This window comes from Cryptomeria japonica, chromosome 9 (assembly GCF_030272615.1).
Source record: "Cryptomeria japonica chromosome 9, Sugi_1.0, whole genome shotgun sequence".
Taxonomy (NCBI): Eukaryota; Viridiplantae; Streptophyta; class Pinopsida; order Cupressales; family Cupressaceae; genus Cryptomeria; species Cryptomeria japonica.
The window spans coordinates 541,400,546-541,509,493 of NC_081413.1; the positions used below are offsets into that span (position 1 = coordinate 541,400,546).

General features: G+C 37.0%; 1 protein-coding gene across 5 annotated transcripts; it reads left to right on the forward strand.

Annotated features, from left to right (window-relative positions):
- The first annotated feature begins 4,409 nt into the window (after positions 1-4,409).
- Positions 4,410-65,934, forward strand: LOC131052561 (cyclin-T1-3). Of its 5 annotated transcripts, none has more exons than XM_057987145.2 (8): positions 4,410-4,681; positions 6,140-6,400; positions 15,298-15,659; positions 43,961-44,042; positions 63,258-63,392; positions 63,624-63,799; positions 63,923-64,074; positions 64,212-65,934. In XM_057987145.2, exons 3-8 carry the CDS (start codon positions 15,421-15,423, stop codon positions 65,564-65,566), a joined length of 2,139 nt encoding a protein of 712 aa, XP_057843128.2. In that variant the 5' UTR covers positions 4,410-4,681; positions 6,140-6,400; positions 15,298-15,420; the 3' UTR covers positions 65,567-65,934. The 5 variants fall into 5 exon arrangements, with proteins under 5 accessions (XP_057843128.2, XP_057843131.2, XP_057843130.2 ...); XM_057987148.2 differs by having other exon boundaries at positions 15,306-15,659; XM_057987147.2 differs by having other exon boundaries at positions 6,234-6,400.
- The last annotated feature ends 43,014 nt before the right edge of the window (positions 65,935-108,948 follow it).

Here is a 108,948-nt window from a genome sequence, read left to right on the forward strand (position 1 = left end):
CACTTGCAAAATTCTACAAATGCAAGTTGCATCCCTTTTGGCTAAATTAAACCGTTTTAATTTGCTAAAATATCTATTTTCCTCACCCACTTGCAAAATCCTACATCTCCCACTTGCCTCCATAATCATCCTTCTAGAAGCCTTCTAATCCCATCTTAATCATGTCTAATCTCCTAATCATGTCCTTTCCCTAAATTTGGGGGAGTCACTTCTCCAAATTTGGAAGAAAGTCTTCAAAATGCATTTAAGACTTTGTCTATTTCAACAAGTTAACTTGTTGAGTCTTCCAAACATGTAAGGCTCTTACATAAACCACTAGTGGTTTTCCTATTTTTGCAAGTTAGCCTCTAAAGTCTTCAAAAGGCATTTAACGCCTCTTACAAGCCCACACCCCATAGCCATGATGGTTGTCCCTTTAACCATTTTCCCATGTTGCACAAGAGTTTACCTCTCGGGTAATAACATGCCTCCTTGGTTAATTACATTATCCGATCATGTCACACCTTGAGGTTATCCCCAATTGCTTGCTTAGCATCTTCTCAAGCCCTCTCAAGGTGACATTTGTCAACTTGGATTTGGATTGTATCTCTCCCATGGTTTGTAACTTTCAATCCTAGCCCTTGTTGAGATTAATCAATCTCAACCATCCATTTCTCTATTTTGCCTATAAATAGAACTCATTTCTTCAATTCAAAAATCCCCAATCTTGTGCATCAAAATTATAGTCTTTTGTAGGTTTTCAAAGGAGCTCATTGGTCACCTTCAAGCATCCAATTCTTCAAGCATTAACATTACAACACTTAGCATTTGCATCATGCTTTAGGTCATTTTTAGTTAGCTTAATTTCATATCAATTACTTAGTTTTCATCCTCATCTAGCTTACTTAGTTCATCTTAATCTTCAATTTGGAATTAACATAGCTTCATCTTATCTTCATCATATTGATCATATCTAGTTTTGCATCTTGCATCCTTAGTTTTCATTCATCATCTCACCATTCACTAGGATCTCAGTTGCATCCATTTTGATCCTAGAATCATCATTAAAATCTTGTTCTCTAGGTTGTCATATGAGAGATCAAGTGCTCTTCCAAGTGAGGGCCACCTTGAATCTTGAAGATCTTTAGGGATAGAGGAGCATGAAACGATTTTGAGAGTTTTTGGTTCACTAACTTGTTTTGTGATTTATAACTCTAACATAATGTTTCATGTGTATGTTTGAGATGTTTTCCCCTCTTGCAGGTTGATACCACATTTCTGGCATACAATATTAATTCTCTTTCTAAGAATCAATATTACATAAATATTAACCCATACTCTAGAATAACGAACTGCAAACTAGCATAGCATGAAGACTAACAAGACACAACCAGACAACCACAAAGCGATCCACAACCACAAGAATACCTAACAAGAATCTCGTTTCGTAGGAACAATGCCACGTCAAGGGGTCTGATTGATAACTCCATATTTTCTACATTATCATTGGGTCATAGAGCACGCTCAGACCTGAAGATTTAGGTGGAATCGATGCTTGGTACCTGCAATTGCATCACCAAGAAAACACACATACATTTCTACAACATTTAGAGGCACACTGGTGGAGGAGAGTTGCGACAATCCGCGTCCCTTTGAAGTGGGTGACGAAAGATCATCCCCTCGCACCCCATACAGACTTAAACCCATACAAGAAGATGAACACCAGATATATCTCATACATAAAGTAGATATGTCAATCCAAGGTCAGTACATAAGCATATAATCTAACATCTAAACATTCATAGAGATAAAATGTATAACTAACATCATATCCTAAAATCATGATAAAGTCATTACATTAGAGAGTACCATCTAGTCACTTGTACAATAGAAGAAGTCAACCAGGGTCAAACTAAGTTAAATCGAGTTTGATCAAGGAAGGGGCATTGCAATCTTTTAAATACTATCAGTGGTGCCTTATGCCATTAGAGAGTCCAAATTCTTTTACACCCTTCACCACAAAAATTGGAACCTTCTTTTGATGATAATTTGAGGATTTGGAAGCTTTGGATCTAGGAATTGAGATTACTTGGAAGCTATAGGAAGCTTCGATGTATGAAGGGGAAAGGGATTTCAATATCTCGTGTTGAGCATAAGAATGTTATAATAGGTGGAGACTTTAATGTTAATTTTTAATTATCTATAGATGACTTACCATCTTTGTGTTGAAATCAAGAGAATAAGGAATGCATAGCAATTAGCAACAACTTCACAAAAATACAAAGAAAATTCAATCTCTCAGGTGGTAAAGCCAAGGGTGGTATTTATAGGCTTGAAACTTCTCAATCATGGGTAAGTGACAGGGACATGATTGAAGATTTGATGGAGAGATGATTAAAGAGTTCACTGAGAGTCAAGAGGAGTGTAAGGTAAGTTAGTGGGATTTAAGGTTCAATCAAGATTCAAATGAACACTTAATTATGAGAAAAAAATGTGAAGAAACAATTGAAACCGAAGTAATTATGCATACTCAAAAAATGACAAGCTCACTTCTTTTGTTAGGGTTGGTCATGAAGGCGATCATTTGTTGAAGGTCTACAAAAGTTTTTTAGAGGCACACAAGTAATTCAAATTTAGTTCAAAGACTTAAAACAAGATGGATATGAGGCTAAGAAGGATGAGGGAACTCCCATCAAGATGGAAAATGATGAGAGGACGTATATTTCATGCCTCTAGGGTTATTAGTTGGATTGAAAAATCATCATTGAGTTGCAATGTTGGCGTATGTACTTTTGCGCACTTACAAATATTAACAACATTAATAATATAGCTCTTATGTATGCTTGACATGTTCTTAAGCCCATTGAAGGATAAATTTTATAATAATCTCTTTCATATAAAGCCATTGATTTTCTTGGACATTATTTTACTTGACATTTTCAAATACATGTGATTGTGAACATGCGATCAATGAAAGAATTCGATAGTTCAATAAAATCTCTTAATTTTTTTTTTAGTGTTTCTCTAGTCTTCTTTTGCTTGACTTTAGAATCTCGACCATTGAATTGTTACTTTATAATAATGGCAATTATATTAAAAAAATAGTACATTTCAATTCACATATTGAAGAAGCAATGTGGCAAGTTGACATCCTCTACTTAAAACTTCTTTGAGAAACTTCAATAAAGAATAAATGATTGAACATTTTGACAACATCCATAAGACCAAGTAGTCTGTAGGACCCAAGAGTAGTAATAAAATTGTTTTGCATACAAACACCTTCAATAGATGCTGCCTAAATTATATCATAATTATCTATCTACTTAAAACTTCTTGGCGAGATTCAACTTCAATAAAGAAGAAATGATTGAACATTTTGACAACATCCACTAGACCAAGTAGTCTGCAGGACCCGAGAGTAGTAATAAAATTGTTTTGCATACAAACACATTCAATAGATGCTGCCTAAATTATATCATAATTATCTATCTACTTAAAACTTCTTTGAGAAATTCAACTTCAATAAAGATAAAATGATTGAACATTTTGACAACATCAACAAGACTAAGTAGTCTGTAGGACCCAAGAGTAGTTATAAATTTGTTTTTGCATACAAACACCTTCAATAGTTGCTGCCTAAATTATACCATAACTTCCTTTTCTATTTTATATCGTTTACTATGAATCTTCATGAAAAAGTCATTTTTTTATGAGAGAGGCATAAGCTACAATGGAGCTCAACATATCCTTGAAAGAAAAACAAAAAGCCAACAATAAACAAAGCACCCAACAGGGGCAGGTTTCCATTTAGAACATAAAATTTTATATTGGATTTGATTTGTTGTTTCTATTTCGTGTCCACAAACCAAACAATATAAGCATTTTCCATTTGAAGATTTAATTATTTAATATTAGATTTGATTTGATTTACTTTATGTTTTTGTTATCCTAACTTTGTATTTTTTAAAGTAAAAGATGTTTTTTCGATTCGAAAGCAAAAAAAGCCTACCATCTTACAAAGATATCTCTCAACATATTTTATACAAATTAATTTTAAGATATATGCTAATTATTAATCTCTCCTTTTCTATTAAAAAATCTAACTTCAAAATATCCATTTATTTGCTCCAAATATATTTATAATGAAGATCCTACACAAATCTTATGGAGGTTTGGATTTCATGAAAATGATAGATAGAAGAAGTGTCCAAAATCATAATCTCTTATAACATTGAGTTTATTATTATTCTCCGTGTTTGTTAGTGGTGGATTCCCATGGAAGTCAGATTCTCATTTTTAAAAAGAACAAAACAAAATAATAATAATAATAAAAAAATTGTTACTTTGAACCATGGACACGTGGCAGCGCTTGGGGCCACAAAAAGTTAGTTGGTGTTTGGCCAATACAAAAACCCAAAACCCACATAGTGGATGAACTTTTCCCCAACACTGTAAAATTGTCGGCGGCAGAAAAACGTTGGTAAAATCTGCGAGGGTCCTGAAAATGATTTGAAATGCCGTCTTGCCTCACGTCATTTGGCCGTGAAAATTAACGGGGGAAATCCCTCACTTTAAACGGGGCGTACCGGGGCTTTTTTTAAGTTTCCTTCGATATATGCCAGTCTGGTGTGCATTGGATTGTTGCTGTCCTGCGTCTGCCGGATCTTCAGAGGGAGTGTTTTCCAAGGAGGACGACAACAAGGTACGTGTTTGAGTTCTAAGATGGGGCTTTTCATGATGTCTCTCCTGATTTTTATTGCGTTTGATATCATGGGTTTTCAAATTTTTAGGAGCAGTTATGTTGTTTGCAGCATTTTGAGGGTGTTTGAATGGGATTTTGCTTGAATTTTGTGCACTTAGATTTATATCAATAAAATCTTAACAGTTTTCCTATTTTCCGTGGGCGAGTTTGAATTTTCGATGAAGAATGGTAGGGTTTAGGTTGTAGGGTTTCTGTTATGTATTTGTTTCGGGATTCTGTTATTTGTGATAACAAGTTCGAGTTGTGTCAAGTGAAGCTTTACACGGTAACTATCTCTAGGGGCGCCGTTTTGTCGCTTTTAGGATTTTTATTGCTTGGGAGTAAATACTGTCGAGAACGGAGTTGTTAATGGCAGTCGGTTATAACTATTATGTACGAGCGCAGCATAAAACGAAGCCTTGGAGAAAGGGACAGTTTCTTAACATGGGAAATGTTTTGGAGCTAATTTTATCGGGGAGTCAGTTGAGGAGGAATGTGAAGAATCTATGTAGGAAAAACTGATTTAAAAAGAAAATATTTCCACTGACAATGATACCTCTGTCAGTAAATTGGTGGGCGATGTCCTAGAAAACAATAAAGTAGGTTTATCCGTGGTCCATGTTGATTTTGCACGGATGACAATAGCTCTTAGTTTTTCGGTGTGATGTTACTGTATAACGATTGCCACAGTTACTTCCTTAATAGCCTAACACTGGAGATGCTTTTATTCTTTTGGGTGAAAATTTATGTCTACAAGGAAAATGGCCCAAGTTTTTAGGGCATTGGATGCACGAAAGTTACTTCTTTAATGATCTCATTTAGAGACTCATGCCTGATTTTTGGGTTCCTTTTGTAAGATTATTGCCAATGTAAATGTTAAACAAATCACAAGAATTTTGTTAACAAAGTGGCATATCCCTTGTTGAGGACTTCGTTTTGCCATAATATCTTACAGCCTCTCTTTCTTAAGACTGTCTCTGTTAGTCTTTGGGGGCATATATTAATCGATGTATTAGATAATCAACGATCTTAACTGAATGCCAATACCTTTAGATTGAGTATAAAAGGTTTGTATCTGAAGAAATATTGTATTGCCCAAAGCAGTTTGCAGTTTCCTTCATATAGATTCACATGGGTTCAATGTAAGGAGCTTTATAGATTCAAACCTCTTTGATTCTTATTTATGAGAGTCCAGGTCAGATACGGTTATTTCAAGTTAGGTTATTAGAGTTGTTTTTTTTGCCAAAAGTCCTGCTCAATATAATAAATGTATTTGGGTTGCTTCCGGTAGATTCATATGTTCAAGAAAATCCCATGACATGTGTTCCTATGGGTCAATCGCAGAGTTTTTGAGCTATCTAAAATTATTATATCATATAATAAGTTGGTAAGATTTTTCTAATTTTTTTGGATGAACAGGGAAATCAGATACAATTCTTCATTATCTCCACCTACGTCAGGAGTTTGTCTCTGGTTGCTAACACCTTCCTTGCTTCATTCGTTTGCATCTCAGCTCACTAGGTTTCTGATTCTAGTTAGCAGTCACTATATACCTGCCTCTTCTTGGTAAAGTCTAGCTGGAGTGAGGGAGATCCGTGGGGGCACAAGATTTGAACTGTTGACCTCAAGTTGGTGAGAATTTAGCTGCTGCTGATTGGTCTACTGGCTGTACCCTTGTTAGTAAGTTGTTTTTTCACCCTCGATAGACTCAAACAGCAATGACACTTATTGCAATTGTGGTAAAACATGATCTTTTTAAGTCAAGTATATTGAAATTGCTTTCCTGCTCCTAGCCATGCTCACTATAATAACTCCATTTGGCTTGCTTCTAGCAGATTCATATTTTCAAGAAAATTCTATTAACACATTCAAATAGGTCAAATAAGAAAATTCGGGAACCATCTTTAAAGTGATGAAATCAAACCTTCAGTTACAAGTTACAACTTAAGAGACACTCCCATCCCTCTAAGACAAATTTAGTGTGACTGCTGTTAGAGAATTTGTGAACAGAATCATCTATGCAACTGGCAGTAATTAAGGTATTTATTCAACCTAACCAGCACTGGGAAATAACCTTTACCTGATTTATTTTTGTTAAGTTGCACATCTGTTTGCTAAGATGTTAAATTCCTTAAATCTGAAACACATCCTCACCTCAAGCATTAATCAGAACACCCACATTTGAAAAATGTTTAGAAAGATAAATAAGGTACCTCTTGAAGATAGAAGCTGCTAATTTTAGGCCTTTTATCAAAATTTATAAACAAATGAGATGTGACTTATTGTCCTACATTGGAAACCTTTCTAAATTAGAAGTTCACTAAGAATAAAAAGCCATTAAACGATCAAAACTCCAAAATTTAGAAAACATGCTGGGAGAACTTGTTGTGAACAAATGGACTAACACTCCCACATGACAAGGATCAAGTGGTTCTCCGCTTTCACAGTTTTTCTCTTTAAAAGCCATAATTCTTTATTGGTAGGGACTTGGTTAGCACATCAGCAACCTGCAACTCTAAAGAAACATACTCAAGGGCTGCTTGATACCTCTGTACCCTGACTTTGAGGAAATGATATCAGATATATGTGTGCTTAGACCAATCCTGTAAATCAGGATTGCCTGTGAGCTTGATTTAACTCTGACTATTAGCATAAAACACACATCAATTGCTCCACCAACTTGCAAAACCAGATTGCTTCACAAATTGTAGAATAAGCGTTTATATACAGTGTAATGTCTGAAGTTCTGAAGTAAGAGCTATTACTGTTTGTTTCTGCTAAACGAGGAGCTCTGAGTTCCTATGTACTTGTCGAATCCGAGTCAACAAATTCATGAATGAAAATCCCCTCATTATCTTTGTGCCTAATGTTGTGTTGAAGAATGCCTTTCAGCCTATATGTACACACAGACACACACACACACATATATACACACACACACATTTATATACACACACACATATATGTATACATACATACATAGATATATGTATACACACACACACAACCCTTAATCTTACCATTGCTGTGTTAGGGAAGAAAACCCATGATTCAGGTAGATCTGAAAGCACTTCCAAAGCAAACATAAAAGAAGAAATTATCACAGTTTGAAGGAGAATTATACCAGAAAACCAAGATAAGTTCTATTTTCAGAATTATTCAAAGAATTATTAATTTGACTATTATAATAAAATTTCATTATTTTAGATAAAGTTTTATTTATAAATATAATGCAGTTATCATTCTAAGTTGGAATTATTCTTTTAGGGCAAAAATTAGAAATGTTCTAGAAAAGGGACATTACACTACAACTAGAAGAAAACAATACAATTTTCAAACACAAGGCCAGGCTATACTCCGATCTCTGGGATTTGATTTTTAGATTCTCCCAAAGAGTGTCTGCATCAGTAGCATTTTGAACTTCTGGAATCAATTCATCTATGGCAGACAACTTCAAAAGCAATATGGCTTCCGTCTGTCTCCTCTCATGGTCCTGTAGATCATTATATGGTTTTTTCTCCTCCAACAAAATCTGGTCAAGGTATTGATACTCACAAATGGTGTGTATATTTTGACTCCATAATCTATAATTCTTCTGAGTCAATTTTTGAGAGTTTGGTAACAGAAAAGTTCAGATTACTGCTATTATTGGACACAATACTAGACTTTGGGTTTATGGAAACAATTAAAATCAAGAGACTTGGTAATGCTGGAGCAAAACACAGTTAGATGGAACTTCATAAATTTTCTACACACAATGTGGCAAAATTTCAAGCAAAACTATCCACCAGATCAGAAGATACAAGATTAATTCAATCTGCAGCTCAATATGTATAAATATTCCATTAACATTTAAATTTTTTAAAGTTATAAGCTTCCTCGATACAACTCTCAATTGCATATGCATTAAGTGCTTCCTCTTATAGCCCATCACTTTGACACTAATGCGCTAGAGTGGGTGAACTAAAACTGTTTCTGGATAGTTAAATTATTGCTGTCCAAATGTTGCCTGACCAAATCAACCTACGCATACACCTGCTGTGGCCTCACGTACCAGATGGTCAATACCAAAAGGGAGGTGTTATTGCCAGCAAAGTTGAAAAATTCACTCACAAAATTTACAAGCATTAAAAAACATGTAAAATAATCTAAAAAAATGCATAAAATGGAACTTACAAAGGTCATAAGTAGTTTTTCCTTAATTGATAGATTAAAAAGCATGTTTGAGTCGCATGACAGCATCATATGATTATAAACTACATATCTGTATTAATATATTACAAATTTCATGTGGAAAACATGGACCCAAAACAATTTTTATTTATTGCTTTTAAAAACCAAAGCAGGTGTTTTGGGGTAGTGCCCCTTCTGGCTTCTGCGGGCAATGCCCTTGACACATTCCTAGTTGCATACAGGGCAGGGTTGTGGGGTGGTGCCTTCACTGCTCAAATGATTGAATAAATAGATTCCAAAAATGATGAAAAATGTTTTTTTTTTGGCAGACAGACTTTTATAGCAGGTGCCAAGTTTTTATATTGAATTCACAAGCTATTGTTGAATACTCACCCATAACTTGTGGGCAATTGAGCCAGTTAATCACACGATTAACTGACCGGTGAGTACTCACGAGTTTTTGGTGATTTTTTAAACTATGATCCTGAGTGTGCACTTTCTGATCCTCATCTCATAATACTAGTGTTTAGACTGGCCTGAAAATTTATCTTATCTTCACGTATAGCAATGAGAAATGCTTATATTAACAATGGAGGGTTTGCATCAGATTGGCCAACAATATATAATCTTCAGCAATCTCTAAACTCTTCTTCAATGCCTTGTAATCTGCCTTTGATACAAGCTAATCATCTATTCACAGGCCACACTAACAAACAAAAATGACATTTCCAAATTTGATGCTACTGCTGTACAACACTCCGCTGTTCACATGAAAGAATATGACAATCAGCAATGTTCGAAAGACATTGCTTTAATACCATATCAGATTGAAACACAGTGAGTGAATTACAGGGAAAATGCAGCTAAATATGACCTACCATCCTGTGAATACAAAAAAATTTATATGATAAAATACTAACTTATGACTGTTTTAAGCATTTAACAAGTTGCCTATTATTAAGCAGACCTGAATAGAAAACAGTTACAGCTATGCCTAAATGCATACTATCAAATATGTATGGTAGTCAGCTACTTTTTTGGGCTGACCTGCTGACATGTTTATTAGATGTGTTACAGATTTGAATGTGATGAACCAGATGTCCGCCAGGATTTAATTTTACTGTACAACTTTGTTATCAGAAATGTGATGGGAAACCTCCATTTCATGTTATGGTGGTTGTAATGTGTTTCCTGTTGCAAATGGTCATTTCAAGCTTTGTGAAGAAGTCTGCTTTTATGAATAAAAATCTCTGCAATTTTTTAGGCTTTTCTCGTACTTCAAGGAGTAAAGAAAGTTTTCTTCATTTTCAAAATTTATTCCAGGACTCTTGCAGGCATTATTTTTCTAATAATGGTATATATCTTCTGGTGTACTTGGAGCGCCTTTTTTTAATTATAATATAACAATTTCCAGAAAATATTATGACATAGAACTTTGAAAACAAGAATAGTAAACCAGTCATATAAGAGCAGTAAATAGTAAAGGCAATGTCATTTAGACCATTACAATGACATAAAATCAGTCATACAATTGTTTATGTCCCCCTCAAAAATTCTACACAGTCAGTAGATCCGATCGCTATAACTTTGCATGGATTTTTGCTTCATCCAAAATATCAGCATGAAACATTATGCAGGCTTATTTTATTTATTTGCTTTCCTTGTCTGCCTTTTAATGTGTTTTGCCCAAAGTTTTCTAGCGGGATATGTCAATTTCTGGTTGGTAGACTTCGGAGATGGCAGCCAGAAGAACCCTGTGCATCAGCAAGTTTCCGAAAACCTCTCTGGTATTGGAGACATGTCTCCATCTCCAAGACATGTCTAATGGGGTGGGAGATGGGTCTTAGGGTAACCATGGTTTGCTTGATCTACCAGTTTATTTATTCTGATTTCTTTTTCCCTTGACCAAAAATTAAAAAAAATCTAATTATATTTCCATAAAATTAGAAATACCATGCATGATACAAGTCCTTGTATGTAATGTCCCCACTTTGAAATAGAATTTAATAATAAATAATAATAATATTAAAAATCAAAAGAATAAAAATAAAATTAAAATTAAAATATAAAATAATATAATTAAATATAATCAAAATTTAATTAAGTTAATGAATGGTCAAAAGACATGGAAGGAAAGGTTGACTCCCTCAAACATGGTATATAAAAGAGAGAAGAGAACCTCATTTGAGAAGGGGATAATTGTGAAATCAGAAGTGCAGATCTGATTTGAATAAGAAGTGCAGATTTGATTGTGAAAGGTTGTGTCCCTTTCAAAGGGCAGATATAATGAAGAGTTGCACTCTTTGAAAGGGTGCTAATGGTGGAAAGGGCACGTCTCTTGCCAAAGGGCATACATGATGAAGAGGTGTGACCTCTCCCTCACATTGAGAGATATAAAGGAAAGGAATCAAAAGCATCCAGGGATATCACCATGGATCAGACCAGATCAGATCAGAACTGTTATTAAGTTCCAGGTAGTAACATCTTTGTTCTTGGTGGTATGCATGGGGACGAGCTGAATATGTATGCTTAATATATGAAGCCTGATAATGTTCCTATGCAGCTTTTAATAGTAATATTAATATAGACTGCAATATGTGTGACAGTTTAATAATGCCTTTCTATCACTAACTGTTCATATGACGATTAAGTAAATTATATGATGGAGTCTGTAATACCTTTCAATCTCACCATCCAATTACGGAGGGAGAATACAAGGAAGCAAGAGCACTAGGCTCCAGCAGGTACGCCAACCCCGAGTGTGGGCCAAGAGGTCAAGTTGATGAAGTCCTTGGTGCTCTTGGGCTTGTTGAAGAGGGGTAGACTCGAGGCGCATTGGGTGATTCTCCTTGAGATCCATTATGGGAACTGGTGTAGGGAGAGAGATTTGTTGAATCCTTCACATAATTATGCAATATATAATTAATGCTGGATATATAGTCTATTAAGGCATAATGGAAATGTTGACTAATCTGTTGTGGAGGATCTAGACCAAGCTTAGTTGACAATAGTGTCCCTCTATTGTAATCACCATACTAAAATTGTAATTCAAGGTCAGAATATAAGAGGGTACCATTAGGGGACAGTACATTTTAAGAAATTATTTGAGGAAAATATAATATATTATTAAATAACTTATATAGATTGTTTTATAATGAAAAGAATGGAATTTAAATGATTTTTTCTTTAATAGAATGTTTTAAACTTTTAAATTACCTTTTAAATATTTACATTTTTCTACTTTTTTTAATCATATTTTTTGTGAGATAGAGCTTTAAATGAATCTGAGGTTTTGAAAATGTATATGTATATAAAATCTGTTTCTTATAGGAACCCTCTAAATATTCTGTTTGTCGTCATGTTGCTGTTGCCATTGTGGTTTCCATTTCTCCTTCCTGGTAACATAGTTGTACAATGACTCATCCTCTTTGTTATTCCTGATTAATATATCAATGATTATATAAAGTTCTCTATTGTTATTATTTTTTAATGGAGAGTTTCATTCCTTACCACATATCCTCTCAAATAGAAATAGCCTTGGCTATGTTATTATAGTGTAGTGCCCATGTGTTTTAAATTTCAGCAGATCAGCGAAACCTTTGCATCCTTTTTCAGCTCCAGCACTGGTTTTATTGGAACTTTAGTCCAACTTAAATGATGGTGGAGTTGACCAAAGTGGCATAGAGTTATTAATAACTATCATCACAGAATGACTATCTCTATCATTTGGAAGGTCTTCCTTAAGAGCTAAAGCTTTAGCTATATTGTTGGTGGTGGCACCAAATTATTCAAAAAACCACTGGGCATAGAGTTATTATCATTCCTAGAATGACTTTCTACATTTAATTGAACAAGATGTTCCTTAACAGTTATAGCTTCAGTTATAATATCTCAAAATGCACTCCAATGACATGGTGCATGCCATCTCAAATTACACCAAGTATAACTTGGTGCCACTGGTTTTATTGGAACTTTAGTCCAACTTAAATGATGGTGGAGTTGACCAAAGTGGCATAGAGTTATTAATAACTATCATCACAGAGTGACTATCTCTATTATTTGGAAGGTCTTCCTTAAGAGCTAAAGCTTTAGCTATATTGTTGGTGGTGGCACCAAGTTATTCAAAAAACCACTGGGCATAGAGTTATTATCATTCCTAGAATGACTTTCTACATTTAATTGAACAAGATGTTCCTTAACAGTTATAGCTTCAGTTATAATATCTCAAAATTCACTCCAATGACATGGTGCATGCCATCTCAAACTACACCAAGTATAACTAGTACAGCCAGGTCATTTGGTTGTTTCATTGTGAAATATTGTTGCTAGAGATTTTTACTAATCACAGATAAGAACACAGGCCAATTCAAGAGATAATTTATTTCAAGAACATTTTGCAAGTTATAGGCAGTTTAATATGATATTTATTGACATTCAGCAATGGCTTTTCCAATTCCAAATCCGAGTAACTAAATCATTACAAGTGTTGAACATAAGAAACCAATTATCACTCCAAATATCATGCCACAAACCTTGTCATGTGCTCATGATGATCAAAAGAAGAGAAGGACTGTTGACAAATGATTTGCTGATGTTGATGATGTCTGATCAGCGAATCTGAATCCTTGTTCTGAGTGCTGTAAACCCTTCTAACTGGCTGCGATAACAAACAAACTGATATTGTTGCCTTCCAATTGCCAAATAAACACCTTTAGCCTTAGCGATAAAGCTTCGAACAGATATTTATTGCTTCCAGAATGAATTTGAATGCTGTTGTAGACCTGGGACTATGGCCAGAGCCACTTGGACAGGGTTTCCATTGTGTTCCTTGTCCACAAATTTGCAGAGAAAGAAATTCAATAAAATGAATCGTATGAATGAATTCCTTGATGCATCGAACCCCTTTATATAATAACTTCAGCAATGCCAAAAAGTCATCGATGCCTTGAAACCTCATCATTGGCGACTTAGCAATATATCCAAGGTTTACATTAATTATTAAATAGCCCCCCATGAAGATATCTCCTAGAATAATAATGTTGTAACTTAAAAGTGGCCCCTTTATTAGTCTTAACGAATAAATAAATATATTGCTCCTAAACTTTAGCTTTTTGGGCTAATATTTGATTATTCACTCATTCCCTTATTATTCATCTAATTTTCTAGCCTCAGAGAATGGGGAAAGGCTAGAAATTTCTTCTCCACATAACCATCACTCGGAAGGGGACATTACACATTGGCATTGAGCTTGACCAGATGGGTCTTAACAAAATATATTAAGGCAGGGGTCCCATGGAGGGGGGCTTCCTAAAAAATTTCAGTAGGTTCTGCTAAGATTTTTTTAGGATTATTTTAAAGCGGGTGGCCCATAAATTTTTTTAGTTCGGTTTAAGCTCCAAAATTTTATTATTTAGCATATTTCATTCAAGAGTATAAATAATATAAGAAAAACTTCAGATGATTGACAAATGCTAGGAAAAAAGCCTAAGCTGGTGGGGCAATTTCTAGCTCCCTGCCTTTTCCACCCACTCAAATCCGCAGTATTAAGAAGTAGGGGTTGTTATTCTTTAGGAAGAGGCTCCAATTAATCCTGTAGCAAATATTTTTTCGCTTCATGGGACCTGCTCCTCAAAATAGATGCTGAAGCCCCCTCATGGGACCTCAGCCCAATTGAGTGGAATTATCATCTTCTTGTTTTCAATTGCCTCCATTTTGCTGGTCTGATGATTTTATCTTAGTCTCGTAGAGCTTTGCGAAAGTAATGATATGTATGTAAAGGTTTGAACATTGTGGTTGCTTTGCTACCATGTAGAATACAATTATAGATGATATAAACAGGTCCAATTTTCATTTTTCGTCAATATTTTCTCTTTCCCATTGATGGTCTGCTAGTAAATTGACATCGATGTAAGAACTGTATATCCAAAAAATAGCCTTAGGTGCATTTCATCTTTGGTGTACAAAGTTCTGGTTGGTAACAACTTAAAGAAAGTTTTTCAGTTGGGAAATTTAGATCATTTATGTTGTTTTTATCTCAAAATTGCTTCCTAGCTATTGACATTTAATGTAAAAAGAAACAAGTGTAGAAGTTTTTCAGTTGGGAAATTTAGATCATTTATGTTGTTTTTATCTCAAAATTGCTTCCTAGCTATTGACATTTAATGTAAAAAGAAACAAATGTCTACACGTTTATTTTGGTTGCAATATTTGAATGTTGGGAGTGATCTTTTTTCATTTTGAGACTTATAATATTGGTTTCTGTATGTATTTTGTAATATTTGATTTTATCAACTTTTTAATTCCATTGTGTGATTAAGAGCCACTGCTTTTGTTTTTAGTATGAAAGCATTTTGTTGCATGGTTTTGACCTCTTAACATTTTATATTTATTCACTCGGACTGTAGGACTGCAGTGCAATTGTGGATGAGTGTATAAGCTCTAAAGAAATTAAGCCAATCTACTAAGAAAAGTTGATAGCAGCTGCTGAAGTTTCTCATTTGTCGAACAAACAAGGAAAAACCAAGGTTATGGCTGGGTTCTTGTCAGGCGATCCTTCTCAAGTTGATATTGCAGAAGGTGGAACAAATGCTTTAGCCCATACTAAATTGGAGGAGCCAGATCATTCTAGCTCAAACTGGTATTTTAGCAGACAAGAAATTGAAGAAAACTCTCCATCAAGGAAGGATACTATTGATTTGAAGAAAGAAGCATATTTCAGAAAGTCCTATTGCACATTTCTTCAGGACCTGGGCATGAGACTTAAAGTGTAAGCCATATTTCAATCAATATATGCAATATCGATTGCTTAAAAGTAAAGGTTTCTTTCAAACATCCATTTGTAGAGTTATCTTTTATGTCATGGACTCTGCTTTTAATTGACTTGTATGATTTTGGATAGGTTCTTAGGTCAAATCCAGTATAGGCAAGAAGCTAGTTTATCACATGTAGATTTTAATTAGACTATTCCACATTAATATAGATAGAATATCTTTTCTCATAATTTAAGTTTTTTAATCCCATTTCAAATTAGTTTTTCCATTTGTAGAGTTATCTTTTATGTTATGGACTCTGCTTTTAATTGACTTGTATGATTTTGGATAGGTTCTTAGGTCAAATCCAGTATAGGCAAGAAGCTAGTTTATCACATGTAGATTTTAATTAGACTATTCCACATTAATATAGTTAGAATATCTTTTATCATAATTTAAGTTTTTTATTCCCATTTCAAATTAGTTTTTCCATTGATGGAGATATTTGATGAATTACAATTTCTAGCACAATATTTTAAAGTCAAGCCAAGAACTTTACACACCTATGTTGAAGGTACTGTTTTATTAATAGGCTGGTTATAATTTTGCTATTCTACTTGTACATGAGTTGGGGTTTTTCATTTTATATTTAAATATCTTAGGAAATGATCTTGAAAAATATGTTTCCATCCCATTTGAAACCACTGGATTATTTGACAATCTGTTCTTGAAGTTGGTATGCTTACACATTTTGCTGGTAAGGTATATATCATTATTTTGGGTAGAAAGTTCAGGTTGCACTGCACTGTTCTTGTTCACGTATATAATTCAAATTATAGTGAAGATCATGTCTAATGCAATCTTTTTCAATTGGACCAAACTATTTGAAGAATGCCCTCTACTTCAAGTTTGACTACTAGGTACATTAACTTGTGAGTTGCTTTCTATGTTCCTTGAAACAAGGGATTATATAATGGCTTGTATCATTCATCAATTGCAGTCTGCCAAACCTGATTTAATTACCCATGTACATGAATGTCATTGTCAGTACTAATGGATTATATAGTACACTAGATCAACATTGTTTAATTGCCTTTGTAATGTTGATTTGTTGATGTCTTCCATTTACCATTCTAGAGCTGTGCTTTATATAAAATTGTTATTTGACTATTTGCAATGCACTGCAGAGTGCATTGGAAACATCCACAAATACCCATCATATGAATAATAGATGATAAGTGTATCTTGGTTTACTATGATAGTGTGCTGTAGGTGAAAAGTCCATCTTGGCTTGCTATGATAGTGGGCTATAGATGAAAAGTCCATCTTGGCTTGCTTTGATAGTAGGTGGCTGTCTAAAATCTAGGTTCGTTTTGTGGATAGGTTTTGATTTTATGACTATTTGATGGTAAGATGCCTAGATACCTTATTTGAGTTTGGTGCAAGAAATTGATTTGTAGGTAGGTGTATTAGGGGTTATAATCATATATGTTAATTTTAGTTTATTGTGGTGGCGTGTAATTAGATGAGACTATTTTAATGTTCTCATTGGGCAGTGTGAAGAGAATTTCAGGCCTATTGAGGGTTGAGGGTTAGTTACATTTTGTGAGGGAGAATAAGCATAATTAACCTTGTAGGTTACCCTTCTGTAGGAGGTTAAGTCAATAGCAAATATTAAGTATTGCTTTTAGTTAGCTTGATCCTGATTATAGGTTACAACAAAGACCCAGACAACAATATTTTCTTGAGGCCAATAAAGGCTTTCCAATCTCTTTCTGTTGTTAGTACCGAAAGAAGTGGAGGAACATGAAGTCATGAGATTGTTTTTTGATTATGGTAAAAAACAGGTTTTGAAGGGACCCGAAACCCTTTAACAACTGGTGTTAAACCATGATTAACATTGAACAGTACAAACACAAATCAGAAAAGCTGCCCAAAATATTACCATAAAACCAGCAGCCTTAAGACAGTAGAAGACTAGAAGACAGAAAGACAGCAGAAGAGACTAAACCAGATTCTTCAGGGTGTCTGCAACCTCCGCCTCAAACTCCTCTTCTGTTAACATGGTACAAAGTTCCATTGTACATTGACAAAGTTTGACATTTGGATGAATTTTAATAGGACAAGCGAGTTTGCTTGTGCACAGAATAATCTTTTTGTGTCTATAACATCTATCCCTCATATGACCCTAACAATCTTTTAACATGGAGCAAACCTTAACAAACATTAACTTAGGGTATCCTAAAATTCCTACAGTAGAATATCCACCAGAGGATCTGGGGCTTAATGCAAAGAGTTCAAGCAAACCATGTCTTATCTATCAAGATAACTTCAACAATTTTGATAAAAAATAATTCAAGCATGGAATTAAATTGAAAAATGTGATGAATGCTTTTGATTTTTCTTAGCCCTAATGAATCTCTCTTTAAGATCTTGCTTCTTGAGCTTGTATTTGAACTCGATGATGATGTTTGGCAAATCATCATTCATGCATGGTTGCATTTCTTAAGAATATGCCGAGTATTTTTAGCAGAGTACTTAAATGCATGAGAGAGATTCCTGTGCCAGTTCAGGGTTTGCTTGGGGTAATGGCTGACACATTCAATAGTTATAGATCTGTTGAGCTGCTTGGGGAAAAGAAATTGACATGCCCAAGTCTTAGTCCAATAGACAAATAATGTTGTAAATCTTTTATATGTAGGGCTGAATTTGACTAGAATGAGGGCAGTCACAAATTCAAGCTGACAACATTACCTAGATTTTGGAGGAAGACTTGTGATGAAGGAAGCTCAAGAGTGTACGCCATATTGTGCTTGTTAGCAGCAATCAAGAAGGAAGACTGAGAGGGGGGGGGGGTGAATCAGTCTTAACCGGATCACAACAAATTAAATTCCAAAACATAAACTGATAAACTGCAGTAACAGATAGATAAGTAAATTAACATCACAACGCATAACACCAAGATTTTGACGTGGAAAACCCGGTTAAGGAAAAAACCACGGTGGGAACCTACCCACAGTAAGATGATACTCTGTAGTAGTATGTGAAAATATTACAATGGGGAATGCATATGCATTCAGGCACACTGCCTAGAGCTCACACAAGATAACTTGTGGAGCACCAAATCACGAACCAACTAAAATGAAGATACACAAGATCATCCCAAACAATAATCCAAAGTCTCAACACAAGATCTGATCACACCGGAATATACCGGAGGAAATACCGGATTCTACAAAACAGTGATAAGCACAACCAAACTACAAAACCGGACCGAAAACTCTTCCCAAACTCACCGGAATAACTCATAAGAATATGTTGACATCAATGACAACAACATATCCTAGCAGCAGCAATGAACAACGAAATCCAACAGTGTTGTGCAAGAGGATTTCTAGTGCCGTACTATTGCTCAAGATTCTTTAACTTCTCATGGATGCAAATGATATCAAATGCATCCCCTGGTGTATTTTCAAATATTTCTTTAGTCATCGTCTATGGCACTATGCACAGCGTATTGGTGCCATATGTGTGGACTAAATGAAGGAATTTACTACAATAGATGAGTGATCCTTTATGTGCAACATATTTTTTCCATATGCATAGTAAGCACCTTAACTAGGTTATTGGATTCCGCATTACTGGGACTACCCATATAATCAACATGTAAATGTGTGCATGTCCCTTGGTTAGTTCATCCAATTGCAGATTTTCCAGGATTTGGACTACTCACACCATTAAAATATAACTTGTAATATTTTTAAATAAGGAGGTCCATTTTTCTTTGGCACAATCTTGAGACAAGTTTGCAATTAATGCACTAAGAAGAAAACAACCTGTAATTCTATAGAAATCTAAACTGCTGGTGGAGACTTACTGTATTAGATAAAAGAAGTGTTTTACAATTCTCAAGTAATAACATATACTGGTTATAACTTTTTGACTGGCTATTAATTTAAATGAAAAGTTCTAGGAATTCTTTTTAGCCAAAGCTGCCAATAGATAAATCATGGCAACTATTGATTATGGCAATTGAGAAGGTTTACTGGAAGGTGGGTTGCTGGAACTCTTTAGGATAATGTCTTCAACGATTCTAAAATGAGTGTAACGTGGGGTCAAAGGGCAATTTTCAACCATATGTTTGTAGCAAAAACTGCAGAGAAAAAAGTGACATAGTTTTTTCTGCTGATGAATGGCAAAGCAATGGAATTTTTTCTTTCTGAATTCTTGCCTTTTTGATCACTTCCAGCAATGATGACCTTGTTCTACAATGATGGGCCAATTGATCCATAAGGACCAGGGAAATTCAAAACTTGAACCTGGGATGAATCAACACTTATTTGGTCGAACTTGCACCAATGGGGACAAATCCACTTAAGACAGATGCACACCTGGGGCTTTGACTTCTGACCGTTGAAAATCAGGAATTGATTTGAAATAGCATCCTTTCCACTTCCAGCTTCTAATGGATTCATCTAGAGCTTGAGAGGAATATTACGGCATCACCGACAATTAGAACTACAGGTGGAGAGCATGTGTTTCGGCATTAGAGAAAAGATTTGAGTATTTTAATAAGGAGAATCAGAAGAGTTCACCTGTTCATGGTTTTGTAGAGGCTTGACAGAGTAGCTAAGGAACAACTACTGTTGTATCCATTTTCTATACTTTTTCTTTCAATTAATGGCATCAAGATAGATGAGCGGTTGTCACCACCAAGCTGGTGTTTCCCTGCATAGGCTTTCTGGGGTAATACTTGTGTTGGGTCTTTTATTTTCAGCATGTTATTATTGTAAAAATTAATAGAACATAATATTTTAATAATCTGTTAAATATTTGGATTAATTAATATTTAATTATTAATTTATCACAAAGAGTTTAATCTCTTTACATAGATATTGGGGAAGAAACCATCCAAACAGATAAACATTACATGACTCACTAAAAAGTGAACTTAAAATAAAAATAAAATACTTGCCACTAAGGTGGCTTTATTACAACTGTAAGCCTTATCTTTTAGTAATTTAATATTATACCCTCCACCCCCACCCTTCCCCTTTCCCCCCTACCCCCTTTAGGCTTACTTGTCTAAAAACCTAACAAACTAAAAACACCCTGAATTATAAATATGCCATTCTTGAAAACTTTTCTTTGAAAACAAACCATGGACTAGGCAGAACTCCATCAAGCTGCCTTGAACCCTTGTAAAAGTATAGCTTGCAAGCTGAATTCCCAAGTTCCCTGATTAACACGTCCTTGAACTCCCGAATCATAGATCTCCCCAACCATTGGACAACAATCATGTTGAGCTACTTCACCGAGCTCTATCAATTTGTTTCATAACCCTCGCAAGGGTATGACTCCCAAGATCACTAGGCAACCATCCATTTTGAGCTATCTAGACTGGCTTTGTTCCTGACTTAAAAGTGTGAGCTTCTTAAAATACATGCAATTCATTTGGCATACTGATCTTTCTAGGCTCTCTTGGAAATGCATCCGGAGGATCTTCAACATGTTGACAAAGTGTGTTAGCATTGGCTTTAAGAAGTGCCTCAACACATTTTACTTCAAGATATCCATAGACAAAGTTCATGGCTGTCCAACCTTTTGAGTGTAATACCCCATCAAGGAACCCCCAAGGATATGAGCTAAATTCACATAAGAATACATGGAAATGTTTTTTTAAATGTATTTTAAGTACAACATATGCATCACAAGCAAGTACAGAAGCTCAAAGCTCAAGATTAGTTCAACTTGTTGATCCACTATTATCCATTATCAGCTATAATGAATCTTGCTACCTTTTACTACCTTTTGCTGGATTTCAGGTCAAAACAGACACTTTTGCAAATTGAGCTTCTATTTTACCTGTGCTGAAGTGATTTGCCACTTTGGAGGTATCTGCCTCCCTTGCCAATAGAAACCTTTGTGCTTTTGGCACACACAATTCGCACTTTGTAGAGTAACCCATCTTGAAGATGGGAAATCTTCTTCACTTTTTACAATTTCCTGTCATATAAACTCTTCATATATCTTCCCAAAATCCTCATCACGTACATTTTCTTTAATATAAGCTTTCTTTGTGGAAGTTCCAAGTGAGTTACCACAGCCATAGCCAAAATACGTGGCCTACACAACATATCTGCCACAACATTGATAGCTGCCTTTTTATCTTTAATCACCAAATGGAACTGTTGTAGATATCACATCCATATATAATGCTTTGCTTTTTGTAATTTGTTTTGTGCTTGTAGATATTGAAGAGATTGGTGGTTAGGCTGCACAATAGTTTCTCTACCAAACAAATAATGCCACTATTTTTTAATTGTTTGAATTAGTGCATTTAGCTCTTTATTATACAATGGATATCCTCTAACTGCTGAAGTAAAAACTTCTGAATAACGAACACTCAAGTTTACCACCTTGACACACATAGCATATTCACTTCCATATGTCCACACCTCAAATAATTTTTTTTAATATCAGAATAAGCAAGCATAAGAACTTGACTTATTCTATACTAAGTGTTTTAAATGCATAATCATGTTCTTTTCCCTAATTAGAGTCCCTTTCCTGTGCAGCACCTATGAAACTCCTAGATTCAGTAACACTACAATTACTTCAATTTTAAATTGAACTATTCTTGGTTCCCCTCCAACTTATCCTAAATAAACAATTGACTCTTTGCCATATTGCATAATACATGTTCTTTTTACCGTTGCAAGTCTTGTTGAATATGGACAAGGTGTTCTTTCCAAGTTGCACCAAAAATTTGAATATCATCAAAATAGACAATCATAAACTATTTGTGAAATCCCTTAAAAACATTATTAATCAATCTCATTGAAGCTAGAGGTGCATTACTGTAACTGGGAGGAAATACTTACCATTCATAAAGATCTTGCTTCATTTAGAAAGCAGTCTTCTAAGTATCTTCTTTTTCATTTGCAACTGGTGATACCAAACTTAAGTTTCAACTTAATAAAGTACTTAGCATGTTTTAGTTGGTCTACCAAATCATCTATCCTTGGAAGAGGATATTTATTCTTAATGATGATTTTATGAAGAACTCTAAAAATCAATACATATTTTCGAAGAACCATCTTTCTTACACACTATCACCATGGGTGACCAACAAGATGAAGTGCTAGGTAAAGTAATACCCTGCTCAAGCCACTTCTGAAGTTGCCTCTTGACCTTATTCCTCTCTAGTAGCAATTGCTGATACAATTCAATTTTAGGTAGTTAATATTTTTGTAGGAGTTGAATCTCATACCCTACCTCCCTTCTTGGTGGCAATTCCATTATTTTGTGAACACTTCATGAAAAGATGACAAGATTTCATCCAAGCCTTTCAGTTTAGAGGTAGTAATGGTAGAAAGTCCGAATCTATCTTTCTTATCTTTAAGTGAAAACAAATAAAACAGCTTGGTTTCTTGAAATAATTAAATGGCTTGATTAGATCTTACCATAGCTACTTTAGCTTGTTTTAGTGCCTTTTGATAATGTACTTTGTCCCATTCTCGACCCATCTGTACTTGTTAGCTCCTCTTGTGAAAATAGCGTCCTTGACATAAAGATAAGGGCTATCAAGAACAATATAAAAACATCAAGATGAATTAAATCTGCTTAGAAGTTAAATCTCATCTATGTATTGTGTGTCATTAAACCCAAATCTAACCTTGCACCATTTCATTACCAGTACCCCTACACCCCTCATTACCCATCCCAATGGGTATAGATGTGAATGTTCTTATGTCTTTGTGATGTCCCCGATTTTATGTGAGGTTGGCTACCAATGTGTTATTAAAATAAATAAATAAATAATAAATAAAAGTTAATAACAAATAAAGTTATTAATTAATTCGTTTAAGGGGCCAATTGTGGTGTTATTATTAAATGATTATTATTAAATAAATTTAAATAAAGCTTGGGCCAACTAGTTGAAATTTATTTGTGAGTCGGTTTCCTTTCTTGGCCCACAATGGGGAAGGTCAATGAAGGCGTGAAAGGAGTTTTAGTTGTGCATGAAATGAATGCATATACTTCCCAGACACCAACTGACAGAAACCTTGCTACTTGCTGTTCAAGGGCCACTGAGATGTCAACCTCAGGGATCTGTATGGAGTAAATGCAAGCCAGGAGAGGAATGCCAGCTTGCAAGGAATAGATATGGTGGAGAAGAAAAGAGAGAATCACACCATAATTGGGATCCTGTTAAATGCAAGTGAAGTTGTAGGGGACACATTGCCATTCTACTGAGGCAGGCTACACACAAAGGAGTGTTTCGTACAACCAAGCCACTGCAGAGTGTTAAGGGCTATTCACACAGGTAAAGGTAGGGCCAGATTGACAAAAAAGGGAGCATGCAACACCCCGCTAATACCTCTTACGCTAGCCAGGAACAGGCATACTTTGCTGTATGTCTACGACATCAGCAAAGCAAGTAATTTGATTGGGGAAAGCCAACAAGGATCGAGCTATAAACTGGGCCATCATTGAGTTTGATTTTGTTGCCAGTCCAGATCGGAGGAGACTGTGTTGTAATGTGTAACAAGTCATTGAAATGTATATCTAGCAACATTAAGTCTGCTTCCATTTAATTGTGCAGCTGTACGAATGTATTTGTGGTTTTCCATTTCTGAATATCCTTAGGTGACTGGTTATTAGTTTGTGAATCAAAGTCTAACAACCTCCATATGCAACATCTTATAACTGTGCAAAATATATTTGTCATTTTGAATATGAGAAATTATTAGGCTCAGAAGTGTTGTTTCAATTCCATAACTTTCTATGCAAAGTATTTGGTAGTTCTGAGTTAGAATATTTCAGTGGCCTCCAAGCCACCTTTCTGCCACCCTGTGAGAGTTTGTGGCAGATCCATGAAAATAAGAAGCTATGGATCCACTGACATTCTTTCCGTTATTCAAAGCCAAATTGCTAGAAAGATGGGAGATAGAATCCCTAAAGGAAGAATGACAAGCAGATGAACCCACTAGGGAAGTGGGCAGATATTATACCAAATATATGGATTTAAGGCTAGGTATATGCCAAGATCTGTCTTTTGCTGATTACTTTTAGTTTCAAACGAATGTGCAAGGTAGTAGTAGATATAAGGAGCAGCCCTGCAAGGAGAATTCTGGATTAGAATGATGGGGTCCAAAAAGGTACACTTTTGAAGCTATCACAATCTTTGAAGAGTATCTAGGGCTGTCTAATCTAATTAAGTCTGTATTTGGTTTTGATGATTATTTGAGATATTTGGATTGGGTAAATCCAAGGGACAGAGAACTTTATGACAACATAAGACGAATAAGAAAAGAAGAGAAATATTTCACAGCACCAAGGGTGGAACTTTAAGTGGAGAAGAATGCAGTAGCACAAGAGGGGGTCAAGGAAGATGTGATGATGGAGGAGCAGAAAGAAGGATCAGAATTTCAAGCTCTTAAACAGGACTCCTCAATAACAGAAGATATTGTTCACTAATTACCAATCCAAACTTTAGGTATGAACATAATTGCCTCATGTAATTATGATGATTCTTAGCACATAGGAATGATTGGCCCATGCGATACAATGACATATAATTGTTGTGATGTTAGGATGACCAGTTTATTTGGGTTTGAGTGCCAAAAGGAAAAATTGCAGGTCTATCTGAAAATCCCATCAATAGGCACTCCGATTACGTGATGGAAGGCCAAGAAACACTCACACTGCTCTGTTCCAAGATTTATAAGATCAGTGATGGATTTTGGAAGGTAAGTGTCTGTATTAGAATATTGAGGTTGATATGGGATCCTGGCATTCAGTTTGGGTATGCAAATGCGGATCGATTGAGGACAAACAATCTTCGGGAGGGGAGGACTGTGATGTCCCTGATTTTATGTGAGGCCGGCTACCAATGTCTTATTAAAATAAATAAATAAACAATAAAAAAATTAATAATAAATGAAATTATTAATTAATTTATTTAAGGGGCCGACTGTGGTGTTATTACTTAATGATTATTATTAAATAAATTTAAATAAATCTTGGGTAGATGATTGAAGGTGTGAAAGAAGTTTTAGTTGTGCATTAAATGAATGCATTTGCCTCTCAGATGCCAATGTGAGGGGTCTTTAGTAGTAGTGAGACAAAAACCTTGCTACTTGCTGTTCAAAGGTCACTGAGATGTCAACCTCAGGGATCTATAAGGAGTCAATGCCAGGCAGGAGAGGAATGCCATTTTGCAAGGAATAGATACAATGAAGAGGAAAAGAGAGAATTGCACCATAATTGGGAGCCTAGTAAATGCGAGTGAAGTTGTAGGGGACACATCACCATTCTACTGAGGCAGGCTGCACACAGAGGAGTGTTTCATGCATGCAGGCCACCATAGATAGTTAGGGCTATTTGCATAGGTGAATGAAGGGCTAGATTGACAAAAAGGGGAGATGGAAGTTTGGATCATCTAACATGAGTCATCTAGCACCGCCAATACCTCTTATACAGGTTAGGAACATGCATACTTCGCTGTCCACGAAGGACATCTTCATTTGCAGTCCACTAAGGATTTGGATTGATCTCATTAAGGTCAGCTGGTTGGGATTCCTCAACAATACTTGGTTTTTTTCATGTAGAAACTAGATTTGGCAATTGAAAATAAAAAGAAACAAAGATTACAATTTATAATTATGATTGTCAGTATTTTAAAACTTTAACCTTGAGCTTTCTTTAGCCTCAGTTAGAGGTTATGGTGAACTAACACCAAGCCATTCATTTGTTGTTTTAGATGGTTGTGTTTCGTGGACTTTGTGTTAAAAACACTCCATGTACACTTGCAAGTAGATGATTTGCATGGCTGGCTCAACATGGGCATCACCATCCATTGAAAGTTTTTGGGTTCTTGGCCACAAAAATCTCATGTGTGTGCTAAAAAACACATTATTTTGATATGATATATTGTAAGATCTACTACAAGGCTAACAACTTCAATATTCATGTCTACAATAGATAGATACTATCAAAAGTTTATGGAGTCTACATCATTTGAAGGTCTTCTTACCTTGCTTGATAGCCATACTCGAGAAAAATCCCCTTGCTTGCTTGTATGTTGATAACTCTACCAACATTGCACTTAACTTTGTTGGGTTAGGGAACATTTTCTCTATGCACATGAGTAGGCCTTGTTTGACTTGAGCATCATTTTCCTTGTGTGACTTGAACATGATTTTTGATTGAGGGCTTGTAGAACATGAAATTTAGATGGTATATCTTGGTTGATTGAGTAATCATGTTAAAACCCTATTGGGAATAACAAAATTATGGGTTGTGTTACTTAAAAATGGGTCAAAATACATTTAAAAAATTTAAAACGTGTTTTGCAACAATTTTAAACCAATTTGAACGTGTCTAAACCTGCAAAAAGGTTCAATTTGTTGACTGTGATTTATTGAAAATTGGCAATGTTTAAACCTAATTAATTGTGATTTGTATGCATTTCTTTTTTTTTCTTTTTTCTTTTTTGTTATCCTCGGGGTATCTCCGCCTCTCAGCCCTGCGCTCGTGAGAGGCAAACTGAGGCGAGACTAGTCCCTGGGGCTGTGCGGCAATCAGCAGTCGCCCCCGAGTGTGTGTGGCAGAATTAATATTCGTGGGCTAGGGAGTTGAACCCAAGACCTCGGGGAGCAAACCCAAGACTCAAACTAACTTTGCTAGCCCGTGGGGGCAATTTGTATGCATTTCTTGCTTCATTGGTTGTCATAGGTTTTTATTGCATACTATATATATATGAACCACCCTACAAAACACATGTATAAAATTTGCAAATAGCAAGTACATATTTTTTAAGATTAGGGATTTAAGGTTATTTTTGTTCTACAAGGAGCTTGGCTTTCTGACTTTGAAGAAATGTTTTACCATACACACTTTTCCATTTTGTGGTGCATTGGATGGTGCAAATTATAATGCTAACACAGTACCTTCCAATGAAGGTTGCACACTAGGAATTTTATGGGGAATGAAGAAACCTCGTGCCTATGATTTTGAGGGCTGATTAAAACTACTTGTAGTATAAGAGCTTGTATCTATGGGCCAATAGAAGAGCCCACAAAATCCTGTTTTGACCCTATTATAGAATTCACGATAGCTCCATTGCACCAGTTGCCCTCTTTTTTTTTTTTTTTCTTCCCCTTATAAGAGGAAAGGAAATCCTTAAGCTCCTGTTCAACAGCAAGCTCCATTGTATTACATATTTGTACATCTCGGCCAGCAATCCATGCAAGGTGAAATTGAGGTGATTGATACCCCACGTCATAAGCAGTGTACAATAGTTGCACACGACCATTCTTGTCTTTGTATTCAATATGTAATGCTTCCAAGCAGGGCCCTAGCGTTGCTACCACTCATGTTGGTTGCAAATGCCATTTTCTTAAATTCAGAAAACAAATGAAACCCTAGCGAAAAAGAAAAACCAATAAAATTTAACATAAACCCTAGCAACTAGAAGAAAATGTAATTTTTTGTGCCCTAGATTAGTAATCAGATTTATGTCCTTTAATTATGCCCTAGTTTGTAATCAGATTTGTAACATTTAAGTAAATCATAATTCAGTAAACTTAGAAATGGAGGAAGTAAACAAGAGACAAACACAAATACCCTGGGAAAACCTCCAAGGAGGAAAAACCCAGCATTAAAGACCCACAGGTCAGATTATATATTCTCCCTTAATAACACAAGTACAATACTTAGCTTTCTTGGCAGATCTGAAACCTTCTTGTATGACAGATCTGCACTTCTAAGCTCTTCAAGTCTGCACCAAAGATTGCCTTTGTCCTCTAGAACAAGTTCGCATAAGTCTAGACAATTTCGCACCTTCCTAGTGTAAATTCGCACTTTTCATGCAGAGCTGATTCGCTTAATGCTTGATGATATTGTCTTTGCAAAGTATCTTTATTTATATGTGTCTTAACCTTTATTGATGCAAGTCGGCCTCCTTCCTTTTTGGCGCCAATATTGTTATTGTGGCGTGGGTTTTAGGATGGCATGCAAGCATAGGGCTGGGCTTAATCTTGGGGGCACGTTACCCTTTAGGATAGGGCCCAGTCCTAAATGGGTTCGAATGTTGCCTTAAGGCAATCCGAACCCATATATTAACCTAGTTACAAACAACACTCCCTCTTAACTAGGGAAGAAGAGAATACATAATCTGAACCTTTAGAGTTCCATCTAGCACACAAGCATAGAATGGATCTAGCACACAAGCATAGAATTACACCTTCCACCTAGCACACAAGCATAGGATGGTTCTAGCACACAAGCATAGAAAGTGTAATACACAAGTAGGTCTTTACATAATTACAATTATCCATCTAGCACACAAGCATAAATTGGACACAATTCATTCTTGCACACAAGCAAAGAATGATTCAAAGTACTGTAGATAGAGTCACTGAGATTGGAGCTCCCTCTCATTCAGGGTTCCGTTTTCCACAACACCAAGTCTGTCTCTGAAGTATTCGAACTTCACTCTGGATAAAGGTTTGGTAAGGATGTCCGCAATTTGTTCATCTGTGCTAATGTACTTTAGATGAATGGCGCCTCTTTGCACCATGTCCCGAATGATATGATAGTGTGTTTCCACATGTTTGGACCGGTCATGGAATACGGGATTTATTGACATCTTCATACAACTTTGATTATCACAATGAATGGTGGTAGTACCACTAGCTTGACCAAATAATCCAACAAGGAGCTTGTGAAGCCACGCTGCTTCTCTAGATGCAACAGATGCGACAATGTACTCAGCTTCTGCAGTGCTTAATGCTACCGAAGATTACTTTCTACATGCCCAAGAGATCATTGCAGAGCCCAAGTTGAAGCAGATACTTGAAATACTTTTCCTGCCCTTGACACTTCCTGCCCAATCTGAATCTGAGTAGCCTTCCAAGAGGATTGAGGTATTAAGTGAATACTTCAGCCCATAACCAATAGTGCCACGCAGGTATCTTAGAATGTGCTTCGCAGCAACCAGGTGAACAAGTTTAGGTAAGCTCATGAACTGACTGAGGGCATTCACAGCATAACAGATATCTGGCCTAGTATTGACTAGGTACATCAAGGAACCAATCAACTGCCTGTACTCAGATGGATCTGCAAAATCAGAGTTAGCTGCAGAAACACTCAACTTCTTTAAGCTAGATTCCATAGGAGTATGCATAGGTTTACAATCCATCATTCTAAATCTTTTCAAAATATCAATAGTATATTTTCCTTGACTTAAAAAAATTTCATTGGATTCTTGCCATACTTCTAACCCTAGGAAGTAATGCATTAGACTTAAATCCTTCATTTTACAAATTCTGAGGTTAATTCCTTCTTACATCTTATGATTAATTTATTTTCACCAGTGAGAAATAAATCATCCACATACAAAACTAAAATAAGCATCTCATCATTATAAACTTTCAAGTAAATGTTAGCATCAACATCATTCTTGCAAAATCCTAAGCTTAGTAAGTACTTATCAATTCTTTCATACCAAGCACGAGGAGCCTGTTTGAGCCCATATAAAGCTTTATTCAATCTGCAAACATGAGAATCTCTTTTATGGATTACATAACCTTCTGGTTGCTCAATGTAGACTTCCTCCTCAATGACACCATTGAGGAAGGCTGTCTTAACATCCATTTGATGCAGCTCCCAACTTTTGGCTGCAGCAATAGCTATTATAGATCTAATAGAAGTATATCTAGCAATAAGGGCAAAAGTTTCTTCATAATCTATTCCTTCCTTTTGAAAAAAACCACGAGCTACAAACCTAGCTTTATATTTTTCAATACTACCATCAGCATTATGCTTAATTTTAAACAACCATTTAGAGGAAACAACAGACTTGCCTTTGGGTCTGGGTACGATGTCCTAGACATCATTCTTGATGATAGTCCCATACTCTTCATCCATGGCTAATTTCCAAGCATGATGGGACATAGCTTCTTCGACATTGTGAGGTTCAGATTCAATGATATTACACATCACATAAATGTAGTTGGCGTGATTTTGGGATCTCTTGCTATCTCTAAAGGTTCCTCTGGGAGCAACAAATCCTTCAGCATCTTGAATCGTGTTTCTAACCCAAAGTGGTCTCTTCTTGCAGACCACAATATCCTGAGGTATATCGGTAGAGTGCATAGGTTCTGTTGGGTCATTCTGAACTTCCTGATTCGGAAGGTCAGTAGATTCCTCCTGTATCTCAGGGTTAGCATCAACTATTGAATCTTGATTTTTAATCACCATATCATTATTGTTGGATAATGAACCTTTAGATCTTTTGAAAGCAATATCTTCTTCAAAAGTTACATCTTTACTTACCTCAACATACCTTTGACCTGAAATGTAGATCCTGAAGGCTTTAGAAGATTCGCTGTATCCCACTAAGATGCCTTTCTTTCCAGATGGATCCAACTTGGTTCATTTTTCTTTAGGCACATGAACATACACTGGGCTCCCGAATATCCTTAGGTGGCTGATGTCAGGTTTGATTCCTGTAAAGGCTTCTTCAGGAGTCGCATCCTTTAGGGCGCGATGAGGACATCTATTCTGAATATAAACTGCTTTTTGGGATGCTTCCGCCCATAGAAAAGGTTGCAGGTCTTGATCATGGATCATGGCTCTTGCAGCTTCAACAATGGTCCTGTTCTTTCTTTCAACAACTCCATTTTGCGGAGGATTGTAGGGAACACAAAACTCCCTCTTAATTCCTGCTTTAACACAAAAGTCATAGAAACTACCTGAGGTGTATTCACCTCCATTGTCTGTTTACCTCACTGGGTAAACAGGAAGAATACAGTAATCGAACAGTAATGCACAATGCCAATACAAAAGAAGTACCAGAATAAGCTTGCCATTAATGTCAAAGGATGTTCATATTATAATCTGTCGTCAATGTTACATGTCCTCCAACACCCGGAGGTGGTACAATATATGACAGCCGAAGGGGTGCGACACAACCGTCGCGACTCCAACTACCTACCTGTCGGCTAACTAACTATCCATAATTAACATTACTAAATTATACACTTTTTCCCGATAACATCATCCCCCCCAAAAAGAAGTCGTCTTCGACGACTAACAACAAAATGGGGACAATGTAATATAGATATACAACCAAGATAAAGTCAAGGAGGGGGCTGAGGAAGCGTCCTTGAAGTCGAAGGCTGAGATGTGGGTGTCTGGGCCGCCAGGCGGGCGCGGAGCTCATAGACCTGCTGGGTGCGTGTTGCCACATCCCGCTCTGCCACCAACACCTTCTCTAAGGCCGTCTTCACCATAAGCGCAGCCTCCAGTAGCTCCTTCTCCTTGGTATCGGCGGACTCTGTCATGCGAACCAACTGAGCCTGAGCAACATCTAACTCCTGCTGGACGAGACTCCGCGCACTCTGCTCCTCCGAAAGACGGGTGTCCACCGCAACCTTCTCTGCGCGGGCGGTCTCAAGCTGTGCTACCAACTCTGATCGCTCGGCTGCCCACGAGGCTTGTTGTCTGGCCATGACCTGCTCTAACTCAACTCGAGCAGCCTCGCGAACCGCAGACTCATGTTGCGTTTGGCGTAAGGCATAGTAGGCCTCCTTGTAAACCTGTTCAATCTCCCGGACGAGAGTCGTCACCCTACTCTCCACGACGGGCTGAGGCACACTCCAAGCCTCCAACATCGCATCCGTCTGGATAACTGGCCACCCTCGTGCCTCAAAACATGAAGTGAAAGCTGCGGGACAGCCGTCTCGCATAAACTGGAGGACCTGCTCTAATTCCTCCACAACCTGCTGTAGAGCTCTTGTCTGAGCCGCGGCCACCACTCGCCGACCCCTCGTCACCATATCTGCCAAGTAAACCTCAATATCCTCTCCATCCAGCCCCGATGTAGGTACAGGAAGCCCACGTGGTAAGTCAAAAGTCTCCTCAGGGACCACACCTGCTGCCTCCTGCTGGCACAATGGTGTCTCCCCCGCCCCCTCAAGTGTAGCAGTCGCCTGCTCTGGGCCGGTAGGAACACCCTCTCCAGTCACCTGTCCCTCTGCTGGTGCCTGCGTCTCCGCCGAGGAATCCTCTAGATCCACCACCTCAGTGGGAGGCCCTCGTCGAGGTGAGAATACAGCTACTCCTACGGGTGGCATCATTGTCATCTGGAATCTCCGGGTCAACCAACTCCCCATAGCGGCCACCGATGGAGCTGCACTCAATACCTTCGACCCTCTCTCCCCCTCGGAAACATGTCCTGCGATGGGCTCCTCCAACAAGGAGGCAGCAACCGTCACCACTGCGTCGGATCCCACAACGTCCAGTCGCACCTGAGGCTCCGTCTCAACCATCTCCCCTGCCACGCCTCCCTGCGGTGGACCACACAACTCCGCCCTGCTGTCAGTACATGCCTCTGCGGGAGTCGGTCCTGCGGCTGGTGCACAAGCCTGCTGCGGTGGTATGGCGGAAGGTGATGCGACCGGCTGCATGGGCCCGAGTGTAACGGGCGTGCGGCTCTGCCCAAATGCCGGAATCGAAGTACTGCCCGCTGATGACCCCACAAGTGTGCCAAGTGGGAGTGTGGGTGGTGCAAATAGCACTCGCTCTCCGGCGGGCTCCATCCTCCCCTCGTCTGTGGCCCGACTGCTATTGTCATCCTCATCCTCCTCATCCTCCGAATCCTCTGCACTGCTAGAAATTTCTCGCCCACTATCAGGTTTTGCTGAGGTGGTCTCTAATATCCTTTTCCGCTTCGCGGAAGAGTGGCCAATGTCAAGGTGTCGCCAATGCATGATAGGAGGCTCACCCTCCGCCAAAGGTCCCTGTGGTCGTACCTCCAACTCAGCCTCTGGCACTGCTTCCCACGTAGCCTCCAAGAACAGTCCAATGGCATAGTGGGGCATGTAAAAGGTGCACTGCTCCATCATCAAGAATGCGCACATCCGCTCGGATAACAAGGGTAGCCCAATCATACACGACACCGTTCAGTAACCCGTTCATCAATACGATCTGTGGCAGAGCGATGTCGGATGCCCTACCCGACCCTGTCAACCTGCTTTTGATGACGTCCATTATGCACCGCCAATGACCCTCTGCGACAAAGGACCTACGCATCCCACGACCCTTCGTGGCGTCTACGATGCTCGCCAACTCTGCTGGGGTCAAGTTGCGGGACACTCGCGTAATCCAATGTTCCTTTTCTTCCCGTGTCATCTTCTTGGCCTTCAAGTCCACTTTCTTGCCATGTATGCCTGGGATGTCAAATACTTTCGTGAAATCTGCAGGTTTGAAGGATATGGTGATATCCTTCCCAAGGTACTCAAATGTGCTCGTCCGTGAGTGGCTATCAAAGGTATCAACCATATATCGCAATGCTCCCACGTACTCGCGAATGGCGAACACAGGCATCCGGATAGCCCATTCTACCCCTGCTTTGCGAAGACTTGTCTTCACCAAATTATCATCCGGCGTTTCTTGCCACCATTTCCGACATTCCACCCCATTCAATCCCTCAAAGGTGATATTCTGTGAAGTGAAGGTGTTCTTCCCTCGTGCAGTGGGCTGCTGTGGTGTCTTTTTCTTCGGCCTGGCTTCCATTGTGCCACCTGCTATTCGAACACCTGAAGGAAGAATACGTGCATCCGGCTTCCTATGGCTGCTATCCTGCAACTGTTTTTTCCAATTCCTCTTTCCTGCAGACTCCATTAGTTTCCTTGTAACTGATTCTTGATTTTAGCTGTCGCGTTGCAAAAAAACGGCTAACTGCCTCCGGGCAGCTAAGACTGTGCGGAGGTGATTTGCCTGTGTGTTGGGCGTGCGGTAGACACAGTGATATGCCTGTGTGCGGTGCGTTTTTATTGACCGCACGGTGTTCGCACAAAATTCAACTTCCTTCCTTCCACCGCACGGTAGCTTCCTTCTTTTCGCGCTGTTCGGCGGGGGTTGGCGGTGGTGTTCCTTCGTGCGGTGCATGGCTTTTCTATCCCCGGCGTTTTGTGCGTTGCCCTTCCTTTCCCTTCGGCTGCGTCTTCTTTTCCCTTCGGCGGTTTAGCGCGGTGCCTCCTTCATCCCCCCCCGCGGCATCTCCTTCTTTCCCTTCCTCGCCGTGGTAGCTTCTACCTCTCCTCGACGGTGTGCGGCGTTGCGTGGTGGCGTGGTTGTGCGGGGTTCAGCGACTGCTTTGCTTTTCCCTTCGGTATGCGCGGCATCCTTGTTTCCCTTCGGTGTGTTTTATTACCGCGTGGTGGCGTGTGGCGTGTGTTTTATTCTTCCGTTTGGCGCCCTTTATACTCCCGCAGGCCTTCGGTGGCTTCCACCGCCGGTGGTTCCACCGCACGGTGGCTTCCACCGCCGGTGGTTCCACCGCACGGTGGCTTCCACCGTCGGTGGATTCCACCTTCGGTGGTGCCACCGCACAGTGGCTTCCACCGTCGGTGGTTTCCACCGCACGGTGGTACCCACCGTTTGTGGTGCCACGTGTCCACCGTACGGTGGTTTTTTTTTTTTTTTTTTTTTTTTCATTTTTTTGTTTATATATACTTTTTTTTTTCAAATTTTCGTATATATATTTTTTCAAATTTTCTAATTTACAACCTTCAGGACCCCACGAAAGTCCATGGCGCGCATCATTTCTGTGATATTTTATGATGTCAAAACCCTTCTTCTACACTCCAATATTTTCAGTGTCTAGGCTCCAGACTCCAGCAAATCATTTTAAATCTGGCCGTCGTCGTTTTTTTTTTAGGCACTGTAATGTCCCCGATGGCACCCCGGCCATACAACCTCCCTGTACGGTCAACAACAGCACTAGCACCTCCAATCGTGCGGTCAACACCCTCCACTGTACGACTGTGTTTGTTTGTGCGGGGGCTACGTTTATGTCTTTGTGCTCCGCGACAGCAGTGGTTTCCACCGCACGGTGGTGGGCGTCCCACCGTACGATGGTTCCACCGCACGGTGGTCCCACCGTACGGTGGTGCCACCGTACGGTGGTGCCACCGCACGGTGGTTCCACCGCCGGTGGCCGCACCGTCGGTGTTGCCACCGCACGGTGGTTCCACCGTGGCTTTCTTCTTTTTTTTTTTTTTTTTCCATACGGGCAGCTGACCTGTACGGCCATACGATTTTTTTTGGCTCTTTTTTTTTCCGTACGGTCGCTGTCGTACGACCGTGCGATTTTTTTTTTTTTTTCTTCTTCTTCTAAGTTGTCTAGAGAGTCTTCGGCTCGGGTCCCCTGTCTCTGGGATCGCTCTTCATCCTTCTCGATTGTCCTCGCCTGAGAGTTGCCTGTTGTGGTCCTGTGCCTCTTGAGTTGCCTGCCTGGCCTCTCGAGTCCCCCTCCATCCTCTCGGGTCCCCCTCTGGGCTCTCGGGTGTCTGTCCAGCCTCTCGGGTCCCCTGTGCGCTTCGCGTGGTAGGGTTTCAATTTGTACCCGTTGGTGGCCAATCTATTTTCAATGGCCATCGGAAGACCTGGAACCACAAATTCTACAGGGACCACAATCTCCTTCCCATACATAAGAAGAAGAAGAATAATAAAGATTTTGAAGGCTACGGCCTTCCACACAGGGTTCCAATCGTTGCCGACACTCTTCGGATTATCTGCGTCGCCAGGGTTTGGGGTGTCTCCCTTCCAATATTCTTTGTATTCCGGCAGGTACACCTCTGTCGGTTGCTTTGGTTCCTCTACTTCGAGCCTGTAGCTTTGGAACATTTCGTAATCCTCCATTTGCCAGTGGAAGAGCCCGTTAAGTGAGCATACCTCATCTTCAGAACATCCCTCCAATTTGAGTACCCCTTCACTGTTCGGCTCCATCGCGTTCTTGCCCTTGCTTTCATCGGGACCCCCTTCCCTTTTATTAGAGTCCTCTGAGTTCGAGTCTGAAGAGGTGAGCTCTTCGCCGACATCTTGGGTGTGTAGGTCAATGGTATATTTCCGCCCTCCCTTCTCCATGGAAAGTGTATTTTTCTTCCAGTTGTGGTTTACCCTCGCGTTGATCAACCACGCTCTCCCCAGGATGGCGTCATAGCCTTTCTTCTTCGAGGGAATAACCACGAAATCTAACAAGAATGGTTGTGTACCAATTGTCACTTGCTGGGCCATCAACAGGCCGAGTGGCTTAATGCCGTGTTGGTCCGCTCCCACTAGGTTGAATGTGGGTGGCCATAGGGTGGGCTTCCCTAGCCGCTTCCATGTTTCTTCTGGTAGTACATTCACCCCAGATCCACCGTCCACAATGGTGTCCTTCAGAATGGTCCCACGGATACCCAGTTCTACCACAGCTGGGTGTCTACCACTGCTCAAGGCTAGTAACATCGGGTCAGTCGAAGGGCTGACGGAAACGTCCACCTGTGGTGTACTCTTCGAAGCGGTGGCGGGAACCCCTACCTGTGGTGCACTCGACGATGCGGTGGCGGGAACCCGTACCTGTGGTGCACTCGACGCTGCGGTGCTTTGCGCATTGGTGAGGATGGCAGTCCTCAATTGTGGCATAGAGTCTAGAAGGTCTTTTACCTTTATCGGCACCTCCATTTGCAAGATTTGCCCAATGATGTTATTTTTCGCTTCCGTACGGGATGATGTACTCGCCACCTCGTTGTCTCGTCGTTCGGTCGTCATCTCACGTTCAATATTGGCCTTTGCCTCTCGTAATCTCTCCTTCTCCGTACGGGGGTCGGGATAAGTGGCTTTTTTCATCTGGGCGCAGGTGATCGCCAGTACTTCTTTCTCACGAGTCTTCTCAGCCTTCTCAATGTTGAGGAGATTAACCCCTGCCTGTGGGCAATTTGCGTCCTCATGGTCGCCTGGCCCACACCAACGGCAGAGGTGCTGAGGGGTGGCTTCCTTCGTGCAATCACGAGCGAAGTGCCCCCACTGATTACAGGCCCTACATTGGATAATCGGGCGTCCCTTCGCATCGTATTCGACCCTGTTTCTGGTGGAATTATTATTATTCCCCCGTCCGCCTCGTCGGTTTCCTCGGTAGCCTTCGGAAGATGCATTATTGTTTGAATCCGATGTGGAGGGCTGCTCCTGGGCAAAGAGCACTTGCTGGTTACGTGCCTTCAGATTGTATGGGCATTCCTTCGTAGAATGTCCCATGATCTGGCAGATGTCACAGAATGCCTTCTTGGGACAGGCACCCTTTGTGTGGCCGCTCTCCTTACAATCCATGCACCACAGTTCGTCCTCCTTGCTTGTGGTCCCCTTCATTGTCTTAAACTCTTTTAACATCCGTTCCATATCCTTCTGAAGGGCCGTGACTTTCTTCTTCGGCTTCTCATCACTGCTACTCTCCTCTTCCGACGTATCATCTTCAGAGGATGACGAAGATCTATTCTTCTTCTTTTTGGCCGTCTTATTTTCACTTTCCAAGTCCATGGCCCGATTGTATGCATCATCGTAGGATGTCGGAGGCATGATTTTCATCTTTCGTCGTAGCTTAGGGTTCAAACCCTCGACAAACCACCGCTTTTTTAAGCCATCAGCCGGTTGGCTTTCCATCTTTCCGACTAATTCCTTCAGCCGGCGGCCATACGCCCGTACGGTCTCCTTCTTTCCTTGCTTTGTTCCATAGATTTCAGAGACTATCTCATTATCATCTCGGAGAAGCCGAAATTCCTTCTCGAATGCTTTCTTCAGTTCATCCCACGTAGTTACCCCGGTTTTATCCAAGTCTGAATACCAGTCAATAGCCACTCCTCTCAGTGTGGCGGGGAACTGCTTCATCCATTCATCCTGGTCAGTCACCCCGTTGGCTGTCCAGATGGTTTCGCATGTACAGCAATGCCGTGCAGGATCATCTTTGCTATCCTCTGTGAACTTTGGCAATTTTTGTTTACTCGCCATCCCACCACTGGGTCTCGCTCCTCTAATTCCTTGTGTGCTTGTACCTAGCGATCCTCCGCCTCCTGCAATTGAACCTCCACTCGTGGGTCCTCCGGAAAAAGTTGCTGACACCGAACCAAACAAATTGCCTCCAGTACAGTACCCTTGTGCTCCCTCGGCACCTTCGGTCGTACCGTCACCTTCCGGTGTCTCCCTCCGGTTGTCCTCTGAAATGGACAAATTCTTTAGCAAGTCTCTGGTAGCGTCGATCAGGTTTAGACTTCGCCTTGTTTGTTCCACCAACTCTTTGCGGCTTCTTACCCTATGGTGGTATTTTGGCGAACTGTAGAGTTCTCCTTCGGCACCCTCCGTGACTCCTTCTGGTAGCCCTACAACAGTGTAGACAGTGTAGTTCTCTCCGTCTATCTCTGCCTCCGCAACCTCCGTGACACCTCCTGGGTTCCCTTCGGGCAACCCCTCGGCCGATCGTCCCTCGGCAAGCTGCCTTAGCCTACGCCTTCGTTCTATCTGCTGTCTGAGATTCAACGCGGTTTGTGCCACTTCCCATTCGTCACTCTGTATCTTTTTATTTTTGTCCTTATTTAGTCTATTGGGCATAAGTCAAAGGTTCAATTTCCTCCTGGCCTGGCGCCATCTCATTCCGTTTCCCGTCGGCTGTTCTCTTCGTAGCATTGCAGGATTTGTTGTCGTCGCTCTTCTTGGGCAATCTCCTCCAGGAGGGCCTGTTGTGCCAGCGATGCCTCTGCAAGCAACCGGGGGAGGTGGTTCATCAACCGGTTTACTGCCGGGCTAACCTCCAGTGCTGTCACACGGCACTTGGTGGGATTTCTACCTCCGCCGCTTCTCGTTGAACGTATGTCTGAATGGCTACCTGGAGCAAAATTGAAAATTCTCGCGTTGCCGTGTCTTCTCCTATATAAAGTTCTGTCCGCGCGTCGTCGGCCTCCGGGTTTACTTCACCAACGGGTAGGCCCATTGTGTCTGTGCGCCATCCGTGTCTTCCGTTCCCGAGTTCGTCTAGGCAGCGGCGCCAAATGTTTGCCTCACTGGGTAAACAGGAAGAATACAGTAATCGAACAGTAATGCACAATGCCAATACAAAAGAAGTACCAGAATAAGCTTGCCATTAATGTCAAAGGATGTTCATATTATAATCTGTCGTCAATGTTACATGTCCTCCAACACCCGGAGGTGGTACAATATATGACAGCCGAAGGGGTGCGACACAACCGTTGCGACTCCAACTACCTACCCGTCGGCTAACTAACTATCCATAATAAACATTACTAAATTATACACTTTTTCCCGATAACATTGTCAAACCTCAAACATTTAATTCGATTTCTTGTAGTATTTTCAACTAAGGCTTTGAATTCTTTAAATCTGTTTAGGACTTCTTCAGACTCTTTAGATTTAAGAAAGTAGATCCATGTTTTCCTAGAGAAATCATCTATGAAGATAACATAATATAGGAAACAGCTAGGAGATGCTACAAACATAGGACCACATAAATTTGAATGAATAATTTCTAACTTTTCTTTAGTCCTACTATCGCTTTTATGAAAAGGATTCTTTACATTCTTACCCATTGCAGAACCTTTACAAGCATCATCATGAGATAAACTGAGTTTAGGCATACCTTTAACCATTTTACCGAGAGTGGGAAGAGCTTGAAAGTGTAGATGTCCATGTCTTCTATGCCATAGCTCGCATGATTCAGGGGCCTCATGAATGAGAGCTTGAATTGGATTAGCTGCAAGCTTATATAAACTATCACATTTATTTCCAATAATACGAGCAGTTTTGAAATTAGATTTCTTAGACCAAGCGAGTACTTTGCCTTCAGAAAATGCTATTTGCAAACCCTTATCTTCTAAAGCAGAAATGGAAATAAGATTTCTTTTAATACCAGGTACAAAGAGAATATCACAGAGTTGTAAGGAAATACCAGAATCTAGTTTTAAAGAGGTAGTACCTGAACCTTTTACCGAGCATCGAGCATCATCACCGATTACCACATGAAGGTTGGTGTCCTTTTCAATCAGATCTGAGAGATGCTCACGAAAACCTGAGATGTGTCTGGAGGCACCACTGTCAAGTATCCACGTATTGCTGGCCGTAGGAACATTGCTGGATAGAGCAGAGATAAGAAGATAATCTTCACTTTGTTCGGCAATTTATTTAAATTGATTCCCTTTCCTTTGGATCATTCTGACAATCTCTGGCATAGTGACCATACTTATCACATTTGAAGCAACGAATGTGAGAGGAATCTCATGACTTCTTCCTTGGATCATAGGAGGAGGATCTAAAATCTTTGCTTCTCTTTTCTTTCTTCCAATGTCCACCTTTCCTAGATTTAGCCAAGAGAACATGATTATCTTTGTGAGAGTTCTTGAGTTTTCCTCTTACCTCAATTCGAGATTCCTCTTTGATGCAATCAGATTGAAGACGCTCAAAGTTGGGACGATCGGCTCTTCCACCAATGCTATGAATGAATGGTTCCCATTCATCAGGTAGACCATTTAATGCAATCATAACAAGATCTTTATCCGAGATTTGGCAATCAAGAGTACTTAGCTTGTCCTTTAGTTCATTGATCTTCATGAAGTAGGCTATGATTGAGTCGTCTTCTTTCATTTTCATGTGAAGAAGCTGCTGTCTTAGAGCAAGAGCCCTGCTGAGGTTGTTGACTTCATACATCCCTTCCAAGTGTTTGATCATTTCCCTGGCAGACACAAACTTTGATATGACAGTGACAAGATGATTCTTGACGGACTCAATTATGATCTTCCTAGCCTTGAGGGAATCTTTCTTGAACTGTTTCAGCTCTTCAACATCTTCTGGAGGAGACAGCCTTTCTTCTTCTACGAATTTCAACAGATCATTCTCTTCAAGGATCAATAGTATACAGACTTTCCAAGCAGCATAATCAAGGGCTCCATCAAGTCTATCTTCAGCCCTCAAACCTGACATTTTAATCTGAAAACAAACAGCAGCTATATGCAACAAATGATTTACTAAAATCGGAAGTTAGTGACACCTTAGCTCTGATACCATGTAATTTTTTGTGCCCTAGATTAGTAATCAGATTTATGTCCTTTAATTATGCCCTAGTTTGTAATCAGATTTGTAACATTAACTAAATCATAATTCAGTAAACTTAGAAATGGAGGAAGTAAACAAGAGACAAACACAAATACCCTGGGAAAACCTCCAAGGAGGAAAAACCCAGCATTAAAGACCCACAGGTCAGATTATATATTCTCCCTTAATAACACAAGTACAATACTTAGCTTCCTTGACAGATCTGAATCCTTCTTGTATGACAGATCTGCACTTCTAAGCTCTTCAAGTCTGCACCAAAGATTGCCTTTGTCCTCTAGAACAAGTTCGCATAAGTCTAGACAATTTTGCACCTTCCTAGTGTAAATTCGCACTTTTCATGCAGAGCTGATTCGCTTAATGCTTGATGATATTGTCTTTGCAAAGTATCTTTATTTATATGTGTCTTAACCTTTATTGATGCAAGTCGGCCTCCTTCCTTTTTGGCACCAATATTGTTATTGTGGCGTGGGGTTTTAGGATGGCGTGCAAGCATAGGGCTGGGCTTAATCTTGGGGGCACGTTACCCTTTATGATAGGGCCCAGTCCTAAATGGGTTCGGATGTTGCCTTAAGGCAATCCGAACCCATATATTAACCTAGTTACAAACAACAGAAAATAATACAAAATCTGAAATAGAATAAAAAATTGTAAACCCTAGCCTGCTAGAATGGAAGGAAAACTTAGGAGACAGAAAAAATGTTACATATCTTTTTAATGCAGTTAATAAATTCACCAACACAATTCATGGTCACTCTAATCGCTTAATATCAGTGGCAAACAAACACAGTTTCTCAATGATTTGTTAAGTCAAAATCTCAAAGGAGAAGGTGCAAAAAGTGAAGCATCTTGAGTGTTTTGTGGGGCATACTGATATTTGTCTTTGTGAAGTGAGTTTCAACACGTACTCGCGAAGTTTGGTGATTTTTTGGGTGAATTACTTGGTGGAAACTTGCCCATGATATGGTGCCAAGTAACTTGCTGGACACAAATTGAATGCAAGTACTTGTTGGCAAATGAGTTACTTGCTGAGTTTTTTTCCTATAAATAAATAGTGATTATATGAAAGGTTCCAGTCAAGTTAATTAAGCTGCAGTGGCATTGCTCCTAGTTCCAATTGATTAATGGTTTGTTCTTTATTGGAATTAGTTGGTACAACTCTAGGTACAGAATGCTTGTTATAAACAAATGCTAGACAAGGTTCAAAAATTGCAAAGAAAGATTTTACTCCTCGATAGCAAGATTTATGTATGTTAATTTATAGAATATGGGTTATGCTAGAGTGATTTGGAGAATGAAAAGGTGATAATTGTCAGATTGGTGTTGATGTTTAACTTGACATCACCATGTGCAGATGTGAACCATGTTTATCTTTGTAAGATATCTGGTGTAAGAATGGATGGGTGGAGTGGCTGGTCATTCATCAATCCTATGTTTGAGCCTCATTCCATTTGTGTTATCTAGTTTCGACCATGTGTAGTAGATTAAAGTATGAGTTAGCGATTGACTTGTGGAATCAACTATGCAAGAGTTAATATGGTGATGTCAGGTTCACATGCATAGGGATTGAACCAAAAATGATATTCAATGAATTTGTAGTGAATACATGCAGCTCTTACTTGAAGGATGCAGGGGTGATGAATCTTAGTGTGTGCATTAAGAGTTTTGATCATGTCTATAATAGTCATTTTAATGAGAGTTGGTATTCTGTGATTGCAAATGGGAGTTGTGTTTAGTTGAGGAGGGAGTTTTCTCTAAGAGATGAAAATGGTGAGAGTTGTCTCTAGAAGTTTTTTTGACTTCGTTACCAAAGCAGGATTTTTGGAGTGATTTCTAAATATATATTTTAGCTATTTTTTGTTGGAGTAAGTTGAGTGCAAGCTCCAACATTTGGTTTGTTATTTGATATTTGATGTATTGATAATAACTAATTGTTATTTTGTGACTATAATGGCATCTTCATTTTATGTATTGGTTGGATAGTTACAACCTCATGACATAGGACACAGAACTGTGTATTTTATAAGATGATAAACATATAATAAAATCACATTTTTCCATTCTCTCTAAATCACATTTTTGCATTCATGACATAGGACGCAGAACTGTGTATTTTATAAGATCATAAACATATAATAAAATCACATTTTTCCATTCTCTCCAAATGCCACACTCTGTTTCACGCTATATATGAATAAAGTCATTTTAATTTTCTTTCTTGTTAATTTTTTTAAATGTTATTTTCCTGCCTTATTGGACATTTTAAATCTCTTTTTCCTGTTTATAGAATGTTTCTGCTGGGTTTTATCTTCTTCATACATGAAATATCTAGTATTGGTGCAAGAGAAAGATCTCTGATTTATTATTTCTGCAGGCCTCAGGTGACAATTGCTACAGCTATAATATTCTGCCATCGCTTTTTCCATCGCCAATCTCTTGCAAAGAATGATCGAAGGGTAAGTACAAAATGGTCACATTCTATGAGATGGTGAAAATGCTAAGTATTTGACAGCTTGTAATTTTCATTTCTATTCTCTTTTCATTAAGAAAATATTTTTTTAATAAAATTTTGATCTAGTTTTGTGGCGAAAAATAATGTGTAAGAATTTTGACAACTTGTGGTATTGTTTGGAGTAGACTAGTGATAATTAAATCTGGGGAACGTGGATATTTTAAATGCCTTAAAATTTTCTTTGTCAAATTAATTGATTGCACTTTAGCAGAAGCTGGTTCTTGCAGATCAATCATGGTATGGAGGCAAAGTTGCCTTTGTCCATGGATATTAGAAAGTCACAATTATGTTTGTTTATTAATCAGGAAGGACAAACACAGACTCTAGCTGAAATTTTCAAATTTACATTGAAAATGTATTTAGCTACAGTACCAAGTCATTGAAGACACAATGCCACCAGAGCATTAAAATAAAAATACTAGAACCAACTTGGGAGTAAAGGTGATAAGAAAAACTAGCCGCGATAGGTTATTGCCCTCATCCCTGAGTAGTCACTATATTATTATCCAAATAATACAATTATCAATTTGCTGTGGTTGAGAAACTCCTTCTATATAGATGTAGATGTAGATGGTTTTCTAAATGAATCTAATCTTGGTTGATTATGATAAGTTTCATTGGTGAATAAATTCCAGTTGCCACCACATAAATAAAATGATAAATTAATTATAACAACATTCTTTGTTAGTGTGGTAGTGTTGCCTTGGTAGGTTCCACCTCTTGTTCCTTATAATGATGTGTATCATCCATTGTAATGCACATTATTGACAAATGCTATTTTCAACTAAATAGTTTACTTTCATCCACTAGGGTTACTCTCTCTATACACAGGAAAGTGCATGTGACACTTGCTTGGGGAATGGGACATTGTCTGTGTCCTAGACACTATCAGGCCCTTAATCCCTCATTTTACTGAGAAAGTAGGAACAAATGCTTTCACACCATGATTGGGATGCTAATGAAATCAAATGTTTTAGTGTTTCAAATAGTTAAATTGAATGATATAAACCAAGGATAGCATCCTAAATAGAAAGAGAACAAAATAAAAATATATGTTATGAAAGAAGGATACACCTTCATACAATATGATGATTTAATTGAGGGACAATGACCAATGTAGAGTCCTAGAAAATGATTTATGACTATCTATTTGGTCTTTGAGCAGAAAAACCACCAAATGCGGAACACTCCACAATATACTTTAAATAAACATCAGACTTGTCAATTGATTATAATGATTATCATCTATAATCAAAGTATAAGGTGGTTTGATGTGCGCTAGTGTGTGTTGTAAATATGTATTCTTCATGTGTTTTTTTGTATTCCTAGAGCAAGATGACGTATAAGATAGAATAAAACTTTGTGAAGATGCATACACTATAAAATTTTGGTGGAAAAAATAATGAGCTATATATTTCTATTTCTCTTTTTAAAATTTTGAAGGAAAAAGGGATAAATCAAGCAATCCAAGCTAACACATATTATACCAACTAATAAGTTGAAGCAAAAGTTGAATTGGAGGAGTTAGATTTGCTTTCTTCTGTCTTTCTTTGGAATTTTAAAGAAATTCAGTTTCATGGTTTCCATAAACATCCCGACTCTTATTTCTACATTTTCAGGAGTTGAAGTAGGTGCAGGGTAACATCCACTTAAGTAATGTATAAAACCACTATGTGCCAAACTAATCCTATTGGACCACTTATTAAGGACTCTTAGCTCCATCTTCTCTATTTAGCCAAACAGAAAAGCTGATGTCTTCCTTTGGATTTTTACAGAAAATTGGTTTCATATTTGTTAGCACCTCGATTCTTGATATTCATTGCCATAGAAGTTCATATAGATGCAGGGTGACATCCACTAAAGTTGTGGATAAAACCACTTGCTGCCAAACTAATACTATTGGACCACTAAAGGATTCTAATCAGTGTTCCACGGGGACGCGTCCCCCCCCTTTTTGGGCGCGTCCCCCTGTCAGAAACGTCTCGGGGACGGGGGGACGGGGACGCGATGTCCCCCGCCGTCCCGCCACCGCCACCCAAACGCCACCGGGACGTGGAGACGTTTGGGCGTCTCCCGCGTTCCCACGTCAAAAGCACTCGGAAAAAGCAATTTTTAAAAAACATGTGCTTTTTGGGGGGGTTAAGGGGTAACCCTAATTGGACGTGGGCCCCACCCTACCCCCCAAAACAACACAAAAGCATGTTTCTTTTAGATTTTACTCTCATTTTGGAAAACTGATTTTTTTTCCAGCAAGCTGAAGAGGAGGAAAAAGTTAAAAACTTGAAGAAGAGTGATTGAAGGGGTGAGAAAAGTGATTGCAAGTGTGATAGGAGTTGCTAGAAGCAAGAAGAGGAAGAAGAAGATTCTTCTACATTTTGGACAGCTTTTTCAAGCACAAGGTAGGGTTTTTCAACTTTTTCTTGTTTTATTTTCTGATTTTCATTGTTCTATGTCATTTTTGGATTTTTTTCCCTATTCCCTCAAGACTCAGAATGAGATTTGATGTTGAATCTTGAGGGCAAAATGATGAATCAATTTTCCCTCAAGATTCAACATCAAATCTCATTTTGAGATGAATAGGAAAAAAATTTAAAAATATATTGTTAAACTAGGATGATTTTATTTTTATTTTTATTTTGTGAAATGTAGTGTCAATTTGACAATGAGCTCCCAAGGCATGAGTGAAGATGACATGGAAATCCATTCTCATAGTGAGAATGATTCAGAATATGAACCTGAAAATGAGGGGGGTGACCATGGGGCTGATCCTGGAGTCCAATCTAGTTCTATGGTGAGTGCACTAGCTAGTACAGGTTGCCCTTCAGAGTTGTTGGCACCATATGCTAGGGGTCATTTTGATCCTAAGTCTCCTCTAAAACAGTTTGCTTCACGAATATCAGTACAAGGCACGTCACATTCAAGTGGGGGAACAAGGAAGTCCAACCTATCATTCAGCGTAGATGGGACAAGTTGAACACTCCTTTGCATATGGCTGCCTTTGCCTTGAATCTTAAGTGGTACAAGGCTAGACTGGGTAGGCTGACATCGATTCAGGATGATGAGGTGAAGGCGGGTTTCTTTAGGTGCATAGAGAAGATGTTTGATTCCAGAGATGCCGGCACAATGCGCACTGAGTGGGGAAGATTTGCCACTCTTAGAGGTTATTCAGATGCGGCAAAGATGGATATAGACACTATGGCACAGGAGGACCCACTTTTATGGTGGAATTGTTATGGCCCAAAATCTTTGACCACCACTCTAGCCATCCATCTGCTATCCCAGGTTTCTAGTTCTTCAGCTGCTGAGAGGAACTGGTCTACATATAGCTTCATCCACTCTCTTAAGAGGAACAGACTTACCTCTAAGAGAGCAGAGAAGCTTGTGGCTGTACACAGTGCTTTGCGTCTCATGGACCGCAAGACACTTGTGTACAAGGAGAGTCCAACGACATGATGGGATGTAGAGCCAGAGGAGCCTTCACAGATTGATGAGGATGAGCCTACCACTTCAGATGCAGGGCTAGTTGGTGTGAGCTTGAGGGACCTTGATCTTCAGGAGTCCAGCAGTTCCAGTGAGGAGGAGTTCGCAGATGATTAGAGGCCTCCATTAGCTACATTTTGAGTTTTGTCATTTTGTCTTTGACTCTAGTCTCTTTTATAATGCTATTACTACACGTATTTCGGTATTTGTATTTGGCTACTCATTGTAATGATGAATCATGTAATCATCTTTATTATTATAGACTTTGCAATGACATCTGATATTCATATTTTTGTTTTCCTTTTTCGATATTCATATGATAGAAATGAGAAATCTCAAATTTGACAATTTCATTTGTCAAATTTTATTTAGCATTTAGCAATTAGTATTACTAATCTAAGTAATCTTGGTATTTCCTATAGTTTCATTTGAAATCTAATTCTTATACTGTTATACTGTTATACATCTTTTCAAAACTAGTTTTTCAAGTACTATATGTATATGTATAAGTATATGAGCACCACCCTATTGACGGGTGAATGGTATTTGAACTCAGGTCGGCAAGCTACCACACACTTGGAGTGGGCAGCCGCACCACTTGAGCCAAATCTTGGGGGCATTTTTTAATTTTTTGTTTTAATGAAGCGTGACTATAATTTTTGTGTCTATTTGTGTCATCATTATTCTCTCCCTATGATTACTAATTACCTATATCTTTTTTTGGTAAGTGAATTGTGGGATGAGGGCCCATACCCTTTTATAGAATTCACAATCAAATAAAGAGAAAGCTTTAGACCCAAAAAAATATGGAAGAAAATTAAAAGATTAATCAAAAAATCTAGTTGGAGAAGATATTAACTCTCTAAAAATAGGAGAAGTTATACAACAGTTAGGACATTTGCCACATCCTTACTTTCCATGCATATATGTAGAAATTGACAAAAGATGGAGGAAAAAGATTGACAAAAATTTACCTATTTGCAAAAATATCCCTCTATGATCTTCTTGGCAGCCAATGAACACTTGTAAATAGGGTTGGAATGACAATGCAATCATTGTAGGACCTTCAAAGATCAATCTTCAACACTTTTCATTGATTGAACAAGCAAAAATGAATGTTCACTCTCTTGGAATGATATTTGTTGTTTGCAATAGAAATGAACTAAAATTAATTTGTTTGCGTTGAGGAAGAATTCTAGGGTGCCCAATCAAAGTAAAAAAAAACCTACCACTGCACTGATGGGTTCAACCTGGGTGCACTTAGGTTCACCTTGGACGAATAAGGCTCATTTGGAATTGTGCCTTGCTTGGACCCACAGGCGGACCAGACTAGAATTGAGATCCAATTCGGACCAGACCTAGATTTGGTTTGGTTGCAGGTGGATCTCACTACGTAGAGATGGATAAATACATTGCCAATGGATCTACAACTTGTAGCAGAAAAGTTGGAGAACTCAATCATGCCTTCTCATTTCTTAAATATTGCATATAAACTCATTTGGCTGGGATCCAAGTCAAGGGAGTATTGAAAAATAAATTGAATGAATGATTCAATAATTGGATAATCTATTCAACAATATACAAGCGTATATAAAGAGATTACAAGGATGACGTTCTAAATTAAGAACAAGTCGTTTAAAGTGAACTACTAAAAAGCTAAACGCTAAATAAAGCTTAAAGCTAATTAAATAAAAAGAAAAAGCTAAATGCTAAATAAAGCTTAAAAGCTAATTAACTAAAAAGCTAAATGGCCATTAAACAAGAAACTAAATATAGGTAACTAAAATATAATTAAATATTCTAATACCCTCCCTTAATGGTCATTCTATCTACTAACTACCCTACAGAAGACACTGCAGGTCTTTTGATCACAAATGAGAACTCTCTGTTGTGGTGGAGACCCTCCCTGGATCTGAAAAGTGTTAATGACCAAGAATACCAAAATCCATCCAACTTGATGTTGGGTAACCAAACTGAAACCTGAAACCATGATTTTGAGGAAAAATCGGCAAACCCTCCAAAACTGAAGATACAAATCATCATTTTGGTGGAAAAAAATGGTAAAAACCCTTGAAACGATTTTTGTGGAAAAAATCGAACAAAACCCTGAAACTTTGCATGGCAAGACCCAAAACACCACGTGGTAAGACACCAAACATCACGCGGTAAAACATCAGACATCATGCAGGAAAACACCAGACAACATCACGTGGTAAAATACTAGACATCACGTGGTAAAACAACAAACCTCATGCGGCAAAATAGCAGACATCATGTGGTTTGCAAATGACAGATAATAATTTTTAAGGAAAAAATTCTAAACCCTGCGAACAATTTTTGAGGAAAAAAAATGTGAAAACCCTGGGACCTGTAGGACGAGGTCTGGCCTAAATCAATCTGATCAAGGCAACGATATTCAGATATCGTGAATATGCATTGTTTCCAAGTGTTGTTGCAGTTGTTGAACTTTTGACTATGTTCCAACATGATGTTGGTCAAAGATGCCATCACGAAAATGAAAGTTGAACGAGGTCAACCTAGTGAAAGCATGAGACAGAAGAATTTGATTCAAAAATCAGAATAGAAGCAGCTGCACAAAAAATTTGAAACCTTGGAGGAGAATTCTGGTACGAATTCCAAGGAGCGAATTTTGAGGTTTGGAAGAAACCCAGAAATTTAGCATAAATGGTGCCAAAAAAAAACAGCAAAAATCCCAACGTCCACAGAAATAACAGAAATTGTGATCTGTTTTTAAATTCCAAGGCAAATTTGCTGGCACAAAATTCGAGGCGCGGAAATGAGGCACCCAAAAAATCTGAGACCAACCCAGAAAAGCTCTCGAAAAACCCACCAAGAATTTGAAAACAATATGTAGATCCGATGGCTCAAAAATCGAGGCATGAAAAACGATACACCCAAAAAAAATTGACGACGACCCAGTTGAGGTCTCGAAAAACCCACCAAGAATCTACAACTAGAATAAAATTTTGACTTGAATTGAAGGGTCAAAACCCTAGTCGAAAATTGCAGAAACCTTAGGAAAATTTTTCAATCTGCAAAAAAACCTCCAGGTTGCAGGCCCGAAAATCTCCAGAACCCGAAAAAAACATGAACTATTGCCCAGCACAAAGAATTCGCCCAGAAACCCTCGAAACCTTCAAAGAGCCTTCAAAAAAGCAAAATCGCTTTTTTACAAAAAAAAAAAAAAATCTGGAAAATCTTCCAGAAAGAAGGCCATGAATTTTTATTAAAAAATTCGCCAAACTTTAAAGAATCCCATCGACCCGCTCTGATACCATGAAAAATAAATTGAATGAATGATTCAATAATCGGATAATCTATTCAACAATATACAAGCGTATATAAAGAGATTACAAGGACGACGCTCTAAATTAAGAACAAGTCGTTTAAAGTGAACTACTAAAAAGCTAAACGCTAAATAAAGCTTAAAAGCTAATTAACTCAAAAGAAAAAGCTAAATGCTAAATAAAGCTTAAAAGCTAATTAACTAAAAAGCTAAATGGCCATTAAACAAGAAACTAAATATAGGTGACTAAAATATAATTAAATATTCTAATAAGTATGTTACAAGGTGGCAATAGCTTTGGATGCATTCGGGATCCAGTTCGGACCAGACTAGAATTGAGATCCAGTTCGGACTAGACTAGCCTTGATTGTCTATGCAGCAGAAAAGTTGGAGAACTCAATCATGCCTTCTCATTTCTTAAATATTACATATAAACTCATTTGGGTGGTATCCAAGTCAAGGGAGTATGTTACAAGGTGGCAATAGCTTTGGATGACATTCAGGTGGAAGAAGCCCATTAAATTTGATTTTGTATCAATATGGTCTCCTAAAAGCAAATTCCTTTCTTTGGTTGGCAGCAGATGATAAGATTGCGCCTCAATGAAATATAGCCCCTTTGCCAAAAGCAATGAAGAATTTAAAAATAGACTAACAATTTCTTACTACATTGTCCCTACACAAATAAGAGATGGGGTGAACTGCTGAATAGATTTTATCATACCTGTGGTGCCTGGCAGATTTGAAGAACTTTCTCCTGGCATAGACAATTAAGGCTTAATCACCCCTCCCCAGCAGATTTAGTGTTCTCTCCCAGCTTTAGTATGCCAAAAAATATGGGTTGACAGGAGGGTTTTTTCTTGGGAAGGGGCTTCATCATGAAAAGGTACATGAAATTGTTTTCAAAGTGTGAGGGAATTGATTCTTTCATAAATAATGTCAAAACTAGAAAGAGGCCTTAATGGGTGTCCTTGATAGAGGGATGGGAACAAAAAGAAAAAGAGGAGAAATAACAAGCTGGTAAGTGCCAACTAGAGATACCCTAAAGCTGAACTTGGATGACACTTCTAGAAGGAACCGAGCATGTTTACTTGGAGATGTGGAGAAACGGGCACATTGATGGGCGCATTCAATTAGGGTATGTGAATATATGAATAAGGGTTCTGCTCGTAGTTGCTAGGTTTGAAAATTTGATTCATTTGGGATGTCAAACAACTATGGGAGTCCAGAATTTACTAAAATAATGGTGGTTCTGCTATATTACATATACATGTGGCTCCAAAATTGACAGATACAAGGACAAGGGTGCAGCATGGTGATTGTAGTTTGATTCTCGCACTCCACATGATATGGGGTAGTTGAATATGATCTTGAATGATTAAGCCGAATGGCATGAATTCATCACTTATAGTTATGGTTAAAAATGTGAAGGGCAAGTTTGAAATTCACAAGGCCAACAAGCACAGCCACCAAATAGACAATGACAGCTATATTTAACATTGCACTATCGTGAAAATAGGTGCAAGTGAATTTGATGAACAAAACAACCATTGAAGACCATTGCACAAGCAAAGACTTGAATATAAGGGTTTAAATGTCACAAGTAACTTGAAGATAGGCCATGAAGTTTTGAAGGAAATATAATGGCCATTTCAAAATGGCATGACCAGAAATCCAAAACACAGATTCATGTATGATGTAAGAATTTGTTAACCGCTTGCCGAGCTCATAAAATTAAGAAAGTCTCCAAAATTCTGTAGGATATGCCTGAGATTTAAATGCTGGTGCATTCATATGATTAGCTTCCTATTTGATTTCAACATAAAGGATTATAAAACTATGGTGAACATCTGTTGAATAAAGATGCACAAGCCATGAACAATTACGGTGCAACATCTACAGGATACAACTATAACAAGGATTTCTGTTATCATATAATTTGCTAACTGCCCAGACACTATTGGCAGTGTGATTGACAACAATAGGAGGAAAGAAGAGTTCAGAGCAACCAGTGATGCAGCCAAGTAGGATGATCTGCTTAAGAAATCCAGGGAAGACATCTATCCTGTATTTCATTTGACAATAAAAATCAGTGCATCTCAAATCAAGTGCCTCATCTCTAAATACATGGTGCACAGCCAAGTGAAATCGACACACAGTCAAGCAGAAACATGCTGCACAACTTTGAATGCCAAAACCAATGCAGGTTTTTCAATGCACAACATTTTAAATAGCAACTGTAGATCATAAACCCAATCAATGGCTGGTGGGAGTTGTTGATATTGTTAGAGTAACTACAGTATGGATGAAGTGTCATTTGTTATCTGTATCACTTCTACATCAATGCAACAGATGTCACATCATTCATATTTTGTCAGAAGCACTTGCCTTCAATCCATCGATCGTTGGATTTTCCTGACAGGGGGATGCGGCTATGGGTTTCTGGAATGGGGGGACCAAGTGCCTAAATTTGGGGACAAGGGGACAGCAATGGAGTAGCTGTAGGGGGCTGGCATTGATATACAAATTGAGGTGACAGCAATATAATATCTCTGTGAGTGCCCCTTGAAAGGCAAACTAGTTTTCATTGAAGTTAAAGGTTGCAATCAGTATCTAATGGCACGTGCCATATAGCAAGCGGCCCGGTGGAGGTGCTGGTGCTGTGGGGGAACGTTTTCCCCAAGTTCCCAAGTCTCGGAAATGTCCCTGTATCGGCGACACGGGTTTTATTTGGGGGATAAGTCCCATGAGGAACAGTGCTTTAAACAGATTGCCATTGGTTAGTCTAGACCAAGTTGGCATGTTTGCCTGAAAGAACAAAGTTTTTTTACTTCATGTAAAGACTTGCATAGTATATTTTAATGTCTTTAGAATATTTTATTAAAACCTTTGAATTATAAGACAAGCCTGTTAATTTTAAGCAATCAGATGTTAATCTTAAATAATCAGGTTATAACAGAACAGTAACAGCAATAAAAACACAAAACAAGACATACCAATACCCTGGGAAAACCTCCCTCTTGGAGGTGAAAAACCCAGCCACAAAGTACAATATGTATTATCTTAAATGTAGGTAATTACAAGGCAAGTGTGCTTATCTCAGATTGCTGTTCAACCAGTAAGATAGCAGATCTGAATTCCTCTTTATATGATAATGGAGATTGCAGCCCTTATCATCAGCATCAAATTCGCTCAAGGCAAGTCTTCATTAGCTTCGCAAGATCTTGATAGCATCACCTAACAGCCAACCTTCACACAATGGATGAGGAGCAAGTTCGCACAAGGGAGAGAGAGAGAGAGATCGCCAAATGTTGGAGAGCAGATTACATGTGTTGACAGCCTTCAGAATGATTCGCCTTGTATGTTATTGATCCATTATGCCATGCAAATGACTTGCTTATATACTTGACTTGTGGTGTCAAGTCTCAAGTCGGCCTGCCTTGTTAATTTAATAATAATATTATGCATATCGTCCAAATAGGTCTTGACCTATTAAGATGTTATTGCTTGATTGCCTTTATCACACGCTACATGAGTTTGGGCCCAGCCCAATTACATAATCGCTCAAAATACATATTGGGTTCATATTTGGTCCTATCTGATCCATACAAATGTTGAATTGCTTCTTTGGCCTTATTAATGGCCTCATATGGATACCCTATGGGGTTTTTATCCCCATCCACCATCCGTAGAACCCCTCACCAACAATTCTGACAACTAGATATGAAAAATTTAACAAAAATCAGCAAAGTGTAATATTAGAAAATTTAAAAATAAGTCATCAATCGGAGTTTGAAAACTTATATTGATGATCTCCTCCATGAGTTTGGGAAATGTATCATCAAAAATGGTCGTCACGACCTTCTCTGCTTAAGACTTCCTAGAATAAGGACTCTCCCACCATCTTTCACTCACAAACATCTTCTTCAGGTTGGGCAATGCACCTAATATGCTTTGTAAGTTGAGGAAATTAGTGGCAAAATGTGTGACTTCTGAACACACAAGATCCTTACCATCAGTGTGTTGTCTCATAAGCTCTAGGATCCATGTGTGGTTGTAGATTTACTTTGTGATTTCCCTTCCAACTTCAACCACATTCTTCACCCAACTTAGTTTCAACTAGAAAGTTGATGAGTGTCCTATTTTTGCCATCCGTCCACCCATCAGATAAAATGGTGCAGCCATTCTTTTCTCAAATCCTCTTTTGTTGTTCCACTACTTCTTGTGTGTTTTGGACCTCATCTTGCAATAATGGCGTACTCAACTCATAATGACTTGGGGCCTTGAACCCCTTACCTGCCACAGTCAATGCAGTGACCAATTGCTCCCAATATGGACTAGAAGCAATACTAAACGAAATTCTATTGTAATACCAAAATCTAGCAGATGCCACCTTTGCTTGCTGATGCACTTCCTTATTCCATGAAGTACCTTGCAATCCAGGTTGCACAACAGGATTGTTACTGGGAATGAAAAAACTAGACATATTGCTGCCCTCCCCCATACTTCTTGATCCCATCGAATTGAGATCTGTCATTGGGGTTGCCATTGCCTCTGCTGTCCTCTTTTTTCTGCCTTTTTAAGCTCATATTCTGAAAGCCTTGCTTTTGCCTCTCTCAACCTCATCAGGATAATTATCACATGGCGTAATATTCTGACCAATGATCCGTGCAAGGTGATATTTGAGTTGGTGTATGCCACCGGTCATAGATTTCGTGCAATGGTTACAAATAACCTCTCCTTGCAATGCACCCAATGTGCCATGTTTCCATAGAGGATCCTTCTTTCTACCACCAACATTACTTCCGCCACCTCTACTTGTTGAAGCCATTGTCTTTTATAAAAATTCGAAAGAAACCTAACAAAAGAGGCCAAACATGGATCGATAATTTACTTTGCTGATTGTTGTTAAATTTATGGATCAATAAATTCACTTTGTTGATTTTATGAAAAGAGTAAGGTAAGAGACCAACCATGGATCGATAAATTCAGAAACAATTTCCACTTCCTAATACTAGAATTGTTAGTAACTTTTATTGTTTGAGTTTGACAAAGCTCGGTGAAAGAACTTCTACTTCTAATATTTTGAAGTCTATTACCAATTTACCAGTTCCTAGTTCTAACATTTTGTTGTTTGAGTTGGATTTTTTATACTCTTTCCATTTGCCACTGAACCTTATTTTAATAATTCTGCAGCTGTTCTTGCATTACTCACATGGTTTCAAATGTGAAACCATCATTTTAGTAGTTTTCCTTTCCAACATTACAGCTAGTGACATGTGTTTCCATCAAGTGAAATTAGCAGCTCTTCAACTCCCTAAGCTTCTCTCAGGTCTGGCCATCTTTGAAAGTTTGAATGATAGTCAAAAATTTAAATAAAAATTATCTAGATCCAAATCCACAATATCAGTCCTTGTTAAGCTCCAAAGTACCATATCATGCTATTATTCTATTAAAATTGATAGCTAACGAATTTAGCACCTGTTCAAACATCTCTTTCATGTGATTTGATATGGTACTAAATCGATGCAAATCAGGTACCATATCATGCTATCATTCTATTCCTTATTATTGTTTGTAACTAGGCTCAGAAAAGGGGATTCGGATTGCCTAAGGCAACATCCGAATCCCTAAAGGACTGGGCCCCCTTTTACCAAAGCATAACGTGTAGGGCTGGACCCTTCACGCCAAAGAGGGTAGCGTGCTCCTAAACAGGGCCAGCCCGATAATGAACACGCCACACTAAACCATTTTGGTGCCAAACATATATATTTAGTTAAGGCCGACTTAAAGGTTATATGCACATATAAATAAAGATCATTTGCCAAGTTCAAATCACTTAATTCATTCATACAATCAGCGAAATCCATCTGCTCCTTGGTGTGCGAAAATAAGAGGTGAACTGGGTGAACTTATTCAAGGAAGACAAAGCAATTTTGGTGTTCCTTATTACTGCTAGATGGTGTAGACTTGGTGAATATAGAAGTGCAGACCTGCTGTATTAAAAGGGCAGATCTGATTCATTCTAGTGTGCAGTTTGAAGATCCTAGATCTGAGTCACATGACTTGAGCTAAGTATTGTATTGTTACAATTCAGAATTGAATACATAATCTTACCTGTGGGTCTTTAGTGCTGGGTTTTTCTTCCTTGGAGGTTTTCTTAGGGTAATTGAGTTGGTCTCTTGTGCACTTGGTTTCTCTCTTTCGTTTACTTGCTTATCATTTACTTAATGTTAATCTGAAATTAAATACTGAAAGTCTGATCTCTGGTATGAGACACAAAAACTAACATGGTATCAGAGCTAAGGTTTTACTAACTTCAGATTTCAGTAAATTATTTGGTTGCATCTAGTTGCTGTTTGTTTTCAGATTAAAATGTCAGGTTTGAGGGCTGAAGATAGACTCGATGGAGCCCTTGACTTTGCTCCATGGAAAGTCTGTATTCTATTGATTCTTGAAGAGAATGAATTGCTTAAATTCATAGAAGAAGAAAGGCTGTCCCCTCCTGAAGATGCTAAAGAACTGAAGCGGTTCAAGAAAGACTCTCTCAAGGCCAGGAAGATCATAATTGAATCAGTCAAGAACCATCTTGTCACTGTCATATCAAAATTTGCTTCTGCCAGGGAAATGATCAAACACTTGGAAGGAATGTATGAAGTTAACAACCTTAGCAGGGGTCTTGCTCTAAGGCAGCAGCTACTCCACATCAAAATGAAAGAAGAAGACTCAATCGTGGCCTACTTCATGAAGATCAATGAACTGAAGGATAAGCTAAGTACTCTTGATTGCCAAATTTCAGATAAAGATTTTGTTATGATTGCATTAAATGGTGTACCTGATGAATGGGAACCATTCATTCGTAGCATTGGTGGAAGAGCTAAACGACCCAACTTTGAGCGTCTCCAATCTGATTGCATTGAAAAGGAATCTCGAATTGAGGTAAGAGGAAAACTCAAGAACTCTCACAAAGATGATAATCATGTTCTCACAGCTAAGTCTAGGAAAGGTGGGCATTGGAAGAAAGAAAAGAGAAGCAAAGATTTTAGACCCTCTTCCTACGATCCAAGAAAGAAGTCAAGAGATTTCTCCCACATTCGTTGTTTTAGATGTGATTAGTATGGTCAATATGCTAGAGATTGTCAGAATGATCCTAAGGAAAGGGAAGCCAATTTAAATGAAGTCGTTGAACAAAATGAGGACTATCTTCTTATCTCTGTTCTATTGAGCAATGTTCTTACGGACAGTGATACTTGGATAATTGACAGTGGAGCCTCCAAACATTTTAGGTTACCGCGAGCATCTTTCAGATCTGATAGAAAAGGATACCAACCTTCATGTGCTAATCGGTGATGATGCTCGATATTCGGTAAAAGGTTCTAGTACTACTTTAAAACTAGATTCTGGTATTTCCTTACAACTCGGTGATATTCTTTTTGTACCTGGAATTAAAAGAAATCTTATTTCCATTTCTGCTTTAGAGGATAAGGGTTTGCAATTAGCATTTTCTGAAGGTGAAGTACTTGCTTGGTCTAAGAAATCTAGTTTCAAATTTGCTCGTGTTATTGGAAATAGATGTGATAGTTTGTATAAGCTTGCATCTAACCCAATTCAAGCTCTCATTCATGAGGCTCCTGAATCATGCGAGCTATGGCATAGAAGACTTGGACATCTGCATTTTCAAGCTCTCCCCACTCTTGGTAAAATGGTTAAAGGTATGCCTAAACTAAGTTTATCTCATGATGATGCTTGTAAAGGCTATGCAATGGGTAAGAATGTGAAGAGCCCATTTCATAAAAGTGATAGTATGGCTAAAGAAAAGTTAGAGCTTATTCATTCAGATCTATGTGGTCCTATGTCTGTAGCATCTCCTAGCGGTTTCATTTATTATGTTATCTTCATAGATTATTTTTTTTAGGAAAACATGGATTTACTTTCTTAAATCTAAAGAGTCGGACGAAGTCTTAAATAGATTTAAAGAATTCAAAGCCTTGGTTGAAAATACTTCTGAAAAACGAATTAAATGTTTAAGGTTTGGCAATGGAGGTGAGTACACCTCAGGTAGTTTTCATGATTTTTGTGTTGAGACAAGAATTAAGAGGGAGTTCTGTGTTCCCTACAATCCTTAGCAAAATGGAGTTGCTGAAAGAAAGAACAGGACCATTGTTGAAGCTGCAAGAGCCATGATTCATGATCAAGACGTGCAACCCTTCCTATGGGCGGAGGCATCCAAAACAACAGTTTACATTCAGAATAGATGTCCTCATCGTGCTCTAAAGAATGTAACCCCTGAAGAAGCCTTTACATGAATCAAACCTGACATCAGCCAGTTAAGGATCTTTGGGAGCCCTGTGTATGTTCATGTGCCTAAGGAAAAACGAACCAAGTTGGATCCCTCTGGAAAGAAAGGCATCTTAGTAGGATACAATGAATCTTCCAAAGCCTTCAGGATCTACATTTCAAGTCAAAGGTATGTTGAGGTAAGTAGAGATGTAACTTTTGAAGAAGATATTGCATTCAAAAGATCTAAAGGTTCATTATCTGATAATGATGATATTGGGACTGAAAATCAAGAATCAAATGTTGATACTAACCCTGAGATACAAAAGGAGTCTATTGACCTCCCGGATCAGGAAGTTCAGGATGATCCAGCAGAACTCATGGACTCTACAAATATACCTAGGGATATTGTGGTCAGCAAGAAGAGGCCACTTTGGGTTAGAAACACCATTCAAGATGCTGAAGGATATGCTTCTTCTAGAGGAACCTTCAGAGATAGTAAGAGACCTCAAAATCATGCCAACTACATTTTTGTAATTCATTGAGTCTGAACCTCACGATGTCGAAGAAGCTATGACTCATCATGCTTGGAAGTCAGCCATGGATGAAGAGTATGAGTCTATCATCAAGAATGATGTTTGGGACATTGTACCCAGACCCAAAGGTAAGTCTGTTGTTTCCTCTAAATGGTTATTTAAAATTAAGCATAATACTGATGGTAGTATTGAGAAATATAAAGCTAGATTTGTTGTTCGTGGTTTTTCTCAAAAGGAAGGAATAGATTATGAGGAAATATTCGCTCCTGTTGCTAGATATACTTCTATTAGATCTATAATAGCTATTGCTGCAAGTAAAGGTTGGGAGCTACATCAAATGGATGTTAAGACAACCTTCCTTAATGGTGTTATTGAGGAAGAAGTTTATATTGAGCAACCAGAAGGCTATGTAATCCATAAAAGAGACTCTCATGTTTGCAGGTTGAAGAAAGCCTTATATGGGCTCAAACAGGCTCCTCGTGCTTGGTATGAAAGAATTGATAAGTACTTACTAAGCTTAGGATTTCGTAAGAATGATGCTGATGCTAACCTTTACTTGAAAATATGTAATAATGATATGCTAATTCTGGTTTTATATGTGGATGATTTATTTTTCATTGGTGAAAATAAACTGATCATGGGATGTAAGAAAGAATTAGCCTCAGAATTTGAAATGAAGGATCTAGGTCTAATGCATTACTTCCTAGGGTTAGAAGTATGACAAAAATCTAATGAAATTTTTCTAAGTCAAGGAAAGTACACTGTTGATATTCTGAAAAGATTTAGAATGATGGACTGTAAACCTATGTCTACTCCTATGGAATCTAACTTAAAGAAGTTGAGTGTTTCTGCAACTAACTCTGATTTTGCAGATCCATCTGAGTACAAACAGTTGATCGGATCCTTATGTATCTAGTTAATACTAGGCCATATATCTGTTATGCTGTGAATGTTCCCAGTCAGTTCATGAGCATGCCTAAACTTGTTCACCTGGTTGCAGCCAAGCACATTCTGAGATACCTGCAAGGCACTATTGGTTATGGGCTGAAGTATTCACTTAATATCTCAATCTCCTTGGAAGGATATTCAGATTTAGATTGGGCAGGAAGTGTCAAGGACAGGAAAAGTACTTTGGGTATCTGCTTTAGCTTCGGTAGTAATCTCTTGGGCCTGTAGAAAGCAATCTTCAGTAGCATTGAGTACTACAGAAGCTGAGTACATTGCAACATCTGTTGCAACTAGAGAAGCAGTGTGGCTTCGCAAACTTCTTGTTGGACTATTTGGTCAACCTAGTGGTCCTACCACTATTCATTGTGATAATCAAAGCTGTATAAAGACGTCAGTACACATCCAATCAGCAAATCAGGTACCATATTATGTTATTATTTTAAAAAGAATTTTACCAGCACACATCCAATCAATAACAGCTGTTCACCTGACCTGAAAAAGAAGGTAGATATTAGGGAGCTTGACTTTTAATTGAGTGGAGGTGAGAAAAGAAGTGACTGTGGAAGTCAAATAACTATGATGACAATGGTAGACTGGAAAGGCCCCAGATCCAGACCTTCCTCCAGATTTCTTAAATGATCTTCATATGAAAAACTATGTAGTCTAGAAATTCTCTTTGGAAGGGAGAAATGAGGAAGGCTTTTTACCTGTGTCAGACTTCAAGTACCTGCTGATCGTTTTCAACTGCCCAGGTTTTAGGCTGAAACCTTTTAATTTACAGAATAAGTTATGCTCTGGAAAGATTTTAGTGTCTTAAACAACCATTAGGAAAACCAGACCTTCTCTGGCACCTTCTCTATCTCTGCCCAATGGAAATTGAACTGCTTGGAGCTTGAAATTGTCAGTCAAAAGCTGGCTTCATAAACCATGTAGAGTCTGTTGGGGATACCCATTTGCTGAAAGGTCTCTCCAACCAGAATGTTGTTGAAATTCTAATCGTCAGCATGACATTTAGTAGCAGGTGTTTGATTCTTAGTATAATAACTCACCTCAGAGTTTTTTTTCATTGGATACTTCAGAGAGATGGCTGATAGAAGTGTATCTCCTTACGAACTTATCAAATTTTAGTACTTATGAAGATTTTGCTTCTTCTCACCCATCTGTTTGCTTTTCATTTAAATGAGGCCCCTTTTAAGGTGAGGCTCTAATTTGATTTACTGCCTGGAAGTTTGGAACCAAGCATCCTCCTCTAACTTGCTGAGCTTCTGTCTACCTTAAAGAATAAACTGATGGTTGGGTTCTGCCTACAGTATTAAAAAAAATCATTTATGAGGAGCATGCTTGTAGAATACCCGTACCCAAAATGCAAAAGGACTTCTACAACTCTGTGAACCATGAGAAGCAGTACCATCTTTAACAAGAGAAAACAAAACAAGAAGTAACGAACAGTTCAGGTGGACAGACAAAGGTTGCTGCTAGCCTGCTACAATCCCTAGCTAACTAAGGAGATCCTTTTTGTAAAGATGCATCAAATTTTTTAGTGAAGAGCGCAAAAAAATTCAGAAATTATTTGATGAGGAAAATAATTGCTGTTTTTTGAACTTTGATGATAATTTGTGATTCAGTGAAGTGTATCCATTACAATCATGCTTTCTTAATCAGAGAACAAATGACTAAGTTTCTCATAACTTGATTTGATCTTTGCTTTTTTGATTTGATGAATCATCGTGAATGTTCAATTTCAATATACTAATACATCTTTATTGTAGGTTAGAAAGCATAAAGATGTAACATTTGCTATAGATTTTGTACGCTTCAAGATCCATCCAAATTTGAACTTGCTGAGTTAGCTGTGTATGAAATTGGCCTGTGATTTCTTGAGAACTGCTGTAGCCAACCCCAAATTATACATTTAAGTTTCTATTCTCTTTTAACTTCTTGTAGGTGTAAAATCTAGTATGGATTTTCTTGTAACTAAAACTCACCCAAAACTGAACTTGTTAGTTAGCTGTGTATAAACTTGCTTTATGACTTGTTGAGCACTGCATTGAAAATCCTAAATTATAAATTTACACTCTGCTCTTTCAATTTTTTGTAGATGTAAAATCTATTATATATTAGCTGTCTATGAAATTGATCTCTGATACGTTGACAACTGCCATAGAAAAATCCACACATCTTATTTTTGTGTCTTCAAGGATTCTTGGACAATAATCTTTTGTGGATACTTGGACTGAGTGGCTATTCTCGATTTCCTGAAATTCTTTACTTAGAAAACCGAGTTGGCTCTGTTTGTGAAGTACCAGTTCTATTTCTTGTATATCATGTTTGTTTAGAGTACAATGCTCGGACATTAATTTCTGGTTGGACAGAAATTGATACATGTAGGTTGGGATGATTATGTGTAGAATTGATCTTTTTTAATGCTTTTCATATTTATTGGTCTTATTGTCATTTATTGGTCTTATTGTCATCCTTGGTCTTATTGGTCTTATTGTCATTCTTTTCATGTTTATTGGTCTTATTGCCATTCTTGTATGCATTATACTCATCTGAACAATGCACTTTAGAATCACACTGCAAAACCACTTAATTAATTATCTTTGAATGTCAGACAATAGCAACGGTTTGCATGTTTCTTGCTGGAAAGGTCGAGGAGACTCCCCGGCCCTTGAAGGATGTGATTCTTCTTTCATATGAGATCTGTAATAAGAAGGATCCAGCAGCTGTTCAGCGGATTAAGCAAAAGGTGGATTCCATTTGACTGCTTTCGTAATATATATTCCTTTTGAGTATGCATTTACCTCACTTCTTCCTTGTACTGTGTTCCTTGGACTTGGTTAATATTCAAATGAACTAAGTTCTAATAAAATTTTTCTTTATGCTCTTTCACATGCTTTTGCAGTGTGGAAAATTCTTTAATGCTATTCAGTTTCACTCAATGATCTCTCTTTCAATTTGGCTTTTATGTGTGACACAGGACATATATGAACAGCAAAAAGAGTTAATTATTACTGGTGAAAGGGTGGTACTTGCAACGTTGGGCTTTGACCTTAATGTGCATCATCCTTACAAACCTCTTGTGGCAGCAATAAAGAAATTCAAGGTTGCTCAGAATGCACTTGCTCAAGTGGCTTGGAATTTTGTTAATGATGGGTAGGCTTTTCTCCCTGTACTTATATTATTTTAAGTTAGCATTTCAAGTTTGTGATAGGATCCTTTCTTCTCAGTCACTTGGTTTTGAGCCTATTAAAATGAAGCAGTGGAAGGGCTATGCAGGCTGCGTACTTCTCTATGCCTGCAATTCAAGCCTCACCACATTGCTGCTGGGGCTATATTCCTTGCTGCTAAGTTCCTCAAAGTCAAGCTGCCCTCTGATGGGGAGAAGGTGTGGTGGCAAGAATTTGCTGTGACTCCACGACAGTTAGAAGGTTGAGAGCTCTTAAATGATAATAAAATACAAATTTGCTTCAAATAGCAGTTGAAAAGTCTTATTTTGAAGTTGGATATTATGGACATGAAACCTCTTTTATCTGATATGTATATTTATTACTATCTATGAATGCAGAAGTTAGCAACCAAATGCTAGAGCTTTATGAACAAAACAGAACCGTTCCACCATCCCGAGGGAGTGAACCGGATGGAAGTATAGGTGCCACCAATCGTCTGAAGCCAGGCAACACCCAGTTGAATAGTGATGAACTTCCATCTGCAAATGGTCATTCCCAGACTGTTTTTACTTCAGCTGCAGTTCAGACTACTAGTGGACCACCTCAGGCAGAGGATGCAATTCATGCATACAAAAGAGATGCCTGTAGTGATCCTCAAAATACAGAGAAAAATATTGCTAATATCTCCAATGTAAAACAGAACATGGCATTTGAACAGGCCTACAGTGAAAATCAAAGATTTGCTGAGGAAAATGTAAATACCAATCAAGCTAGTGGAAGCACTGTAACAAAATACAGTCTTCAAGATGATAGAAAGCATGATTTAGATCCATTGTCTAGCAACGGGGGCAGGGATAAAGCTGATGAAGCTGATAACATTTTTAAGCTGAATAAAACGAAGCACTCTGCTGATGATTATGAAAGCAAGGAAACAGAGGATCGAAGAAGGGATGTGCAACAAGGGCAGGATAATAATGAACTGCAAGAGACCAAATCAGGCGATGAAACTAGAGGTTGCCCAGGTTCCAATGATACAGAACCGAAGAAGTCTTATGAGATCAATAAAGAGTATTTAAAGGCAATCTTTGAGAAAAGAAAAAGGTCTCGTGGGGAGCTAACAGATTCAAAGCCTACAATTTCAAAAGCTGATGACATGGATGAAGATGATTTGATCGAAAGAGAACTTGAAATTGGGGTTATGGAAGCTGCTGAAGCAGAGAAGGTGAAACAGGAGAGAAGGGATGTCTGGTCTAAGTCTTCTTCCAAATTGGAGCAAGAAGTTGTTGGAACTAGAAAAGAACGTTTAGATGGAGGAGATAATGGAGGAAAACAGAAGAGGCCATATGAGGAAAACATAAGTGAGAGAAAAAGGGCAGCGCTATTTGATGCAACAGATCGTGCTAGTCGAGATCATGAGTGGGATCAGGCAGAATTTCCTTATGACCGAACAGAAGAAGGTGAGCTTCCAGACACGACTATGCATGAACAGGTGCAGTCTCCTAAACACAGTGAGAGACGATCTTCATTATCTGCTCAACTTGAAAAAGCAGGGAGCCCTGCTAATCGGCGTGATTATGGAGTTCGTGATCAACATGGATACAAAGATGGATTCAGTGAGAAACAAAGGCATAATTATCATCATCATCAACATTCTTATCACCAACAGCACCAACACAGAACTGATTCTGATAAGGACCGTCAACATTACAAAGAACGAGACCACAAACGAGCTAGGCACGACCATGCAAAATAATAGCTAAATATCTATATGTTTATCAAAACCATCTGCAAAATGAAAGATGAATATCCAGACATTTAGCACTACCATGCAAAAGGAGAGATAAATATCCATTCATTTAGCATGACCATGCAAAATGAAAGATAAATATCCATTCATTTAGATGTAGCCTATGGGTGAGTATTTTATTGTATGGGCATATCTTAAGGAATTTTTGGGGAGGGTTTCCATGCTTGCGCAAAGAAGGAATTGTGGAAGCATGGATGTATAGTGCTGATAAATCTCCTATTTGCAGATTTATTAAATGCAAACATTCTTGATATTGTAGAGATTTTGGCAGTAATTGCCTATAAAGAAATACATCAGAATTTTGTGTTGAATTATATAGCTTATCTGTTGGATGTTTGAAGAATGCCACATATTTCTAAATTTCTCTGCTTCTTTCAGTCAGCAGCTGCGGCCATGGAGATGGAGAAATATATGAATCATGAAGCACGTAACACACTGTATACATTTTTGGGGGATTTTAGAAGCAAACCAGAAACCTGTACATTCTCAGAATTCTCTTTTGAGAAATCTGTTCTTTAAAAGGCTGAAAAGTATTTGAATCTTGAATCATGTACAAGTTTGATCACATCTGTCTCTCATCAGGTTCAGTGTTTTTAAGGGTCTAGAAGACCATGATCTATTTGTGGTTTAGTACTGCTAGCCTTTTTGTACAGCATGGACGATCAATGCAAGGTCTTCAAGTTCTTTTTTTATGTCGCCACTGTTTAGACCCTTGTGTTAGTTTTAGGATCAGACTGTAGCAAATAACAGATAGACAATTCAATGCACACAAAGAACACCTAACTACCTTGGGAAAACCTCCCTCTTGGAGGTGAAAAACCCAGCAACAAATCTCAGATCTTTATTAGTCAATAATTAGAAGTAATTTACAATATGCTTCAGCACTTGAAGCAATCAGCAGAGAGATGAATCACAGCAGAATGATTCCTTCACACGAGCAGTCCAAAAGAACTTATCTGCAATATGAGTACATGTTGATACAAGAATGAGGCACGCTGATTCTAAGGTGAAGTTCGCTTAGCCTTGAATGAAATTCGCTGACCTCCAAAGGATGTTCGCTGCCCCTGCAGTCACTCAGTGATGTTCGCTGTCATCTAGATAAGGTTCTCTGTGCTCTCAATGATGATTGCTGCCTTTAGATGAGATTCGCTGATCAATTAAGACAAGCGCTGCACTTTGATGTAATTCGCTTGATGGCAGATAGAAAGTATTCACTGAATTGTATATGTTAACAATGATGTTGGTATTACATATATATGAGACTCTTGCCTTCCAATTTACCTTTGGTTGGCCTTACAATGTAAGAAATTCATTACAATACAAAACTTAAAGTTGGCGCCAATATGAATAGGTCAAGGTTAACCACAAGTTACACATGCCGCCCCACTTAGGGTACAATTAACACAAGTTGTTTAAGCCTTTTAAGGCCGGCAGGGCCATACACATGCTAAGTGTGCTAGGTCGGCTCTAGAAGGGATCCGACTTAGCTACAAATATCAACATCCTTAATGGTTACAAGTTACATGATGCGTTTGGGTCCAACCCAATACAAGTAATACTTATATTTGATCCGAACTAGCTATTATTCCAACACTCCTCTTAGCCAGGGAGGATTCTAGTCAAATAACAAATCATCATAGACCTTTTCATGATATCCATCTTGCATTGCCCACAAAGGATAGATCTAAATCTTCATTATGCACACCTGCAAGAAATGAATACACACAAATATATAAATACACATCATGAACTTTTTTCATGATATCCATCTTGCATTGCCCGCAGAGGATTGAGCCACCTTGCATTTGCCCGCAGAGGGTGAGAAGAGGTCTTACACCTCACTGAGAAGAATAACCTGCCACCTTGCTTTCCGTGGAGGGTGGTTCCACCTTGCATTGCCCGTAGAGGGTGGAGGAGGTCTTTCATCTTCTCCCAGAGAAGGATCCAATGTCACCTTGCATTGCCCGCAAAGGGTGACTCCACTTTGCATTGCCCACAGAGGGTGGAAGATGCAACTTAATGCATCACTAGGACTGAGACTCCCTCTTAGCCAAAGTTGTGTTCTCCACAACTCCAAGTCTCTCTTTGAAGTACACAAACTTCACTCGAGCAAGAGGATTGGTGAGAACAATTGCAATAGTGCTGACATATTTTAGTTGAATTGCACTTTTCTGTATCATATCACAAATGTAGTGATAATGAGATTCCACATGTTTTGACCTGTCATAAAATATCTTAATACAATTCTGATTGTCACAATTAATGACTGTGGATTCTCAAGGTTGCCCAAACAACCTAGCAAGAAGCTTTGTGAAGCTACATTGCTTCACACTTGATGCAATGTACTCAGCTTTTGTTGTACTCAATGCAATTGAGGACTGATACCTACTGGCACAAGAGATCATGACTGAACCCAACCTGAAATATATTCCTAAAGTGTTCTTCCTATCAGTAATACATTCTTCCGAATCAGAATCAAAGTAATCTTCCAAGGAAATGACAGTGTTGATTGGATACTTAGCTCGTAGCCAACTGCTTCTCGCAAATATCTTAGGATATCCTTGGTTGCAACAAGATGAACATGCTTAGGTTTGTTCATGAACTGCTCGAAGGGCACTCACTGCATAACAAATATTATGTCTAGTGTTAACTAGATGCATTGAGGATCCAATCAACTACCTGTACTCCAATGGATCTGCAAAATCAGAGTTAGCTGTAGATAAACTCAATTTCTATAAGAGTAGACATAAGTTTACAATCCATCATATCAATGACATATTTTTCTTGACTAAGGATAAGATCTTTGCCATACTTCTAGTCCTAGACAGTAATGCATTAGGCCTAGATCCTTCATTCCAAATTTAGTGGCTAATTCTTTCTTACATCTAATGATGAGACTATCTCCAACAGTTAGAAATAAATCATCCACATATATAAAAAACAAAATTAACATTTCACTATTGAATACTTTTAAAGTAAAGGTTAGAATCAACATCATTCTTGCAAGATCTTAAACTAATCGAATACTTATCAATCTTTTTTGTACCAAGCTCGAAGAGCTTGCTTGAGGTCGTATAGAGCTTTCTTCAATCTGCACACATGAGATTCTCTATCTTGAATCTTATATTCTTTTGATTATTCAATTAAGAAAAATAGTCTTTATATCCAACTTTCAGCCTTTAGCTACAACATTAGCTATAAGGATTCTAATATTAGTATATCTAGCAACATGAGCAAGTGTTTTCTTATAACCAAGAGCTATACATCTAGTTTCATATTTCTCAATACTTCTATTAACACAATTACTGAGGATTGTAGGTAACATGGAACTCCCTCTTGCTTCTTAATATAAGATTGTGATAAGAATCATCTAATGAAAGTAACCAAGTTTCCATAAAAATGAGAAATGCCAATCTTTTCCTTACTTCACTTTTATGAAATGGACCCGTAGCACAATCCTTATGATCATGACATACCTTCAAGTGAAGGAATGAATTGAGAATTTGTGTAGGCTCTTATTACCAAGCTCCCTCTGAAGCTTGAAGGCATGATAGTTCAAGACTATCTTGAATAGAAGCATCAAAGTTAGGATCGAATATGATTCAATATCCCAATAGAATGAATCAACAAGAAAATTCATGAACATGCAAGTAACTTATCTCTTTATTGACTAGACTTCCACTATTGACAACATATGCAAAGATTGCTCAAAACAGTTAGTATAACACAAGGATTTTGTACATCGCTAGTCCAAAAAATATGATCAACTTCACTCACTACACAACATTCTTTAATGTAAAAATTGTTTTCCATAACAAAGAGGTAGCTGTGCTTGATCTGATCAGAAAATTAAGGCAAGTGGATGACTTCATAAAACTTTGACAATCCAAAATATTACAAAATCCATAAGCAAGGTATATAAGCCAAATTGCCTTTCCAGCCAGTGCGTAAAATCAAATATGAGTATCGACCACTCAAAAGATACACAATGTAGTTGGACACAAACATGTGATCAAAGGAACTAAGTTAGATACCTCATTGATCTTAGGTTTCATCATCAAAAGAATATTTATTTCAAAATGTAATAGGCAGTATGGAAAAAATGGATATCACAATGAATATTATGTGAGGAGAATAGTGAAAGTCATGACAGAAAAAATACATTAGAGCTAAAAGCAGTCCTCTACACGAGCAACAAAGCAAGGCTACAATGAAAGTATAACAAGGATCATGAGAGCTTTACGAAGAGTTGATGAGAACCAAGAGTGGCACAGTCACAACCCTACATGACAACCTTATCCAAACATAAAACACTCATAGAACAGAAAATACAGTCCATACGATGTTAAATGATTTGATGCAAATCAAGAGACACACCATAAGAGTATATAATTCGAGAGCAACAAGACTATTGAGCATTTTAGATAGAATACGGTGCATCAAAACTATGCAACAACTATCACAAAGGATCAGATCATAATATGAAGATAGTAAGGCCATCATTAGGCATAGCTACTGAATAGGATGACTAAGACATCTTACCTTTACATGCCTATCACACCAATGATTAAAGAATTCTAGTTGAATCTTTTATATTATTTTGCTTTTATTCTAGGTGGAAAAGATGAAACAAGTTCAGAAGGCTGGGGAGCTTGGAAATCTTGGTGATATATATATTTTAAATGTATTTGGTTCTCAATGGTGGACAACTGAAATATTCTCAATTTTCTTAATATTTCATTTATTCTGTGGATAAGTATTAATAGAGGAAGAAAATTTGTAATATCATCCAAGTGCACTTTATTTAATGAAGTCCATTTTTGTAGGTACTGATTTCAAATATTCTATAGTATGAAAATAAATAAATAAATTTGTATTTTATATATATATTGAGAAGTTAAAATTAGTTGAAATAGAGTGTTAAAATGCACGTTCATCTAATAAGGATGCAACAAAATAAGTACTATTTAACATTTGTTGACAAATGTAAATCTTAGGGAAGTGTAATGACATCTACTGTGCTATTTGATATCTTATTAATTAAATATTTAAAAATGTAAAATATTAATAAAGTAAGAAAAAAAAAATTCCTATAATTTACATGATGAAATGAAAATTAAATATAGATGCAGAAATTTAAGAATTAAAATGTAATAGCCTTTTAAAATCTAAAGTAAGTTTGATTGTGTAATATAAAAACAAAACTATTATCATTTTTTGTTTACAATTTATTTCATGGGTTCGAAGTTGTAGTAAGTTCTTCCATATGAAATTAGAAGCAAAAAAATTTGTACATGAATTAACCAAAATTTTCTCTTACAAAAAGTCGTGTACCCATGCACTTGAAAGTAAACAAAAATCAATGCAAATTAAATCTAGATGCACAAATTTAAGAATTAAAATGTAATAGCCTTTTGAAATCTAAAGTAAGTTTGAGTGTGTAATATAAAAACAAAATTATTATTATTTTTTGTTTGCAATTTATTTCATGGGTTCGAAGTTGTAGTAAGTTCTTCCATATGAAATTAGAAGCAAAACTTTTTGTACATGAATTAACCAAATTTTTCTCTTCCAAAAAGTCATGTATCTATGCACTTGAAAGTAAACAGAAATCACTCGTATTGTTGGACAATTAAGATAGATAAATGTCTATTAGTTATTTTTATGTACCCTTTTGTGTATTATCAAGGTCTTGAAAATTTAGGTGAGAAGATCAGCTAAAATGATGATGGTTTGATTAGAGGATTAAACTTGGATCTTTATGTAAAAAGTTTAAATGATACTAGTATAAAATGATATATACTTTATAAAGATTTAAATGATTTAATAAAATATATTGTCCAATTGAAAAATAGTATAAAATGATATATACTTTATAAAGACTTAAATGATTTATTAAAAAATATTGTTAAATTTTCATTAAATGATTTACTAAAAAATATTGTCAAATTTTGAAAAGAATAGATTGATAACTAGAAATAGGTTAGTGGAATTAAAAAATACATTAATTTCCATTGATTTATTCTTTCACCCTCAAACTAAATATGCAACAAATCAACTTTAATACTACTTTGAAAAACAAACAAACATTTTAACCTTTTTATTTTTAAATATGCAACAATCAGCTTTAATCTGTATTTAAGAAAAAAAATTATATTAAGTGTTTTTAGTTTTTCAAATTGATAATCATATGAAACCCTAGTACCCATTTCCCAAGAGTGACGTTCTAGAAGATTGTGATTGGAAGGAGGTCAATGATATAATAATTTATGTATAGTTTGATAAAAGAGATTGATATTAAAAGGTACAACTCGAAGGTCATGCTTGATTTTCTTTCAAGCAATTCAAGGAGAACTATAGTCAAAAGGTTTAAACATCACATGATCCCTACCATCTTTTAACTCATTAGAGCATAAGTAATGCTATCCATGATTCATGCAATGTGACCCAATGATAACATTAAGCCAAAGAAAATTTGGGCACAAACATCAAAGTAAGATATTATATTTAAAAAAAATCATTTATTAGTTGGAGATTTAATAATTTGTCTCTCCAAATATATTTATTAGATTCTTATCTATAATTTTTTTTTTAACATTTTTATCTTTACTTATTTATATTTTTATTATATTTAAGAAATTTAAAATGAATACAGTCTTGAAAAATTATATAGAGTATAGACAAAGGAAGGTTGAGAAGGACCAAGAGGTGATTATTGAAGAATCATAGAATTAGATGGAGAAGTAACCAGTTGAACTTGATATCAATCTTGCTTTGGATTTAGATCTTGTCTTTTTGATATGAATCTTGCTTTGGATTTAGATCTTGTCTTTTTGATGAAGGGAGACTCTCCCTCTCAAACCTCACACATTGCAAGCCACTCAAATTGCTTGACTTAAAATCTAAAATAACATAGAAACAACAAGGTAATTGCAATACAAAATTTGAATCTTATGTTCTATTGATGATCTTAAAAAGAAATTACAACCAAGTTGCTCTGAAATTATAATGTTTTCAGCCTTATAGGCACATACAATAATATGAAATCTAATATAATTCAACAAATATCTGATGTAAAAGATCAACAAATAAGCAAGAGGCAACTACAAGGAATTCAACCTGACACTTGAGCTATAGTTGCACTTCAAATATTTCCTTTAACTTGGAAAACTCAACCTACAACTATGAAACTGAATTCTCCAACTTAACCCCTCAATATGTAGATTCATTGAGGCTCAAAATACAACCATAAAACATTACCGTGAGTCAAAAAAAGGTTATGAAAAATCATAGTAAAAATTCATATGACCTCAACTTAGTAGACAACCTCTAAACACAGTAAATTGCTTCACATGACCTCCACTTGGCCACCACTTTTTAATCCAATCAAGTAGTTGCTATAAAGATGCTCTGTAACTCCTTCAAACCCCAAAAATAACACATGAAGAGACATGCAAGCATGCAAGTGACATATGTCAACATGCATAGGCATGCTGAACAAAATTCACTAAATTCCAAAACAAACCGCTAAGTTTAGTATTATTTCAAGATGCTCTTTCAATCACTATTGACAAGTGTTTACAAATTACTTCCACCTTCTAAAGTTGGTGCATTAGTCAAGGATTCCTTAATGTCTTGTAACATCCATTAACATGTGACTTACGATTCACCTCAAGGACATGGCCAAATATTTATGAAATATTTAGGTCTCAAATACATTAAATTTATTTATCATAACATTATTCTTTACATTGCATAAAAAATGAATAATTTTTTTTTGGTTGATGCAAGATTGTCCTTACACCACCACCAGATGTCCCTCAATCACTGTTGCATATTTTAAAATTGGGAATTATATCTCCAACATTAGATTGTAAGTTTGATTAGAGAATACACAATTGGGATAATTGATGTTAAAATATTCTATATAAATCAATCATGACTTTTGAAAATGGATGAATCCTAGCTACTAGATTGTTATCATTTTTTGAGAATCTTCACCTATAAAAAGCATGAATTGTACTTATAATAGGGAGAAAATTTGTTGATACTATAACAATTTTGCAATATAATAATTTAAAATTTACTTCATGGTTTCTTGTTGATTAGTTGAATTTTGTTGTGAGGTTGAATGTTGAAGATTTGATGGATGTGGCGTTCATGCTACTAGTTGCTTGTTGCTTGTAATTAATTGTATAGTAAATTTGAGCACTATTTTATTTTGATTGTAGAGTACACCATGAAATTACACCATAATTAGGGTATTTAATAGGTTATTGTAATTCTGAATCTCATTGAAGATAACATTTCACTTGTAGTGTTGCAGGTAATCTGGTTAAGCAAAGGATGTTTTAAATTAACATTTGTCTACTCTAGCATTTATTTGATTAATATATTTTCATAATTATCTCTATCCCCATTTCTTTACTCATCCTTTGATCTTTGTTGATAAATAGGATTTAAATTTAAGAAAAGCATCTTAGACATTGCAAATTCTAACGTTATGAAGTGTTTCTAATGAATGATACATCTAAATTGGAGATCCAAGAACATTGCATTGAGGGTTATAAATGATGTGAAGCTCAATTATTGAAATTTAGTCAGTATTTCTTAGATTCTAGATAATATTGTGTAAGGCCTCTTGATTAAATAACATTACAATGAACATTGAGCTACTAACATATCAAGAACTGACGAATCCTTGGAGTAATCATATTTTGTTAATAGAATTTGATTTCCTATCAAGAGAAGCATGATTTCTTTGTGAATTATCATCTAAGTTGATTATTGTTTTCATGATTCCGTGATATGTTTGATTATTATGTTTGAAATAATCTTACTATGGATCATCGATAATAGATTAGGGTTGAAATTCTAAAATTATATAAAATTTTTAGATGCTATAATTTTTCTTGTTAAGTTTATAAACATTTCCTAATTTTATTTGATATATCTAATAATTATATTTTAAATAATCTTACTATGCACAATAGACAATAATTTAGAGTCAAAATTCTAAAATTATATTAAATTTAAAGAGGTTATATTTATTTTAAAAATGTATAACTATTGTCTAATTACATCAAGAGACATTTTTAACTCACGTATGGATGCAAAAACCTATGCTAGTAAAATATAGAACCATTAAAATTGACATCCTCGTTGGCTATAAAACAATATAGCAATTTGGATAAGAATAGTGACCATCGTATTCAATATATCCTTCCTGTTTTTTTAATTTGTAATTATGACAACTTTCCTTCTCTTTTGCAATAGTTTCTATTTTAAATTTGCATGCAATGATAAAGCTATTAGGTAGGTATTAACTGCTAGCCATAAAGGATATTTTGATCATAAATTTGTGTGAAGAATAGAAGCACCGTCCTCTTCTCTCTATATGAAGATCAAGCAAAATGGTGAGGGAAGAGGGAATGAAGTTGTTATTTAAGAAAGCCAAGGCTACCATAATATTGACTTCAAGTCCTCCTCTTTGGGTAACCATTGCCTTTCCAACAAAGCACATTCTACATAGATATATTGTAGTCACTTATCTTTTTGTGGCTTCACTACTTCCAAAGAAAAATTTGTACTTATCTTTAAATATTTTTCTTATTTAACTCCTATTTGCGTATTCTTTTTATGGTTTATGCAAAAAAAAATTCAATGAAGATATGAACGATTTTTGGGCATGATATATTCTACACATAGTTTTTGCATTGTTCATGAGCTTGCCTCTACTAGCAACACGATGGATGAACTTGTGGAATGAACCAACTTGGTGATAAAGAATAGAAGCAATGATAATTGGAGTAATATATGCAACCTTAACAATCCTTAACAAGACTTGTAAGTGTTTCAACACCCACTAATATGTACCTTGCAAGATGAAAGAGATTAATTTTAAAATTGAGAATTATAGGTTGATATTTTTTTTGGGTGCTTAGTTTGCTATTTTTGATGAGTGTGGCATTAAATTGCAATTTAGATTTTTGAAGCAATGGTATAATCATATATGTATTGAACAAAAAATAGTAATGTATAAAATTTGTTGTTAATTAAAAGATGCAAATTTAATGATGTTGAACTGGTCAAATTTGAATTCTTCACTTGAGATGGTTGATGGCACTAATACATTTGGCCTAATATTCTGACGGAGAAGGTATATTGTGATCAAATTTGATTTTTTTTTGAAAAAATGCCTGATTTCGTTGGAATTCCGACGATAATGCAACATTTGGTTTCGACGGAGAAGGAATTGGCAATGACATTTGTGTTTTTTTAGAAAAAGTGCTCGCGTTTGTCGAAATTCCGACGACTGCGGACATTACTTAAAAAAGAAGAAGAAAAGACCAATCATTTCATAAATCCCGCCTCTTTGTCCTGCCTCTGCCATTACATAATCCCGCCTCCGCCTCTTCATCCCGCCTCTGCCATTACAAAATACCAGCTATCCTAGCTATACTACTACGGCCCGATCGGGATGCATTCGATCGATATGCCGATGCGCTCAACTAAACAAAGAGATCAGGTCAAGCGCTCTTTCTCGTATGAAAAGGGATAGGTCATTTATGCGCTGATTGGATGACTGCGGGACAAAGAGATCGGATCAAGTCGTTTATGCGCTCGATCGACTAGGGAGAAAGAATAAATCTAATTCACACGACGTTAGGGCTCGACCTCCTAATTGCAGTCACCGCTTGGATGTCTGAATGAGATAGCTTCTTGTTATAATGCATTGCGTTCCTTGCCCACATCTCGCTTCTGGACGAATGCTTCGACACTATGACAGAATAAACCAAATCGAGTCAAAAGGTTGGTTCCCGGTAGGACCTTTATGCCACAAATGATCCAACCGCGAAATGAAGTGGTTCCTCCCATGCCGATTCGAGAAGTTATTGTTGGGCCATCCCTCGATGAACATGAAGGAGGGAGGAAGACATAGGTTCCTTGTGCCAGTTTAATCGTTGTAGGAATGTGTTTGTCAGGGCGACCATTTCAATTATCATTGTTTCACTCTAAATTGGGCATTACAAGATCCGGTTGAAGAAAAAAGGTAGGGTATAATAAACAAATTCATTGTTATACATATTCAAATATTTAGATTCAAAGTTTATTATAGATTTATTAGGCTAATTGCCAATAGCAGAGATGGTGAGAGGTTTCTGTAATATGATATGATCAATTTAAAAAAGAATTTCTTACAAGACCTAAACCGTTGAACAATCCTACAATCATGTATTAATTAAACACTGCATTTTAAATAATGAACAATATAGTTAGCTTGAAACATATTAACACTACTTTCAATATTTAAAATATATCCTAATTAAGGCGAGGGATGACCTAAACCTACGTGATCGAGTGCCATTAAGTAAAATATATCCTAATTATGGATGCTGGTATATATGGTTGTGACAAAAAATCCCTGCTGTAGAACCGTGAGAGCACTGTGTAGTGATCGAGTGCTATTTTTTGTCAGTGTTTTGGAAGGGAGCATAAGTGTACCATTAGGAAGGTGGTATAAAATGGAACTTGAGAGGTATAAGGTTATGAGGTGTGGGTTAGGATAAGATAGGGAGGTAAGTGATGAAGGATGTAATGGTGAAAGAGTAAGTTAGGATATGTTAGGGGTTTGGAAGGTAGGAAAGTGAATGGGGGGAGATAAAAAGATGTGAAGGATGGAATGGGGTTAGGTAGGTGAAGTAAAAGTAAGTATGTATGAGGTTAAGGTTTAGGATAGGATGTAGGCAAGTGGAGGAGGTTAAGATAGGGGATATGAAAGGTAGATGGAAGGTAATAATGATAGGAAGTGAGGTAAAGGTTATGAGGTGTGGGTTAGAAAATAGGGTGTAGGAAATGGAAGGAAGGGTCATATCACTTTGAGAGTTTTCACCAAGATGAGTAGCCCAAGTATGGACCTCAAATCTTACAAGCCATGAGGATCCACTTGTAGTAAGGAGCATATACTTGCATCTTGGGAGCTTATTAGGAGTTCTCCTTGAATTTGGGAAATACACATAGAGGAGATAGAATATTGATCAATACACATTACCTAGCCTCATCATACATAAATACAAGAGGTATAGACTATAACAAGCACATATCATGAGCCAAATGATCATATTTGAGAGTTTCTTCATCTCCAATCCTCTACATTTTTAAGATCCACAAATGGGGTTGAGGATAAGTCTTGGTTACTTAGCTTGGACTTATGCTTTGGGTTGCATCTATATGTGAGCAACCTAAAGGCATAATTTTCAATGCAATTTTTGAGAGGAATTGATTCCACCTTGTGGTACTGGGAGGAGAAAATGCACCAACTCACATTGGAAACCCTCTCCAGATACCATTTTGGAGTGCTTCAAAGTGTGTTCTATTTCAAAATATTTTTGACAGAGATGCATAGATGAGTTTCATAATTTACATAATAAGGTTTCATAGTGGCTCAACATGAGAGTTAGTTTTTGGAGTTCTTGTAGTTTGTAGATTACATTCAAGACAAGTTACTTGTCAATTATTTCAATAGGGGTGGAAAGCCCAAAATTTCAGTTTTCCTACACATGGCCAACCCAAACGACTTTAGGGTTGCTATGGCAAAGTCTCTTATGGAAAAGGAGGTACATGGGAGGACACAAGAGGCATGAGAGAAGTTTTTAACCTTGATGAAGGGACTAAAGTGTCCATAGGCCTCCCCATCCTTCAAAGGATAATTTAGACTTATTATATGATTTACAAAGAAAAACCCAATAGTATCAATATTAGGGACAAAGATCTAGAGCATAGTAGGGGCCATAGGGTAGTCACATTTGACCATCATCGACACAAGGATATTTTAGGTATGAGAGACTATAGGGCTATCAAGCTAGGCCTTCTATGACTCAACAACCTTTTAGGGGATAATCTAGTGTTTTTAGTAATTAGGATCTTCTAATTATGGTGGGGCCTAGCCAACATAGGGTTATATGAGAGGCACATGTTATCTATATGTTAGTATCAGACAAAGAGTGCCCACAAGGTTTTAGAGTAGGTGGACACCATCCTAAGATGTCAAAGTAGATAGTTGATATATGGGTGTTTACCCTCCCAACCACTCAACATATACCACCATGCTTCTTTACCCTCCCAAACACACAAAGGTCAAAGGAAGATTCACTGTTGCAACACTCACTTTTTGTGACAGTCTCAAGCACTTAGGACAGCCACTCCGTTCGTGGCCATTCTTCTTCACACATCACTCTCTAACATTAATTATGATGATAGTGTACCTCCTTAAACCTTCCACCAACACCTAACTCAATACCAAACTCTTTCCCAATCTCGCTAATGGACTAATTAACTCAACTCACTGTGAAATTGTGATGGTCAATGCAAGGTTTAGGATAGTAGTAATTAGGATCTTCTAATTATTGTGGGGCCTAGCCAACATAGGGTTATATGAGACAGGGGTAAGTTCAATAGTGATTTCTCCTTCAATTCTTGATGAATGCTTGATTGCCTATTCACTTGGAATCGAATTGATTTTATAATTAAGAGATCACTTGAATTGTAGGTAGACCCCTTCAAATGACAGGGTAGGCTTCCTTTTATACCTAATATATGTCTTGAAAGCATTTTATCTTGATGGCTTTAAATTAAAGTAATTTCTCTTCTATCTGGTATTGGTGGAGCAAAGGTTGCATTGCATCATCCTAGGATACATATTTCCGCAAATACAACACAAGTTAAATGTATCCCAGGTCGATGCAAAGCAACCTCTGCTCCAGAGATCACCAGAAAATAGAGAAAGAACTTTAATTTAATGCCATCAGGATAAAAGTCTTTAATCAAGACAGATAAATGGTATGCAACTGTATCTATTTGGAATGCATTACCCAAACATGGCAATCGATCAGTCGCCTTTGAAAAGAAAGTGGTATGATGAAATATTTAGGCATAAAATAAATGAAATACACTCCATACTACTGCTGCATAATATTTTGGTCGATGATATTTTTAAAATAGTAAAGGAAGGTGTATGGAACAACCAAATTCTTATTATTATAAACAATGAATATTTTAAGATCCTTTTATGATGTGTAAGTTGAGAATATTTTATGAAAGGTCCCTAAATGAATACACTTTAAACTGATTTTAGCAATGACTATCGGATGTAGACAAAATGAATTCTTTTTGGATTAGGATGGTACACAGAATCTACTATCAAAAGGTTGCTTTGGAAAGTATATGATTCAAAACTAAGGAAATGCAATTATTTACAAGTTTTAACCTTCTTAGATGCAAAATCCCTTATTTAGCCTCTCACAAACCCTTAAAAGTAGGGTTTCTCATATACCCTTCTTCCAAACACTATACCATCCAAATGATGACGGATTCACCTTTCATTTGAAATGTCTAAACACTGTCAATCATAAAATGTGCCCCTCCTTAAGGCGGGTTTGCTATTGTTGCTCCTTAGCAAGCAATTTCTCCACTCTTACATTCACCATAATGGACCTTAAGACATCATAATTGATTGGCCTTTCACTCCTAAGACCTTCAAAAGTCTTTAATGGCTTCATTGAGTCCTTTGGTCTTCCAAATGCACCTGCACCAACTTGAATTCTCCTTCAATGCTTGATTGCTTGTTCACTTGGAATTGAATTAATTTTATAATTAAAAGATCACTTGAATTGTAGCTAGACCCCTTCAAATGACAGGGTAGGCTTCCTTTTATACCTAATATATGTCTTGAAAGCATTTTATCCCAATGGCTTTAAATTAAAGTACTTTCTCTTCTATCCGGTATTGGTGGAGCAGAGGTTGCATTGCATCGTCCTAGGATACATATTTTCATAGATATAACACAAGTGAAATGTATCCCAAGTCGATGCAAAGCAACCTCTTCTCCAGAGATCACCAGAAAATAGAGAAAGAACTTTAATTTAATGCCATCAGGATAAAAGTATTTAATCAAGACAGATAAATGGTATGCAACTGTATCTATTTGGAATGCATTACCCAAACATGGCAATCGATCAGTCGCCTTTGAAAAGAAAGTGGTATAATGAAATATTTAGGCATAAAATAGATGAAATGCACTCCATACTACTGCTGCACAATATTTTGGTTGATGATATTTTTAAAATAGTAAAGGAAGGTGTATGGAACAACCAAATTCTTATCATTATAAACAACGAATATTTTAAAATCCTTTTTTGATGTTTAAGTTGAGAATATTTTATGAAAGGTCCCTAAATGAATACACTTTAAACTGATTTTAGCAATGACTATCGGATGTAGACAAAATGAATGCTTTTTGGATTAGGATGGTACACAAAATCTACTATCAAAAGGTTGCTTTGAAAAATATATGATTCAAAACTAAGGAAATGAAATTATTTACAAGTTTTAACCTTCTTAGATGCAAAATCCCTTATTTAGCCTCTCACAAACCCTTAAAAGTAGGGTTTCTCATATACCCTTCTTCCAAACACTATACCATCCAAATGATGATGGATTCACCTTTCATTTGAAATGATGGGTTTGTAATTGTAATTTAATGTTCTTTCATATTTTTGTATATATTCTTTATAATAGCCTATATATTGATTTGTTCTATTATGGATAATGGTGTGGGTCAGACGACTTTGCCGTCGGTGCATGAAAGCATTGAACGAGTTCTACTTTTAAAAATTACATGAAACATTTTTAATTTATTTGATTCAGTGTTATTTGCAAAAAATGATTATCAATGATGTTTCCTTTCTCCAAGAATTGTCTAGGATCTTTCCGTCAGATAATATGTAACATTGAATGACTAAATCTTTTCATTACAAATGCTTATTTTATTTAATTATTATCTGAGCATGAATTAAAATTTATATCTGTACGGAAGCAGAACATACAAGCTGAAGAGTCATGTGCAAGCAAATTTCGTAAAAGAAAGCAAGCATGCATTATCTTGAATGACATGGAAACAAGCTCATCAACTGCCTAGAAGAGAGCGATTGGAGAAAAGTAGAGGAAAGTGTTTAAGGGTGATAAATAGATAGAGAGTATGCAATACAAACAAACAATGTCTGGAGTGTGTGATGTGACGTCTCTAATTTATGTCCGGAGGGACTTACTGGTTTTGGAGTTCCTGTGAAACCTATTAGGCCACACTTGGAGGAAATCAATGTGTTCATGCAAGGAGCACCTTTTTTCTATTATGAGAATGATGCTTTTGCACCAAAGGATATTTGGAAGTCAATATTCAAAAATTTCTATAGTGTGGAACCAGAGTTGGTAGACTCAAAGTAATTTTTAGCTTTCAGAAGACCAAGAGGTTATGTACACAATCTTCCAATAGAAGGGTGATTTCAAGCATTACCTCTCCACCCCATGATTATTCAGGAAGCACTTCCTAAGACAAAAGGACTATTGGCCTCCATGGGATCAAAGAAAAAAATTGAAGCATAGACTCTAGACGATGTGGTGGTGTCCTTTGTGAAGAACTCTGCACTATAATTGAAAATTCACGAGGGAAATTGCAAGATAGTGAAGAGAAATACAATCTTGAAAAGTGGGAAGAATGGATCTTGGTTTGGGTGTGGCCAAGTTAGGTGGCTTCTCTAGAGGTTGACAAGATAGAAATCATATTAGGATTTGAAAAAGATCACACTCATGGAACTTCGTGTGCGAGTGATCGATTGTGGTGTTTGGGTAATGCATTCCAAATAGATACAATTGCATACCATTTATCTGTCTTAATTAAAGCCTTTTATCCCGATGGAATTAAATTAAAGTACTTTCTCTTCTATCTGGTATTGGTGGAGAAGAGGTTGCTTTGCAAGTCAGGTTGATAGGTGGCAGGTCAGGTCGATGCAAAGCAACCTCTTCTCCACCAATACCAGATAGAAGAGAAAGAACTTTAATTTAATGCCATCAGGATAAAATTCTTTAATCAAGACAGATAAATGGTATGCAACTGTATCTATTTGGAATGCATTACCCAAACACCACAATTGATCAGTCGCACACGAAGTTCCACGAGTGTGATCTTTTTCAAATCTTAATATGATTTCTATCTCGTCAACCTCTAGAGGAGCCACCTGACTTGGACCCACCCAAACCAAGATCCATTCTTCCCACTTTTCAAGATTGTATTTCTCTTCACTATCTTGTAGTTTCCCTCGTGAATTTTCAATTATAGTGCAGAGTTCTTCATGAAGGACACCACCACATCATCTAGAGTCTATGCTTCAATTTTTTTCTTTGATCCCATGGAGGCCAATAGTCCTTTTTCTAAGGAAGTGCTTCTTGAATAGTCATGGGGGGGAGAGGTAATGCTTGAAATCTCCCTTCTATTGGGAGATTGTATACATAACCTCTTGGTCTTCTGAAAGCTGAAAATTACTTTGAGTTCGCCAACTCTGGTTCCACACTATAGAAATTTTTGGATATTGACTTCCAAATATCCTTCGGTGCAAAAGCATCATTCTCATAATAGAAAAAAGGTGCTCCTTGCATGAACACATTGATTTCCTCCAAAGCGTGGCCCAATAGGTTTCACAGGAACTCCAAAACCAGTTAGTCCCTTCGGACATAAATTAGAGACGTCACATCATACACTCCAGACATTGTTTGTTTGTATTGCATACTCTCTATCTATTTATCACCCTTTAACACTTTCCTCTGCTTTCTCCAATTTCTCTCTTCTAGGCAGCTGATGAGCTTGTTTACATGTCATTCAAGATAATGCTTGCTTGCTTTCTTTTACGAAATTTGCTTTCACACGACTCTTCATCTTGTATGTTCTGCTTCCGTACAGATAAATTTTAATTCACGCTCAGATAATAATTAAATAAAATAAGCATTTGTAAAGAAAAGATTTAGTCATTCGATGTTACATATTATCCGACGGAAAGATCCTAGACAATTCTTGGAGAAAGGAAACATCATTGATAATCATTTTTTGCAAATAACACTGAATGAAATAAATAATAAATGTTTTATGCAATTTTTAAAAGTAGAACTCGTTCAATGCTTTCATTCACCGACGACAAAGCCATTTGACCAACATCATCTCTCGCCGTCGGAATTCCGACGACAACTAATGAAACATCCAACAAGGATCTTGTATATCTGATGTCACTTCCATGTCAGACGGTCGTCGAGGAGAAATCATAGCATCCGTCGGAAATTCGACGGAAATCCACCGAAATTTGTGGCCAAGGGTGCAAATATAGCCACCCTTGGAGGAGTTCATAACATCGTCAGATGACTGACGCAAATGGCATCATCGGGAAGCCCGACGATGAGTTTTCGATGGTAAATTTGGTCGGAAGTTCGACATTGGGTCGTCGCAAATCTGACAATTAGCCGTCGGAAATTAGGCCCAAATGTACTAGTGTGGGCATGGTTTTCAAATTTTATAAAAGCCAAAGAAATTGTTTTATTTCATGGTTCTCTTGTGGTTTGCATGCATAGAATATTTTAAAATTATGGTGAAAGCATGGAAAGCTTACGCAAGTGTCTTGCACAAGATATTTAGGAATTGCTATGGGCATCCATACTTTGTCCAAATCATCTGATTAGTCAAAAAGTTGTGCCCTCTACCTTTTACATGGTTTCAAATCAATTAAATTATTAAGATGGTTTAGCATATAAATTGAATATATAAATTAAAATAATAATGGTAAATTTATAATTTAATAGGAATGTGATTGTGATAAATAATGTATTAAATGATTTGTGATATATTTGAAAATAATGTGTTAAATGATTGTTTTCAAATTGAAAGAAATTAATTAAGATGAATTCATCTTGTGAGATTTTTCCAAGATCAAGAGGCAATGGAAAGCACAAATAAGAGAAAACAAAATAAATGATAGAAATAAACTGTTTTCTATCAAGATGAAAAATATGATCAACTGGATAATTAAGCATTACATACAATGAATATAAGCTTGCTTATATAGGCAAGGCTATATGGATATGTGAGCACACAAACATGACATGTGGCTCAATAAGAAACAAGGGTAGGTAGGAAATAGGTGTGGGTAGGTAGGAGAAATAATATAATAGTCCACATGAGGTGGATCACCCACTGAATGTGGAGTGTAACAACAAGATCACACCATAAAAGGTGGAAATTCTCCTACACACACTATCCCAATGTGGCACAAACACCCAAGTGTCTCATACCCAAACTACTATGAAATGCATTTCCTAAGTAAACTTAAGTAAGTGTAATAATACCCAAGATGAATAATTATTTACACCAACACCCCCCCTTAAGTGCAACTTATGGGAATGCACTTAAGTCTACAATGCAACTAAGCAATGCAAGATGGGTCCCAGCTACTAGGCCATGTTAGGTACCCATGTACAAATGAAAATACATGAAAACCAATGCAATGAATCTCTCACAAAGCGAGGAAAGAGAGAAAAACCCAATGGGAAAAAACCCTCCCCCAAAAGAGAGATGAAAAACTAGATACAAAGAAATCTCATAGAAGTATGTGAAGGACAAAACCCCATGTGAGGAAAAAGTCCCCCCCATATGAGAGAAGAAGAGAAGCTAGGAAACCCCCCCTCAATGTGGAATCTGCACCAATGATAGAAGCTTGATGTATGAAGAAAATGCTCTATGAATGTCGAAAAACATTCCTCCCCTTAGGAAGAAACAAAACCAAAGGTGTATCCATGAAGTCTCCCCAATCATGAAGGGAAGATGTATGAAGAAAACTCATGATGAAAGGAATCTCTAGAAACTGCTCAAGTGTCCCCATGTCGATGTTGAAAGATACCCCCTCCAAAGGTGGTAAACTGTGCCACACCACTAAAAAAGGCACTCCAAGATCTAGTGGAGATGGATGTAGAACATGTCCCAAAGACTCACATGTCTCCTCAAAAAATAAAGAGACCTCCTCCAACTGCTGTACATAAGTATCCACAATCATGTCAACCTCAAAAGAATGATCATGTAGAGAATGAACAAGAGGGTCAAAGTGTGCCCTCACAACAATCGAAGAAGGATCACCTTCATCAAAGAGAAGATGAATGTCATCAATGATGTCTCCCAAATCTGCAATGTAGGATTCCATAAACAAACCTGCAATGTCTGTCAAGTAATCATCCCATGAATCTGAAGCTCGAAGACAATGAATATCTTGCTGCACTGAATCACATGAAGGCAAAACTGTCGCACTATCCTCATCATCAGGTGCAATAGGTGATGTGATATCAATATGAGGAGATGAAATACAAGGCTCAAGAATGGGGTCACATGTCAGAATCCCCATGTTCAAGTGTCGAAAGTTCTCCTCAAAAACTGAACCATCACAAGAAGTGTGATCATCATGTGTAGAATCATCAAATGTGAAATCATCATCATCAACAAAATCTGAAAATGAGTATAACCGAAATGCATGATCAACCACCCCAGTCGCAATGATAGCTCTAGTCTCCAAGTCTCTAATGAAAACTGACCCAGGTGTGAACTCCACAACTCTCTTAGTTTCACCATGTGTGATTTGATAGATAGAAAGGAGATTGTTTGTCAAGTGGGGTACACACAACACATCATTGAAGGAGTTATCCCCAATATCAATAGATCCTTTCCCAATCACATCCATGTATGTATGATTGCCCATCAAAATCTGTGGCATGGTGCAAGGCTCAAATGTAGAGAACATAGATTGCGAAGATGCCATATGATGAGAAGCCCTTGAATCTAGAAGCCATCTCTCTGAATCATGACTGATAGTAGCACATAGAGCTTTTCCTTTTCTTGTCCCAAAAGATTGAGTCTTCCCACTTGTAGAAGCCATGAATGCTTGCCCTTTTCCTTTTGAATGTGAGGAAGTGGAAGTTGATAAATCATCCTTCTTGTAGACATTAGGCAAATCAATGTTATGCTTTTTGATGATATGTGTGAGCTCATCAATCTTCTTAGAATGACAACGACGCTCCTCATGACCAAAATTTTTACAATAGGCACAAGTAGGTCTCTCCCTCTTTGGTGAGTTATCCCTCTTGGAAGAGGATGAATATCCTTGTTGTGGAGAAGATGGTGCTTTGTCCTTAGGATTTGATTGCCATTTCTTCTTGTTTGAGTTGTCCTTTCCTTGATTTCCTTTGTTCCCTCAATTTTCTACTAATGCTTGAGACTTAGAAGCCTTAAGAATGCCCATGCCTATCAACTTAGTTTGTTCCATCATCAACATTTCATTGAAAGCATCAAATGTAGGCATTGTGTAGCTTGAACCCATTGTCATCCTATGGGTTTGGAAACTAGAAACAAATGCTGCATATTCTTGTGGAAGCTTGCCTATCAAGTTGAATATCAATTGAGTATCCTTATTATCAATGCCACAATATTTGAGTTGTGCCCTCAACTCATTTGCCTTAGTGACATAATTTTGTATAGTATCAAAGTTCTTGGGATCTAACATGGTGAGATCACTATCAATCTGATATCCCCTAATCTCATCAACTTGACCATACAAGTCTTGAAACTTTTGCCAAGCATCCTTGATTAGAGTACACTTCTCAATATGAAAAATGAGATCCTTTGATACATACTTTCTTAAGGTACCAATTGCCATGATATTTTTAGTGAGCCAATCCAAGTGACCAACTGGATCAACCTTAGGATCAGCGGGAGCAACAATAGTTCCATCAATGTAATGAGTGAGTCCTTTTTCCATAAGTTTACTCCATGCATCAATTTTCCAAGTAGCATAATTATGAGGAGTTAAGAGAGGAAACTTAGAAGAACCCATAGTAGTAGAAAGGAAGGAACACAAGAGCACAAAAGCACAAGAGACACCCCCCCAAATTAACTCAATCAAAGTACCCCCCCAAAATGATGATTTTGGCACTTTATATGTAGTGTGTGTACAATAGGCCACTTGCAAAATAAGGCTAAGTGGACTTCTGATTCCAATTTACAACTTCTCAAAATGAGATCTAAGAGACTTCAACAAATACTGCTAGTGATCTAAATTGAGATCCAAGCAAAATGCAAGTACCAAATATGCCAAAAATGGCCAAATAATGAAAGTACAATTTCTACTTAAAATTACTGCAAACAAATGGCAGATTATGAAAGTAGATGAAAAAATATGCACTTTCAAAAAAAAATGGCACCTGAAAAGGAGTCCATATGAGCCCAAATGAAGCCTCCAAAGTTGTAAAAATCGAGATTTCACAATTTTTGAAAAACCTGTATCTGAGAAATAGAAAAATCCTGCACCATTGTACAGATCACAAAATTCTACCTCAAAACAAAAAAAATTGCTTGAAAAAAGGAGTTCGGATGAGTGAGATATCGCTATTTGAAAATCGCCTGCAAAATTATAATTTCTGGAAAATTTCCGTCGCAGCTTCAAACTTCAAATGCCTCTAGATTTGGCCTTTGAAGTCTGATTTGGATGAAACAAAAGGAAAAACTGACTTTCTTGGACCTCCTCAATCCAATGGTAACCTCAAATTTGATCCATCAAGCTTCAATAATAACCTGCAATAGAAAGATCCAAAATGCAAACCCCAAATAGTATCAAATTTCTCTCAATTGGCAAACCAATGACACTCTAATGGCTTTGATACCATGTGAGATTTTTCCAAGATCAAGAGGCAATGGAAAGCACAAATAAGAGAGAACAAAATAAATGATAGAAATAAACTGTATTCTATCAATATGAAAAATATGATCAACTGGATCATTAAGCATTACATACAATGAATATAAGCTTGCTTATATAGGCAAGGCTATATGGATATGTGAGCACACAAACATGACATGTGGCTCAATAAGAAACAAGGGTAGGTAGGGAATAGGTGTGGGTAGGTAGGAGAAATAATATAATAGTCCACATGAGGTGGATCACCCACTGAATGTGGAGTGTAACAACAAGATCACACCATAAAAGGTGGAAATTCTCCTACACACACTATCCCAATGTGGCACAAACACCCAAGTGTCTCATACCCAAACTACTATGCAATTCATTTCCTAAGTAAACTTAAGTAAGTGTAATAATACCCAAGATGAATAATTATTTACACCAACACATCTTAATATCGATTTTATTTTATACCAATGCTATACAACACCAATGCTATACAAGCACAAATAAATTTATACATTGCTTTAAATTAATAAAATTATAGATATGAGCATATAAATTTGAGTTTTTAGGATTATATAGAGGTGAAAAAGAATATATCTATTTTCTTAAAGGAACTGTGTATCATTTAAAAAGTGTTGTATATAGTTTTTTTTATTTGAGAGTGTGATTGAGTTTTTTTTTTTAATTCAAATGAAGTACACATTTGCACATATATTAGTTTCTATGTTTAAGATAAAATTTATATATTAAATAAGAGAAAGATATAAATATTTTCTATTTAAATTTATGAGGAGAGATTATGAAAATTAACAATTCCATGTAAAATATTGGTAAAGATTCTTGTAATTTTTTTCTCCTAATGGATCCTGATGGAAGCCCTCCCGCTCCCCTGCAATGGCTCTCCCGCTTCGCAATGTTTGAACGAAGCTTCTGCTACAGGTGCCAGGAAAGGCGTGTGGGTTGCTTCGTCTCTAACCACATGCCCTTGTCTGTTGATTTCCTCCCCCCCTCCTTGGTGTGGGGGCTGTTGGCGAACTTCCCACGCCCTCCTGATCTGTGTTGGTTCTTCCTGGCTTGTCTGTGGATGTTGTCTCTCCTAACACAACTTTGGCTAGCTCAGACCTTCCCCCTCCTCCCGTGGGTTCTGGGGTGGGGGGTCTTCCCTTTACTAAGGGCACTGCTGCTTCTTTGGTGACTTCTTTTGCTGGCAAGGGTGTGGATGATCCCAAACCTCCTCCTCTTTTTGGTGGAAGAAGTTATGCTCGTGCGGCTAGGGCTTCTAATTTTAAGGGGGTTCGTTCCCTTCCCTGTGCCAAATATTCCCTTGTGGTGGTTTGTGGAAAGGATGTTGTGGGCAATATTGACTTCTATAAGAGTAATGCTTTGGTGTGTAGATTTTATGGGCTATGACGCTCTCTTCCAGACCTCCGTTGTTGGGTGAGTAACTCTTGGAAACCCCTGATTGCCCACAACATTGAGCTCTTTCCTTGTAGGAAGGGTTTTTTTTATTGCATCCTTTACTTCTACCTTGGATAGAAACTTGGTTTTGGACAAAGTGTGGGCTTGGGGAGATCACTCTCTTTATGTCAAGCCCTGGACTACCTCTTTTAATCCCCTTACTGAATCATTGTCTGTGCATCCAATATGGGTCCGCCTTCCTAATCTCCCTCTCCATTTTTGGGAACTCTCTTGCTACGAGGCCATTGGCAACTCCATTGGTCGTTTCTTGAAGGTGGATGAGGCCATGTCTTCTATGGGGCACTCTACCTTTGCTCGCTTTTTAGTTGACATCGACATCTCCTCGCCTCTCCCCAAGGATGTTGTTATTATGGTTGGGGATAGGCCTTGGTCTCAACCATTGGATTATGAGGGCCTGCCCTTCCATTGTCGAAAATGCTTCTCAATGGGGCATCTTGCTTCTGACTTTTCTCTTCCTCGCCATAAGGGTGCTGCTACTTGGTGGAAAGATGCCACTATTGAACATTTGACTGTCAATGCGTTGGATTCTACTTGTTCCTCTCACGAGGATGATGTTTCCTCCTGTGATGAAGATCCTCTCACTGCTATTGAACCTTCTACCGATCCTCTCATTGCTGTTCAGTAACCTTGTTCTACTACTATTGAGCCTGCTTCTGGTGCTGCTTTGATTCAACAGCCCATTTATGCAGCCCTGCAACAATCTGCCGCTGTTTCTCAGCTTCCTGTTGCGATTCTACAACAACACTCTGCAGGTACTTTTGATCACAACTCTGTTGAATAACTTCCACTTGATCTCTCTCTTGACCCTAATGATTGTATTGCTTGGATTGTGGTTCGTCATAAGCGGAAGGGGAGGTCCTCCCCCCTTGTCCTAACCTCTCCATCTCAAGGCTTGGGTGTCCCTTCCCCTCCTTGAGTTGGGTATAGTTTGTTTTTTGATTTGACATTGTTGTAAAGGGGCTTTCTCCCTTGGTTTGTTTTGTCTTTAATATAGTCTCTGACTAGTTAAGGATCGACACCCTAGTTAACACTGCTTTTTTAATAAAAAACAATTCCATATAAATTTTAGTATAGTAATAGTATGCAAACAACACATAAAATGAATTAAAAATGAAAGTTAGGTTTCAATTAATGATACATCTGAACATTCTTTACATATATTTCTTTAAAAAATAATTATGAAAGTTTTAAATTACTTAAAAAATATCTTTATTAAAAATAATAAAAATATAGATAATTTTTTTTTTTAAATTTTCATTTCAAAATATCACAATTAAAAATTAAAAAAAATTCAATTTTATTTCTCTCATTATTTTTTAATAAATATCTAGAAGACATCTTTTAAAAAAGGATAAATCTAACTCACAAGAAGCGATGCCTTCCCTTCTTGTTGGAGAAAGTTTGCCAAATTACAAATATTTTACTAGCTTCTTAAATGACCATATTTAGAAATTATCCTTGAAACAATTTTGGAGTTTATAATTGAGGGCACACATGGAATTCTATAATGTAGTCTCATAATAAGTTGTATGTAACATCTAACTTAGGATAATATATACGAAAGAGAAATAGTATTTGATATCAAATTAATGAATTTATAAGTACATAATAAATTTTCACTTTCTATGCATTGAGATTTGAAAAACAGCTACACATATATACATGAGAAGTCTATTTTGAAAATGTTTTAATATTAATATTTTGTAAAAATATTTTATGTAAAGAAAGACTTGAATAATGAATGTAGTTATGATTTCTTATAGGTTTTGGATTTAAACTTTAGATTGTTGGGAAGCCTACAAAATAAGATTTATGCATTTCAAATAAAGAAATGTATGTGAAAATATGTTGTCATTGTTAGAATTAGGTTTTGTACATCGTATAATTTTTATTAAAATTACCACTTTTAATGTGTTAATATGATTATGCTTTGTTACTATAGGAACTACATAGGTTCTATCTTCAGTTGTAGGATTGCTTCATGTTTGCATGTTGCATAACAAGTTAGTACACAAGAACATTCAACATGATGCTAATTGTATAAATCCATCACATTTCGCACAAATTAAGAAATCATATATCTTCTTATCATTAATTAAACAAAAATATCATAATGCTTATAAATAGTCTTAGTTCAAAGGAAAGTATCAAGTAATATGCTAAAGGTTTGCAACATATTGAACATAAAAGTATGATAAAAATATCATAAAATGAATGATAAAATAGACTCATCATCCCCCATCTTATGTCTTTTCTTGTCCCCAAGCGTACAGGTGCACTTAGTTCTTCTTCAAGACAAGTTCCTAAAAAATCTAAGTGCGTACTCATTTTAAGGTGTTGGTTGAGTGGATTCCAATAAAAGCCTTTTTCTCGTTCAATTCTCTACCACCTCTAGGGTCTTCTTCTTTGCATTGTACTCCTCAATCCCCCTCCAATTTGACACTGATCACCATAACAAATGTGGTTGAAAGAGAAGTGGTAGCCAAGTGAGTTCATGATCTCTGGCTAATTCATGTAGCTTTTAACTCTTCTAATAGTAGCATGGTAGTTGTAAAAGGAGTGTGGCTCCTTCCTTTCCAATTCAGTCAACATGCTAAATATGACATGACTATCCCACCTCACTTTTGATACCTATTGCTAAACCTCAAATATGTTCATGTGAGGATTACTTGATTTTTCAATATAAGAGTTTTTAAATTTAGGCCTCAAGGGTAGCATAAATAAATTTTCCATTTCCTTGTAACTTCTCATCTGTTTACCCCTATTTACTTAGCGCTTTATATAAGAGTATAATGCTCTTAGTTGTAAATCACCAAAATACAATAGGGGGTTCCATATTTTTGTATCATATGGGATAACAAAATTTTGCAAATAGAACTCACAAAGGGAGTTCTGCAAGTTAGGGATAGATTGTTAGATATATGTCTTCAGTGAAATTTTAGTCATGCTACTCCTATTGCATCCAAAAGGTTAGAGAATTTATGTTACTTGTCATGTCATGTCAAAGAATTTAGAATTGTGGCAATCCCATTGATTGATACTGATAACTCAATGATGAACCACTAGTACCAAACCGGTACTGAGAGGGGGGGGGGGTGAATCAGTACAAACACAAATACAGTCCAAAACCGGTTTGACAACAAACACTCCGAATGACTGATAAACATAGATACCGGTAAAACAAAGTGCAACTAGTAACATCCAGTATAGCTCAATCAGTCATGAATCGGTCACCCAATAAGCTTTTCTCTTAGCTCAATACCACATTATCATAATATTCACATGCATGAACTAGTAGACTTAACCATCAAATCTTCACAACAGTGAGTTCAATATGTTTTATAGACAGGCATAAAACATAGAACCTTCATGTGCATAATAGATAAAATAAAGCATCACAAGACAAAAGCATTTCACATGACACACATATTTTTCACGTGGAAACTCAACTGGGAAAAACCACGATGGGGATGAATACCCACAAGCTGCTTTTTGAACTCTTTAGAAGTCCGCTTTGTTAGGAGACTTGTCTGGTTAAGAACATTACAATAGATTCTGGTAGGAACCGATCCTGTTAGGGATCACCCAGTTAAGGGATACCCGGTTAAGGGTTAAACCCGGTAGGGTTTGTTAGAGGATTTTAAGAACTCAATAGCTGAAAGGATCTCCTAAGCTTCTCTAGCTTCTCATAACTCATTAGCTTCGAGTTACCCAGTTAAGGGATTGGAAACAAGTCAGTTAAGACCACCCGATTTAAGGGATTTTGAATCAAGCTAGTTAAGGCTACCCTGTTAGGGGATTTTACAACTGTTGAAGTGGCTAGAGATCAACAGGTATTACAATGATCGGTTGATAGTACTCAATGCTAATGTAGATCCGTTTTGGCTCCTCTTCACCTTCTGCACATTCACTTTGCAGATATCTCTTCTCTCCTTTGGTCTGGCAAGAATCACATATCACTTCCCTTGGATACACACTCACAAATTTGCCAACAACCTCAGATAGAAGCCCAACATCGACCTTATAGGAAACATACAGGTCGGTAGCAAAAACCCTAAACCCTAAACCTGTTAGGCTAAGCAATTCAAACAGTTCGATCCTGACCGTTGAATCATACTGCATTAAATGCAACAATCTTGAATCGATTTCAAGACATTCTCCATCGTCCATTATCCACCGTTTTCATGGCGGCTGATAACCCATCATGCATTATCACTGTTTGACAGACTTCGCACTTTCCCGAGGTGGATAGGAATAGTATTCTTCATGCAAGATCCTTCACGCGCATAGAGCTTACGTGGCAACACGATCTGTCCTCCATCATACTGCTAACTCATCACAAAAAGATTACCGATTGAGTCACTTGAGTTGCTCCAATCGGAAACCCTGAAGTGGAAGCTACCTACAACCCAGTAACCATACAGTGCTTCCATGTGCCGGTTCACATTACTACATGCCGGTCCACCTTGAACAAATGTGCCGCTTCACTTTGGCATATAAACTGGTTCATACATATGCCGGTTCTTCTCTCTTCACCTATCACATGTGTCAGTTCTTACCATGTCTCATATTGACATCAATGACAACATACAATATCATTATGTCTTCATGCCAGTGTTTACATAAGGCTCATGCCGATTCACATAATGCCAACAATCTCCCCCTTTGGCATTGATGGCAATATACAAAAGATATCTTCTCTGCTTCACATCTTCTCCTCACTCTCACTCCTTCTCCCCCTTTGACAACAATGCCAAAGTGGAGGTACAATCATCACTATTTCATCATGCTGCTCCCCCTGAGGAGTAGCATCCATAAACACACCAATCAACAAAAATATTTGTCTTTTCAATACCTGACTGATGTGGAACAATCACTTTTAGTTCACCTCCTGAAGGGGCAATACCCCTAATTCACCTCTCAAATGCACAAATGTTGCCTTTGGGAGAGGCTTGGTGAATATGTCTGCTAACTGCTCCTTACTGGACACATGCTCTAGTGCAATCTCTTTGTTCTAAACCTTTTCCCTTAAGAAATGATACTTAAGCTCAAAATGCTTGGTTCTAGAATGTAAAACCGGATTCTTTGATATATTGATAGCACTTGTGTTATCACAGAATATACTTACCGGTTTAGATATAGGGATCTTGAAGCCTTCCAGTACATGCTTCATCTAGATTATTTGAGTGCAGTTCATGAAAGCTGCAACATACTCCGCTTCCGCTGTAGACTGAGAGATGCAACTCTACTTTTTACTCATCCATGAGACCAGTCTACCACCGAGAAAGAATGCACCACCGATTGTGCTCTTCCGGTCATCCACATTATCGACCCAATCAACATCCGTGAATACTTTCAGATTGAAATTATTGTTGTATGGGTACCACAATCCATGGTCAATTTTTCCCTTCAGATACCTAAGAATCCGCTTGACTGCACTCAAGTGAGATTCTCTTGGACTCTTCTGGAACCTTGCAGTGATGCCAACTGCATGTGCAATATCCGGTCTGCTATGCACTACATAATGCAACTTACCAATCATTGACCGGTAGTCCTTCTCATCAACCAGTGCGGAATCATCCTCCTTTGTCAATTTGCAACTGGTCACCATCGGTGTACCAACCGGTTTGCTATCTTCCATGCCAAAAGTCTTCAACACCTCTTTGACATATTTGGACTGAGTGATGAAGATTCCATCTTTCATCTGCTGGATCTGCAGTCCAATGAAGAACTTAATCTCCCCTATGAGTGACATCTCAAACTCTTTCTTCATTTCATCAGCAAACTCATGACTCATCTTGTCATCTCCTCCAAAGATAAAGTCATCAACAAAAACTTCACAGATCAGGATCTGATCTTCTTCAGACTTCAAGTCGATATTGCTATCTTCACTTGTTCTCTCAAATCCAATCTGCACAAGATTGGAATGTAGGCGCTCATACCATGCCCTAGGTGCTTGCTTTAGACCATATAATGCTTTATGTAGCCTACATACCATGTCATTGTCTTTAGATAAGGTAAACCCATCTGGTTGCTCAATATATACCTCCTCTTCAAGTACACCATTTAGGAATGCAGATTTTACATCCATTTGATATACCTTGAATCTCTTAAAAGCTGCATATGCAAGAAGCATACAAACTCCTTAAATTTGGCTACAGGAGCAAAGGTTTCCCCATAGTCTTCACCTTCTTCTTGAGCATATCCTTTGCATACCAGTCTGGCTTTATTCCTAATCACTGTGCCATCCTCATTCAACTTATTTCTGAACACCCATTTGGTGCCAATGACATTTTTATGCTCTGGTCTGGGTACCAAGGACCATGTACCATTTTTCTCTGTTTGGTCAAGTTCTTCTTCCATTGCCTTGATCCAGTCTTCATCATTATGAGCCTCTTTGAGTGATTTAGGCTCAAATTCAGAGATCATACATAAGTTTTCTCTGATCTTTCTTCTGGTAAGGATTCCTGCATCCTTATCACCTATGATCTGCTTGGGATCATGATTCAACTTGACATACTGAGGAATGGTCTTAATTGGTTCTTCTTGTTTTTCTTCTTCATCCTCATCTTCATCAGTAGCAGCATTCACCGGTTTAGGAACACTGTTACTGGTACTCGGTTGACTGACAACCGGTTCCTAGAAGGTTGCAACCAATTCATTTACAACTTGCTCACTGCCAGTTTTCTCAGTCTTCTCAGAGGATTCATCAACTCTTACATTGATGCTTTCCATAATTCTCTGAGTCCTATTGTTGTAGCACTTGAAAGCTTTACTCTTTGTGGAATATCTTAGAAATATTCCTTCATCACATTTAGCTTCAAATTTTCCCTGATGTTCACTCCTCTTGATGTAACATTTGCTACCAAATACCTTAAAGTAGTTCACCATAGGGGTCTTACCGGTCCAATACTCATAAGGAGTTTTGTCCTTACCCTTTTTGATGAGTACCCGGTTCATAGTGTAAATTGCAGTGCTCACCGCTTCTCTCCAAAAGGTGTGAGCAACCTTTCCTTGGATCAACATAGTTCTAGTTGCTTCAACCACAGTCCGGTTATTCCTCTCTACTAGGCCATTCTGCTGTGGAGTCTGGGGGGCAGACAACTGTCTCTTGATGCCAAATTCTTCACAATACTTGTTAAATTCACTGGAAGTGAATTCCCCTCCTTGATCAGTTCTGAGACATTTGATCCTTTTACCACTTTCCTTCTCCACTAATGCTCTGAATGCTTTGAATTTCCCAAAAGCTTCAGACTTGTCTTTCAAGAATGTGACCCACATCATTCTTGAGCAGTCATCAGTGAGAATCATGAAGTACCTATAACCCTGTACACTTCTAGTTTTCATAGGACCACATAAATCAGTGTGCACAAGATCAAGCAAGTTGTCAGCAGTGAAAGATTTACCTTTAAAGGTTGAGGAAGACATTTTCCCCAATTGAAATTCTCTACACAAGGTATTATCCGGTTTGCTCAGCACCGACAACCCTCTAACTGCCTTGATCTTACTAGCCTTGACAATGTTGTCAAAGTTCACATGACAGAATCTCCTATGCCATATCCAGCTATCATCAAGCTTAGCCATAAGACATGTACTTATATTAGCATTTAGATGAAATAGGTCACCTTTAGTCTGCATGCCGGTGGCTACCAATTTACCATCTTCACCTTTAATTCTGCAAACTCCATTCTTGAATTGCAGAGTGAGTCCACTGTCATTTAGCTGGGCAACACTTAGAAGGTTGTGTCTGAGACCATCAACCCAATACATATTGTCAGCACTACTCTTTCCATTCAAGGAGATGGACCCTCTGCCTTTGACCATGCATGGTGCATCATTTCCAAAGCGAACCACACCACCATCATACTCTTCTAATGATAGAAACTTGCTCCGGTCACTAGTCATATGGTGAGAGCAGCCACTATTAATGATCCACTCATTGTAATTTTCAAACCGGGAGACAAGAGCCTTCTTGTCTGCCACATCTTCCTTTACAACAACAAACACAATGTCTTCATTTTCTTCATCTTCTAATTCCTCATCTGTGACACCTTCATCAACTGCCACAAAACAATTTCTCCGGTTTCCTCCTTTGAATTTCTTGAACCTTTCCGGTTTGTCCTTGTTGTCACTAATAGGACAGTTCATAGCAATATGTCCTATCCGGTTACAAGAGAAACATTTAAAGGAAGCTTACCTTTGTATTTACCAGTCCCTTTTGAAAATCTCCTGGCAAGAAGAGATTCAAATTCCATCAGAAACTCTTCGTCCTTCATTTCTCTGTTCTGATTGGGTTCCCCACTAGTGCTAGCCTCTTTTCCTTTTCTAGATGGTATAGCAGAAGCTTTAAAAGCTGATTCTTACTTTTGAACACTACCATCAAAACTATTCAGCTCATAGGCTGTCAACTTGGCTATGATGGAGTCCAAGGATGCCTTAGACTTGTCTATTGATCTCAACTCCTGAATAGCAGCAACCCTTATTGCATAGACCGGCAATAGGGATCTCAGGACTTTACTGACCATAGTGGAATCTTCTATTTTGCCACCTGCACTTTTTATTTCTCCAACAACTGTTTTGATTCTTATTCCATATTGCTGAATGGTCTCTCCTTCAACCATCCTCATGTCTTCAAACTTTCCTCTCAAGCTCTCTTCCTTAGCCTGTTTTACATGCTCATCACCACCATAGATATTTTCAAGAGCATCCCATACTTCTTTGGGATTTGCCTTGTCCTGAACATCAATAAACTCAATGTCAGATAAATTACTGATGAGGGCTTCCATGACTTGCCCATTTTCTTGTATCTCTCTCTTTTGGTCATCGGTGAGAGTACCGGTAGGAACAACATATACATTTTCAACATAACTCTAGTGTTGAACACCCATGCTTTTGATGAATATCTTCATCCTGTCTTTCCATATGCCAAAGTTTTCCCTGTTGAATTTTGGACCTTCCCTCTTCATCATTTGGCTAGGATCTTTTCCTCAAGCGGTTAAGCTTACAACACAGAGGACCTGGAGCGCTCTAATACCAATTGATAACTCAATGATGAACCACTAGTACCAAACCGGTACTGAGAGGGGGGGGGGGTGAATCAGTACAAACACAAATACAGTCCAAAACCGGTTTGACAGTAAACACTCTAAATGACTGATAAACAGAGATATCGGTAAAACAGAGTGCAACTGGTAACATCCAGTATAGCTCAATCAGTCATGAATCGGTCACCCAATAAGCTTTTCTCTTAGCTCAATACCACATTATCATAATATTCACATGCATGAACTAGTAGACTTAACCATCAAATCTTCACAACAGTGAGTTCAATATGTTTTATAGACAAGCATAAAACATAGAACCTTCATGTGCATAACAGATAAAATAAAGCATCACAAGACAAAAGCATTTCACATGACACACATATTTTTCATGTGGAAACCCAACTGGGAAAAACCACGGTGGGGATGAATACCCACAAGCTGCTTTTTGAACTCTTTAGAAGTTCGCTCTGTTAGGAGCCTTGTCCGGTTAAGAACATTACAATAGGTTTTGGTAGGAACTGATCCTGTTAGGGATCACCCAGTTAAGGGATACCCAGTTAAGGGTTAAACTCGGTAGGGTAACCTTGTTAGAGGATTTTAAGAACTCAATAGCTGAAAGGATCTCCTAAGCTTCTCTAGCTTCTCAGAACTCATTAGCTTCGAGTTACTCGATTAAGGGATTTGAAACAAGCCGGTTAAGACCACCCGATTTAAGGGATTTTGAATCAAGCCAGTTAAGGCTACCCTGTTAGGGGATTTTACAACTGTTGAAGTGGCTAGAGATCAACAGGTATTACAATGATCTGTTGACAACACTCAATGCTAATGCAGATCTGTCTTGGCTCCTCTTCACCTTCTACACATTCACTTTGCAGATATCTCTTCTCTCCTTTGGTTTGGCAAGAATCACGTATCACTTCCCTTGGATACACACTCACAACTTTTGCCAACAACCTCAGATAGAAGCCCAACATCGACCTTATAGGAAACATACAGGTTGGTAGCAAAAACCCCAAACCCTAAACCTATTAGGCTAAGCAATTCAAATGGTTCGATCCTGACCGTTGAATCATACTGCATTAAGTGCAACAATCTTGAATCGATTTCAAGACATTCTCCATCGTCCATTATCCACCGTTTTCATGGCGGCTGATAACCCATCACGCATTATCACCGTTTGACAGACTTCGCACTTTCCCGAGGTGGATAGGAATAGTCTTCTTCATGCAAGATCCTTCACGCGCATAGAGCTTACGTGGCAACACGATCTGTCCTCCATCATACTACTAACTCATCACACAAAGATTACCGATTGAGTCACTTGAGTTGCTCCAACCGGAAACCCTGAAGTGGAAGCTACCTACAACCCGGTAACCATACAGTGCTTCCATGTACCGGTTCACATTACTACAAGCCGGTTCACCTTGAACAAATGTGCCACTTCACTTTGGCATATAAACTGGTTCATACATATGCCGGTTCTTCTCTCTTCACCTATCACATGTGCCGGTTCTTACCACGTCTCATATTGACATAATGACAACATACAATATCATTATGTCTTCATGCCAGTGTTTACATAAGGCTCATGCCGGTTCACATAATGCCAATAGATACGACTATGAAATTGGTTGAGACATTGTTTGTATTATCATGGTGCAACTATTCAAAGTGATGAAAGTGCTTTTGTTCTAAAAAAATTGTTGTAGTTACCTAGCCAATGTGCCTGCTCTAGCAAATTGCAGAAGTTTGCATTTTGTAATGCCTAATAGTTGTGACTTGCAATTTGTAAGGAGAGTATACGTACGGGCAAGTGCACCAAAATGTTGAACAAAAAGGGGGTATAAATGACCACTTTTTTTTTTTCTTTTCTTGAAATCAACTAAACTTGAACTTGTAGGAGCAATTTGAGGTTCATCCAGTCAAAATTCGAAGATACCAAAATAACACAAATTTTAGTACTCCGAATCTTGTTTCCAAACTACTAAAGTTTTTTAAAAATGGAAAAGATTAAGGAGGTCAAATCTTTCATGCACACAAAAGCGTTCCTATTTTTTTAGCAAAACATAACATAGTGTTTGATGTGTGCATCAAAAAAGTTATAGCTACATCAAAATTTAACCATTTATACCAAGGCTTGCCACGAGGAGAATGATTCTAGAATTAGAATCTCAACAAAAATGAAAAGCTTATAAGATGGATGTTAAGTCTATATTTCTAAATGAAATGATGGAAGCTATCAATTAGAAGCATAAGAAATAAAAATGTTAAAAAATAAAGAATGCAATATATGGGCTCAAGAAAGTGACAAGGTCTTGGTATACCCACATTCTATCTTTACCTTTTAAATAATGAATTTCAAAGTTCTCAAATAATCCTTGTCTTAATACCACAATAAGTAATAAAAGAGACACATTGATAGTTCTCTTCTACAATGATGATGCGATTTACACTAGTAATAGGGTAAATTATAATGAATAAATCTAGAGCTATAATGTAACAAGAATTATAGATGACTAGCTTATTTGTGATGAGATATATTTTAAAAATTAAAGTTTTTCAAATGAATGATGATTTTTTTGTTTCACAAAGTAAATATGTGAAAGATTATTTTAAAAGATTTATATTGGTGAACAAAAAATGAATGTGTAGATTTGTTGTGACAAATAAAAACCTATCAAAAAATGGTAATAGTAATAATATTGATTCTACCCTCCCAAGTCAAGCCTATGGAGGACCAGAAAAGGATTATCCAAGAGGTGGTTAATCTCCATGACCACCTGATCTAGAAAGACATTAAAGTTGCCCACATCTTGAAGGAATTACAACAAATTTTTCTAGTTTCTTGTTTCTATTTTGTCTCCTATTATGTTGTTTATATGTTTAGTTGTTGGGTTCATTGATGTTTTGTTTTAATGCAACAACTTGATGTGTAGGGTTTCAATGTCCTCTTCAAAACATGTTTTATCTTTAATAAAAAACAATACTGATTCTACCCTCTTTGTGGATTTCCTAGTTCCTCTTCTAGGTTCAATGCCATGCTTGTTTGACTAATATGTTGCTTCTGATGGATTTGTTAGCACAACTCACCCTGATTCCCCACTTGATTTAATAAAAAACAATATCGATTCTACTCACTACAAAAGATTGGTTGGAAGCTTCATGCATCTAAACCATAAATACACACTAAAAATGGTCAAGTATGCACATAGAAGATGTATTTTTAACCAATAAATAGATCAAACATGTAGAACTAACCTTAAATAAAGTTCAAATCTAGCACACAATCTTAAAAAATAATCTTTGCATAGAGATGACTCATTCTTCATTCCTAGAATAATAATTAAGATTATTTTTCCCTACATTTAAATTGCAAAAGAAAACAATAACATAATCATTTAATTTTTTAGTCCAAAATATCATTAATTGATCTCAGCTAATTTATGCTTAATTTTATTGAAAATTTACTTAATTATAAAATTGTCTAATGATATGCAATTCACATCATTATTCATATAATTTAATATAGATGAATTTTATTTTTATTTTATATGTTTATACTCTCTTTTCATATTTTAAGGTTATTAGAAATCATACATATACTATATTTAATAACTTTTGAATTTATAAATTAAATTGAAGAAATTAAATATGTTGGCAAAATATTCATCTTTAATAGACTTTACAAACCATAATAATTAGTTCTAAAATTATTTGGATGTCTATATTAATGTTTCAATTTGAGATTGTAATGATGGCAAAGGTTGGCCAGCCAAAAAGTATTTGGTCATTTTCAACGCTCTAGATGATTGATAGCTAGGAATTTGATGCCCCGCTCCTCTTACAATTGCAAATATTAATCTTTGTAAGCTATACTATAACCCACTACATCAATATCTCCATCCATCCATGGGTGCCATGCTTTCTCAATTGGAAGATTCATTGCATTAATGGAATATCAACTTTAATTCTACATCTCCACTACAACCAAAATCATATACTATTAATAAAATCTTCAATGCAAGTGTTTATAATAACAATTGTTTAAAGAAATGTTTTTTTGTTTTGTTTTATATCTGTAGACTAGTATTCTCAATCCCGCTACCATCATTCTTCAATATATTGGGAACATAGTGGTGAAAGAGTTACTGTATGAGAGTATATTACTGATTGGAGCAAAATGTGAAAACTTTATAGCTTAGATAGCATTCAAGTACTAAGTAATATCAACAAAGTATCTCCAATTCAAGGAGTTTCATATATTTAATCATCCCTAGATTATTCCCATATAGAAGGTAAGCTTGTCATATTTGCATGAAGAGCATTTTGCACTTTAGGTGTGTTAAGGTAGGTAAGTACATAACCAAGACTACATGGATCAAACCTTGTCTAATCCATTTGTAGGGGTAGTGTCCTATAAAAGATTTGATTTGATATTTATTTGTATCTTTCAAAATTTATCATGTGACCAAACATTACTACACTAAAAAAGAAATTGCTCGAAATTCAAGAAAAACATGCATTTTCGTAATCATATTCATTTCTTACTGTTGAAGTAGAAGATGTCCATATGAGGTTAGGTTGAGAAGGACATAGTGGTGCATATATATGATAGACATTTATCTCTCCCCTAACTAGTTTCGATTCAGAGTGAAGTGTGCCACTATGAGTTTGATAGTTTGAATTAGATGACTTGCAACGTGCATTTGCATAGTCTTAATCTTATAGTAATGCATGTGACCATGAATAATCAATCCACCCACAATAATATGTCACATCATTTATTTTTCCATTCCCAATCTATTACACAAATATCAAGCAATAAATATTTCTAATAATTTAGAAGATTTAAGATTTGCATAAACGTGATCAAAGTTAATGGAAGAAAGCCAACAATAAAATAGATGAATTGGGGGACCCTCTGAACTACGTTGATGTAGAGCAAACAATAAAATTGTATGATGCAATAACAATCTGACTCACAGTTAAAGCAAACAATATAAGTTGTGTTACTTTCCTCCTTGTTAGCCCTCCTTTTGATTTTCCTATGCCCCTGCTTAGAATCCTTGTTTCTCTCATGTGGATTGTACTGGCCCTTTATCCTCTTCTTTCTTTTTGTAGAATACTTTTTATAACGTAGAATATTTTTTTAAAGATATATTAAAATTTATGGAGATAACTTTGATTGAAATCTATTTTTTACTCAAATGTAATTGTTATTGATTGTCTCATTTAAAGATATTCAAATACTTTTAAATTTGAATGATGAAAATCAAACGTTCAAAATATGAGAAGCATGAAATTTAAATTTACTGACGGAGATAATACTTGGCTTAACTCTTCCAAAAGGTTCCTAGAGCTTGCTCTAACCATTTCCTTGGCCAAGGAGGAGAATGAAGAGATGACTACTAATGAATGGTGGTCCCTCTCAGACAACAACCCTGACCCCGCTGATGTATGGGGTCCCAAGGATGATCATGGTTTATTGCCTCTTGCTGTCACTGCTTTAGCCTCTTAGCGATTGATTCTAGCTTGTGTTTTTTTGATGTTTTAGTGCTATCTCTGGGTGTTGCTGTATGACTCCTTAGGGGTGATCTCACACCCCCTACTTGTTTTTATGGATAGCGTATTTTTAATTAATTTTTAATGAAAATGCCTATTCATAAAAAAAATTGAACACATTTTTATTTCTTGCAAAAATTATAGCAAAATTTTATAATATTATAATTAAATAATTTTTTTTGTTGTTTTTCAAAATAATTTTTTTAAGACACTTAACTATGTAAAATAAACAAGACCTTGACTACTAAATTCTCAATATTTGTAAAAGTAGTGTTTTTACAAATGGCAATTGCATTACATTCTCAATATTTGTAAAAGTAGTGTTTTTTTCATATCAATGGTGGTATAATTCTTAATCCTTGTAACCATAAACTTATATCCTTATTATAATATATAATAAATATCAATATATCTTTAATATATATATTTAATTTAATAAATAATAGATATATTAATATAAAAATATATATCCTTAATATAGCTTTTAGATATATTTTTTATTTTATATAGATTTTTTAAAGATATTATATTTTATATATATCCTTTATATATTGCTAGTAAGGACCTATTTTATTACCTTTGCCATTGTATACTCGTGTTCTTGGATGCTACATTGGAAGCATATTTCATCCTAATGTCCCATGTACCTACACAAGTGTTCTTGGCCATTGGAGCCACATTGTCATTTTCATTTGCTAGTGTTGATAGAATACTTACATGATGAGATTCATTTCTAGCTCATATGATTTACACACCTAATCATTTATTAAAGTCATTACTTTACATGGTTTACATATTTGAATGCTTATTCTTAGATTGCATTTACTTTCATGTATTATCATTTATTATAGTCATTACTTTATATTGTTTACATATTTGAATGTTGATTCTTAAAATTGCAATTACTTTCATGTATTTTTTCCATCTCCTATAATTTTTTACATAATATAAATGTAATCAATTGTTGTGGTGGAGAATCTTCTCATTAACACTTCTATTTTGAGATTGCAAACAATTATATGTGCCTATTTTAGGACTCATCATAGTGTCTAAATGAATCTTTACCACATAGTGTCATTGCTTGACATGCAATATGAAAACATATAATATCACTTTCAATATGAAGAGAATTTTATAACTCTATCCTTATTCATTTCCATGGTTTTCAATTTCCTAGACTCTGAAAGTAAGTTTGTATTTTATGCCTAGTTTTCATTAGTGAGATAAAAGCTACTCCTAGTGCATTTATCCTATATTTTGTAAGATCCCATGGAAGGCATATGCCAAAGGGTGAACACATATAGTGACACTGAATATGGCCTAATAATTTATATGGAGTATTTTTTGTCTAAATATTTAGTTTGCATCCATGTTTGTGAGTATTATATACTTCAAGATACAAGATTATTTGAGGAATCCCATGCACTTCAAATTGAGGGAAAAATGTAATGGTGAAATTTGCATATTTATATCAATTTCATTTAATATAGTGTCTATTTTGAAAAAAATTCTTACTACAACTTGTTTGGACCTTCGAAATTTGGCAAAATTTGAAGGGCCCATGAGGAGAAGATTGATGACATCATTTAGAAAGACACCTACAAAATCTTTCCAAGTAGCCCATTTTGAGGGTCACTTCACAACGTTTGATTCTCATGAGAAACGGCTTTGGAATATTGTTTACGTCCTATTTGATATTGCTCATGTTCATTTGCAACTTCCCAAGATCAGATTTGATGAGTTTTTGAAGTACCTATTTTGGGGTCCTGAGATAGTTTGTTGTTTGCACACTGATTAACTTGTTAGAGAAGCCATTTTTAGGGAATCGTATTTTGCTACCAGTTGATTTTCATGGCAAAAGGGTTGGTGATAATGATTTTGCACATCTCAAATTAACCCTGTGCAAGTTTTTAGATTCCCAAGTCTTCATTTGATATTTTTTCCAAGCCAAAACCAAATGCAAATTATTCAAAATTGTTATCAGAACAATATTAAATCTACCAAAGTGATCCCACATCCTGATTTTTATTTCATGACCTGCATATCAAATGGATTAGTTCCTTTGATTCTTTTCATATTCATGTATCCCTCCGCTTGGTTGCAACACTCCAACATTCAATTTGATATGTTTTCTAAGTCAGAGGCAAACTAACTTTGCAGGGGTTTGATATTAACATTTCCAAAAAATTCCAGAGAAGGCAACTTTGGTTATTAATATATTGCACAACTGATGAAATTATGAAAAACCTCTTGGTGCACATATTAACTATATCTTAATAAACCAATTTCCCTAATGACAACTTCCTAGAGAAACATTTCATATTTTTTCAAAGTAGTGATTTGACAAGGTTCAGACAAGTTCAACATGTGCATTTTTAGGAAATGTTCAAGTAAGCAACTTTAAGCTTTAAAATTTTCCACCTCAGAGATTTTCATGCAAAGCCATTTGGTATCCTGATTTTCATGACAACACTCAGTATATGTAGTAGTTTCTAGGACTCAGGGAGATGGTTTGATCAATTTTTGAGGGAAGTTTCGAAGGCTACCTGGGATGTTTTGAGCACAGAGCAAGAATGTCAGGAGTCAAATTTTATCAGTTTCCCACTTCATATTTTTGCCCTAGGTGTATTCACTTGTGGTCTGAGCACAATTCTAGGTCAGTTGTCCGAAAATGATTTTTTTTAAGCCGAGCTTACAAGGGGACTTTACATGACTTGACATGAATTTTTGATGACTTAGTTAAAAATGCATTGGCATAGTGGTGGGGCTCGCAGAAAAAGAATGTATAAACAAAGGAATTTATAAGTAAAGGAATTTATAAGTTCCTATAGTCTTCATCCCTGCTATCCCTATAACCATATTGAATACCTTGTGGCCTTTTCAACAAGATTTTTTCTTGGATCTTTTAATGGCTTGATTGGTACCATTAAAGCATATGCAACAAAAGATCTCAGAGTAAAGTCGCCTAAGGAACAAAGCAAAGTGTATGATTGCTTGTGAATAAAATGAATTTGGTGAAGAGTTTGAAATAACAGAGTACATAGAGCTTGGAGATCATAACAATATTCAAAATAAAATTTCCGCAGGACAGATTTAACAGCTTAGCACATTAATTTTAAAAAATGTTTTCCAGTGAAGATACTCTATAAATAATTAATGGTGCAGTACAATAGTATTAGCTTGCACAATAAAATACATAGATAAGTCAAGGGTTATAAAGAGTAGATGGTTAAGAATGTTTGGGGAATATGCAAATATTTAAATTTTAATAGCCAATGAGGATTGATTATTTTCACAATCATATCTTTTTGAAAAAAATGTTATGATGAGAATGGTGGATTTTAAAGTATCAATATCATGACAAAGGATTCTAAAAAATAAAGGATATATAGTCAAATTAGGATAAGGAGCCATCATATCATCAATTGTAATTTCATCAAACTAGTTTGAAGCTTCCAACATTCTTTCGATGCACCAACCAACCAACATCATAGGTTACTAATTAAACACCATTAATCCAACATTTTTTCCTTTTTTTTCCCCCTTCCTTCACCTTCTTGAGATTCTAGAAAGAGACATCCTCATCCTTAATTGGATTTTTAACATTATCCTACGTTCTATGTACATACACGTCATCATTCGAAGAAATAATAAAAATAATGACTTACCTTGAGAAGCACATGAGCACACCCTTTTATGCCCAAAGAAACATCTTTATTCCTCTATTGCATAATACCCATAAAAATTCAAAGGTTGAGATTGAAAAAGTACCAAAATAAAGTTAGACAAAGGAACATGACAACATATAACTAAAAGCAGTGTCTAAATACTCATCACAAAAGGGTAATTCAAAAGGATGGTAGATAAATTCTAAAATTAACTATAGAACAAACACAAATTAGACATAATAGAATGGTAATTAACATCATTAATCAATTCTTATGTAGCAATAATTATTAAAATTTTGATTTCTTAGATTCTACCATATTTGACTGTTTCTTCTTAAATCTTTTGGCCCATATGTTAGTCGAGTAAGTTAACCTTGACAATAAATTTTCTTTATGAAACCACTTATTATAGAAGTAAAATAAAAGCTATAATTATGTAGTAGATGAATTCAATGATTTATAGTAGGGTAAAAACACAAAGCTGTGTCACACTTTTATAAAGGAAATGACCAATGCTGATTCAAATTTTTAAATTGAATCAATAGAAAATGAAATATATGTTTTGAATTTTGAAATGATGTAGACTAATAAAATGTATATTTTTTTTGTGTATTTTTTATGTTTGTAAAAAATTTATTTGAGTATACTCTCTTACAAAGTAAACATTGTAATTTAGTTGCTGATAAAATGTTGAAATTGAAGTTACACAAGGAATCACACTTTATATAGTAAATTTTACTTTTTTTCTTCAATTTTTTTTATGTACATTGATAACTTGAAACTTGAAGGCAAAAATACAAGTTTAACTATTTTTTATGTATATATATGTTTCAATAAATTTGAAAAGTTATGTGTACTAAAATATAACTCTTTCCATTTGGTGTTGTTTTTTTTCTTAATTATTTATCCAAACTTAAAAAGAATTATATCATCTTGACATAAACTCTTTTCTCTAGTGCATTTAAAAAAAAAAAATT

What these genes read in the sequence shown, in the direction of transcription:
- LOC131052561 (XM_057987145.2), top strand. Translation starts at nt 15,421, where the DNA reads ATGGCTGGGTTCTTGTCAGGCGATCCTTCTCAAGTTGATATTGCAGAA. An exon ending in TTGCAAAGAATGATCGAAGG is followed by an intron (nt 44,043 to 63,257) that starts GTAAGTACAAAA and finishes TTTGAATGTCAG; the next exon opens with ACAATAGCAACGGTTTGCAT. An exon ending in GACTCCACGACAGTTAGAAG is followed by an intron (nt 64,075 to 64,211) that starts GTTGAGAGCTCT and finishes CTATGAATGCAG; the next exon opens with AAGTTAGCAACCAAATGCTA.